The sequence below is a fragment of the Hyaena hyaena genome, unplaced genomic scaffold (assembly GCF_003009895.1).
Source record: "Hyaena hyaena isolate Hyena2069 unplaced genomic scaffold, ASM300989v1 scaffold_568, whole genome shotgun sequence".
NCBI lineage: Eukaryota > Metazoa > Chordata > Mammalia > Carnivora > Hyaenidae > Hyaena > Hyaena hyaena.
In genome coordinates, this window is record NW_024081199.1 from 9,049 (window position 1) to 149,016 (window position 139,968).

General features: G+C 46.2%; 7 protein-coding genes across 17 annotated transcripts; 5 read left to right on the forward strand and 2 right to left on the reverse strand.

Annotated features, from left to right (window-relative positions):
- The first annotated feature begins 5,371 nt into the window (after positions 1-5,371).
- On the forward strand, positions 5,372-10,456 carry ZNHIT3 (zinc finger HIT-type containing 3). The gene is made up of 5 exons (XM_039256332.1): positions 5,372-5,520; positions 5,639-5,670; positions 7,323-7,406; positions 8,404-8,484; positions 9,889-10,456. Exons 1-5 carry the CDS (start codon positions 5,435-5,437, stop codon positions 10,068-10,070), a joined length of 465 nt encoding a protein of 154 aa, XP_039112263.1. The 5' UTR covers positions 5,372-5,434; the 3' UTR covers positions 10,071-10,456.
- Positions 10,312-43,861, reverse strand: MYO19 (myosin XIX). 3 transcript variants are annotated; one of them, XM_039256329.1, is made up of 26 exons: positions 43,304-43,861; positions 42,508-42,658; positions 41,126-41,278; positions 36,728-36,866; positions 36,114-36,262; positions 34,291-34,404; positions 29,579-29,711; positions 28,839-28,908; positions 28,203-28,305; positions 27,487-27,583; positions 27,269-27,345; positions 24,857-24,947; positions 24,263-24,434; positions 22,510-22,583; positions 21,713-21,834; positions 21,432-21,545; positions 21,002-21,178; positions 20,534-20,686; positions 19,802-19,909; positions 18,900-18,970; positions 17,032-17,135; positions 15,323-15,489; positions 15,065-15,194; positions 12,787-12,872; positions 12,021-12,323; positions 10,312-11,101 (listed from the first exon to the last, which is right to left on the reverse strand). In XM_039256329.1, exons 3-26 carry the CDS (start codon positions 41,135-41,137, stop codon positions 10,973-10,975), a joined length of 2,895 nt encoding a protein of 964 aa, XP_039112260.1. In that variant the 5' UTR covers positions 41,138-41,278; positions 42,508-42,658; positions 43,304-43,861; the 3' UTR covers positions 10,312-10,972. The 3 variants fall into 3 exon arrangements, with proteins under 3 accessions (XP_039112260.1, XP_039112262.1, XP_039112261.1); XM_039256331.1 differs by lacking the exons at positions 36,114-36,262; positions 36,728-36,866; XM_039256330.1 differs by lacking the exons at positions 41,126-41,278; positions 42,508-42,658; positions 43,304-43,861 and having other exon boundaries at positions 36,728-36,878.
- Positions 43,862-43,962: 101 nt separating this feature from the next.
- Positions 43,963-48,023, forward strand: PIGW (phosphatidylinositol glycan anchor biosynthesis class W). Of its 3 annotated transcripts, none has more exons than XM_039256372.1 (2): positions 43,963-44,284; positions 46,108-48,023. In XM_039256372.1, exon 2 carries the CDS (start codon positions 46,121-46,123, stop codon positions 47,624-47,626), a length of 1,506 nt encoding a protein of 501 aa, XP_039112303.1. In that variant the 5' UTR covers positions 43,963-44,284; positions 46,108-46,120; the 3' UTR covers positions 47,627-48,023. The 3 variants fall into 3 exon arrangements, with proteins under 3 accessions (XP_039112303.1, XP_039112304.1, XP_039112305.1); XM_039256373.1 differs by having other exon boundaries at positions 43,963-44,146; XM_039256374.1 differs by having other exon boundaries at positions 43,967-44,071.
- On the reverse strand, positions 44,600-45,124 carry LOC120248129 (60S ribosomal protein L21-like). The gene has a single exon (XM_039256375.1). The coding sequence runs from the start codon at positions 45,095-45,097 to the stop codon at positions 44,618-44,620; it is 480 nt and encodes a 159-aa protein (XP_039112306.1). The 5' UTR covers positions 45,098-45,124; the 3' UTR covers positions 44,600-44,617.
- A 7,142-nt stretch (positions 48,024-55,165) lies between the features above and the next one.
- GGNBP2 (gametogenetin binding protein 2) lies at positions 55,166-87,840 on the forward strand. Of its 6 annotated transcripts, none has more exons than XM_039256345.1 (15): positions 55,166-55,329; positions 55,838-56,027; positions 64,174-64,254; positions 65,512-65,765; positions 69,224-69,322; positions 73,317-73,442; positions 73,534-73,647; positions 79,823-80,032; positions 81,095-81,269; positions 82,662-82,856; positions 84,642-84,789; positions 85,088-85,213; positions 85,296-85,444; positions 85,963-86,211; positions 87,534-87,840. In XM_039256345.1, the coding sequence occupies exons 2-15, from the start codon at positions 55,935-55,937 to the stop codon at positions 87,735-87,737; spliced, it is 2,223 nt and encodes a 740-aa protein (XP_039112276.1). In that variant the 5' UTR covers positions 55,166-55,329; positions 55,838-55,934; the 3' UTR covers positions 87,738-87,840. The 6 variants fall into 6 exon arrangements, with proteins under 6 accessions (XP_039112276.1, XP_039112279.1, XP_039112278.1 ...); XM_039256348.1 differs by having other exon boundaries at positions 82,662-82,841; XM_039256347.1 differs by having other exon boundaries at positions 79,823-80,026.
- A 2,677-nt stretch (positions 87,841-90,517) lies between these two features.
- On the forward strand, positions 90,518-99,030 carry DHRS11 (dehydrogenase/reductase 11). Of its 2 annotated transcripts, none has more exons than XM_039256351.1 (7): positions 90,518-90,761; positions 93,415-93,624; positions 96,654-96,748; positions 97,157-97,286; positions 97,907-97,999; positions 98,201-98,266; positions 98,390-99,030. In XM_039256351.1, exons 1-7 carry the CDS (start codon positions 90,573-90,575, stop codon positions 98,429-98,431), a joined length of 825 nt encoding a protein of 274 aa, XP_039112282.1. In that variant the 5' UTR covers positions 90,518-90,572; the 3' UTR covers positions 98,432-99,030. The 2 variants fall into 2 exon arrangements, with proteins under 2 accessions (XP_039112282.1, XP_039112283.1); XM_039256352.1 differs by having other exon boundaries at positions 97,205-97,286.
- An 852-nt stretch (positions 99,031-99,882) lies between these two features.
- MRM1 (mitochondrial rRNA methyltransferase 1) lies at positions 99,883-104,069 on the forward strand. Its single transcript, XM_039256371.1, has 5 exons — positions 99,883-100,620; positions 100,841-100,934; positions 102,619-102,751; positions 102,852-102,971; positions 103,406-104,069. Exons 1-5 carry the CDS (start codon positions 100,034-100,036, stop codon positions 103,474-103,476), a joined length of 1,005 nt encoding a protein of 334 aa, XP_039112302.1. The 5' UTR covers positions 99,883-100,033; the 3' UTR covers positions 103,477-104,069.
- The last annotated feature ends 35,899 nt before the right edge of the window (positions 104,070-139,968 follow it).

A 139,968-nucleotide genomic window follows, 5' to 3' on the forward strand; every position in this document is an offset into this window, starting at 1 on the left:
TGGACATGTGTTTGTGTGGGAGTGGGGAGATGGATATGGAAGAATATCAAAGATTAAAATCAAGGACACTCTAAGGGAAACCATAAGATCAAACAGACTGGCAGAGACCAAAGAAGGCAGAGCTAATATACTCCCAAAAGGGAGAAACAGGAAAGAAGGAGTAACGGGTCCCAAGGAAGTCTAAAATCTAATAGGGAAAACAACATTAAACTTTAAGGATTGAATATAAACCCTTTTGGCTGACGTTCTGCCTGAAACTCTCTGTGGCGGGTAGGGGTCTCTCTGAGGAGACTGAGAACATCCTGGCCACCCTAAACTAGCAAGGCAGTCCCACCCTTTGAAAACTCTTCTGTCTATGAGCTGTGTACTCTGGGCCCATGGTGGGCATAGCAGCCTGCTGATTTCTGAATAGCGTTCGGGGACATACTTCCATCATCCCAGTGTTTTTTGAAGAATAGTGCCTGGCTTCTATTGAGATGACTGATCCACACTAATCTCCTGGTCAAATGGTGACTTGGCCTCATCACTAGATCTAATTTTCTGCAATATGTGTAGGCTGAGAATCTATAAGTTCTGCTCTTGTCTGCTCAGCGATTCTACCTGTAAGTCATTTCTTTTCACATTTCGCCATAAACTGTTGGGTGGAGCCTAGCCACACCTTCCACACATTGTTTAGAAAACTCTTCAGCTAGGGACTCCTAGGTGGCTCAGTTGGTTGAGCCTCTGACTTTGGCTCAGGTCATGATCTCACAGTTTGTGGGTTCAAGCTGTGCTGACAGCTCAGAGCTTGGAACCTGTTTCCAATTCTGTGTCTCCCTCTCTTTCTGCCCCTCCCCTGCTCATGCTGTGTCTCTCTCTCTTTCAAAGAATGAATAAACATCTAAAAAATAAAAATAAATCTCTTCAGCTAAACATCCAGTTCACCTGCAAGGTGGACACCTTTCACAAAATATCAGCACACAAATACAAATCAGCCAAGTTCTTTGGCTGATTTACAGAATTTACAGAAGGGATCACTTTTCCTTCAGTGTCCAATAACATGCTCCTCATTTCTGTGTGCCATCACCAGAATGGCCTTCACTGTCCACATGTCTACAAATGTTCCATTCATGGCCACTTAGGGGTTCTCTAAGGAGATGGAGGCTTTCTCCACAGCTCTCCTGTTTTCTTTCTGAACCCTCACCAGAATTACCTTTTAAAGGTTCATTCATGGCAATGTAGGCATCTCATTTCTAGCATGCATCTGAAAACTCTTCTGGCCTCAACCCATTGCCCACTTCCAAAGCCACTTCCACATTTTTGGGTATTTGTTACAGCTGTGCCCCATTTCTTGGTACCAATTCTGACTTAGTACGTTTGGGCTGCTATGACAAAAATACCATAGATTGGGTGGCTTAGACAACAAACATTTATTTCTCACAGTTCTGGAGGCTGGGAAGTCCAAGAGCAAAGCAGATTTGGTGTCTGGTGAGAACCTGCTTCCTATTTCACAGACCACCATCATCTCACATGGTGGAAAGAGGGCAAAAGAGCTCTCTGGGGTCACTTTTACAAAGGCACACTCTCATTCATGAGGGCTACATCCTATGACCTTATCACCTCCCAAATCTCTCCCACCCCATACCATCACATTGGGGGTCAGGAATTCAACATATGAATTTGAGGGGACACAAACATTCAGACCATATCAGCCTCCATGCCAGCACTTGCTATTGCCAGTCCTTTAAATTTTAGTCATTCTACACAGTGTGTGGTGGTATTATATTATGATTTTAATTTCTATTTACATTATTTTCCTTTGGCCTGAATAACTTTATTGTGCAGATCTGCTCATAAAGAATTCTAATAGCTTTTGTCCAAAGTCTTTATTTTGTCTTTAGTTTTAAGAGGGCAGAGGAAATTTGGGACCTCAGCTTCTCTTCCCTACTTCTCACTGAACAGAGTTCCTATGAATCTCTGCCACATGGTTAAGAAGTTTCTGCAAAGTGCCAGATCCACTTCCTGTCCTGAGAGGCTTCTTGGAGATTCTGGCTGGAAGTCCTGATTCCTTTGATCTCTGTTTGGGTTAGGGAATATAAGGTGGGATCTTTGTGGGTCTGCAAGTGGCAGAGGGTGTGAAAAAAAGAAAAGTGTGGGGTTTGGGTGGTAGGATGAGTGTGTTCATAAAACAACGGTGACTTCTTTTGTCTGTGCTCTCCCAATGGTTCTGGGACTGGGAATAATGCGATTATTCTTTATCCCTTTTGTTGTTTTGAAGTTTAATTGTAGGTCAGACTGTTATTGTCTAGAATTGGGGAAAGAATTTCATTTCATGCTATAAAACAACATGAAGAGAGTTGGAAACTGATTACTCCACTCCACCTGAACCTCTGGCCTCCTTTATTTGATTCCCACCAACAACCTTATGCACTTTAACATCTTAGCTACTTACTACAATACCAGAGCAGAAACAGAGGGAACAGATGAGAACAAGGCAGTAGGTCCCCTAAAGCCTACTTTAGGCCTAAAGGCCTAAAGGCGCCAATCGCAGACACTTCTCTTGGTGCTGGCCCTGGGACCCCTGTGCCCTGAGGAGGGCTGCAGCAAGAACTAAGATTTGGCAAGGCATCAGAGAACCCAACCTTATGAATCCCCCGCCTCTGACAACTGCAACAGGTTGGACGATTTGATCTCTCTGCCTGCCCCATCATGGCCCTGGGGAAGGTGCAGGGCAGTGGCTCAGGCCCTACTTAGTAACCCCAAGCTCCCAAAGTACGGTTAAACTTTCATCAGCTAATGCGGGTGGCTAGCTTGCAGCTGCAGTTCCGCCCACTGGGAATGCTAGGAAGCGTCGGGCAATAAGCATTTGGGAGTTGTCCAGGGATAAAAGCCAGTTGCCTTTGGAGCCCTCTGCTGATAATGCACCTTACTTTTGTGGAGGAGACACTGCGGCCCATCCGGTCGCTGGCTTCAGCATCTCGCTCTCCATGCTCTTTCCTGCCACTTGGAGGTGTTCCAGGTGCGCGCCAGTGCCTGGGTTTACCCTTCCTGGAGCTGCGAGACAGCCTTGGCTCCAAGCAGGAACGGGGTAGAGTTTACTCCTATTCCGCTGTAGCGCCGCTACTCAGGGCCAGTTTGGGCCTGAAGCGCCCTCTGGCGGTGCTAGGTGCCGGGCCTCGACTTCTACGCACAGCGCCAGGCTTTGGGTTTGGTTCCTGGAATGCGCTGGACAGCGCCTGCCAGGCGGTCAAGCTCTGAAAACCAATCAGCCTTGATTATTACCTTACCTCTCTCTAGGTCGGGCACGGGGAGGAGCGACGCAGCCTTATACAGCTGCTAGGATGGGCGTGGCGGGGTTCCAGGGAGAACCAGGGTGCTGCTAAGCTTAGCTTCATCAGTGTGGACGTGTAGTTGTTGAACTGCCGTTTTTCTCTGAACTGGCCATTGCCAAGAGGAGCTAGACTGGGCTTGCTTGATCTCTTGGTGTTCCTAACCTCATCACCATCATAATTGAGCCACTTCCTTTCCTGGACATTGGAGCAGGAGGGATGTGGCTGTCTGGGGGAGCTGGAGGTCTCCCAGAGTAGAAGGCTGTCTTTACTGGGTGGAATGTGCATGGGAGGAATTTCAGAAACTTTCTCTTTTTGTTGATGTCATCACCTCTGAAGCTGAAGGTAGAGGAATCAGCGTGGTTTGGATATGGGTGAGGTGGGGTGGATCCCTGAAAATTGTGGACAGCCTCCAAACATAACTCACAGGAAAAATCTGGATTGGGCAGTGATGATGTCCATACATGACAAATTTCTACTGGGTGCCAGACAGGGCACAGGATTCAAGTGTGGCTGGGACAAATCACTGATCTCTGGCCTTTGAGGTATGCATGGGCCTTCTGAAATGGTTTTGGGACAGTCACAACTGTGGAAGAATACAGGGAATGCTTCTGATTATTGGGTCAGTAGAGACATGTCTTGGATTTCAGGCTGGTCCTGGTCTACACAGGGGCTACAGCATGCCAAGGCAAGTAGGGGTCCATGCCACTTCAGCAATAAGGACTGGACTGCATCCTAGGGACAGTTTGGCAAAGCCAAAGCAGGGATGGATAGTTGTTCTGCCCACCCAAGTGTGGCCCATACAGGCAGAACCCTTTTGGAGGGGACTGAGCTTCATTCAGGACCCTAACTTTGAGGGACTTGGGGCCTGACACCTGCAATTGTAGGGTCCAGACCCAAGATCAGATCTGGGTATCACATAATAACTCTTTGTAGCACTTCAAATTACAAACATTTTTAACACAATGTCTTCTCTCTTCTTCTCAACAGCTCTGGAAAGTAGGCCTGAAAATCCATACTAATAGGTGAGGATCTTTAGAGAGGGTAAAAGTCACATAGCCAGGGAGGGGCTTGAATCAAGACTCAAATAGCTGCCTTAGTCTTAGCAGATTTATCCACAAAGGCAATGACAGTCATGCGGGGGCCCTTATAGTAGTGGGAACCTGTGGACTGATGGGCCAACACAAAGGAGGAAACACTTAGGAGTGAGAATGACATATGGCCCTAGGTGGGCACTGCACATGTTGGGTGGGAGCCCTGGTTAGCCTGGGCAGTACTGAGGGCTTCAAGGAGACACAGGCTGTCAATGAAACATGACTGTCTATTCCTAAAGCCTGAGGTGCCACTCAAGGCCCATCATAGTTCACCTATCCAGACAGAGTCTCTTCTCTCTCACCTCTCCCTCCTGCCTTCTGTCCAAGCTTTGAGGTCCCAGAGAGCTCTGTGTCCCAGGGAGTCCCAGAGAGGCTGTGCCTGCTACTGCCTGGGTGTCCCCAGCCCAGCCTCTGGGCAGTGCAGTGCTGTCTCTTAGAGTTCAATAAACATTTGTCAGTGGTCAAGCCTCATCTTTCTTTCCTGAGACAAAAAGGGCCTATGCTGGGAAAAGCACATGTACCTCACTCTATCTAACCGATCGATCTAATCGGCCAGGGTCTGGACTTCTCATTTGCTAGACATAAGCAAATGAGATGTGGGGGGACGGAGTGGGCATGAGAACCCAGTGCCCTTGCAAGATTCGGAAATTCCAAGCCAGAAGGTAAAGGACATTTAGTCCCGTATATTCTTTTTACATGTGGGGCAACCGAACTGGAGAGTGGCAGTGGCTTGCTCCAAGTCAGAGTCCCTTAGGGACAGGGACAGGAATACATAACAAGTTCTCCCACTACAACTGTGATTTAATCCTGGAAACCAAAGGTGCCACTGGATGCGTATCGAGTGTATCGACTTTCTACTTATCAACTTATCAGGACTGGAGCAATGAGCAGGATCGATCCACTGCTTTTGACTGCCAGTAAGTGCTGCTCGAGGATTGGTCCGGGTTAAGGAAACAGGGGAAAAAGGCGTGCACGTGGCGCCCTCGGCTGGAGACTCGCGCGTTCGGGTGGGAGTGAGGCCGGGGAGCCACCATGGCGTCGCTGAGTTGTAGCGCCGTCGTCTGCGTGATTTGCTTGGAGGAGCCCAAATACCGCTGCCCCGCCTGCCGCATGCCCTAGTGAGAGTGGGGGTCGTGGGGGAGGAGGCCGGCGGGGCGGCTTGGGGACCGGGCGGGGGCCGCGGGAGGGTCCGCGCTGCTTTCCGGGCTGACGCGTTCATGGCCTCTGTTGTTGCAGCTGCTCCGTGGGCTGCTTCCGGAAGCACAAAGGTAAGGTCCTGGTGCCCCGCCTGAGCCTCCGGCGCTCCCCAAGTGCGGGCAGCCCCTCGACGAGCCCTGCTTCTCCCCAGGGCGAACCTCTACCTGTGAATGCTTCCTCGAGTTTCGAACAGCCAAAACTTATGCTCTGCCTTTCCTTTTATAGACCCCCCCCCCGCCCCGCTCCCCTATAGTGGACAGCTTTGGCTGTTAGAGTGGACCCTAGTAGTTTCTTCATTTTAGTATTCTGACACAGAAGCTGTGCTTGAGGTTAAAAACGTTTTCTTTCTTTTAAAATGCTTCGTTAGAAACGAGGTAGATTTGTTTATCATAAGGAGCGATTAGTCTACATTTTAACTTCAATCCAGGGTCTCTTCTCAGTCCTCAGGGACCCTTTGCCACGACCTCATGCTGGGTTGACTCTCTTATTAAAGTTCCTCATTGGTTTCTTGCCTCTAGTGTCCTCCCTTCCAGACTGACTCAGAGGTCCGTTTCAAGCTACTTCCTCTTTTTTTTTTTTTAAGACCCCAACATCCCTAGAGCATTTTCAAAGGAAACTTTTTGGTTTGAGATAGACAGGAAGGAAAACTGCTTTGCTGGAAATAGGGTCGTGGAGCCGGGTTGGGTAGGCTTTGCTCTGGCTGTGCAGCCCAGGGTGTCCCCCAAAAACCCCTAAGGCAACCTGGGGCAATCTGGAGATTTTAACTGTGTGTCCCTGCTGCTGCCAAGGTTTTTCCTGAAATGCACATTTGACTAATTCATTTCCTTGTTGAAAACTGCAGCCTGTCTAGCAAAGGAAGTCAGTGGTTCTTAACTTTGAGTATTGCTCTTCCTGGGGAGACGCATTGTCACGTTCTTTCTGTTGTCACGGTAGCTGAGGAGGGTTGAGGGCACTTCTGGCAATTGTATTGGCTCAGATAAACACCCTGTGGTGTGTGAGACTCACACCATTAAACACCTTTCAGCCCTGAACACCACAGCACCCTTGATATGAGAGACACTGGTCTTGGGAAGAAGGCCCAACCTCCCTCCTGTGTGGCATTCTTTTGCTCTTCCTTCACTTTTGTGTGCCCCAGCCACCTGCCAGGCCTGCCCTGTCAATCAGCTGGTAGTTGCTCATTACTGTGTCCTTGCACCTGACCCTATTCTTTCAGAGATCTGGTCCGGCCATCGACCTTTCCCTCTGCCAGGAATGCTCATTCCACCTGGCGTTTCCCTCTCAGGTGTTGTAGATCAGATTCTTCTCCATGTCTCTAATCGCCATCCCTAAGATGGGCCAGATGACTTCCATCTGTGTAATCCCAGTGGCACATGATACAAGCAAATTCGGTATCTGAAAGTGCTGAAAAAATAGTTTGCTAATTGAAGTCAGTGTGCCGCTTGATTTTGGGTGAAAGCCCTGTTGGGTTTGGCAGGGTAAGGAGGATGGGGACGGCCCCTCGGGGTGCATGAGGCCTATTTCCTCCACTCTCTGCCAAGCTCAGGGTTGCTTGTTTTCTGGATACTGCCCTTTGATCCCTCACTTCCTTTGGATCCATCCGTCTTCATCCCCATCCACATCTCTTATCTGGAACATGTTTCCCACCTAGATGCTGGCCTGGTGGAGAGGTGCGGCCTTGTCACTAAAGTATAAGTGATGTGCATCTGATTTGTGTCTCTTTCAGAGCAGTGCAACCCTAAAACTCGTCCTATGGAGAAAAAAAGATCAGCTGTTACTGCAACAAGTATAAAGCCTGCAGAAGACAGAGGTGGGATGGTTGATTTCAAACCAAGCAACCTAGGAAAAGGTTTCAAATAAAAGCTGAAAGGACAGAGAAGATGTGGGTTGGGGCAGGGAGTCAGGAACGATGGCTTCATCAAGGAGCAGCATCTTCCTTAGCCCGGAGCCAGGAGTGGGGGCACCTGTTATGTATTATAGAGCAGCCTGAAGGTATTATTAAGGACAAGAAACCCGGGGGGGGGAGGGGGGCAGAGGCAGAGGGCATAAAGGCTGTAGCTGTGGTTTGGGGATGAGGGGTGGACCCTACCGGCAGGATCCTTTTCCAGTCATGGCTTCAGGTCTCCCTCCATGGGCCTGGCCAGAGCTGTCAGTTACCCTGAGCTAGGCTTGGGTGGGCAGCTGCCTTTGGCCTAGGTCACCTTCTTGCTGTTGGGGGCTCCTCTGGAGCCGCTCATCCATCTCTCCAGACTTCAGTATCTCCTGGGTGTCATGTAGCATGCCAGTCTCTGAAAGCAGCCCCCCCTGGTGCCTGAACATTCACAGCATGGGGATAGCCTATTTCTGCCCTTTGAGAAACTTCCTTGTTGGGTTCAGGCAGTGCCAGAAATTTCTGGCCATGCTAAAAGCACGGGGCATTCACGTTAGTGAGTTTTTACAGAACACCTAGTTTTTTGGCTCCTGACAGGGCTGGAGCCATAGTCAGGGGAGCTGGGGTAATAGGAATTGGAAAATCATGCTCCTGGCCTAAAGAACACAGAGAAACATAGGAACAAGTATGTGAATGCTAGAATGTGCTTGTTAAAGTCACCAATTTTTTGCTTTCACTTTCTTTCCCTTTCCAAAAAGGAACTTTGGTACAGTTATAAGTTCCAGAAAAGTCATTTTTGTTTGTTTTGTCTACACCTACTTACTCCTGCTACTGTCACTTGTGTGCACATTTTTTACCTATTGCAGTAATTTTTAAAATCTGGCATCTAAGTGTTGTTTCTAGTCCTAATTAGTTGATTGTGTTCTGTATTCCTTAGATGATGATGACTCTGTAGCCGATTTTCTCAACAGTGATGAGGAAGAGGACAGAGTTCCTTTGCAGAATTTAAAGAATTTAGGTAAGTCTCTGCTGTGTTTACTTCTTGTCAGCCACTGATACATTTAATCCAATGTATAGAATGTGATTTTTTTTGTTATTAATACAGTTGATCTCCAATGCAGGGGTTGTGCTTCCCCCCCACCACTACCATGCAGTTGGAAATCTGTATATAACTTTTGACTCCCTCAGAATTTTACTAATAGCCTAGTGTTGACCGGAAGTCTTACCAATAACATAGTTAAAACATTTTGTATGTTATATTTATTATATACTGTCTTCTTATGGTAAATGAGAGAAAAGGAAATGTTGAGAAAGTCATAAGGAAGAGAATACACTTACAGCACTGTATTAATGGGAAAAGAATCCCTGTATAAATGGGCCTATGCAGTTCAAGCCTGTTGTTCAGGGTCAGCTGCACTTGAGAATGGCATGCAGAGCCCTTCATTGCATGATTCTGTGAGCACTCAGGGGTTCAACACCTCCCAGCCTGCCTACAGTTCTTTCCCTGGAATCCTGCTGGTTTTGCGGGTTGACAAAATTCTCCCTCAAGGCTTGGTTCAGGTTACCCTTCCTCAGCTACACTTCTCTTGACGTTTTGTCTTTCTCAGAAGTAAGCAGTTTTTTGCCTTTCAATGGGGCCTTGTAATATACCACTTGTATTTCATAGTAATTTCTCCCCCACCAATTTGTAGGACAGGGGCCTGCATTTATTCCCATGTGTACCCAGTGCTCAGTATATGGAGTAGCCATTAATGCAGACTGGGCAATCCCAGGATCTGATTTTTCAGAGGGATGCAGGTGTTAACAATGCCCAGCATTTGTGTAGGACTGTGCGGTCAGTCCTTATAGCAGTTCTGTGTGTGATCAGTGGGCCAGTGTAGTTCCTAAAGATGGGAGTTTTCATTATTTCCGTCTCATCATAGGCTGACTCTGCTTGGCACCTATTCCCATGGTAGTGGTTAGTAATACTGAGGGTAAAGCTGAGATATGAGGGTAGGGATGAAAAGTTTTGTAAACTGTAGAAAATGCAGATGTGAGTGTCTGTTCATTGCTACTGATCCTGCTTTGTGAGGGTCAAGCACTTGCTTAAACAGTGTTCAGAGTATGTGGTGTAACTGTCCTCACCCACTGAGCACCTTCAGGCCTATGAAGAACAAAAACAGCTTAATGCTATTGTTTTTTTGTGTTTCCTAATTGAAATGGCCTAAGGTTAAATTATTTACAGAGATCCCAAGAACAAGAATCTGTGATGGCATTTAACTTGGAAATCCTCTGATCTCGTCTTATTTATGTGAAGCATTGGTTTTAAAGGTTAAGCGAATGCAACACTCTTGATATTTTGTTACATTAGAAACATTTACCTTTTAACTATCTCCGTCTGTTCCCACTTGAACTCACATTGGCTTTCTTGTTCATTTTTAAGGGGAGTCTGCAGCATTAAGAAGCCTACTGCTCAATCCACACCTTAGACAGTTGATGGTCAGCCTCGATCAGGGAGACAACAAGGCAGAGCTCATGAGGGCCTGCATGCAGGAGCCCTTGTTTGTGGAGTTTGCCGACTGCTGTTTACGGATTGTGGAACCGTCCCAGGATGAGGATTCTTAAGATGGTTTATTGTGCTGCTTACTCAGTCATGTGCGTGGCTCAGAACCTGCCTGCTCCTTCTCCCAGGACAGCTAGTGAGGGGCCCTGAGCAGGGGGTGGTGACTTCCAGACTATAGGCTGGCTGATGTAGGGTGGGTAGGCCGCATACGTGTTTATCTCAAGCATTGTAGGCATGGATTTCAGGCAAGATGGGATGTTTGAGGTGGCAAACCCTTTATGGAAAGAGAATTTGACATTTAGGTGGTTGTCTTTAAATGTTTTATTTTTGGTACAGGTTAGACATCGCAAATGATACTATGAAGTTTTATATGCATTTAAGTTAAAACTTGTTCATTGTTGCTAAAGTCAAGATAAATAAAGTCAAGATATGGTTATTCTCTGGTTAACTACATTGTTCATCCTTAGTTCATAATTGCTTGAAATTACACTAAGTCAACATATTAAATAATAAGGTTTTGTTATTTTTAAAGGAACTAAATGGAAATACCCCAGTAGAAATTTTAGGGTTAATTTCAGGCTGACTTGGCCTGTTTTGTCTGCAGGGAATCAGAAGTGCCCCAATGTAGTGATGAACTACACCAGTGAGTCGGATCTATGAAGGTAGTAAAATGTGGGAAGTTCTCTGTGGCCCTGAGGTTTTAGTCCTGGTTTGGTAAACCAACCCATGACACTTGTCAGGGCTTGAGATGGAGGTGGGAGCCCCATGCCACTGGTGGCTGCGGCATCCCTGGATTGCAGGCGGGAGCTGTCGCTTGCTCACGTGTACTTAGAGTTGCTGTGGGAGTAGTTTGGCAGCTTTGTGTCGATCGAATGTCTTTGGCGAGGCAGCTGGCAGGAAAAGGCCTTTTGGACACAAAGGCACTGGAGGACTGCTCAGCTGGGTGAGGCTAGAATGTGAGAACTCACACGTGGCCCAGGCTGTGTCTTTCCAGCAGAATCTGATTAAGGCCAGTAACACTATAGGGTGAAGGTTCAGGGCAGATGTCAGCATAAGGCAGTGGAGACTTTCTGCAATGGAACTTGACCGAGCCCTAGGGAGAGAGATACAGCTTAACCTCTGGCTCCTAGGAGTGCCAGCCGTACAGGTACCTAGAGCAAATGCTAGAAATGCAGAAGTGTGGACAAGTACTGGTATGATTCAGTTAACATTCTCTTCTCATTCTAAACCAGTGGCAAAGTCCAGAGTGGTATTAAAATACAAAATTTTACATCCATTCGTGTGATGCGCAAGGGAGCTCTCCCCTATAAGGAGTATTACCTGTCATACTTTAAAACTGCTTACAACTGGAAGAGCAAACAGTTACACTTCTGTTTACACTATGGCTAGCCTGCATGCTGTCATGGGAGATTTATCCAGATTACCCCCTAGGGTAATTCCTCTGGTATGGAAATTCACTCTTTCCTTCCTTTTGCCTTGTCAGTGTCACTTAATCCTTGCTGTGATCCCATGTAATAGGTTGAGTATTAGCCAATGTTCTATGCTGGCTGACTTTTACTCTGGCTGCCCATACTATAAAAACAGAGCTCTTGGACAACTGACTTACCTGCTTGTTATTTGCTCCTCTGGAACAGGAGATAAACCAAGTGATAATTTGAGGAAAATATGCTAAACCCAGTGCAATTTCAGGGAATAAGCTGTCATCACAACCTAGATTTTTTTAAAGTGCGACTAATTAAATGGAGATTCAAAGGAGATGCAAGACACTCAGTTTTCAAAAAGTCAAAGGGCTCTGGAGAATTCCTAGTTGTAATGATGGTAACAACCCAGACCTGCAGCCAGCTAGGAAGCTCAAGCTTCTGATTTCCTGAGCAGTGTCAGGATGGCTCTAGTCCCAACATTAGTCCTGCTCCCACTGGGAACTCCTGGGCTTTGCCTCCTGCCTTCTACAAGGAGGTGTGAGGGACCGAGAGCCATGGTGGGCAGGACCACCATCCTGTCACACAGCTTACCTGAGGCAGCGCTCGGATGGATGTGACACCAGCTTGTTCTTGTGCCGTCTGGACTGTGTAGTTACTGGGGCTGCCCATGGGGAGCTGGAGGCAGGCCCAGACCACCAGCTTCCTCTGAAAGCCACGTACACCCACAGCTGCATTGGCCAAGACCAGGCCCAGAGGCCAGAGGCGGATTATTGCTGCCAGGAGGCTGGTCTGTGCCTGGGGCAGCAGGAAGGAAGCCGAGGCAACAGGAACTTGAAACACGTGTTTTTCTTGCACACCATCCAGTTCTTTAGAAGCAAGGAAAGCCATTCTGATCTTAAAAAAAGAATGCCACTTTATAGCTTTCAATTTATTAGCTCTTCTAAGGGAAACCAAAATTGTCTTTAATAAAATAGCTTAACAAGGTAAACTGAAGGGCACCTGGCTGGTGAACAGCTGGATACCTTCAGCTACATTGGAGCCATGTGGTAGAACTTTATACCCAAAAGTAACTGGACTTAGGTCTTACATGTGCTACTTTAAAAATAATAACCTTGAGATCTAATTGATAGACCATAAAATTCACACTTTAAAGTGTATAGTCCCATGATTTTTAATATATTCCCAGAGTTGCTTATGCCACTCTTTCTGTGTCCGAACCATCCTGCTGTGTCGGAGGTACTTCAAATGCGAGGAGCTTGAGGCCATCCAGTGTGTGGTGGCAGGGTCATTGTTCCACCCTGGGGCCACCTGACACAGACTACCCACTGCCCATCCTGACTGCTAGTCAGATACTCACTCTCCATTTCTGCCATGTGCGCTTGATGGCCGTGGCAGCCACGTGCATCCTCTGGATGTGTTTCCGAGCTAACCAGGAACGAATAGCTAAGGAGTTTGCCCAGAAACGAGAAAGAAGTAAAGGAAATGTTGGTTAGAACTGTTAGCAGCCTGGCTCTGCAGCAACATCCAAGCTGCGACGAAGTTTGGAATAGGTGCTTTTTCAATGAATGGCCACCTCGTGCCACTACGTAGGGTAAGGATCTAATGTGAATACCTGAAGCAAACCTGGCTCTGACCCCTCACTGTTTAGACGGGAGAGACCCCACTTGGAATGGCAGCTGGGAGGCTCACCTGCCTCAGGCTCTGGCTGGGACAATGCCCAGGGTACAGGAAGTATCTCTTATTTGGGAAGTCCTGGATTGAATTTGTTTGCTGGCTTTATGAAATCACAAATAGTGACCCCACCGTACATCCACATGTTGGTAAAGGGAATGACTACTGGATGGCAGACTGGTTGGCAATTTTTCGTTTCCTTCTCTTGAAATTTCAGCATTTACTGGTTCTTTTTGGTACCATTATATTCAGAAAAAGAGCTATTCCATTAAATATTAATACATTTAGGTTCTAGAAAACTAAAGTTTAAAGACAAATCCAGATGTTATTTCACCAACCACCAGATGGTTCTGTGTTTCCTTTTGCAATTGCTTTATGCCTATACACACAGAAATGTGCCTGAGGGAGGTGCATTGCCCTTGACGTATGTTTTGGCATCCTGGTTTGAATGGAATATTGGAAGTAGTCTTCCATTAAATTTAAAATATTCCGCATAAAGACTTCTCAGCCGGGGCTCCTTGGTAGCTCAGTCTGTTAAGCATCTGACTGTAGCTCAGGTCATGATCTCGTGGTTCATGAATTCAAGCTCCACATTGGGCTCTTTGTTGACAGCTTGGGAGCCTAGAGCCTACTTCAGATTCTGTTTCCCTCTCTCTCTCCCTCCCCCGCTCATGCTCTCTTTCTCAAAAATAGATACATTAAAAAAAAAAGATTTCTTGGGTGCCTGGGTGGCTCAGTTGGTTAAGCGTCCGACTTCAGCTCAGGCCATGATCTCACTGTTTGTGGGTCCGAGCCCCGCGTTGGGCTCTGTGCTAACCGCTAGCTCAGAGCCTGTAGCCTGTCTTCGGATTCTGGGTCTCCTCCTCTCTCTGACCCTCCCCTGCTCATGCTGTCTCTCTTTCTCTCTCAAAAATAAATAAATAAATCCCCTGTTCATGCTGTCTCTCTTTCTCTCTCATAAATAATAAAATAATTTCTTAGCTGCCATAAGAATGGTCTATAATAACAGCCATGACTTCACCACTGTCAGATATTTGGGTTGTTTCTAGTATTTTTCTTTTCTTTTTTTAAAAAAAATTTTTTTTAATGTTTTATTTATTTCTAGGAGAGAGAGAGAGAGAGGGAGACACAGAATCTGAAACAGGCTCCAGGCTCTGAGCTGGCTGTCAGCACAGAGCCTGACGTGGGGCTCGAACCCACGAACCGCGAGATCATGACCTAAGCAAAAGTCGGACGCTTAACCGACTAAGCCACCCAGGTGCCCCTAGTATTTTTATTTTCAAAATAAGACTGCTGTGAACATGGTTTCTATATCTCTTCCTTTGATGAATCAAATCTTGTCAAATCTTTACCTCCTTAAACTCAGCAGGTAGTGATTTGTCATAATAGGCAAAGGAACATTGCATAAATCACTTTCTAGGTCTGGGAAAGGGGAATTATGGCAAATTTTTAGCCTCTACTGCCTACAGAACACCCCACTCTTTTATGTGGTGACCTGGTTTCCATTAAACTGGAGAGACACCCTGGGTGAGGTGGATCAGAATTCCAATCCCAGGGCACCATAGGCTTGTGCTGTCAATGTCTTGAAGCTGGGACACAGCTTTGGTATATGGGTGTTCAAGCAGCAGCATTTCTTTTTTTTTTTTTTTAATGTTTTATTTCCTAGAGAGACAGTGTGAACAGGGGAGGGTCAGAGAGAGAGGGAAACACAGAAACTGAAACAGGCTCCAGGCTCTGAGCTGGCTGTCAGCACAGAGCCCAACACGGGGCTCGAACCCACAAACTGTGAGATCATGACCTGAGCCTAAGTGGGACACTTAACTGAGCCACCCAGGCGCCCCAAGCAGCAGCATTTCAAAGGAAACCTGTATTGTACAAGGCATGCAGTAGCTAACAGGGTCTGCATCCAGGTCTGTCTGCTGGCCTGGAACGTGGCTGTGTGCCCAGAGCCCCAACTCTCCTACCTGCCTGGATGAGCGTGGCAGCCCGCCTCTGCCTCTCCTGCTTGCGGTGCCGGTGTCGCCGCCAGCTTCCCTGGATGCAGCAGGCACACTGCTCCAGCACCTGGGCACGCCCACATTCCAGAAGCTCCAGCTGGGAGAAGAGGTATCCATTGAAGTCTGCAGCCTCTCCTTCCACTGCCCTGAGGTGGACCCAGACCTTGTCCTGCTGAGCAGAGCACGCAGCTAGTGAACTCTGCTCCTTGTCACAAACCAGCTTACCATGGAGTCGGTCATGAACACTTTGGTCCTGCCACAATGTACTGGGGCTGGTGTGGCCTCGGCTGGGTCACGCGGTGTGGCTGCTGCCTGAGTTAGAGCTGGAAGAGTATGGAGGATGTCCTGGAGGAGAGGTTGCAGTGTGGCCGCCTTGGTGTGTGGAGACCATTCTATAGGATGGGAGACAGAGGTCTCATCAGCTCTTGGTCATCTACATACTTCTGTGGACTTAAGAAACTGGTTCTGGTCTCCCCCATACTCCATAGGCTTCCTTGCTGCTGTTCTTGCCTCTAACCACTTCCACATTTTTGGAAGGGAGGCCAGAGGTGACCCGCCTATTGTTCCTCCTAGGAATACCGGAACCCCCACTTGTGGCTGGCCCACAGCCTCCATTTCTGTGGGTCTCCCAGGCAAGATGGCAAAGGGCAGTTGGTGCCTGGACTCCAACCTCCAACAGCCAGTATCTGTTCCAAGGTCCCAAATATGCCGAGGGCCAAGCAGGGCAGCTGGACCACTCCCTGAGCCCTTAACTCCCTGCCAAATATGGGAAAAGGGAGAACGCCTCCCAGTCCCAGGGAGGCCCAGCAGGTCCCCATGTCACATTGTGCATAGCTGGCTCCTGCAGAAGGATTTACCTGAGGGCTGTGACCACCTTTTGCTGCCCAGTGCCTCTCTGGAGACAGAGGCTGTCAAAGACGATGCCGCAGACGAGAAATCCCAAAATCAACCAGGGGCGAAGGGGGCTTTGGGTATAAGACACAGAGCAGTAGAGCAAATCATGAAGAGAGAAGGAAAGAGGTGGAGGAAAAAAATGAAAGGAAAGTGACAAAACTCTGCCCGAGAGAGGAGGGAAATTAGGACTGTCCCAGGCCTGACAGGCTCCAGGGTAAGGCTGTGTGGGTGTAAGCAGCTGCAGCTGGGCTGGGGTCCTGCCGGGCAGGGGCCTCACACTCTGTCCTTGGTGTCTTCTTCCTCCAACTGTGCCAGGACCTTTCCCTTCACATTAGGGTTTGCTGAGTGCCTGGCAGACATCTCCACTGGATGACTCCAGGGACCTGGAGCTCAAGTCAGTCCCAGAGTTCAGCGGTTGCCCCCAAAACCTCTCTTCCCCACCGGCCAGGCATAGTCTAAACCAGTTTCTTCCCAACACTGCCCACAGTGCTCACATCTCTAGCTTCTCTCAACTCTGGCCAACTTAGCCTCACTCCCAAGGCCTGCCATGGGCCCCCTAACAGTGGTCTCCAGAAAGCACAAGGCTGACATTACCCTTTTCTCCTCTGAGATGCTCTCGTCTGCACAGAGGATAGAGCTCAGCGTTTGTGACATGGCCTGCCTGTTACCCCAGCCTCATCTCAACTTTTCTCTGCCTTTATGAATTCCTCACACATACAGTGTTGTCTCCTGCCTGTAGGCCTCTGTTCAGTTACCTGTCCTGTGGCATGCCCTTCACCTGGTTAACACCATCGGTCTTCAAACACCACTTCATCCAGGAAGCCTTCCCTGATTCACAGCTACCACGGCATTCTGTTCTTTCCTTCTTTCTCCACTGTCTGCTTCTTTTAGTCTGTTTCCCTCAGTGAACCAAAAACCTTGAGGACAGGGCTGTGTTTTACTCCTCTCTGAATGTCCAACCCCCTAGCCCTGAGATGGCCCAGGGCAGGTGCTCAGTAAACTGTGCTTGAACAGATGACTAGCAAATGGGCCCCACTCACCTGAATGCCCTTCATCAGGAGATGGGCTATGGGGGCCAGGAGATGTGCGAACACAGAGCCTTCTCAGTAATGCATATCGTTCCACGAAGTTCTGGTGAGGGATTCTGGAAGTCAAAGCAGGTGGAAGAAGAAAACGAAGTGATATTTGTGAGCCTGGGACACCTCTTGGGGCTAACAGGAGTTACTCTATGTATTCTACTCAACAACTGAGCAAGGTGCTACCCAGACTGTGCCCACTGAGTGGATGAGGTTGTGGCTGTGGAGAGATTAGTACACAGTGGAGACCTTTTTAAACTGGTTCTGTTCTTCCTGCAGCCTTGGTCTACCCAAACAAAGCTTCTCACTCTTTTAGTAGGGGATTTTTGGCCTGCCTCCTTCCAAAGGGGCTTGCAGGCTCCTCCCCAACTGGATCACTCATACAGTCAACCACATATGTTGCTTCTCTGACTCCCTGCTTCCTCCTGATTTTTCTGCTCCCCTTCACCTCAACACTTAAACAGCCTATGACACCTTGTATCTATTTATACCTCCTCCTCCTGAGTCTGGCTTCAGTGCCCAACACTGTTCCGTGTGGCTCTTGTTGCAGCCATCAGCAAACACCATGCCACCAAATCCAGTAATTGGCCTCTGGAAGGTGCCCGGCTGACTCCCATCCCCATACAGGTCTCTCAGCCCCCAGGACCCCTGTGAGTCTGGCTTCCTCCTTCACCCACGACTCCTGCCAAGTTGCTGGTGCTGGTTTCTTATCATCTACCTACCCCCTCTCTAAATGTGAATGTTGCTCAGCAAATGGCTTCAGAACCCTTTTCTCTCCCCATTGTGATTTCCTCCTTGCTCCTGGTGTTACAACCCACTGAGGACAGATCCTCATGTACTCTCTAGTTTCCAAAGCTCTGGGCCCTGAGCCTGTCTTACAGCCACTGCAAACCTGGCAAGGCCACATTCCTGACTCCCCTCCTGTCCCACCTCCAGCCTGTGCCTTCCCCATCCTATCTCAAGGATAGGATTTCCTGATTCATCCACTTGCATCAGACAGAAGCCTGGAAGTTATGTGTGCAACCTGGAAACTGACTGCTCCCCTGGCCACATCCCTTGGTCAGTCATCCCACAGTACTGTTTTTTATCACAAACCATACTCCGATTCCACCCATGTCTCTTCATTTGTCATGGCTGCCACCCTCTTCTGGCCACCGTCTTGCCTACACACCCGCTTAACAACCTCCTCATGCATCCTCTCCCTTCTCTTCTGACCCTGTCCAACGTCCACACAGTAACCACAGAACATGAATGAGAGCACAGCGGTCTCTCCTCACAATGTCTAGTGGCTTCCCGGCCCTCTGGACAAACTGCCAAGTCCTCATTGGGCCTCTGAGGCCCTTCTCCCCCCATTTCTCTATGTGCAGCACTTCAGCATCTCAGTTCCCGAGCTGGAGCTTTGTGCTTGCTGTTTCCTCCCTCCTGGCCCCTTCCCTTCCCAGAGGCCTGAGCTGATTAGAGGGGCCCATCCCTGACCACCCCAAAGATCCTCTTCCCCATTAGTCTACCTAGCAGCACTTTCTGTCTCTTTCCTAGCACTGGTTAACTTAATACTTTGTGTTCTTGATTCCACAGGAATGTAAGCCCCAAGAAGCAGAGGCTCACCTTCCTTATTAACTGATGCTAGCAACAGTGCCCAGTGTAAAATAGTACACAGAAAAGGAATGGATAAGTGAACAAGTGAAGTCTCGAGTTCCAGGTTGACTTCTGTAGACCTGCCTCTTTCTCTTCACCTCCACATCCTGCTCTGGGTTGGGCAGCTCTTGTCATGCTGGAGTCCCAAATTCCACCCCAACACTGGCCCTGCCCCCTGTGGGGCTTGGCCCACTCACCGGATGGGGAAGCCAGCAGCACTGATGTGAATGGTCTCCACAAGGCCACAGGCTTCCAGCTGGCTGAGGACCTGCATGGGTGAGGAGACAGGGTGGGCACCTGTGGTGTGGGGACAGCAGGCCAGAAATACCACTCCTTCTGCCCTCTGAGGCTCTGGTCCCTGTGAACCTGAACGCTGTCCTGACACTTGACTGATGAGGGTATACTCTCCCTGCTTCTGATACTGTGGAGGTAAGTGCTGCTCCTACTTCTGTCTCACCACTCCCAGCTGTGAAGAAAGTCTGCCTCATGATGCAGCCCAACCCAATCTATTTATTTATTTTTATATTTTGTGGGCAATGGAGTAAATTATAGCTGAGAAGCAGGAGAGGTTATATTGTAAAGATTCACCAGGACCTGAGTGGAGAGCTCTGGCCATAAACCCTAAGGCCAGTGGACTGTGGGACACTCTCCAGCATCCAGCACTCATGCCTCATCCACATCAGAGCCCAGTACCTTGAACAAAGGGCAGCTGCTGGCCATCAATTGCTTTTGTGAAAATTAGAAAAAATTCTACCTCTGTCAGAAGTGGCCACACCGTGCACTGACTGCAAGGTGATGCAGACCCTTCAGCTAATCACCAATCCTCGGGGCAGCTTCACTCTCATCAGGGCACATGAACTGGTGAGCAGAGCATAAGATGCAGTGGAGGCTTCCTGGCCAGCTCACTGTGCTGTGCATAGACCGCAAGACCATACATGACTGTCCTGCCAAAGCAGGGGCACAAGATGCCCTAATGTCAAACTCAACCTGAAAGCCTCACTCTGGTCACTCTATTTGGAGCCTAAGTTCTGCCTTTCGTCCCTTCAGGGCCTTGGCCAGATGGGGCTCCCAGCAAATCAGCTCTGGCCCAGTGAATTACCTCCTCCTGGAGAAAGGTGTGGGCGTGTCCCTGGCTGTTGGGCTTGATGCAGCGAATGTAGTGGGGTGTGGTGCTATGCAGAACCTGCAAAAGCTGTTCCAGGGAGGCCTGCAGGGGGGAAGACCACGGGGTCAGGCAGATTGGGGCTGCCTGTGGGCATCAGCTGGGCCCTGGTTAGTGACTGCATCAAACACCCTTGGCAATCCTCACAGCTCTGAGACAGGCCTGGGATGATTATGGAAGGTGCTCACTGAGTCCATGCACCCTCCACACCAGAGTTCCCAGTGCCCCTCACCTCCACTTCTAGGGACCTTCCTGACCTGTGATCTGTACCTAGTTGGTCTACACTCCTCTCTCCTCCCCCTCACCAGAACAATCTTCCTAGAAGAGAACAATCTCAGAAGCCACTGCCATTCATTCAGGCAACAGGTGTTCTCATTAAGTCCAGACATGGTCAGTCTGCTGCTCAGAGCCCAGGGTATGATGGGGCCACATGGATATGGGTTGGGCACCCCCTCAGTAGTGTGTCTGAGGCTAGGCAGGAAAGAGCTAACCAAACCTGGGCTCCACAAGGTGCTTAGTCTACTAGGAGGTGATCCTGTGTGGACTGGGATCAAGTCTACTCACTTGTCAGTGTTCCCCAGCAAACAGCACCAATCCTGGGAGGTCCTTGGTAAATACTTGAGATTGATGAGTGAACCAAGCACATCATATCAGCACCCCTAGACCCACCTTGAACTTGGACACCACAGTCAACACAGGGGCTCTGCTTTGGCCAGAGGGCTCCTCTTGGGACTTCTCTTTGGGGTCCGTAGGAAATAGCACCTTGAGTAGGGGGTCCTGAGATTGCTGTAGGAGCCTGGTCAGCTCAGGGGGAACAGGGTCCTATTGGGAAAGGACAAAGGCAGCAGGTAAGGGCAGGTGGAGTGCTACCAGGGTTGTCCACAGGTCTGCCAGTCCTGCTCACCCACACCCCAGAAGAAAGACTTCTACAGGAGACCCACTGTGACATGGGTCATTTCTGGGCAGCTTATGCCTGATTAGCAGAGATGGCAGGCAGGCAGGGCCAAGAGGTGACTTGGATTCCTGGGAGGATGTTCAGGAGAGAAAGAACGCAGGATAGGAACCTTCCTGTATATGCATCAATGACTCAACACCTCCTTTCACGCAGGCCCCCACAGGCCGTGGCCCAGCCCTCACCTTGTTCTTCTCCACCAGGCCTGCAGTGTGGTACTGCACAGGCCCAGCGTAATGCACCACGATGAAGCTGGGCTCCTGGCTGAGCTTATTGTGGCGCAGGTGGGGACTGCCTGCCAGGGCACTCTCAATGCGTGTCTGGAGCTGGGCTGCGCTGCTTGGACGGTTAAGGCGGCATTCCTGCATGGGATGCAATGCGCAGTCAGCCACAAATATGAGACGGGTTCATCACAACCCTCACAGTTCCCCCTGGCCCCACCAGCAGCATAGCTCTCACACAGGCATAGGACCCCGAAAGGGAAGGAACATAGGAATTAGCAAAACCATTTGGCAGATGGAAAGACAAAGACACAAAGAGAGCCTAAGATAGTCTCTGAGGCCCCAGAAAGGCCCAGAGACCAACTCTGGTGCTCAGCATACCAGCCGACCCTACCTCATTTATGAGAGAGCAGATGCTGATGGGGCTTCCTTCAATGAGATCCAAACAGGCCTGGTTGTCCTGGTAGTTGACAAAGGACCAGTCCAGGCCCTCAACTGCATATTCCTCCTAGGGGACAAAGGTAGGGGTTGGGTGGCAGGAGAAGGCATCTGTGATCTGAGGCCCAGATGGCTCATCCATTGCTGGCCTCAGTACCATAGCATATTCCAGAATGGCATCAAAGAAGGAACTAAAGGCTCCTGGTCAGACCCTGGAAGGAGCACTCCACTTCTCACCTGCTGAGCCCTCAGGTAGTGAGCCACAAAGTGCTGCTGTAGCTTCTCATTGGCATAGTTGATGCACAACTGTTCCAGACTATTGTTGGGAAATGATTCAAATCCATATACATCCAGTAGGCCTGAGAGGATGAGGGAGAACTGATGGGGCCACTGCAGGAAGCAGGGGTGGGGGGACTATAGGAGCCTAGGGTGAAGCCTCATACCCTGGAGAGGAGGTTGAATGAGTAGGACACCCAGCAGTGGGCACAGTGAACACACAGCCCTGGGGTGGGTCCCTTCTCCACTTCATGGCCCCTCAGAATTCAAAACAGGAAGAAAGGCTGAATGAGGTGTGAGGGGCAGCCTAGGGAACATTTTGTGTCCAATCCAGTTTAGAGGCTTTGATCTCACCAACCCCATTTATATCTAGGATTCCAGTCTCTTGAGCAAACCCCACATCTTTAAGCTTTGCTTCCTCCTCCATCAGACAACCCCACCCCAGTTCCAACCATGTTATCATGTCCCCCAAATTCCTTCTAATCTAGCCATTGTGACTATCCCCTCACTACTCTCCAGAGGCTGGAGCTGGGTCTCAGTGGAGACGAGGGGCCCTCAAAGACAAAACACCATCTGAGTCTGCCTGGAGAGCTATGGATGGCTCAGATGTGGGCACCAAGAGCACAGAGACACCCTGGCCCAGACAGTGGTGGACAATGAGGAGATAAGGGTACAGAGAAGGAAAAAGAGCTGCTTAGAGTTGCACGGTGGACTCTTTTTTTTGAAGGAGTTCTCCTGGAAGGGTGAGCCCCTGCTACCTATGAAAGTGGTCCAGGAGTCAGGGTCTGCACAGATGCTGTTATTGATCACGGATACCAGCCAGTCAAACAGCCTGTTGGGATGGGGGTGGAGGGAGAGAGGACTCTGGTGAGAGGTCAGATGAGCCTGAGGGCTGGCAAAATTGCTCCTCCAGCCAGGGTGCTACACTCTTCAAGGGCCTGTATTCCAAGCCGGACAGGCCACAGGGTCAAACTCTCTCCTCCCATTCCCTGCCCATCCCATCTTGTCCCACTATGAATGCAGCCTTGTGGTCATGCACGTTCTTAGGACGCATGAACCAGCCTGTCCTCCCAACAAGACTGAACACAGGACCGATAGACTCTGGGGCTAGACAGGGAATGGGACTCCATCAGTCACTTGGCCAGACACCCAGCTAGAGTCTTAACTAGAAAGGAAGGGGTGGATAGGCAAGCCTAGGTGGAGTTTCCAAAGAACTGAGTTCACTGGGTGCCCCTGAAAACTGGACGTGTAGCACCTAGAGCTCAAGACCCTGCCACATCCTCGCCTCAGTCCTACACAAGCAACCCCAAGTGACCTGAGGCCAAGGGGCACTCTGCATTCTGGAGCACCCCACCCTGAGAAGGTGAGGTGGTTACTGTGCTGGTGACATGTACATTACTTTCTTATGATTTTTCTCAAAGTGACTGCTCTGCAGCTTACTGCAATTCAGTCAGTGGTTTCTGTTTTTGCATCAGGGGCTCCACGTACCTGTCTGAGGCACTGAAAACAAGTGGCCTAGTGTTACAATGATCTGATGTTTATTATGTATGAAGTGCTCTATGGTTAGAGGTTCACATGATTTACGGTTGTCATATTTTATTTTACCTGCTTATTTTACAGTGACTTGACACAAAGTCTTTAAAAGTCTTTGGCCTGAAATTAGCTTCGAGGCAGTGGGAAGAGTCTCTTGCTGAATTGGGATCAGTCTGAGCCCAGCTGCCCCAGGCCATGTTCAACTCAGCAGATCTTAATCCCTCAGTAGTGCTTCTCAGGCTCTTGACTCTTTAAGAAGTTCAGAAACACAGGGGAGATTCTCGCCCCAGGTGCCCAGGTTCTCATAAGCATGTGCGTGCACACACTTTCACAAATGTGTTCTGACCCATGGTTTTGGAAGATTCTGGGCCCCCTGACTTCCTTACTTGGCACCCAAGGCTCCTTTACTCAGAACCCAGGGTGAGAAATCACCCTTAACCACATGGCCAGAATGTGTAGCTACTCAAATAAGGCCAGGACCCTCACCTTAACCCTATTCTGGGTTCCCACTTGCTTCACACTTTTGATGAGACTGTGGGCCATGCTTGTGGCTCTACCATCTATCAATTTCATCAGGTAACATGAAGAAATGAAGTACAAGGCACGTGGTGATTGAGGAGCCTACTCACCCATAGGTCTAAACCTGGAACTCTGAGGACCCTGGACTCAGCTTGGAGGCCTGCTCTGATGACCTAAGTAGGCTTTCCTCACCCGTGGCCAAGGGCAGGGCAGGCTCTTATACTCTGATAATGAGCTGAATCTAGCCCAGAATACAGCAACTTGCCCATGCAGAGTAGTCTGGAATTAAGGTCAAAGGCCTTGCCAGGGAAAACTCAGAAGCCATTCATTCCCTGCTGTCCATTCATATGCTTTATCTGGAAGCCCTCACCATGGGCCTGGGCCTGTTGCCTGATGGTGTCTGATCCAACTCCAGATAAGGGGAGAACTTGGAGGGAGGGCAGGGCCCACAGTGCTCACCGTGCGTAGACTAGTTTGGCCAGACAGTCTCTGCGAGTGTCACACTCGGCTCGGGAGCAGGGCTTCCGGAATACCTGCTGCTGCCTGCCTGCCCTGATGGTTCTAATCTGCAGTGTCTCCAGCAGTGGGTCTTCTGGAAGCTGCAGCAGTGAGGCTGATGTCCTGATAGAGCCTGAGAGGGACAAATAACCCTCCATCCAAAAAGCCCTCTTTACAAGACACTGTGAAGTCACCCAACTGGACAGAATAAACCTAGGTTCAGGTGCATGAGGAGACTTGCCCAAAGCAGAGTCTGGACTTGAACCCAGGACTTCTATTTCCCAGTCCACACTGCTACATGTGGGACAAATCACTTTGTAAATACTATGACTCATTTTTTCTCACCTGTAAAACAGAGATGCTGCTGTTTGCCTCACCAGAGATGTGGTGAGTAGTAATATCCATAGTTTGATCAAGGGAATCCTTACATTCCAAATTTCACCCTCTGGCCTCCCACTTGGTCCCACTAATGTTGGCCCTTTTCCAGACAGGGCATGCCCCGCTCCCTGGGTGTGTGACCAAAGCTGATACACAGGCCCCCATCCTTGTTCTCACACTTGGCATCGTCCATCAGCTGGCAGGGCTGGGCTTCATCCTCAGAGTCAGCAAACCAGATGTTTCCGAGGTGCAGCAGTCCAGCTAGGACCTGAGCAGACAGGAGAGGACATAACAGAAGCACCTTCTCAAGGGCTGAAGCCTAGCCTGGGAGAGGCCCCTCTCCTGACAAATATAATCATGAGAACAAAATAGTAACAGAAACTCCCAATCGATGCCCATGACAGAGATGACACAGGGAAATGTTGTATCACAAGCCTATATGGATTTATGACTGGCTCAGTGGAGCATGTGCCTCTTAATCTTGGGGTTATAAGTCCGAGCCCCATGGTGGGTGTAGAGATTACTTAAAAAAATAATATAGAATCTTTAAATCACGAGCCTATAGGCAGCAGACTTTGTAAAAAGAGAAAGGCAGAATGCGAACCCATGCAGTCTGACTTCAGATGTCTCCCAGGGCGGCCCACTGTCTGTCCTTGGGCCTCCCCTTCTCCAGGAGCAAACTGTGAGAACACCACTCCTGTTACTTGTGGACCAGGCTCATTTCTGTGTGGCTGGTGGGGGGTTGGCCCTGGTTCCCTTTGGTCCTTTCTCAGCACTACTAGGTTTCTGACAGTGCAGCCCAGGGTAGGATCTGTGATCTTGGTCTCTGTACAGTGGGTGCTCTCTTGCCTGTGCACTCACTGATCCACAAGGATGAGTCTCCAGGGGCCACAGAGAGGACTCATAGGTTCAGCAGTTAGGGAACCCTCAAGTCCCTTATGGGGAGAGCAGGGCCTCTCCTGTCATCTCTGTCTGGTCCCAGGCAGGGTATCTCCACATGATACCAACTTTCAGGCCACAACCTACCTTTGGAGAAGACTGCTGTGCCCAATGGTCAGAGGGTCATGATACTACCAAGCCGGGGTGCCTGGGTAGCTCAGTCAGTTAAGCGTCCGACTTCAGCTCAGGTCATGATCTCATGGTTCGTGGGTTCAAACCCCGCGTCGGACTCTGTGCTGACAGCTAGCTCAGAGCCTAGAGCCTGTCTTTGGATTCTGTGTCTCCCTCTCTCTCTGACCCTCCCCTGCTCATGTGGTCTCTTATCTCTCTCTCTCTCAAAAATAAATAAAACATTCAGGGGTGCCTGGGTGACTCAGTCAGTTAAGTGTCCGACTTTGGCTCAGGTCATGATCTCAGTCTGTGAGTTCGAGCCCCGTGTCAGACTCTGTGCTGACAGCTCAGAGCCTGGTGCCTGCTTCAGATTCTTTGTCTCCCTCACTCTCTGCTCCTCCTCCGCTCCCTCTCTGTCTCTCAAAATAAAATAAAACACATAAACAAAAAAATAAATAAATAAATCATTTAAAACAAATTAAAAAAATTTTTTAAATGATTTATTTCTGAGAGAGAGAGAGAGACAGTGTGAGCAGGGGAGGGTCAGAGAGAGGGTCAGAATCTGAAACAGGCTCCAGGCTCTGAGTTGGCTGTCAGCACAGAACCCGACATGGGGCTCAAACCCACGAACCGTGAGATCATGACCTGAGCCAAAGTCGGACACTTAACCGACTGAGCCACCCAGGCACCTCTAAAACAAAATTTTTTAAATGACACTACCAAGCCAATACTCCTGTCCAGACCCCTGGTGTTGTCCACTTGTCCTGGGCTTGTCCCCATGTGCTGTCCCGCTGGCCAAGCCTGATGGTGCCCATACTGGCCATGATCCCCTCCCTGCCTCAGCAGCCCCAATCTAGAGGTAGAGGTCACTTTCCACTGCATTGCCATCTCCCGTAGGGGTTTCGCCAGCCTATCCTACATATCTTCTCCTGTTGTTCTGGTGGGTGAGAAGGTGATGGCGGAGGGAGGTAGTAAGCCCGGTCAGCAAAGGCAGAAGGGAGATGGGAGGCCACTAGTGAGTGCCCAGCTCACATGAGTCAGTACTCCATCCGAGAGGAGGGAAAAGAAAGTAGGAAGTCGGAATTACTACATTTGGTACAATTTGCCATATAGTGATGTCTGACCTTGGGGAGGTTACTTTACCTTTCTAGTTTTCTCAAGCACAAAATGGGAAAATCCCTATACACATAGGACTGATGAAAAACCCAAATGAACTAAGAGGTAGGAGCATGATTTTAAAATCTGAATACACTAGATGAACATGTGGTGGCGTCACTTCTCTATTCTGATCACTGCAGTGATAACTGACCCAGGCACCTTGCCCTGTCCTCCGGGGCACTGTGCTAGATTTTATAATACAGCACTGCTCACTTGATCACTGTTCTCTATGCTCTGTCTGCCCTGACTCCCTGTCCAGACTCAGCTGCACAGAGAACAGTGACTCCTTAGAGATTGCACAGTGGGGCCTAAAGTCCTAGATCCTCAGAGATCAGAGAAGGGGCCTATGAAAGGGGTTGTCCATCTGTCTTTTCTTCTCACCTGAAAGATATTGTTCTGAGTGGGGATGTCAATGCCCAAATGAAGCATGGCCTCTCTGGTCACCTGGAAACAATCCTCTGAAAAGGAATCCAGATCATAGCTCAGTGTCAACACCCACGGTCAACAGGGACTTCAATGGGTAAAGAAGGCAGGCCCTATGCAGAATGTGAGTGGGTACTGACGGGCCAGCCCAGGATGCTAGGCAAGGCTCCCCCTACCTTCCAAGGTCCTCTCTGGGTTAGGCAGCCAAGAGAAGGATGCTCCCTCAGGGAGGTGCCACTGGAGCCTCTCGTCCACGCTGGCTCCTTTACAGATCTGTGGGGAGGGGTGGGTGGGTGGCTGAGGTTGGGTATGAGGAACGTCAGGCCTGTATAAGCCTGGGGTTGCAATGAGGAGAAATGCTTCGACATCATGAGGCTGAGAGGTCCTGCACAGAGCCCAGGGCAGGCCTGGGGCAAAATCTGCAACAAATGTTCTGAATATCTCCAACCTGATGCAAAAAAGCCTGCTGAAGCCTGTGGTCTGATGAGGAAAGCACTGCTGTCTGGGGAGCCCCAGTCCCCATCTGAGAGCAGGTAGATATACTATCCATGCTCTGAGGGACCCAAAGTCTGGTGGGAGACACATCAGACACAGTTCTAGGGAAGCCCTCATTCTGTTACAAATAGTTGCCATTCTAGGAGTCTTCAGTTTGATGAGGGTGACACAGTCCCAGTCTCAAGGACCTTTTGGTCTGATGGAGAAAGCAAATGCATCTCCATGTCAAAACCATCCTTGGAGTGGGAGTCCAGCGTGAGCTTTCAGGAATAAGGGGCAGGATCACCGAAAGCCAGGTGATGAGGCAGGCCTGGAGCACAGTGGGGGTGGAGGGGAGGGTGTGGAGACTCAGATCCACTCTACATCTGGGCAACTGTAGGCCCAGCCTGACACAAACCTGGTAGAAGATGTGGAAGTTCCTCTCACTGGCGGCCTGGCAGGCCACTCGAGTTTTCTCTAGGAGGTACGTCTGGACTGCAGCTCCAGTCATCTGCTGGGCACTGGGCACAAACAGGCCAGAGCCCATTAGTGGTCTGTTCATTCCATAGCCATTTATTAGGTATTACCTTGTCCCAGAATGCAACCTAGCCACTCCCCCCAAAGCTCTTCCACTTAAAGTGGGTCCTGACTACAACCACTCAACAAATCCTTAGCTGGTCTGGAATTTCCCCTGAGAGACAGGACCAAGCCTGTCATTTTGTCCCATCCCAAGCCAAGAACAGAAGCCCCAGTTTCATGTGTGGGGGTGTAGTCCCAGAAAAGTGGTAGTTTAACTCAAAGCCCCCAAGCAAGGATAAAGCCAGGAGGAACTCACAGGCCATGACAATCACACTGCATCTGGGTCCCTAAAGCTGGAGTAGCTAGAATTCTCCAGGTTCAAAGATCACCTTCAGGCTCATTTATCCCACAAACATTACATGCCAGGAGGAGCCGGGTTCTGCCCACAGGAATAGCCCAGGCTGGAGACTACCCCAGCCACTTTCAAATTCCCCACCCCAGTCTTCCCATCAGCCAGAGTGGCAGCAGCCATTACCTGTTCAGCTGTAGCTGGATGAACTTCCCAAAGCGACTGCTGTTGTTATTCCTCAGTGTGCACGCATTCCCTACAGATCATACCTATGTTTATATCACTCTCCATGTTTACAGAGTCCTCATGGGCCAAGGTGAGGTCTGTCTCTATCTGCAAGTCACCTAAAGGTCCCTTTGTGGGTTTCCAGATCACAGGGGACTGGACTAGGGAATGGGCACTTCGGCTTCAGCAAGTACGTTTCAGGAGAGTTAGAACTTCCTGGCAATGAACTGGAATGAGCAAGTCTAGGTGGTCGGGGACTGTCTTCTTTGAAGGGAAAGGACCAAAATCAACAAGCTGTCAGTATGAGTTAGACAACATCTAGGTACAACAAACCTATCTCCATCCTGCATCTGGGCAGCTGTGGGCCCAGCCTGACACATCTAGGCTTGAGTCCCAACATGGACAATAACTGACGAACATTCTTAGACAAGTCCCCTTCTTCTCTGAAACATCAGGAAACTGTATATAAGAACAGGATTTGAACCAGGAGAGCCACAAAGTCCTCTCCAGCATACTGTTACATCTACCTAGGCTAGAGGAGGAGATGACTCTAGTGGAAGGAGGCCAAGTGTACCTAGGGGGAGGTTGAGGGTCCAAGGCAGTGAGTGATATCCTCTCAAAGAACTACCCCTCCTCCCTGGGAGGTGGTGAATCCCACAAGAAGTGGAACTGAGGTACTATGCAGAGGACACCAAGCTCACCAAAAGCTTCCATGACAGGGTTGGAATTCAAGATGCGCTGTTCAATCCTCTCTGCAAGTTTGTGGCTCTCCAAAGATGTGGGTGAGGCAGCCACCACAGCGTAGAACTTCATCAGGCAGCGGGATGTCCATGTCTGTAGCAGAAACAACCCTGTGGGAGATGAGTCCATATTCCCTCCCACCAGACCTCAGGGTATGGTGCCAGCTAGAGCCCTCTTCTCCACCAGGCATGTTGCTGACCAAATGGAGGAATACTGAATTTAACCATGTCCCTGGGCAAGCCACTTCACCCATCTGTGAAATGGGAGGGGGGGTGGTTTGCTCACGTCTGTTGCTTCTAGTTCCAGAGGACACCTTTAAGAAATAAAGGAAGGGGCACCTGGGTGGCTCAGTCAGTTAAATGTCTGACTTTGGCTCAGGTCATGATCTCACAGCTCATGAGTTTGAGTCCTGCATTAGGCCCTGTGCTCACAGCTCAGAGCTTGTAGCCTGCTTTGGATTCTTTGTCTCCCTCTCTCTCTCTGCCCCTCTCCCACTTGCGCTCTTATGCGTGCTCCCTCTCTCTCAAAAATAAACAAACATTAAAAAAATGGTATTAAAAAGAGAAAAAGAACTGTTAGAATTAACCTTTTTTTTTTTTTAACACAATTGCAAAATTCAAAAGAATTGTAAGGCAGAGAATAGCTCCCAGAAGGTGGAACAAAATATTAAGAGATGGAAAAATAAGTGAAAAAAATGAGACTATTAAACAATTAACCAAACTTCCTACTAATAGAGAAGTTCCAGAAAGAGAAAACAGAAGGGAGGAAATTATTATTAGCATAATACAAATTTCCCCAAACAAAAGAACATGAGTTTTCAGGTTAAAAAGACCTGCACAAAATAGCCAGTATGGCAAATGGAAAACAAAAATCAGGGGCACCTGGGTGGCTCAGTTGGTTAAGTGTCTGACTTTGGCTCAGCTCATGTCATGATCTCATGGTTTGTTGGGCTCTGTGCTGACAGCTAGCTCAGAGCCTGGAGCCTGCTTCGAATTCTGTGTCTCTCTCTTTCTCTGACCCTCCCCTGCTCATGCTGTCTGTCTGTCTGTCTCTCTCAGAAATAAATAAAACATTAAAAAAAAATTAAAAAAAACAAAAAACCATACCAAGACACAGCACTGTGAGTTTTTAATACCTATGGACAAAAATGAAGACTCTAAAAGCTTTTGGAAAAGAAACCAAATCACCATTATGGACTGGGACTGTCTATCACAACACTCAACAAATATAGAAGAAAAACCTTATAAATTTGGAAAGAAAATGATTTCCCACCTGGAATTACATAATCCAGCCAACACATCAAAATTGAGGCAAAATAAACATTTTCAGATGTGCAACAACTCAAAAATTTGCCCTTCATGTCCTGTTTTCAGAAAGCTACTATAGAATGTGCTCCATAAAAACAAGGCTCTTAAGAAGTTGAAGCTATGGGGCTTCAGGAAGGGAGGGGATTGTCACAGGACAGAGGGCAACTGGGGGATCCCCAGAGCAAGGCAGAGAAACTCCCAGGTAATAATTGTGTGGCAACAGCCCTTGGCAGTCCAGCCCTCCCCCCAGTCCAGGTGGGAGCAGGAGATTTGGGAGCTCCAGGAAGAATACCACCAAGACAAAAAAAACCCAACAAAACCGAATATACTTGCTATTAGGTCAGCCCAGCTTTGGTGACAAGTTTAGTAATAATAATAGGTATTCAGAACTAAACAAGTGGAAAAAAATGGTAACTATTAAGCAGAGGGAAAGTAAAAATTATACAAGAAAGGACAGTGTATTATACGGATCTGCCTTGAACAATACATACATGGCTGTAAATCTGCATGTTAATTAAAAATCATGAGAGGCACCTGGGTGGCTCAGTCGGTTGAGTGTCCGACTTTGGCTCAGGTCATGATCTCACCATTACTGGGTTTGAGCCCCAAGTCAGGGGCTGTGCTGACAGCTCAGAGCCTGAAGCCTGCTTCAGATTCTATCTCCACCTCTCTCTGCCCTTCCCCTGCTCATGCTCTCTCTCTCTCAAATATAAACATTAAAAAAAAATCATGACATAATTACATATGTATGTGGGGGTGGAGAAACAGGGCTAAGTCTTTATCATAGTAGGAAATGAACAGATAAGGTCTAAAACTGAAAATTAACAATGTAAGCATATTGTTTAAAAATACAGGTGCAGGGGCGCCTGGGTGGCTTAGTCGGTTAAGCGTCCGACTTTCGCTTAGGTCATGATCTCGCGGTTCGTGGGTTCGAGCCCCGCGTCGGGCTCTGTGCTGACTGCCAGCTCAGAGCCTGGAGCCTGTTTCAGTCTGTGACTCCCTCTCTCTCTGACCCTCCCCTGCTCACGCTATCTCTCTCTCTCCTAGAAATAAATAAAATATTTAAAAAAAATAAAAATAAAAAAAAAATAAAAATACAGGTGCAAACACCCAAATAAACTGCTAGAAAATGTGAAAGTAGTTGGTTCTGGAGAGAGGGAATATAGTCTTGAGAGATATGGGGTGGGATTGCTATTTTTCTTTGTAAGCCTTGCAGTACTGCTTGATTTTTGAACTATGTAATTATGCTACTACTTATTAAAATTAAGTGAGGGACACCTGGGTGGCTCAGTCGGTTAAGTGCCCGACTTCAGCTCAGGCCATGATCTCATGGTTCCTGGGCTCGAGACCCATGTCGGGCTCTGTGCTGACAGCTAGCTCAGAGCCTGGAGCCTATTTCAGATTCTGTGTCTCCCTCTCTCTCTGACCCTCCCTTGCTCACTCTCTCTCAGAAATAAATAAAACATTAAAAAAAATGAAAAAAAACATATAGACCCAGCACATGACCATAGTGGCTGCTCAGTAAAGGGTTACAGAACTTTGGTTGCATGGGTTTCAGGCCAGGTCCAGCCTCAGCGCCCCAGAGTTGCTCTGGAGGACAATGAGCTTCCTCTAGGAGCTGGGTATGAGCTATTGTACTGGCTACCTTAATAGAGCTCTTAAAGATCCTCTCCACACCCAAGTGCAAGCTGCCACCCCTGCAGCTTACTGTCTTCACCTGTTTCCCTGCCTTTCTTTCCCAGTGGCCTAAACCACCCCCACAGCTATATTTTGCATTTTTTCATCGCTTTTCCTCCCCCTGCCACTCTTCAATGGCTAGCCCATGGCCTAGAAGCTGGCAGGTACTCAGTACTCAGCAATTCCCTGAGTATTGAGTGAGTATAGGCAGGGGCATTTTATGTTCTAAAGAATTCCTTGTGGGGATGCCCGGGTGACTCAGTTGGTTAAGCATCCAACCTGATTTCAGCTCAGGTCACGACCTCACCGTTCATGGGATAGAGCCGTGTGTCGGGCTCTGTACTGACAGCATGGAATCTGCTTGGGATTCTCTTTCCCTCTCTCTCTCTGCCCCACCCCTGTTCACGACTTCTCTCTCTCTCAAAAATAAATAAATAAACTTAAAAAAAAAAAAAAAGAATCTCTTATGAGGATAAAAGCATTGTGGGAAGGGTGGAGTGGCTAGGTGAGGCTTGGCAAGAAAGTGGCAAGGCCTGGCCCAGTGGCCTACTCTGACCAGCTGTGCAACTCCTTTACCATCCCTGTGCAACATTCTATCTCATTTGTGGTTGTGCCACCTAGGGGGCCACACAATCATATCAAATGCTTGTGTCCTTCCCCACAGCTGGCCTGATGCACTGCCCTTGCCATCATGGGGGACCCAGAGGTGCAGGTGGGCTCCTCCAATAAACCCTTTCCCACAAGTCACCGCAGCTACATAGAGGAGTGCTGCCATGTGCCAAGCATGCCACCAAGTGCCTATGTGCACTGGTCCATTTAACTGTCACTGGAGTCCCATGAGTTAGGTGTTGGTCCTCCTGTCCTTGTCATTTTACAAGTGAAAGAACTGAGGTCTGCAGAAGCTAAATACCTTTCTGATGTGCTCTTAACAACTATTCTGGAATCCCAATAGCTGACCTCTGTTTCCAATGGTGTCAGAGCTGAGACTCTATTTTGTTTTTAACCTTTTTTAAGTTTTACTTATTTATTTTTGAGAGAGAGAGAAGCAAAGAGAGAGGGTACAGAGGATCCAAAGCAGGCTCTGTGCAGACAGCAGGAAGCCTGATGCGGGCTCCAACTCACAAACCATGAGATTATGACCTAAGCCAAAGGCAGACACTTAACTGACTGAGCCAGCCAGGTGCTCCAGAGCTGAGACCTTTTTTTTTTTTTTTTTAAATTTTTAAATGTTTATTTATTTTTGAGAGAGACAGACAGAGTGTGAGCAGGTGAGGGGCAGAGAGAGAAGGGAGGAGACACAGAATCTGAAGCAGGCTCCAGGTTCTAAGCTCTCAGCACAAAGCCTGACACAGGGCCTGCATCCACGAATCATGAGATCATAACCTGAGCCAAAATCAGATGCTTCACCAACTGAGCCAGCCAGGAACCTCAAGAGCTGAGACCTTTGATAAGAAAATGAAGACTGAGAAAAAAAGTATCTTACCCAGGGTTATATGGAGGAGCCTGGACTAGAACCCTGTCTCTTGACTTCCTGCCCAGTGCTTGCCTACCACTGCACAGTGACTTTCTGTTTGAGCCAGACTATAGAAAGGACTAGGCAGCAAATGACTCCACAAGGAATGACCTCCTTCTTTTCCACCCACCCCACCAGGCACGAAGTTGAGAGGGCGGGAAAGAGGCCCTCCTACCTTTCCAGCACCACTCTCTCCACTGACAATGATGGACTGGTTAACTGGCTTGATCAGGCTCTGGACATTCCTGTAGGTCTGTTCACCCACAGCGAAGATGTGAGGACTCAGTTTCTAGAACATCAAGGGGTGAAAGGTCACATGAGGGAACAAGTGTCTCCAAGGAGTGGCTGATCCAATGACAGCTGAAATGGGGAGGCTGCCAACAGCAGTACCAGGAGGCTTCCTCTAGAAAAATTTCCTGGATGGAACATTGTTAGACCCAACTATGAGACCCCTATGCTGGCTATAATCACCCATCTTCTCTCAGACTGGAAGCAGTGCTGGCCTTGACCAGTCTGACCTTAACACTCTGTCCTCCCATCTTATCTTACCTTAATAGTCTTATTTTGCTGTTTCTTATTTTATGCTACTGTACTTTGCAGCATGCAAAGAATCTTCCTACAAGTTACTGCCTAAAAAAATCTGTGCATTAGGGGCACCTGGGTGGCTCAGGTAGGTAAGCATCTGACCTCAACTCAGGTCATGATAAGTTTGTGGGCTTGAGCCCCGCATCATGCTCTGTGCTGATAGCTTAGAGTCTGGAGCCTGCTTCAGATTCTGTGTCTCCCTCTTTCTCTGCCTCTCCCCTGCTCGCACTCTTGTCTCTCTCAAAAATAAATAAACATTTACAAATTTTTAAAAAATCTGTGCATTAGTTGGATAGCTAATCCTATTGTATAAATGAGAAATCTGAGGTTTGGAAGGGTTAAATAACCTTTCCAAGGCCTCTCAGCAAGTAAATACAACCATGTGATTTAAATTCCAAAGCCACTGTTCTTAACCTCAATGTACTGGATATTAAGCCAGGCACTGGGGAAATAGGAAACCATGATATGGCTTTTGCCTTTGAAGAAGGAGTCAATCAGTGAGATATGGGCTCTCAGGGCAGACTTCCCAAGGATTCCACTTGGATACTTAACCATGCATGAGCTTCTGGAGGGCGAGGCCATCTGTATGCCTAGCCAGCCCAAAACTGCCCGCCAAGCAATTACCACCTACCCACAGCTTCCTGAAGGAAAAGGCACCATTCTGGAGGGTGTCAGAGCCATCCCTCTCTGCACCTGCCCCTGCTCCAGCCACCTCTTGCTTGAACTGTTAAAAGCTTCCAACTGGTCTCCCTATATCTTGTTTTACCTTCCTGAACCTGACTCCTCCAGCTCCAGTCAGTCCCTGGGGACGAAGCACTGTGGATTCATTCCGCCTGCCATGGTGCTTCAGACCCTTCTTATCTCATCTCCCATCTCATTTACTGCCTCTCTCCTTGGCAGCAGCCCTCCTGCCAGCAAGTTTGCTCTTGCCTTTCTCTGAACACATCATGCACTTAAACACCAACTAGCCTATTCCCTGTCTGCACCACCTCCATCCCATCGGCATTTTATTACTCCCATTTTTCTCAGCGAAGAGGAACACATGCCAAGTTTTCTAAGGCAGTCCTAATCACATGTAATTTTATACTTTTCCAAAAAAGCGGCTTATTAAATACACAAATATACCTTTGTAAATTCTTTCCTATTAATAAAGTCATACACAAGACAAAAAATTCTATTATCCTATACCCTTATTTTAGGTTCCAAACTCAGTTAAACAAACATTTATCTCCCACTTTGCACCTATTGTCATGTGTCCAAAATTCTTCAATTGCCTGGTGGCAGGGCCATGGCACCAGCAGACTCTGTGAACTACTGCATGGCCGGTGAATAGGTGGATAACACTGGGAAGCTGTAAGGAGGCCCAGGGGGATATGGCAGAGCCCTGAGGCCCAGGAAGTGGCTGAGGCTTACCTGGGGCTGAGGAGCAGCGTGGTACTCCCTCATCAGTGCTGGTGAGTAGAGCTGAGGGACGGGCTTGAAGGGGTTCAGAGCCACCAGGGTGCAGCCAGCACTGGTGTAGAACATGTCCACTGCATACCGAGCCTGCAAACACCTCAGGACTGAGGCAGAGGCACCTTTAGCAAACTCTGGCTCAAAAATAGACATAACTACCCACACAGACAAACACTGACCTAACAGCACTACCTTTGCAATTAGCCAAGTGCCTTTAGATCCCAGCAGCTCCCTGATGAATAGGTACAAGATCTAATTAAGATGAGACCCAAATCTGGAGCAAAGTCTGCCCTGGGGAGCCTGGGTGCAGCTGCCAGGCAGAGGTCTGGAGCAGCCCATTTGGCTCCAGGTCAGGAGTCCTGTCTGCCTTGTTATGGCCCGGGGAAGCTGTGCTGAATCCCCACGTCACACCTCCACCCTCTTGGAGACGGCACTTTTTTTTGGTAAGATTTTATTTTTAAGTAATCTCTATGCTCAACATGGGAGTTGACATCAAGAGTCACATGCTCCACTGACTTAGCCAGCCAGGCACCACTTAGAGATGGCACTCTTGAGGACAGGGAGGCCCATACCTGTCTTCAGTGTCACAGGATTCACTTTGGTGAGGTCATCCAGCTCATGCAACGGGGCCTCCCCACCCAGGAACTCCTGCAGGTCTTCTCTGAGGGATTCCCCTCCTTGGGCATCAGAGCCTGAACTGTGGCCATTAATCTGAGAGGGCATGAGAAGAAGGCCATCAAAGTTGGGACTGAGACCAGCTGGCAGCAAAGTACGGGTGCGGGTCTGTGTAGCAGCAAGAAAACAGGCTTCTAGTTCTACTACCTCAGACACTAATATCATAGGCTGGTTGGGTTCAAATTTCAGTTCTGCCACTTACTAAGCCTATGAGTCTGGGTAAGTTACTTAACTTCACTGAGCCACAGCTTCTTCATTTGTAAATAAAAGAAAATAAGACCACTTTACTCACAGGGCTACTGGTCAGAAAAATAAGAAGAGATAGGGGCACCACTGGGTGGCTCAGTCGGTTGAGCATCCAACTCTTAATTTTGGCTCAGGTCATGATCGTGTCGTGTGTTGGGCTCTGCTCTGACAGCATGGAGCCTGCTTGGGATTCTCTCTCCCTCTGCCCCTTTCCCCAGCTTGCATGCTCTCTCTAAAAATAATAATAATTTAAAAACAGAAAAGATACACAAAGCACTTGGTGCCTGGCACATTGTGTGTACTCAGTAAATGAATAAATGCAATCCCCTCTCCTTTGGATGAGCTCCAGCTTTCAGGCTGGCCAGCTACCAGCCTTACTGGCCTGGCAGGGGTAGGGCCCAAGGTTGTAGGCTGCTATAGGAACACACACAAAAAGAATCATGTTTTGGGCCTTTTTTGAAAGAGACCAGTTAGCTTGTGATGAAAAATCAGCTGTGAGATAGCCCCATACCTTCATCATCTGGCTCTCAGGGCTTAAATTTAGCCTGGCTATTTAATTAGTTTCATCTGCCCTGGGTCTTTTTGAGAGGGAGCCTGGCTTGGAAGTTGGATGAGGTTAAGAATAGGCACCAAGAGGGGCGCCTGGGTGGCTCCGTCGGTTAAGCGTCCGGCTTCAGCTCAGGTCATGATCTCACAGTTTGTGGGTTCGAGCCCCACATCGGGCTCTGTGCTGACAACTAGCTCACAGCATGGAGCCTGCTTCAGATTCTGTGTCTCCCTCTCTCTCTCTGACCCTCCCCTGCTCACGCTGTCTCTCTCTCAGAAATAAACATTAAAAAAAAAAAAAAAAAGAATAGGCACCAAGAGGAAAAGGCCCTTTCTCCTTTTCCCTTGCCCATCCTTTACGCCAACACTTTCCACATGTTTTCTCTTTCCATTTTCATCTCATGGTCCCACTTCTCCTCTCATCTCTCTGAAAACTGCAGAAAAGATGGGGTGAAGAGTATAAGAGAGTAGTACCTGGCTGAAATTTGCTTTAGGAGAAAGGAGTACATGATATGACATGTGTAGGTTTCCAAGGAGATTAGTGAACAATAAAAGCTCAAACGCCTCTAGCCAAGGTGTCAAGTGCCATTTGAGAGGCCCAACAACAAGTTTCTTTCCAAAAATGTTGCCTGTTCTCTGAATTTCAGCCCACTATAATCCACAAGATAGGCTCTTGGCCTCCAGGATAAATGCTGAAGTCAGAGCATGGCTGGATCCATGCAAATCCCTCTGTTCTAGAGGGGTAAAAATCACAAACTGAGCCCTCATTTGTGATCAGCTCTGATCCAACCAGAGATGTAGCTAAGTATTAACGGTCAAGAACCTGAACCTGAAAGCTAGAGTGCCTAGATTTGAATTCTGATTCTACCACTTCCTAGTTATACAATGCTATGTAGGTTTCTTAATCTCTCTGTCCCTCAATTTTCCTCATCTGTAAAACGGGAATGGTGGCAGCACCTAGTGAGCTAGCTACATTAAGTATTTAGAGAAGGCACCTGGCATATGCCCCAAAAGTTAGCTATTATTCTTTTAAAAGCACCTCTTCTTTAATTAGGTAATAATATATCAAAGCCTAAAAACTACACATGCCTCTTAAGCCTGCAATTCTACTTTTAGAAAATGATCCTATGTAAAGGCCATGAGAATATTCAGATATATGCAGCTATTTATAACTATAAAGAAAATGAAAACAACCCAAATGATAGACATTTTATAGTATATCCTTACAATGAAATAAAATAGGTTACAAAAAAGTATGATAGCTTCAAATGTTTTAAAAATATATATTTAGAGGGGCGCCTGGGTGGCTCAGTGGGTTGAGCGTCCGACTTTGGCTCAGGTCATGATTTCATGGTTTGTGGGTTCGAGCCCCGCGTCAGGCTCTGTGCTGCTGGCTAGCTCAGAGCCTGGAGCCTGTTTCAGATTCTGTGTCTCCCTCTCTCTCTGACCCTCCCCTGCTCATGCTGTCTCTCCCTCTCTCTCTCAGAAATAAATAAAACATAAAAAAATTTTTTTAAAAATATATATTTAGATGGGGTGCCTGGGTGGCTCAGTTGGTTAAGCATCTGACTTCGGCTCAGGTCATGATCTCGCGGTTCTTGTGTTCGAGCCCCGCATGGGGCTCTGTGTTGACAGCTCAGAGCCTGGAGCCTGCTTCAGATTCTGGGTCTCCCTCTCTCTCTGCCCCTTCCCCACTCATGCTCTGTTTCTCTCTCTCTCTCAAAAATAAATAAGCAAAAAAATAAAAAATAACTAAATAAAAATATACATTTAGGGAAAAAATATAGGATATTTTCTAAGACGTTATCTCTGGGTAGTAAAACTATGGGTAATTTTAAGGTTTATTTATTTTGAGACCGAGAGAGCAAGAGCATGTGCATGCATGAGTTGTGGAGGGGCACAGAGAGAATCTCAAGCAGGCTCTGCACTGTCAGCATAAAGCCCAATGCAGGGTTTGAACTCATAAACTCTAAGATCATGACATGAGCTGAAATCAAAAGTCGGTCACTTAACCAACTGAGCCACCCAGGCACCCATATTAAATTTTAACGTCCTGTTTGCTTATATTTTCTATACTGCTTACAGTGAATATGACCTTGAATAAGCCACTTAACCTCTCTGAGCCTTAAATCTAAACTGGGTATACAATAGTACTGTACATATAACATCGTAACTTGTTCGAGGACTAAAGAAAATTATACATGTAAGATGTTTAGCATAGTACCTACTATATAGCAAAGGCTCAACACATAGAAGCTGCTAGTATGGTTATGATGAACATTACTGCTTTAAAAAAATGTTTATTTATTTATTTTGAGAGAGAGAGTATGCTCGAGAACTGGGGAGGGGCAGAGAGGGAAAGAGAATCCCATGCAGGCTCCGTGCTGTCAGTGCAAAGCCCAGCCTGGGGCTGGATCCTATAAACCGTGAGATCATGAGCTGAGCCAAAATCAAGAGTCGGATGCTTAATCAACTGAGCTACCCAGGTGCCCCATTGCTGCTTTTTTAATAAGAACAAAAAAGGTTAAAAACAAACAGAAAAAACCCAGAGCAGACAATTGTCCTGCCTGTTTCTCTGCAGTCTCAAGCCCATTTCATGATACAAAAGTCTGGAAGATGATCAAGCAGTAGTGTCTACTAGGGCTCCCTTGAGGCTGCCTGGCTTCACACTTGGTCATCCTGCTTAAGTGTCAGGCACTTACCTCCCTAGGACTCCACTAGACTGTGAGCTCCTGGAGAGCAGGTATCACCTTAAACATCTGCTACAACCCAGTGCCTGGCAACATTCTGTAAAAATGCAGCAAATATCTACTGGCATTCTCTTTGAATAGGGAGGTGCATAGGAAGGATGATATGGATAGGAAATGGGTTATTTGGAATCCTGCAAGGCTGAGGCCATAGTAGCTGTTTTTAAGGAGGCAGAGGCCTGGAGTAAGGGCATGGTTTCATGTCACAGTAGCAACCCCTCACTCATGATTCATTTGACAGAATCCTTCTATATTTCTACATAGGCATCTGCACCTATATATTTTTGCACAAGCTGACTTCTTTGCCTGGACTACTTATTTCCCTTCTCCTCCTGTCTAATTCCTAATTATTCTTTAAGGTTCACCTTCAAAAAATACCTCCTCTTGGAAACCTCAGGCTTCCATTGTACCTCGACAGTTCAGGCTGGCAGGAACATTTCTCAGGATTCCCTTGCTGTGTTCAAGCTTATGAAATCATCAAAGTGCCCTCAGGATTCCCCTACTGATCCCATCTTACCATTCCCAGGAAAAAGAGCTAAAGACTATAATAGGAGAGATTCAAATTAGGTATCAGGAAAAGCTTCTCAATGACAAATGAAAAGCCCTGGAGTGACTATGTGAAAAGAGAAAAGAAAGACCTTTAAGGGATCTTTCCCTTACAGGTCAAGGCAAGTGGAAACTTCACTCAGCCAAAAGACAGATGGAAAGGTGCTTTAGGTGCTCCAGGGTCTCTGTTACCTAAAGGTGGAGTTTTACCTGCTGGAGCATCCTGCTTCAAGGTGGTCAGCCAGGGTTCTGGGTCGCAGGCACAAGGAGTGCTATCAACCTGGTCATGGGGCCACAGGCTGGAGCATGGGTCCAGCTAAGGGCTCAGTTCTGGAGGAATCTGAGAAGAGTCACGCCCAGAGCCTATAACATGGGAGAGAAGACAAGGGCCACGCACAGGTTAAGGGCTTCTCCAGAATGACTCACTCTTGCTCCTCCCACCAAGCATGAGGAACCACAATGAGAAAAAGGGCAAGCCTGGGCAAAGAGGAAAAGTCTGCCCTATCCCCTGCCAATTAGGGAACAGAGAAAACTTTTATGAGAACCTTCAGAGGCTCCCAGGGCTCCTTCAGGGCCAGTTTTACTATAGGGGTTTGAGGTAGGGCTACATATGTTCTGAGTCAGTGTGCCATGGAAGATGAAGATGCTGGGAGACAGAGAAGTCTCGTGTCCTATCATCTCCATATCCTATATTAGTGCAGTCAGTAATTGATAGAGCAGGGAGGCTGGAGTCAATTCCTGATGCTCTAGGGAAGCAAAATCATAGCTCAGTGATTCACAGGAAAGCCACATCAGCTTCCTGACCCACCTTGATCCCTCATCTTGAAAATCTACCTTACAAGGTAACCTTCAGGTGGGTTGTGAAGGTCCGTGTTATGGAGTACAAATCTGAAAATTCACTCAGAGGGGGAATATTGGTAGTACTACTACTAAAGACAGATAATCCATTTGGGGGCACTAATCAGGTGGAACAGCCCAGCGTCAACATTAAGACAGCAAGGATTTCAAAGGAACATCTGTCTCAGAGACAGGGGTGTTGTGAAGCTGTACCCAGGCCAATCTCTGAAAAATTGTAAGTGACCCTCAGACTCAAAATTTCCCAGATCTCACACCTCCCTAGCAAGGAGGGATGAGGATGAGGGGTGTCTATAATGAATTAACCCAGGCAGAGAGTTTTTTGAGGCTCTGAATACATGTAGCATTTAAAAGGACTCAGGCATAGGGACTTCATGGAAACTGGTAAAAGGATAGAGAAGGGCATCGGAAATGTGTTGGGCACATTCACCTTGGACATGAACCATATGCTGTCCACAGGACAGCTATGAAGAGGACAACCTAAGGGGTCAAGGAGAATAAAGCTCCCTCAACTCCAAGCTCATTTTAAGAGGATCAAAGGGGGAGCATAATAGATTGTGGAGTTAGAAACCAAAGACCACAACTCCTGAAAGGCAGATCACACGAGGTCTCTAAACCTTATTCCGTTTACTCGTTTGCAAAAAAGAATACGAGTATCTACACCTCAAAATGCTGAGTTAAGGATCAAACGGGCTAGTACCTCAAAATGCTGAGTTAAGGATCAAACAGGCTAGTACCTCAGAAAAAGCTTTGCAAAAGTTGGTTATTACAATGCAGCTTCCTTTCCTAGCCAGCGTCAGATGAGAGCGGTTTTCTCCAGTTCTCCCAGCTCTTGCTCTCCCCACTTTCGCGGTTACCAGCCAAGAATTTCTGGAACGGGTGTGACCACTGTGGGCAGAAGGGTGATGGTAATGAACAGATGAAACAGCAAGGCAAGAAGCAACCTGATCACTAGCTCCTCCTCCCCAGCCTCAGGTTCGTCCTGGGCTTAGAGGACAGTGGAAGGGCAGACGAGAAGACCTGGGTAAGGGTCCTGGGAACCTAAGGGGGACCGCCACCAGTTTCCCGGCGGGAACCAGGGCTTCCTCTCTGGACCAGGTTCCCGCCGGGACTAGGGCTCGGATGCCGCTCCGGAAGCACCTGGCACGGGGAGAGTACGTCCTTCCCAGGAAGGTGGATGTGACCCCAACCAAGGGCGCGGCTGCCCTGACGCTTCCCGGGACCAGCCGCCCCTTCTCCGTCCCTAGGAAGGCGAGAGGGGCAGGAGCCGGGACTCAGCCTACCAGCTGAGACCTTTCCCCGACTTCGGGCCGCCTCCTGCCAACAATGTGGAGAGGTGGAGGGTGACCATGAAAGGTTCTTGTTCTTGGCAGGGGCCAGGGGCTGGGCTGTCCCGTCTTGAGATACGAGACGGTCAAAAAGGAAATGGGAAAAGGAAGAGGAAGACGCCCCCTGTTCCTCAGCGCTCCAGGGACAAAACTGCACCTTCAGGGTAGTAACGCGCTTCGGATCTGGGCTAGGGGTGACACTCACCGGTCCCACGGCTTGAGCCGCCACGCCGACGCGAAAGCTGGCGGGCCGGGAGAGCCTGGGGAGAGGAGGGAAGAGGAGAGGGCGGGAGCGAGCGGGGGTGGAGAGGAGCCTGGACCGCCAGAGCTCACCGGCCGGCTGCCGCTCTGGCACAGTGGCCCGAGCGGGCTGGCTCCTCCCCCGACGCGGGGCGCGCACCGGCAGCGCGGGGCGCACGTGGTCCGCTGGGGATGCTGGGGTCTGAGATAGGGCTTCAGAGGGGACAAACTGTTTTGAGAATCTGGGAAAAGACGGGGATGAGCCGCAGGCCTCCCGTGTTCTGGCGGGGGAAGCGCGGGAGGCAGGGCCTCCGGGGCCTCACAGGGCCGTGGAGTCCTTCAGTAGAGGACGCCGTGGTTTAACACTGAGCCGGGCCCTCGGACCCCACCACTCCGCCAGAGCCCCGTCAAAGGGCTCGAGAGGCTGCGGTGAGGCGCGTGACGCGCCAGCTCCGCTCGGAGCTCCTCTGATCGACCGGGGCGCGACAAGCCCACCACAAAAAAGAACAGGCACGGAGAGACCTCCGGGCTGGGGACTGCTCCTGTCCTGGGCGGAGCGCGCGCGCAGAATCCGCCCGCTGGGAAGCGCAGGCGCCCCACGTCGGCCGGAAGCCGGGCTCGGGAGGCGGAAGCAGGTTGCTCCAGGTGGCGGTGCGGCTGCGGTGGTAGCGGGGCAGCGGGGCTCATAGAGGGCTCGCTGCCAAGGCGCCGGGACACGGAAGGCACGAGAAGTGTAAGGGCCGCCACAGCCGTGGCGCGTGTCAGTCGGGAAAAGGACTCCTTTATTTTTAAAGGCCAGTCGATTTGGGTCAGTTTGTTTTTTTTTTTTAATTTGAGAGAACAAGAGAAAGTGGGGTGTGGGGCCATTCACAAGGTTTGATCCTACCACCCTGAGATTTGACCTGCCTGGAAATCAAGTCATAGCTCAACTGACTGAGCCACCCAGGTGCGCGCCCCCACCCTTACAACGGTTTGTTATCGTGAGGTGTTGTTGTTGACTCAGACCATCAGGCATGTATGCATTTATGTGTTCAACATGGTTCTGATTTACTTAACAAACTTCTTCCTGTGTGCCACATTTCAGACACTGATACATGACAGGTGTTTTACATCCCTTTGAAACCACTAACACTAGTGTGTGCTATACACCCATGCCTCCCTGCTCCCGCCCCTTTTCCCATTATTAGCATCCATTCTACTTATCTACACCTTTTTTCAAGGTTCTTTTTTTTTTTTTTTTAGTCTTGAGGTCTGTTACTTATTTTTTTTTTTACATTTATCATGCCATGAATTCATAAGGAATGGGCTCCAGCAGCTCAGGCTCCTTTCCATTGGTTCTCACGAAGTGTGCTTCTCTGGGTGGGGCAGGCTGGCGCTTCAGCTGAACCCAACTACCCTTCTCCTTGGCTTCCTTCTTTTTCTGGTCATTTTCTTTCACACGCTTCAGAAAGCTGTCTCGGCTCTTTGAGTGCTTAATATGCTCAATACGTACATTAATTCTCTTAGCAAGAATCTTTCCCTTAACTTGCTTGTTTACGACGATGCCAACAGCATGCTGGGTAACATTGTAGACTTCCATTTTGCCTTGGTAACATTTGTGGGGCATCCCTTTTTGAACAGTGCCCATTCCCTTGATGTCCACAATATCACCTTTCTTGTAGATTCGCATGTATGTTGCCAAAGGAACAACTCCATGTTTCCTAAAAGGCCTAGAGAACATGTAGCGAGTGCCCCTCCTCTTTCCCTTTGTGTTGGTCATTTTGGCGAATTACTGGAATATGGCGGTTCCGCGGTTCTTTTTTTTTTTAAGTTTATTTATTTTTGAGAGAGACAGAATATGAGTGGGGGAGGGGCAGAGAGATAGGGAGACTCAGAATCTGAAACAGGCTCCAGGCTCTGAGCTATCAGCACAGAACCCCATGCGGGGCTCGAACACAAGAACCGTGAGATCATGACCTAAGCCGAAGTCGGACGCTTAACCAACTGAGCCACCCAGGCGCCCCTCTACCTATCTACACCTTAACCTGAAAAATGGTTAAAACTGGCTGTAGGGGCGCCTGGGTGGGTCTTTCGGTTGGACAGTCAATTTCCTTTCACGTCATGAGCTCACAGCTTGAGAGTTCCAGCCCTACATTGGGTTTTAAGCAGTCAGCGTGGAGCCTGCTTCGGATCCTGTCTCCCTCTCTCTCTCTGCCCCTTCCCCTGCTGGAGCTCACTCTCCCTCAAAAAAAAAAAAAAGTATGTAAATGAGGTAGGGAGCCTCTTGGGGCTCTAGAGGTCTCTGGAGAACTAGTATTTTGACCTGGGGACAATGGGTTCAGAGAGTCTCTTCACACAAACCCAAGTACTCCAATGTGTACTTCTCTCCCTGTCCCTTTTGGCTTTGACTTGAAGTCATTAGTTAGGTGTATTCAGTTTGCATTACAAAATCTTAATGGCTTATCCCATGCTTTGTAATAGGAATTCCTATCTGCCTGATATCATTTTTAGGGTTTATATCCGAAATTACCTTCTGAGTCTGTCTTATACTGAGAATAGCTAAAAGTTTTGAACTAATTTCATACTAGTAGTATGACATTCTTATCCTGATGTTAGTGTTAGGTTTCATCCCACAATCCTTGGAAGGGGAATCACAAATTCTAGTTTTGTTCTGACTTGAAATCGTTAGGGCCTAAAGTTCTGCTCTGAAACCTAAAAATAAGAGAAAACTCAAGTAAGGTTCCACAAGAACTTTGCTTTTCCAATGCATCCCTTTGCTCGTTTTCACAGGAAGAAAGAAAAAATGTCTCAGAAGCAGATGAAGGAAGCTTTTGTCAGTAACCACAATGGAACCAGCGTGCTGGAAGTCACCCAGGGCTTGTGCTTGCCTGCACTCTGTATTGTGTGCAGAGGTTTCCTGATCATTCTCTCACAGCACTTGTGTTCTTCACATACCTGGAGAACCAGATTCTGCATTGACTTTGTTTTCCTGATAGTTCCCCTTGTGGCCACTTTGACCATTTTGTCTTCATTTGTCCTCCTTGAGCACCTTGCTGTAATTATCTGTGGGGCAGGGCTGTTCTATCAAATATACTGCAGGAGAACTTGTGCCAGAATGCCTGTCCGGAAAATGCTTGAAAAATTCTTGAAAATCAGTCTAGAATCTGAATACATTCCAGCCATCTCTTGTTTCCGTGTAATTAACAGTGCATTTACTGCTATTGCCATTTTGGCTGTGGACTTTCCACTTTTCCCCAGAAGATTTGCCAAAACTGAGCTCTATGGGACAGGAGCAATGGATTTTGGAGTAGGAGGTTTTATTTTTGGGACTGCAATGGTTTGTCCAGAAGTTAGGAAAAAATACACAGAAGAGTCCAGATTTTATTATCTTACAAAGTCATTGTACTCTGTTTGGCCATTAGTCTTACTAGGAATAGGACGATTAGTCATTATAAAAGCCATAGGCTATCAGGAACATGTGACTGAGTATGGAGTTCATTGGAACTTTTTCTTTACCTTAATAGTTGTGAAACTGATAACGTCATTGCTTTTGATTATTTTTCCTCTAAATAAATCCTGGATCGTGGCAATGAGCATTATTGTATTATACCAGCTAGCCCTTGACTTTACCCCATTGAAAAGTGTAATTTTGTATGGCACTGATGGTAGTGGCACAAGGGTTGGTTTATTAAATGCCAACAGAGAAGGAATAATTTCTACCTTGGGGTATGTGGCAATTCATATGGCTGGTGTGCAAACAGGGTCATATATGCTTAAAAAAAGATCACATGTCAAAGACTGGATAAAAGGGGCATACTGTATTCTGCTGGCAGCTATTAGCCTCTTCATATCTCTCTACATAGTTCAGGTAAATGTAGAAGTAGTATCTCGGAGAATGGCCAATTTAGCCTTTTGTATTTGGATAGTTGCTTCTAGCCTGATCCTTCTTAGTAGTTTATTACTGGGTGATATAATTTTGAGTTTTGCCAAATTTCTAATTAAAGAAGCTGTAGTGCCATGTTCTTGGAAACTGATCCATTCGTCTGTCACAAATAAAAAGCATTTAGAATCTCTAGCCTCTGAAGCTAAAAGAAAGGAACCCAGTCTTTGTTTAATCACAGCTATGAATAGAAACCAGTTAATTTTTTTCTTGCTGTCAAATATAACAACTGGTCTGGTCAACCTGTTGATAGATACATTACACAGCAGTACTTTGTGGGCCTTATTTGTGCTCAATGTCTATATGTTTACCAACTGTTTAATTATATTTGTGCTACACTTGCAAGATAAGACGATAAAATTTTGGTGACCAGTATGGGAAGTACCTGTGTTACAGCAATATTTTAAAGAGGAAGAATATTAAATGTAAAGAAAATGGGCTTTTGGCAACCCAGTATTAACCATATTTGTTTCAATCCTCTAAAATAGTAATGATGCTTAATGTTTTAATGTGTCTCAACACTATATAAAACCAATAGAGGAAAAGTCTTGTGACTTGTTAGAGTATTTATTAAATTTCAGTATTTTAAAGAAACTGCCGTCGTGACACTGAAAGATTGGAGGGTGGAGAGGGGGAATTTAACTTTATCATACCATTCTGTATTTTTTTATTATATGACTTTTATAATAACAGTTACATGAAAATATCTGTGAATTTATTGTATGACTTTTGTAATAAAATTTACATGAAAACATCTCAGTGTGAATTGTGGAACTGTCAACGCTTCTTTACTTGGTCAATTTTAATCTTTTAAAAAAGCCTAAGTATATGAAATCAAGCATTTATAATCAAATACTTAAATACTATAAGATAACAGTTGAATGCTCCAAAGAATGAATTGTATGATGTAGTTTACATGCCTAGTAACTATGAGACAATAGTTTTACTTTGGGACTGATTATTATTTTTTTTAGCCAACTCTATGCTACGGATGATAAGCAGGTTTCCTGATATCTTGGAGCTTGCAATCTAGTGGGGAAACAGACACTGAACAACTATTATAAACTGTGTTAAGTCATTAAGTATGGGTTGCCAAGAGTGTCAAATCAAGAACTGACCTAATAGAGTCAAAGTTTTCCCCACAGATGGTATTTCTTTTAAAAGATTTCATTTTTATGTAGTCTCTACACCCAATATGGGGCTCTAACTTACAAACCCGAGATCAAGAGTTACAGGCTTTACAAACTGAGCCAGTTAGGTGCTCCCAGATGGTATTTTTTTGAACTAGAGCTAATGGGTGGTCTGAGGAATTCAAGTGTTTGTGGTTAAGGGAAGGGGTAAACAGCAGAGAACATTCTAGGTAGAATGTATCTTTCAGCAAAGGTCCTGAGTTGGGAGGATACCTAGTATATCTTGGAACTCAAGGCTGGAGCTCAGAAAATAGGAGGGGGTGGGTAATAAGCTAGAGAGGCAGGCAGGGGTCTTATCTACCATGTTAAAGGGAAGGAGAACCAATGAGAAAGTCATGTACTAGGCTGATTTAATACAACTAGGCTATATTAAAGTTTAATTTCCTCCTGAGAATTTGAGTCATTTAAAAATTCTAAGCAGATATTTGAACCGACTGTTCAAAATCTAAGATTTAAAAAATATAAAATTCTTAGTTTCTGATTATAATGTTCCCTGTATATTGTTTAAAGTGGGGGAAAAAGGGTGCCTGGGTGGCTCAGTCGGTTGAGTGTCCAACTTTGGATCAGGTCATGATCTCACAGTTCATGGGTGAGCCCCATGTCGGGCTATGTGCTGACAGCTCAGAGCCTTGAGCCTGCTTCAGGTTCTGTGTCTTCCTCTCACTCTGCCCCTCCCCTGCTTGCACTCTAAATGTTAAAAAAATTTTTTTTCTTTCAAGTGGGGTAAAAAAGATAAACTAAAATCTGCCTTTCTATTGTGTTCTATTTTCAAGTAGAAATCTAATCACTGTATAAATAGGCAAGGGTCAGAATGCTAATGTTCAAGTTAATTTTATATTGGTAAGCAACCTAGATTATTTTTGTAGTGTAGGTGGAGCCTCCTCTAACATTAAATTTTCGGTTTTCTGTTTTGATCAGTTGCCTCTAAATTAGTTAAAAATTTATTTATTTTTTTTAATGTTTTATTTCTTTTTTTTTTTTTAATGTTTATTTATTTCTAGGAGAGAGAGAGAGACAGCATGAGTAGGGGGAGGGTCAGAGAGAGAGGGAGTCACAGACTCTGAAACAGGCTCCAGGCTCTGAGCTGGCAGTCAGCACAGCGCCCGACGCGGGGCTCGAACCCACGAACCGCGAGATCATGACCCAAGCGAAAGTCGGACGCTCAACCGACAAAGCCACCCAGGCGCCCCGAATGTTTTATTTATTTCTGAGAAAGAGACAGACAGACAGCATGAGCAGGGGAGGGTCAGAGAGAGAGGGAGAAACAGAATCTGAAACAGGCTCCAGGCTCTGAGCTGGCTGTCCGCACAGAGCCCTATGCGGGGCTCGAACCCATGAACCGTGAGATCATGACCTGAGCTGAAGTTGGACGCTTAACCAACTGAGCCACCCAGGTGCCCCAAAAATTTATTTCTTAAATATTATACTAATTGGTTTACTTCAATTTGTTATGTTGATGATGGCTAACTTAGTACTTATGTGGCATTTTTTCTAACTATAATCAATGATATTTAAAGTTTTAAAGTTAATCTATTTTTTTAACGTTTATTTATTTTTGAGAGAGAGAGACAGAGACAGCAAGAGTCAGGGTGCTCAACTGAGTCACTCAGGTGCCCTGGACTTAATCTATTATTGAAAGGAATTTTCTCCCTAAAGAAATCAATGTTGTGTAGTTATACAGCTATAAAAACAAAAATCAGATTTTGTTTTCAATTAAAAAGAAAGGCTTTTGAAACTTAATCAGTAAGATTATTGCATGTAAATTAAGCATGACTAGAAAAGGTGATCGGTTTTCTTGCTATGTCACAGTGCTAATAACCTACAATTTATCCGTTCAAAGCATTCAGAAAGCTGAGAAGACTCGAACCATATGGTTCTCTCATTAAAAAAAAGTAATTTAAATTATTTGATGACTAAATGATCACATTGTCTAACGGGTCTGCTGCTTCTTGTCAGTAACTGCTCCTTCATTCTTTTCTGGGTCTTAAATATCTCTCAGCAAGTTTATGTCTCACAATTACAGATAATGAATCATAACTTAAAAGAACAAAGTGTTCTCTATGTTTTTTCCACCTCTAATTATGAAAGTCATGTAAGAGAAAGCTAATGAAATAGCTTAATAAAAACAAAACAATTAGTAAGAAAAGACTATGCTGACTTGGTTCTACTTTATAAAAGAGAAAGAGATCATTCATTTATTGAGCTCCAATGTATTGGGTATAGATGCTGAGGAAACAACGGAAAGTAAGACAAAGTCCCTGACTTCAAGGAGCTTATACTTTAACTTGTGGACATTATTTTCCCTTTAAAAAAATTTAACTGGGGAAAATGTGTCTTTTTTAAAATTTTATTTATTTTTGAGAGAGAGGGAGGGAGGGGGGAGGGAGGGAGAGAGGGAGAGAATGTGTGCAAGCAGGGGAGGGGCAGAGGGAGAGGAAAACAAAGGATCCAAAGTAGTTTCCACACTGACAGCAGACAGCCTGGTGGGGAGCTCCAACTCATGAACTGCAAGATCATGAACTGAACAGAAGTCAGACGATTAACTGACTGTGCCATCTAGGCTCCCTGTGGGTCTCTATTTTCAACAGACACAACAAAACTTCCCACTGTCAGCTCATGAAAAAGAAGACCAAATTCACAGATCCTCAGATTTGGACAACCATGGCAATTTCAATAACATTCTGCTATTGATTTTACTACCACATAAAATGTGGATATTATCGTGAAGACAACAAAAGTTATTCTAATTGGCTAATTTTCAACTGTCAATTTTTTTTGAAGCTTTTATTTTTAAGTAATCTCTATACCCAACGAGTGGCTTGAACTCACAAACCTGAGATCAAGAGTCCCATGCTCCACCACTTAAGCCAGCTAGGTGACCCATAACTATCCATTTTGGGGGACAGAGAAGGAAGGGGGAAAAGAAGAGAAGAATATAATCTGGTCTAGAACCTATTCTATCGATGAGCTTGAGGAAGTGACTCATTCCCATGACTTTAATATTATACAACTTAAACTGGGGATAGGATATCTACCAATAAGTTCAATAGCTTGTGTTTAGAAGAACCAGTTTTATTTTTATTGAGCATTGATGTCCAATATAATATATAAATCATAGAAAGCTTTATTTTGCTCCCTAGGAATTTACGTGTAGTCTTTGAAATAATATAAGGAATAAATCAGTTCTCTTCTTTCTCTTAAACCTAAGTAGCTTGGCAAATAGTTATATCTCATTTATGCCTGAGTTCTGTGGCTGGCTCTCATACACTGGGGACCAAATAAGAAAAAGAATGGTATTTTGTTGATAATTTATCACCTCTCCATCACTCCAACTGTTACTAGGTACCAACAAAATGTCCTCTGCTGTTGACTGCTTTCTCTTTCCTGGGCCTTTCAAATCCTTCACCCTTGTATTTCACAATGTCTATATCGAAAGTTTAAAAATAGGCAACAAATAGCTTTTTTTTTATATAATAATATTTTGTCAACTAGAGAGAGTGAAGCTCTCTAAAGGCAGATACTTAAGTCATGAAATATTTGCTGCAGCAGTATTGGTTTTAGCTGAAGCTAGATCTATAGTGAAAATGAGTGCTCGCTCTAAAATTAAGAAGATACAGGGGTGCCTGGGTGGCTCAGTTGGTTAAGCGTCCGACTTCAGCTCAGGTCATGATCCTATGGTTTGTGAGTCAAGCCCCGTGTCAGGCTCTGAGAACTTCAAGCCTGCTTCAGATTCTGTGTCTCCTTCTCTTTCTCTGCCATTCTCCTGCTTGGCTGTCTCTCTCTCAAAAATAAACATTAAAAAAAATTAAAAACATGGGGGTGGGGAGGAGGGAAAGGGGGGTGATGGGCACGGAGAAGGGCACTTGTTGGGATCAGCACTGGGTGTTATATGGAAACCAACTTGACAATAAATTATGAAAAAAATTAAAAACAAGAGAGTTAAAACTTTTACCAAAATTTTTAAAGTTTATTCATTTTAGAGAGACAGAGAATAAGTGGGGGAGGGGCAGAGAGAGGAGACATAGAATCCAAAGCAGGCTCCAGGCTCTGAGCTGTCAGCATGGACCTGGAAGCAGGGCTTGAACTCACAGACTGTGAAATTATGACCTGAGCTGAAGTTGGATGCTTAACCGACTGAGTCATCCAGGCACCCCCACATAGTTAAAACTTCTAAAAATTGTTTTCCAGTGAAATAATTTTTAAAAAATTGTTTTAAATGTTTTTATTTTATTATTTTGAGAGAGAGACACACACAGGACAAGTGGGGGAGGGGCAGACGGAGAGAGGGAGACAGAGAATCTGAAGCAGGCTCCAGGTTCTGTGTTGTCACAGAGCACAACGTGGCGCCAAATCCATGAACCATGAGATCATGACCTGAGCCGAAGTCAGATGCCCTACCGACTGAGCCACCCAGGTGCCCCCAGTGAAATAATTTTCTAAGCATTTTCCCTCAAACCATGAGATCATGACCTGAGCCGAAGTCAGATGCCCTACTGACTGAGGCACCCAGGTGCCCCCAGGGAAATAATTTTCTAAGCATTTTCCCTCAAATATTTATTTCATCATATTTGGGGCACCCAGGCTAGATCACCTTACTTGCTTGAAAAAGAACAACTTTTCTAGCAAATTATCCACCTTTTTAACCTTACAGTTAAATATACACTGAACAAAGTATGTGAAACACTGTCCAAAGATACTAAGCAGTGTACTTAGTGGATTTTAAGAGACAAATCCAGGAGCACCTGGCTGGCTCAGTCAGTAGAGCATGGGACTTTTGATCTCAGGGTTGTAAGTTTGATCCCCATGTTGGATGTACAGATAACTTAATAAAAGACAAATCTAAATCAGGGAAAGTAATCTCACATGGAAAGAGACTGTTGTGATCTCATCATGTCTTATATCTGGGTTTTAATGCCTTTTTAAGATTTAAATCCCCAGAGTGAATACTCAGTTCTTTGTTAGTACCCAGTGTGTACTCAATAATGAAAGTTATTAAGATCAGCACCTATATATTGAGCTTGTTTTCAATGTCCTTTACTAACCACAATTCAAAGGAAGTTTAAAAGGTATAAACCACAGGGAACACCTGGGTGGCTCAGTCGGTTAAGTGTCTGACTCTTGTTTCCGGCTCTAGTCATGATCTCACGATTTGTGAGATGCAGCCCCAAGTCAGGCTCTGCGCTGTCAGCACAGAGCTTGCTTGATTCTCTCTCTCCCTCTATCTCTACCCCTCCTCCACTTGTGCTTTCTCTCTCAAAATAAACAAACAAAAAAAAGGAGGTATAAAGCAGGTACATTAATAAATATAGTCTTTATAAGAGCACCTTTAGATCTTAAAACCCACAGTATTGTTTTTTCCTTAGAGGTATGTTTTTACATAAAACATTCAAAAGTCCAGATTTTGGCTATGTAATCTAATCTGTCAAAAGCTGCATGCACATCCTATTTGCCTATTGGATCTAAGCTATCCTATTGTTCTGCTCTCCTAACATGGCCAAAAAGACATAAATAATAAATATTTACTGGATAATCACACCTTTGGGACTGAACAATGGTTCTTTCAGTTTATTATGTCACCTACCCTAACAGTGACAACACAATGTCATAAGTCAACAAGGTTAAAGATGCACTGTGGGTTTTTTTTTGTTGTGAGTCTCTAAGATTTCAGGTGATGACCAAAATACTTTTTAAAGACCAGTATCACTGCTCTAGCCTCTTCTACCAGGAAATATAGATCTGTCATCAGGATTAGTTTTAAGAGCAGCAAATGGATTTATCCTTAAAATCGTCAAAACTTTAATAGGCAAAATACTTTCCAGAAACTATTTTGGTTTTACAACAGGCCTCCAAAGACTTCAAGGTAGGAAATGAGTACATGGTGGCACGCAGAGTGTAGATGAATTGTCTTTACAGCGGATCTGCTTCTCAGGAGAGGGTCGGGGGAAGGGCCTTTGGCCGGTACCAGTACTTTGCCCAAGGGAATCCGTGTCCTGAGTCCCTAAGTTAATATTAACCAGGCCCAAGAAGTTTCTCTGGCCAGGGCGCATACAGGCCACTCCCCACATAGTCTCCTAGTTGCCTCTAGGGTAGCAACTACAACACTAAACTGTCAGCACTTAAGTAGTTCCCCTCGGCGGAATCTTGACGCAGCCTCAATAATGGCAGCAGTGATGCGACAGGCCCCTGGTCAATCAGGGTGTCGGGGAAAGCGGCGGCAAGTATCTGGAAACCAAGCTCAGACTTGCCTCTTACTCTCCGGACGCTCGTCTACCCTTCCCCTCACTCTCGCTTTTCGCTACCACTGACTGCGAGAGCCTCAGCTCCTCCCCACTTACCGAAGTCCTCCCAGAATCTCGACCCTTGGGTCGGCCCTGAGTCAGCTCGGCTCGGCTCCTTTCGGCCCTCGGGAGAACGGTTCCCAGGCCCGCGCGGCCAGGGAAAGAGGTTTGGGCCTACTCACTCCTGGTAGCCTTACTTCGGATTTATTCGGGTAGCTAGACTCGGGGGAAGGGATCGGTCACGCGTTCAAAGTACCTTGGGGACCACCCCACCCGGGACCACCCCACCCCCTCCACCAGAGTTTCGAAAGAGAAGACCCGGGAGCGTCGGTCTACAGTCTCGCGAGAGGAAGCGGGGCCCCGCCCAGCGCTCTCGGCCCCTCCCTGCCCCACCCTCCCCACGTCCCCCGCCCTCCCTCCCCCACTCCCCGTGGCGCGAGCGGCTGACTGATCCTGGAGAGGAAACGGCATTCGGAGCCGCGCTCCCGCCCAGGCCGGCCCTGACGCGGGCCTCGTCAGCCGGTAACGGGGAGCCGAGGTGGGGGTCAGGGAGGCGACCACGAAAACGGTGAAGGTCAGAACCGAGAGGTCTCCTCCGAGAAGGGTGAGGAAGGGGTCTGCGCCTCCCTCTACAGACTCCGCAGAGCCGAGGCGGGGTCGACCCCTCCCAGGGGCGGGGTCGTGCCGGGCAACTGCAGCCCTGGGGACTGATTGGGCGGGGCGCTCCAAGAAAGGGGAGGAAGGGGTCAACGGGATGGAGGGCTTCCCGGCGGTGGGAAGCAGGCGGTGGGCTGTGGTGCTGAGGCCGTGGGTGGGGTCCTAGAGCTGGGACTCCAGTGACGGGCTGGGGAAGCCCTGGGACCGACGGGTCTCTTCCGTCTCTCCTTTGGACCCTGACTGGAGGCCGGCGGGGGTGGGGGCTGGGGAGGGCGAGAGGCGCGAGGGGGCGGGTCCCGGCGCTGCTCGGCGCTGATTGGCCAAGTGCGTGTGGAATCGGGTGATGGGAAACGCAGTCCCGCTCTCCGGTGCCCTCCTGCTCCTCTCCTTCCCCCCCGTGGCGAATGTGCTGCGCGGCGGCGGGTGCTTACGCTCGCGGGGTTTGGCTGTTGCAGGCAGGAGCTGGGAGGAGGCGGCAGCAGCAGGAGCAGCAGCAGCGGCGGCAGCAGCTGGGAGGAGGTGGTGACGGTGGCAACGGCAGCGTCGGGGACGATGGCGCGACTGGTGGCAGTGTGCAGGGACGGGGAGGAGGAGTTCCCCTTCGAGAGGAGACAGATTCCTCTCTACATAGACGACACTCTCACGGTGAGCGGGCCGGGCCGGGCTCGCCGCTCCCCTGGCAGCTGTTTCCCCTCCTCCCCCTCCCCCAGGCCGAGCGCTGCGCACTGGAGAAAGAGTGTGTTGCAACTCCTAGGCGAGGCCTTCTCTCCGGCAGGCCCCACAAACTCGCCTTTGCAGTGTGTCGCACGGTAACCTCTGCAGGCCCCTCGCCCCGCTCTCCGCAAGCATTTCAGGGCCCTCGCCAGATTTTCCTACCTTTTTGAACCCTCTCCCTTTCCCCTGTCTCTTTACGAGACGCAGCTTTCGCCAAAGCATGCGTCTCGGAGAGGGGTTGAAGGATCTTGGGCGTTTAGGGCCTATCCTTTACAGAATCCACCTACCCTCGGGGAGGCTTAATTATCTGGAAATGTCGCAGCTGCACTGCTACCTGTATATTTTGTCTCTGTACTGTAGCTCACTACAGAAGCATAATTATTGAGGGGAGAGTGACATGCTCTTGCACTGTTAAGATTCCACTAAAATGATTCGGTTTCATTAAATGGTCTCATATCGCACAGTACCTTAAAACTCTCTGAAATGGTTGTATTGCTAAGCCATGACTCTTCAAAATGGGTTTTCTTGGCAATACTTATTTTTTCGTTTACAGGTAATCTTTTCTTCTTTTGTTACTGAAGCAAAATTATTAAATGTGTAAGAGCATTATAAAAAGCTGATTGCTCATCTTGAGTGTCAAAACCCACTCAGGGTAGTGTTCTTTTTTAGAGTTTATAGTAGTAGAGCATTACTGACCCTCTGCCCTGTGTTGCTGTACTATTTCCTCTGAAAGGAAATGGCAGAAATTTGAATTGAATCTGAACAGGAAATAAGTGCAGTTGCCACTATTTCTTAAATGAAATGAACCTTTTCTAAATATTTTTTGAAATCTTCATTTTGATGATCCTGAAGCTTTGGATTATACATTTGCCTGTTTTGATAGGTGTAACTCAGTCTCTTCATATTAACTACATTTGCCTTACTAACTTTACCTTTTTGTTTTTTAGAGGCAGTTCTGTTTTGTTCTTGAATTTGGGGGGCAAATATCAAAGTTTTCTCAAATTTTATATAAAATGCAAGTCATTGTAGAGCTGCCACTCTATGCCTTTCTGTTTGCCAGTGTCAATTAAGATTTGATTGAGCTGCACTACTTTTAAAAGGATTAGAAGAACCATTCTGTTACTTAATTTGTTAGAACTTTTTAAGAGAAAGCATCTATAATTACCCAAGTATATTTTTTTTCCATAGAAAAAGATAGAATGATTTGGCCTGACAGAAGGTAATAGAATTTGTGTTGGTACATTCGAAAGTGCTTGTCTGCCTTGGATATGATTTCTACATTTTTTTGGATTAAAAGTGTAATGGAACTGTATTTTAAGCTAAAAAAAACAAGCACTTTGATCAAATGAAATGATGGCATTTCTCAATTTGAAAACTAATAGATGTTCATTTGTTACTTTCTTCTCTTCCAACTCTAACACAAACACTTTACTAGAGCACCATAGTTTGGTATATACCTTCTATGACTGTCCCTGAATGCCTTTGAAGTTTAAAAGGATCCTGTGGGTTTAGACATAAGTTTACTTTTGAGTGTTTGATATCAAAACATAGGGGAAATCAACATAAATTTGAATATTTACATTTATAGACACTGATTTTCTTTTTATGTCACATAACGTCCTTTTATGTGAATGCAGCTTTGATATGTCTGTCATATAGAACTTTAAAACAATGGGTACTTTTATACTCTGTTCTCTGTACAATGGTATTAATTTCTAAATTTTTCTATAGAAAAAGATGTAACTTTGCACTGCGATGTATTATACTTATTTCTACAGAGAAGTTGGGACTGGATTGAACCTGGTAGTTGAGTTTTGCTTTTATTGTCTTGTGGACTTGTGGCCAAGGCAGATATAATTTAGGGTTATTTAATTTAAATAGCTTACAAGGCATTTAATTTAGGAAAAGGTACCATTTTTCTTGGCTTTAGATTGGTTTTTGTCACTGGGAATGAGTGGGACTATTTATTGCTTTGTTTCGGAACTTGTGCATAGTCCCTTAATGCTGGTTAGTGAAAATTGTTGTCAACAATGCATTATACTTAAGGAAATAAGTTTGTTTCAGAACTGTTCTACCAAATACTACTTAAAAGAAGATTGCAGACCAAACACCTGTTGGGGAAGAAGGAGGGAAGATGCCTGTAGCATAAGTTTATGTTCTCACTGGTCCACTGATAGTTTGAAGGCAGTGTATCCCTGAAGTTAACATTTGGTCTGGTTTTTGTTCTTAAGGTCCATAGTTATTGAAAAAAAATTGTGTGTAGTTTTAGAATCTTGTTAGCACCTAGATGTTAAGTCTGATTACCACTTTCACAATTAAGTTACAAATGTTGTATCATTTTAGTAACAGAAGCTGAAACCTCTGTCCTTAGTTCAACCTGGGATTTTACCATAGGATTTGTAAAGTAAATTGAGAAGCTTCTATATGAGGAAGTAGCCTTCTCTTATGAATCCACATTTAAGACTTATTTTGTAATTTTGTGGGTTTGAATACTAGAGTACAGTGCTGATATGGGTGTATTTAAGAAAATGCCAAATAAGTAAGCTGGTCGAATATTTAGGAAAATGGTATGCTATATGGCCAAAATTCTTTTTGGTGTTACTAGAATTGTAAACTAGTAGATGGACAGATTACAGAATTTATTTTACAGACATTTATGAAGAATTAATAATTTTTAAGTAATTAGTTTTTTTAAGAATTAATAGTCAAAATTTATACTGCTTATAAAATAGTCTTTAAAAATTACCATATAACAAAAAATTCTCCTTAATTCTACTTTCCAGAGATAGCTAAGGATATAGCAGCATTTGCTGTAATTCTAGTCAAAGACACACATATAGATGCTGAGTTGAGATGTATTGTTTACTATAACATTTTATATCTTGCTTTTTTCCCCTAAGTGTAATACCGAGGACATTTGTTCTTGTCATTCTTAAACACCTTTTTAAAAAATACTTGTTTATTTATTTTGAGAGAGAGAGTAGGCACGAGCAGGAGAGGTGCAGAGAGAAAGGGAGAGAGAGAAAATCCCAAGCAGGCCTCACACTATTAGCAAGGAGCCCAATGCAGGGTTCCATCTCACGGCCTGAGATGATGACCTGAGCCGAAATCAAGAGTAAGATGCTCTACCAACTGAACCACCCAGGCACCCCAATAGCCTTTAATGACCATGTAATAGTTTGTTGTGTGACATCCCATAATTTAATGATTCTTCCTTAGTGGATATAGGGATGATTCTATTTTTTACTATGAATAATATAGGGATTTAAATAAGGCGTAAATTTCTGCATTAAAGTTTTTTATTTTTCCTCACGCTTTGGAAATACAGTTACTGGATCAAAGGCTGAGAACCTTTTATAAGGTTCTTGATACATACTTTCAAATTGCTACAATATTGCTGGGTTGCAGTTTACTCTCCTAATAATTAAAATAATCTAAGTGGACTAAAGACTTTGATAATACTGGTTTTTTTTTAAGTTTATTTATTTTTAGAGAGCACAAGGAGAGAGGGATAGAGAGAGAGAATTCCAAGAAGGCTCCATACTGTCAGTGCAGAGCCCTACACGGAGTTCGAACCATGAGATCATGACCTGAGCTGAAATCATTGGATGCTTAATGAACTGAGCCACCCAGACACACCTGATAATTTTTTTTAAGTATATTTATTTTGAGAGAGAGAGAAAACAAGCGGGGAAGGTGCAGAAAGAGGGAGAATTCCCAGCAGGATCTGTGCTGTCGGCACAGAGTCCTTCATGGGGCTTGGTCTCATGAACTGTGAGATAGTGACTTGAGCCAAGATGAAGAGTCAGATGCTTAACTGACTGAGCCACCAGGTGCGCCCTTGATAATGTTTTTTCTAATTTTATTTTTAAAAATTTTAACATTTATTTATTTTTGAGAGAGCATCAGCAGGGGAGGGGCAGAGGGAGAGGGAGACACAGAATCAGAAGCAGGCTCTAGGCTCTGAGCTGTCTGCACAGAGCCCGACAGCAGGCTCAGACTCATGAATTGCAAGATCACGACCTGAGCCGAAGTTGGCCATCCAACCGACTGAGCCATCCAGGCGCCCCATAATGGTTTTTAACAAAGACATTAAAAGGTAATAAATGGTAGCGTATCCACTTTGGGATTAGGTGTTTAGCCTTTGTTGACTTTAGTACTTAATGTTTTCTTTCACTTCTTAAGTATTTAATTGATTTTACCAAGGGTGACAGATGTTATAAATACCTGTGAGGATGAAATAAAAAAGTAAAGCTAAATAATAAATACAAATTTAATAATGTTGGTTAGAGCTTGTGAGGATGTGCTAAAATCAGATTATTTGTGGTCAGGAGAAACCAGGACAGCATTTTAAGAGTGAAAGTGGGTAATGGATTCAATAAACTTTATAAGACAGTAATTGCAGGACAGTGACTGGTTCTATTTTTGGCTAGCTAGGGATAGGTAACCTCATCATGAAGCAGAACACTAATGATTCCTCTGTGAAACCACACCTGAAATACTTTACATGACTGTCTTCCTTTAGATAACCTAGAAACTGAGTATTAAGTCAAGGAAGTGGTTTTAAAGAATGGGGAAAAATAGTGCTACTATCCTCTTTCCCTTCTCTTTTTCCTTTTTTACTGTCATTTCTCAACAGTAAAGAGCAGATAGTGATTGGCCAGAAAACAGCAAGGTAAAAAGCCAATGCCGTAAGTGTTTGAAAGGCAAGGACACAGTAATTATTTAGTGTAAGTGCAGAGTTTGTAACCAGGTTGGTATAGTTTAAGTACAAGAGAAAATTTAATATTATCCAAGCCAGTGAAACACAGGAAAAACACAGTAATAGATAGACCCAATCTTGACATTTATCTTTGCTAGTTAGGTTCAAAATGAAATGATGTGAAATGAGCATTAAAAAACGTTTTTTCACCCTGTTCGTTGTTGTACCTTTTAGAAAGAATTCCTAATGCAGGTATTTTCCATTAAATAATAACATGTTTTTATTTTAAAGTTTATTTTGAGAGAGAGCGAGTGTGCATATGAATGGGGGAGGGGCGGGGGGAGAGAGGGAGAGAGAGAGAGAATGAATACTAAGCAGGCTCTGTGCCATCACCACAGAGCCTGATGTAGGGCTCGAGATCATGAACTGTGAGATCATGACTGAGCTGGAGTTAAGATTTAGATGCTTAACTGACTAAGCCACCCAGGCACCCCTGAATTATATATATTTTAAAGGTCACCTGGTAGGTCTCAATATGTTAGATTTGTTCTTTGACCTCTGCTTTAATTAAAACAATGAAACATAGTTGATAAGAATAAAAATAATTCGTTTATACAGAGTCAGAATTTAGTATTTCATCTATGAACCAAACTGGAGAGACCTTGATTTGGTTAAATAAGAGGCATTCTTTGAATGTTCCTTAAATTGACAGCTTTGATCTTAATTTTCTTTTTTATGGTTGCAATTGATATGTGATTGGTGAGAATGCAAATCAAGGTGTCAGTTGCTTACATGGTAGATTTTGAGTGTCCTGCAGTGTTCTGTTGAAGTATATGGCTTTGAAAGTTTATTCTACCCCTTTGTTCTGATTGACAGTTCAGTTTCTTTGTGTTTTAAACCATATAGTGATTCCAGAAAACATGTGAGTTAACTGTTCAGTACTCTTAACTATTTTTTTTCATTAAAAAAATTTTTTTTAAATTATTTATTTCTGAGAGAGACAGCGTGAGCAGGGGAGGGTCAAAGAGAGGGAGACACAGAATCTGAAACAGGCTCCAGGCTCTGAGCTAGCTGTCAGCACAGAGCCCGACGCAGGGCTCGAACCCATGAACCACGAGATCATGACCTGAACCGAAGCCAGACACTTAACCGACTGAGCCACTCAGGTGCCCCTGTTTTTTATCTTTTATTAGTTTCATGGATCTAATATTGGGATTATCAATTTTTTTTCAATATGAGTAAAGACTGCTAAATGTAATAGTATGGATCATTAGATTTTTTTTTTTTGCCCATTTATTTCTGTCATCCTCACCAGTTCATTTAGGGCCACCTTGTTAAAGCAGACCGGTGACCAGTTTTACTTAGTATGATTGAAGCTGCTTAAAACAACACCCAGTATAAATGAAGCTACACCAAATGGCTTCCCCTCTTACTACTACCACTTTTCGGAGATGTTAGTAAGACTATGAGAGGGAAGACTAGAGAGAAGTAAGTAAACCTGAAAATTGGATAATTGACCCTTGACCCTATGAGATTTGGATATATAGTCTATTTGTATGAAAGAAGAAACTTCCAGAACAGTAAAAGCTATTGAGATGGAAGCATGTCTCTTGAGTATGGTATAATTAATACAGAATTGAAAACAAGAAACACTAATTCTCCCCTTGGTAATGAACAGTATATGTGCATTGTAATAAATTTGGGAAAGGTAGGAACACATAAAGGAAAAAGTCCTTTATCTTTTCATTGCCTAGATATAGGCCACATCTAATACATCATGTATTTTCTTTTCCTGTAAGAAAATGCCATATATTCAATCATTTGAATCATAGTGTACGTGCAGTTTTTCATTTTGTGAAATACAGTGGATTCCTGGGTTGTTGAGTTGTTTCTTGCATCATTGTCCATCCTTCGTATCCACTCGTCTTTACTTCACATATCCTGTATGCCCCTCTTACCAAGTCAAGAAAAGATCAATCTATTGCTTACACTTGTCTTTGCTGTTCAGTCTTTAGTTTATTGTTAGAACAAGCATGTTTTAGGGCTCTCATTTCTAACATGGAGGAAAAAGAATGGTCACCACTATTAAAAAAGCAGGTCTTTGTGGTGCTGGTTGGTGCAGGAGGAATTGTTTTAAGATCATGTTCAACTTGGTTGGGGTATTTGTAGTGTTTTGTTTTTGCCTCATATGGGTCTTTTATCATGACTTCACTCTTTGAGTATGTAGGAGTTTGTGGTCCTTGTCATCTGGAAATAGAAGTTTGTCCTAGCACAGTATGTTTGATACCTTTAACAATGTTTTAGTTAAGATATAAATGTATTACTTTATTTCATTGTTTTGAAAGGCATACTCTATTTCCCCCACATTTTAATATCTCTGAAATTATGATGCTTTTACTTGGTGACAACTAACAGTTACAATGGCTCTTTCCCAGTGGTATGTAACTATGGTATTTCTCAAAATCAGTGGTGTCACAGATAAAGGGACATGTGCTAAAGTAATTCCCCATTATCTTCCTCTGGTAGGGAATTTTGATAATTGAATAAATTTCTCTGTATCCTTTTTGTTCATTTTCAGAGCAAACATTTAGTATGTGCCAGGTACTGTTCTGAGTATTTCATATATTATCTATATGGTAATTTACATTATAAAATTTACCTTATTTCGTAGTTAAGAGAAATAAATATATGCCTGTTTAATCTGGTTATTTTACTTATTAAATGTTCTTACTCGCTACTGCAACAAGCACTTTCATTTATTTTTTTAATTTTTATTTACTGATTTATTTTTTGAGAGAGAGTGAGAGCAAGCACATGCGCATGTGAGGGAGGAGCAGAGAGAGAGAAGAGGGAGACAGAAGATCTGAAATGGGTCTTGTGCTAACAGCAGAGAGCCTGATGTGGGGCTTGAACTAATGAACCATGAGATCCATGACCTGAGCTGAAGTCACATGCTTAACTGACTGAGCCACCCAGGTGCCCCTAACAAACACTTTTAAATGTAATGTAATCTGCACAGCCTACTCTCTGAGATCTTAAACAATATTACTTAAACTCGTTTTATAAATGAGGAAGCTTAGAATCAATCAGGTTAAGTAACTCGCCAGAGTTATGACCTAGATTGTAAGTGGTTGAGCTGGGAATTGAACTCCTGTTTGCTTGACTTCACTGTCCTTGCTTCTAATTGCTATACCATACCTGGTTTTAGAAACGTGGATAACTTGAGTTTTTGTTTCTAACTTTTTTTGACGGGGGGCGTGACTGGGACATGCAAATCCTGCTTTAGGGGTCTATTTCTGTCCGAGTTTATAAAGTAGTTTGTAGCATGTTTTCAAAGAAGATAAACTACTGATTTTCATTCTTTTGCATATTAAGATGGTGATGGAATTTCCCGACAACGTGCTAAATCTTGATGGGCATCAAAATAATGGTGCACAACTAAAGCAGTTTATTCAGGTAATATTTTTAAAAATCAGCGTTCTAAATGGTGTATGTGTGTGTTTTGAAGAGTCATTTAAAATTTTAGCAAGTATTAATGTCATTTTACCTAGGGCTTTCTAGGTCTTAAGATTGCACTGAAATTGCTTTCTTTCACTATTGCTACAGTGAATCTGTTTATGTTGCTGTTATGTGAAAGATTTGTTGGTGTTATCATTTTATATGTCCCTAAGGATTTAGTTTCACCAAACCATCTTTGCTTGTTTTTGAAAGGTAGAGTGTATAACTTTTCGTTGAGAATTTGTTGTTTTTCTTCTGTAGTGATTGTTTGATAGTTTTGTTCAAGTAAAAAAAAGAAAAACATCCTGTACTGTGAATTTTATGGTTTTTATTTAATGCTTTTGATTTTTACTTAATTTTTAAGCAGTATGATGCTTTATAAAACCCTGTATATAATCAAGATAATGGAAGGTAAATTGTTACCTTACTTCAAAATTCTGTTTTTACTTTGGAGAATGAAAGGTTAATGGTAAATGTGAGAAAATTCTTGGGAATATCTTACTTTCCCATCTGTTTTTGGTAAAGCTGGAAGCATTATTTGTAGTATAACTCCCTTCAGGTAAAAGTTATTTACTAGAGTTTTGCCCATTTCTCTACAGCTGTGGTTCTTAGTCATTTTTCTACCTTGTCATAACCAACAGATACCATTCATATGCACCAGCATTTTAGTTATTCACTGTAGGCTCCTACATGGGTAAGATAGGTCCTGTTCTTTCCTGCTAATCCATAACACACCTGCCCATACTTCTAGGTTGAGAATTGTTGCTGTAGAGGATTACCATCCTAACCTGATCCTGTAGCTAAACATGGTGTGTTGTTAAAAGTTGAGAGGAAGACATGGCAAAGCTGCATTGTGTCTTCATTTTCTTTCTTTTTAAAATGTTTAAGTGAGTGTATTAAGCTTAATACTGACTGAACAAACACTAAATTTCCAGATCCAGGGCTTCTTTTTGGTATGCTGGGGTACATACTGCTTAGTCCTGACATGCTAAGCAGAGTTTTTTATACCTTAGATACTAGAACAGGGGCTTTGTGAAGCAAACTCAGTACAGCATGGGGAAGGCCAACTTGTTTCTCTGACTCAGTTGCAGTTAGAGATGACAAGCTCTTTCCAGGCTGTACTTACAACACAAAAATAGGAACCAGAAGTAGTAGTAAAGAGAAAATTTATGTCTTAAGGACTGTTCTTCATTTTTCTTTCTTTGTCTCTTTCAGCGACATAGTATGCTTAAGCAGCAAGATCTAAGTATTGCCATGGTGGTGACATCACGAGAAGTATTGAGTGCACTTTCTCAGCTTGTCCCATGTGTTGGTTGTCGTCGCAGTGTGGAGCGCCTCTTTTCCCAGCTTGTAGAGTCTGGAAATCCTGCCCTTGAACCCCTGACAGTAGGCCCCAAGGGAGTCCTATCTGTAACTCGAAGCTGCATGACTGATGCAAAGAAGCTTTATACCTTATTTTATGTACATGGGTAAGTATAATCAATGGTGGGGGGGGGGATGACTTTGTTGATAACACTGGTAGTTCTTTTACTAAATTGGTAGGGGCAAAGCTTGCGTTCAAATTCAACAATTTATTGAGAATCTTTTGTGTGTCAATGACTATACAGTTTTTGTTCTCATATGGAGAGAGGCAGGCAGTAAACAAATACATGATTTGTGAGGTAAGTTACAAGTGAAGGAGATGAGAATGGTGGAGTGGATTTAATATGGAGGATAGACAGGGAAGGCCTCTCTAATAAAATGACATTGAATGTAAACTTGAATGAAATGAGTAAGTAAACCATGTAGATATCCAGGGGAAGGAAGCGAAGGAGCCAGCAAGTGTAAAGGTTCAGAGGTTGAAGTTTTCCTGGCTTATTTGAAGAACAGTAAGGAAGCCCTTGCAGCTGGAGCCAGATGAATGAAGGGAAAAGTAATAAAAGATGAGACCGAGGTCACCTGGGTGGCTCAGTTGGTTAAGTGTCCAACTTTGTCTCAGACCATGATCTCACAGTTTGAGAGTTCAAGCTCTGCATTGGGATGCCTGCTGTCAGCCCAGAGCCGCTTCAGATTCTTTGTCTCCCTCTCTCTCTGCCCCTCACCTGCTTGCGCATGTGCACACGCATTAGCGCTCTCTCTCTCTCTAAACATTAAAAAAAGGTGAGATCAGAGGAGTAATAAACCTACTTATGTATTGCCATCCTGAGTTTTATCATTGCTTTTTTGATGTTTATTTTGAGAGAGAGAGAGTGAGCGAGCGAGCGCGCTGAGGTGAGGGAGGGGCAGAGAGAGAGAGAGGAGAGAGAATCCCAATCAGATTCTATGTTGCCAGCATAGACCCCGTCTTGGGGCTTGATCCCATGGACTGTGAGTAAAGGATCTGAGCTGAAACCAAGAGTCGGACACTTAACCAACTGAGCCACCCAGGTGCTCCTGTTGTTTTTTACTCTAAGTAAGACAGGAAGATTCGGGAGTGTTTTGAGTAGAGGAGTGACCTGGTCTGACTTGAATTTTGGTTTACTTTGATCTCTGTGTCAAGAATAAATGAAAAGGTGGTGGAAGGGTAAGGAAATAAAAGCTGTTTAATAAAGTCCGTGCAAGAGATAATGGTACCAGGGGCGCCTGGGTGGCTTAGTCGGCTAAGCGTCCAACTTTCGCTTAGGTTGTGATCTCGCGGTTCGTGGGTTCGAGCCCCGTGTCGGGCTCTGTGCTGACGGTCAGCTCAGAGCCTGGAGCCTGTTTCGGAGTCTGTGACTCCTTCTCTCCCTGACCCTCTCCTGCTCACGCTGTCTCTCTCTCTCTCTCTCTCTCTCTCTCCCCCCTAGAAGTAAATAAAAAAACATTAAAAAAAAAAAAAAAAAAAGAGATAATGGTACCAGTATGGTGGTCACAGAGGTAATAAGAAATGGTTGGATCCTGGATATATTTTGAAGAATGAACCAGTAGGATTTTTGGATAGAATGGATATGGAGGAGGGCATCAAGGATGATTCTCAGATTTGGGATCTAAAGAACAGGACAGGGGTGCCACCTCGGGTGCACCCCGAGATCAGATTTGGGATCTAAAGAACACCACAGGGGTGCCACTTAACCCTTAAGTGGGTTAAGCATCCAACTCAGGATCTCAGCTCAGGTCTTGATTTCGGGATCAAGAATAAAGAACAGGACAAATGGTTCCCATTTACTGAGAAGAGTAAGACTAGGAGGAGCAATTTTGGAGAGTTCCCTTTTGGACAAGTTAAGTTTGAGATACCAGTTGGACATCCAGGTAGAGCTTAGAGAGGTCTGCTCTAGAGATAAAAATAGTGTCATCAGCGTGTGTGTGTGTATACGTACATATATGTACATAGTGTTTATACATATAGTACGTAAGCTGTATGTATGCATACATACATAATTTAAATCCATAAGATGAGATGGTCACCAAAGAGTGAGTGTAAAAAGGAAAAGAGAAGAGGTCTGAAGACCAAACTCTGTTTAGAGGTGGTGGTAAAGACTTTGGAATTTTACTCTGCCTCAGAAAAGCCTTGGAACAATTTTGAACAGAGAAATAAAATAATGTGATTTTTGTTTTGAAAAGATCACTCCATCTGCTAAAGCCTAGATGTAAATGCAAAAGGTGGAATCAAGGAGACCATTTGGGAGGCCAGCTGTTGCATTGGCTAGGCTAGAGAGTCAAGTGGGACCAGGGTGGTGATGATGGAGGTGAAAAGTGATTTGATTCTAGATATATTCAAAAGTTAGAGTTGACAGCCTTTGCTGATTGGTTGGATGTGGGGTGTGGATATTAGTTGTATACATTTCTATATTTGTACAAAATTTTTTTTGATGGCTTTTCTTTCTTTTAATATTTTTAAAATTTTTTATTCATTTTTGAGAGAGAGAGAAAGACAGAGTATAAGCAGGGGAGGGGCAGAGAGAGAGAGGGAGACACAGAATCTGAGGCAGGCTCCAGACTCTGAGCTGTCAGCACAGAGCCTGTTGTGGGTCTCGAAATCATGAACTGTGAAATCATGACCTGAGCTGAAGTCGGATGCCCAACTGACTGAGCCACCCAGGCACCCCCATTGAGGGCTTTTCTTATCAAAGATAGTGACTATTTAGATAATGTTTGGACAGGGGAAGATGGTTGAGAGGTAGCAATCAATCATAAAATATTTGAGTGTCAGGCACACTGTTGGATATACAGTGCAGATGCAGGGATGAATGAGACAGATACAGTCTAGGGGAATGAGTATATTGAATAGAACAGGTCTCTTTTAGCATATTGACAGACTAGGAATGGAATGGAGAAGACAAGTATACAAGCTCTTCTGGGTTAGAATTTGTTTGATGGAGAAATTTTCAAGGTAAGGGATGTGTCTACAATTCTTTAAATATACTTCTCACTAAAAGGTAGTAGGTAGAGGGGTGCCTGGGTGGCTCAGTCGATTAAGCATCCGACTTCGGCTCAGGTCATGATCTTGTGGTATGTGAGTTAAAGCCTCACATCCGGCTCTGTGCTTACAGCTGGGCCTGGAGCCTGCTTCAGATTCTATGTCTCCCTTTCTCTCTGCTTCTCCCCCACTTATGCTCTATCTCTCTCTGTCTCTCAAAAATAAACGTTAAAAAGTTTTTTTTTAAAAAAATGTCGTAGAGATTTTGAAAATTCTAAAGACAAATGAGGGGCACCTGGGTAGCTCAGTCAGTTAAGCATCCAACTTCGGCTCAGGGTTCAGGTCATGATCTCACGGTTTGTGGGTTCGAGCCCCGTGTTGGGCTCCGTGCTGACAGCTAGCTTAGAGCCTGGAGCCTGCTTCAGATTCTGTGTCTCCCTCTCTCTCTGACCCTCCCCTGCTCACACTGTCTCTCTCTCTCTCTCAGAAATAAATAAAACATTAAAAAAACATTTTTTTTAAATTTAAAGACATAAATATTAATCAGACTTTTAATGATTTATTTTTGATTAGGTCCAAACTAAATGACATGATAGATGCTATTCCAAAAAGTAAAAAGAACAAGAGATGTCAGTTGCACTCCTTAGATACACACAAACCAAAACCTTTGGGGTAAGTAGAATCGCCTATCAAGATGTTTTGTAATTGTTAAGATTATAAATGTTGATCTTATGTAGTAGAAAGAAAAATGCGCTACTGCTTTTATATATTAATTGGTTACACTGTAACATAGGTTAAAATAAATCTGTCTCCCAACTCTGTAATGCCTTTTTGCATTGAGACTGTGTAGGGTCTCAAAATTTGATTGAGATTTGTTTGATTTTTTTCTTTGGAAGTTGTTTTTTCTTATATTAAATACATTACAGAGGAAGGAGATTGAGATCTTTATGGAAATTTATTTCGTCAACACTAAGTTTTTCAAAGTAGTGGTATATCATTCTTTGATCTATATGATAGTCATAATGTATAAATTATTTTTCTTGTCTTATATCTAGGTCTCCCTAATAATTTATCAAGGATTAAAAAAAAGTCTTGGATCAGTTGTAGCAATGTGTATTTATGTAATTAATTCACAGTTTTCTTCTTTCTCCAATGCCCAGGGCTGCTTTTGCCACCATCTCCCAGCACATTGTTACTTTTACTCCTTACAAAATTGCTTGAGATTGAGGGGTGGTGGTAAGAAGCCATGGAATTTGAAGGAGGTTTCTAACAACTAACTTTTGTTTTGAAGAGAATGGGATGATATAAAAACTGTATTTCTGAATTACATAAAAAAATAGTTTTTTAGTATCTTGTTGATATTGTTGACACCACTGTTGCATAGATATTTTTCTTCCTAATAAAAAGACCTGGATGACCAGGTAGTGGTATGTTAATAATCTATTAAGAATTTCTTCCCCCTATACTCAGAAACAGATTTTTTAAAAATCTTATGAAAACTGCCACACACATAGGAAAGTAGAGAGACTATTTAAGAACAGCTCTCCCTTCCCAATTATCTTTACCCAGATTCAGTAGTATTATCAAAATTTGTCACATTTGTTTTATTTATCCATCTTTTTCTTTGCAGAAGTATTTTAAAATAAGTCCCAGACATCATGCTATTTTACTTCTACATATTTCCACATACATCTCTAAACACATGGACATTTTCTTTGATAATAACAGTGCCATTATAACACAACAAAATAAACTATAATAATCTTTTTTTTAATGTTTTTGTTTTTTTCTGAGGGAGAGAAAGAGCGTGAGCAGGGGAGGGTCAGCGAGAGAGGGAGACACAGAATCCAAAATAGGCTCCAGGCTCTGAGCTAGTTGTTAGTGCAGAGCCCAGTGCAGGGCTCGAACCCACAAATGGTGAGATCATGACCTGAGCTGAAGTCGGACGCTTAACCAACTAAGCCACCCAGGCGCCTCAAACTATAGTAATCTAATACCCAGTTTAGATTTTCCCAGCTGTCTCTAAAAATGTCTTTGTATGTGGATTTGTTAGAATCAGGATCCTGACAAGAATCACCAACTATATGATATCTCTATGAGAGTTCTCTGAACTCAGGAAAGCTCTATACAACCTAAAGTCGTTATCTAAAGAAAATTGTTATTTTATGTACCTTGTTTACCAATATCTTTATAGAGATTTCCTGACTTTTTGAAAGTAAAATTCAGTCTAGTTTTCTCATGAGACAGTGACCTTTATCTGAATGACTTGTTGGCTAAAGCCACAGAGTAGTATAGTATTATAAAAAGCCTGTCTCCTGGTTTTTTGTTTTGTTTTGTTTTTTTTGTTTTGTTTTGTTATGAATACTTTTCATTTAGGAACCAAAGATCAACAGACATCTCAATATCTTAGATATCTGCTCATTGCCACCTTCCTTCAGAGATCAGTTCTACTTTTGCTCTGGATTCCATCTCCTCTGATTCTCAATGATTTTGCTTTATCAATTACCTACTTTTGTTAAATTGGCATATGACTATGTTTTCCTATCTTTCAGTTTAAAACAAAAAACAAACCTCCACAAACTTCACATTCCCTACCACATCAGGAGCCAAATGTTTTAGAAGGTTGTTTGCTCAGTTCTGGAATCAGTATGAGTTGATCTTGAGCTCGGTCTCCTAAAGTATTCCCTTCAGTTATTCCCAGATGCCATATGGATGGCAAGCCAGGGAGTACAGCACACTTGGCCAAGACTTCCTATCCTCCACTTTGGATGGTCCCTGCCATTGTATGCTACTGTGACTCCCCCCCCCCCCCCCCCCCCCGCCGTTTTCTGTTTAGACTTTCTCCAAGTGTTAAAATTGATTAGGTTCTAACCTCATCAGTGGCAACAATCCAGCTCAGCCTTCCTGAGAGTGTTCTTATATCCATGCAAGTAACCCCAAGTTATTGTCTGACTGGGAGTAAGTTTGAGATTCAAAAGAAAAGTTTAGGCTACATTTGTAGTCCTGTAGCTGATGACTGAAGATTACCTTAGAGAGTAGTATTCATTATCTTTCTATCTATAGAGAGAGTAGAATAAGAGAATGCTGAGGAATTTAGTTTATTGGCAGAATAGAAGCCAGTAAAGAAACTTGAGAAAGAGTGGCCAGAGAGGTAGAGGAAGCCAAGGGAAAAGAGTGTTTCAGGGGGAGTCTGGTCAGCTGAATTGAATGCTGCTGAGTCATCAAGGACCCAGAAGTGTCCGTTGGATATAGCAACACTGTCATAATTGGTGATATTGATGAACAGATCGGTGGTTGAGTAAAAACAACCAAGATCAGAATGGGCAGAAAAGTGCAGTCTAAGATGTAATGGCTCAAGCTGTGAGTGGAAAGTATAGGAGTGGAAAGACTTCTTTTTCAGGAAGTTTGGTCTTGAAGGAGTGATATAAAGACATTCAGCTGAGAGATTGTGGATAAAATCTTGATTTGAGCTGTGGCATTTTTTAAAAGTATTTTTTAGATTAATGCTTTCATGTTCTGATGATTTAGGAATCATTTCCCAGCTCTGATTTCATGAGCCTTTCCCTCAATTATGAGAATTTGAGTTTGAGGGTTAATCAGTTTTAGGAGACCATGGGTCACTTAAGCATAATTAGAAAAGAAGGAAAAATGGAAGTCGAGAGTGGAAGGATGGAACATGGAAAGCAGAGCAGTGGTTGAGGTTTTGGTTTCAAATTAGATTGCTGAACTTTGCCTGAGCCCTTGTGACAGAAAATAGAGAGCTACATTGTACATACGACCTTAGATGGTGGGCAGGGAGTTGAGAAATACGTATTAGCTATATAGAGTAGGTTAAAGATTCAGAAGTTTTTCCATATCAGGCATCCAAGGTAATGAATTCCTAGGACTGTAGTGAGACTTGCAGAAGAACAGGCAGGAGCCAATTGTTCAGAATCATGAAGTATCAAGAGCCTATCATTGAATGGAACATAGACACACATTTCTCTTGAAATCCACATCTGCAACAAAGCAAAATGCATGACCAGAGCTACATTGAAACCTGTGGGGTAGGGAATATCTGGGAAGTTTTTAGTAAGTTTTTAAAAAATTATTTGTATATATTTACTCATACAAATTGTATAAAGTGCTCATCTTTGTGTGCTATCTTTATTTTAGCATAAGTAAAAAATTTGTTTACTGTAATTAGATTAATATGTGATTTTTTTTCCCCCAGCTGATAAATGTAAAGGTAGATAAGAGTTTTGTTGCCATGGGTTAGCTATAAAATCACATTAAGTAGATCACAACTTGTTAGAATTTATGATTTTTGGAAGATTGATCCATTTTACAGGTGAAAATGTAATATTTTTTTAGCCCTGTTGATTTTAACGCATTCCAAGTAGATTTGCTCATAAAATGTTTAGTATCTTAATGAGATGGTATCTTGATAAATGTAAATGTTGTTAAGTTGTGTCAGGTAAACTTAATAGTTGAGCAGAAATTTTTATATAAAGATATGAGCATATGTTTAACATTTTAATATGGTTAAAGTGAATATGTAATTATGTACAAATTTGCAGACTTAATCTAATATAAATGTATTAAAGAGTTCTTGATTTTAGACTATAGAAATTATTTCTTCAGATTATCTCAGTGTCACTAAGCTTTGTACTATACTGTACTACAGTGAAGGGAGCAGTAGCAGTGTCAGTTCAGAGAAGTTAAGTACAGATAAGAGAAGTAGTGAAGACCACAGGAAGGACAGCAAGTGTAGGATCATTTTCCATTATGGACCTTTCCAGGGAACAGCCAGGTAAAATCAAGCAATCCTTTACTCTGCCTTTTTTTTAATGTTTTACCCTTATATATTCCTCCTTTTCACTAATACTTATTTCTTTCTGCAGAGGTTGTTGGATGGATGTCTGGGAACTAATGTCCCAAGAATGCAGGGATGAAGTAGTTTTAATTGACTCTAGTTGTCTCTTAGAAACACTAGAAACGTATCTGCGAAAACACAGGTAAGTCTAAAGGTCATCACAGTATAGTTGGAAAGTGCCTTAGTGCCCTCTCAGTCATCCAAATTGACCTGTCACCTCTTCATATAATGTCATGTCAGTCAGTCTTCCCATTAATACCTGGTACTAGGCAGAGCTTAATGTTAGGGTAAGCTGTTCCTTTATGGGATGCCTCTTAATGTCAGCCTTCTTATGTTGAGCCAGCATCTCTTCTTTCTGTAATTTTTACTTTTAAATTTTATTGGCTGTTGGTTCCAGTAAAGTGTACTTAATCACTTTGGAAACTCTAGTATTTCTTGTTTTTATGATAGAACATTTCATGTTGTCATTTTAAAAATTAAAGTTTAAATTAGCAGCTTTCATTTAGTAATATTTTAAATTATTTCTTCTATAATTTTTTGTCAAAGACCCTAAAAATAGAGCTGGAATTTGTGTGCTTCGTGTACTAAAAAAGTAACTTCAGATTTTTCTTTTTAGAATACTACTTTACAAAGGAATTTTCTAAGTGTCATTAACATTTGGAAATTCGTAGGGAGGGAGAGTGCAGTAGGAAAGGAAACTGGTAAGGGAACCATCTAGAGATGGTGTTCTTGGGGGGAGTTGTACTCTTTTAATATAAGTTTGTCACATGTTTGGTGTGTGGTTGTATGTTTTTTGACCTGGGACATACATACATAATTATATGTAAATGATACCTGGCATTTATCAAGACTGGTGTTTGTATGGCAATGAGGTAATGAGTTAACCTGAATACTAAGGTGTTTTTTTTTTTTTTCCATTTACAGTCTTTTTTGTGAATTTGCCTTTTTGCTTGATTATACACAAGAGAGTAAAGAAGATGTCAAATATTTGGAGTTTTGTAGGAGAGGGACTCTGAAGGGTGGGGAGAAATACAGTTAAGAGAGATTGCTTTGAATCCTGGGTTCTACTGATTATAACTTTGTATGAGTTACTTGGCTTTTCCGTGCCGCAGTTTTTTTTTTAAGACAAAAATGATAGTGCTAATTAAATTTGGATTAAATTTGTCTTGGGGACAGGACAGATGATACTTAGTCAGGCTTACTTAGAACAGTATCTGGCACATAGTAAGCACATCAATGAATGTTTGCATGCCAGATTTGCAAGTTCTTGTTATTCCTGTGTATCAAGTTACAGTTTTAGGTACAGTTTGAATTTTTGAGGTGTGTATAGTCAGTTGAGAATTATTTCTAAATGTCTAAATAATGTACTTTTTTGGCAGTTCTACTTCATTTAGTGGACTTTTCTGAGCACTTCATAATGAAGATTTGATAACAGCCATTTAGGCATTAGGGTAGTACATTATTAGAAATGAGATGTTAAGAAATTGTGAAACCTCTGCCTTAAAATGTCTTTTACATTTATGTGCAAGGTTACTTTTGAAAATGGGAAAAGTCACTTTCATTCTTACAACTTCCATATAGTATTTTTAAGTTGCTCTTTGTTTATATTACCCATGATTATAGACAAACCTACTTTAATCTATGAGGATTTAGAGCAGTAAAATATGGGAAAAATATTTCAAGTTTAATTATTGCTGCTGAATGACATTTAACCATTTATTTACCTGAAAAACCATTTAGTTACCTGAAAATCTTTTATAACCTGAAAACATGGAAGTGTTTGTTATTTCTGCATTTAAGTCTATTCTTTCCTTCAAGAAGACTTTTTTAATTGCGGTCAATACAAAACAAAACATAAATTTACTTCTTAAACAGTTTTTAAGTGAGCATTACAGTATTGTTAACTATATGTATATTGTACAGTGGAGCTCTAAAATTTTTTCATCTTGCATGACACCCATTGAACAACAATTCCCCATTTACTCTTTCTCCTGGCCCCTGGCAACCAGGGTTCTGTTCTGTTTTTATGAGTTTATTTTATTTTTAAGTTTATTTATTTTGAGAGAGTGCACATGCAGGGGAGGGACACAGAGAAAGGGAGAGAGAGATAATCTCAAAATCCCAGGCTCTGCACTGTCAGCAAGGAACCTGGTACAGGGCCCAAACCCACGAACCAGGAGATCATGACCTGAGCTGAGATCAAGAGTCGGGCACTTAATCAACTGAGCCACTCAGGTGCCTGAGTTTGATTATTTTAGATAACTCACACATAAGTGGAATCATTCAGGGTTGTCTTTTTGTGACTGGCTTATTTCACTTAGCATAAAGTCCTCAAGATTCATTGATGTGGTAGCATATGACAGAACTTCCTTCTTTTTTAGGGTTGGTTCATAGTCCATTGTATGTAGATACCACATTCACCTGTCAGTGGGCATTTAGGTTGTTGCCCCTACATCTTAGTTATTTCTAATAATGTTACAATTACCATGAGTGTAGAAATATCTCTTTGAGATCCTGTTTTCAGTTCTTTTCGATGTATACTCAAAAATGGGATTACTAGTCATATGATCTGTTTTTAATTGTTTTAGGAAATGGCATACTTTGCTATTATTGACACACCGTTTTTACAATTTCAGCAATAGTAGTGTGCAAGGGTTACAGTTTCTCCACATCTTTGCTAACACGTTTTCCTATTTTTTTGCAGTGGCCATACTAATGGGTATAAGGTGGTATTGTGTGGTTGTGATTTGCATTTCCCAAATGATTAGTGATGTCAAACAACTTTTTATATGCTTGTTAGTTAGCCATTTGTATATCTGGTGATATACATGCCTATTCATGTCTTTTGCCCAATATTTAATTTTTTTGTTGTCATTATTGAGTTGTAGGAGTTCCTTATACATTCCAGGTATTGACCCTTTATCCAGTATGTGGTTTGCAAATATTTTCTCTGTGGTTGTCTTTCACTCCCTTGTTTTCTTTGCTACACAGACGCTTTTAAGTTGGATATAGTCTCGTTTGTTTGTTTGCTGTGCTTTTGATGTCATATCCAAAATATCATCACCTATTCAATATAATGAAATTTTTCTTAGGGCATCTGTGTGGTTCGTTTGGTTAAGTGTCCGACTCTTGATTTTGGCTCAGTTCATGATCTCACAATTTGTGAAACAAGCTCCATGCCCAGCTCTGTGCTGACAGTGTGGATGGATCCTGCTTGGATTCTCTCCCTCTCTCTCTCTCTGCCCCTCCCCTGCTCACTCATGCGCGCGCGCTCTCTCTCTCTCTCTCTCTCTCACACACACACACACACACACTAAATAAATGAACATTTAAAAAAATTTTTTTTCTATGTTTTCTTCTAGGAGTTTTGTAATTTCAGATCTTAATGTTTAGGTTATAGTCTATTTTGTGTTAGTTTTTGTATATTTCAAGGTTTTTGAGGCATTAATGAAACTGATTTAACTTGTCAACAGTATTGCTCCTGTTTATTAAGTGGACTTAGAGCCTCTATTTTAACATCTATTCATTTCAGGAAGCAAACTTAGATGTGTGTATCAAACAAACACATGGCAGTGTAAAGGTAAATATAGTAAGAAGAATAAATCACAAATACAGGAACACAGGAAGGATAATTAATTCTAGTTATGGGAATTGCAGAGGGGTTCTTTAAGGATGGACATGATTTAGGCAAATGGAGAAGGATGTGGAGAGGAGTTGGGGAGGAAGCAGAAGAAAAAAAAACTGAAGTAGGGACACTTCAGTTTTGATGTTCAAAAGTAGTCCATTGTATGGTATGTAGGGAGAGGCAGGGTGGAGTGGGGAGAAGCATGAGGGAGAGATGAGTCTTGGGAAATAAGGCTGGAAATAGGTGGGGTAAGAGAGGAAGTCATTGAAGGGCTTGATAAGGAGTTGGAACTTTATTTACAGACAGGGGAGGGGTCTTTAAGCTGAGAGTGAGATAATCAGATCTCACTGTTTTAAAAAAATACTACGAGAGATGCATTGGAGCTAGAAAAAAATGCAAGCAGGGAAGTCAGTGAGGAAGCTTTTAAAAAAATTAAGCAGTTTAAAACAGGGCAGGGGGGATCAGAAAGAAGGGGCTGATGAGAGATGTAAGAAGTAATTGATACTGGGGTGCCTGGGTGGCTCAGTTAGTGTCTGACTCTTGACTTTGGCTTGGGTTATGATCTCACAGTTCGTGAGTTTGAACCCCAGGTCAGGCTCTGCTCTTGGGATTGTCTTCCCCTCTCTCTGCCCTTCCCCTACTTGCAGGCTCTCTCAAAATAAACAAACATGTTTTAAAATACTAAAAATAATAATAATACTTGATACCATTTGGCTCCACCCCTTTAAAAGAGGATCTAAGGGGAAGTTGAGAGTTAACTAAAGTTTTCTTCCTGGGTGACTGTATGAATGGTGTTAACAACAGGTTTGGAAGGGAATCGTGTCACCCTTGGTATTGGACAGGGAGTTTAACTTCTTGCCTAGTAAATATCTGTGATGTTCCCCATTTTTCAGTATGAGTTTGGCCCTATGGCAAGGCAAGCTGTAGAGGTGAGAGGCACATGTTGGCTGAAGCCATGGGAATAGAAGAGGTCACCTAGGGAGATGAATTTCAATTAAAGAGAATAAAATTTCTTCATTCCACTACAGCTGATCTTTGCAGAGAGGCAGTTATTAATATTATGAGCCTGTTTTTTTTGTTTGTTTTGTTTTTAACCAGACCAAGTTTTTTCTTATTCAGGAAATCAAAGGTAAAGAAACAAGGTTCTGTTCTTTCTTTCTGACTGAATAATGTTTGGTTTCTAAAAGAAAATGTCTTCATTCTCTACATTCATACTCCTGTACACTTTTTTTTTCTCTTTTACACTTTTGCCACATTATAAATACTTAAGTTTAGATCACATTTTAAAATAAATGTTTATTGAGAGAGAGAGAGAGAAAATCCCAAGCAGACTCCACATTCAGCATAGAGCTCAATCTCACACGCATAAGATCATGACCTGTGCTGATATCAAGAGTCAGACGCTCAACCAGCTGAGCCACTGAGGTGCCCCTGGACCACATTTCTATGCATATGTTGTCAATATTATGATTGTATATTAAGAAACATACTTTTTTTTTTTTTAGAAGAAGAAATTTGAGGGATGCCTGGGTGGCTCAGTCTGTTGAGTGTCTGACTCTTGATTTTGGCTCAGGTCATGATCTCACAGTTTTGTGGGTTCCAGCCCCAAATCTGGCTCTGTGCTGACAGCACGCATCCTGTTTGGTATTCTGCCCCTCTCCTGCTTGTGTTCTCTCAGAATAAATAAATAAAGTTTAAAAAAAGAAGAAATTTGACCTTTTGTAAGTAACTAGTAACTAAAACTCCATGTGCCACTTTCCTATTCTTTATGCTCCCACCATCTTCCCAATGCTTATTAGCTAGTGAGGTGTTAAAATGTAGCAGAATTTCAAATCCAAGTTTTACTGACTGAAGATAGCAGCTATTTTCAGAGGTTGAAAGGAGAATGATTCTTTGAGTCATTGGTTTGTAGCTTTTTGTTTTATTTCTGACCTGTACAAATTGCTCTTGAGGAGGTGATATTTTAGTACTTGGCAACCATTTTCTGGAAGTGCATTTTATGAACAAACAGTATATATCTGTCTCATTCTTTTAGGTCCGCGTGTCTCTCTTATTTAAAAATCATTTGCAGATAGGCACCTGGGTGGCTCAGTCGGTTAAGCATCAGACTCTTGATTTCAGCTCAGGTCATGATCTCAGGGTTTGTGAGTTCAAGCTCCATGTCAGACTCTGCACTGACAGTGCGGAGTATGCTCAAGATTCTCTATCCCTCTCTGTCCCTTCCTCCCTTCTTCCCTCTCTCTCTCTCTCAAAAATAAATAAATAAGCATTTAAAAAAATCATTTGCAAGGGTCCCTAGGTGGCTCAGTCAGTTAAGCCTCCAATTCTTGATTTTGGCCCAGGTCATGATCTTGAGGTTTGTGAAACTGAGCTCCACAACAGGCTCAGTGCTACAGTTCGAAGCCTACTTGGGATTCTTTTTCCTTCTCTTTGGCCCTTCCCTACTCATGTCTGTCTCTCCCTCCCTCCCGTCCCCCCAAATAAACATTTAAAAAAAAAAACCATTGGCAAATGGAAATCTAGCTATACTCCACAATCCCTAAAATTGTATATATCTTACATGTGTCTGTTTTAAATATCTGGAGGATTTATTTTAATGCACCATATGGGAGGGTAGTGTCATTGTCTAGTACATGCTTTATGAAATACTTATGCAGCCAGTTCTTAATTTTGAAGTATTTCTTTTCAACAGGTTTTGCACTGATTGCAAAAATAAAGTTCTCCGAGCATACAATATCCTTATTGGTGAACTTGATTGCAGCAAAGAGAAGGGCTACTGTGCTGCACTTTATGAAGGTTTGCGGTGCTGTCCACATGAACGGCACATACATGTTTGCTGTGAAACAGACTTCATTGCACATCTCTTGGGTCGTGCTGAGCCAGAGTTCGCAGGAGGGTATGAGTATGTAATTTGCTAGAATGGGCTATCTAGCGCTTTGCTTCATTTTATTACTGAAAGTTTTATTTCCATCACCTTTTGCATCAGTACATATAATATATGTATAAATTAAAGTGTGCTTGTAAAGAGTTTGCTTTCTTTAAAATATGCATTTCTTAATTGACTGAATACAGATAGGGAGAATGTGTTCTGTGGTGTTCATTTCAGTCCTCTGCTCCTTGTTGCTTGAAGTAGACAGGCATTTTTTTTTTGGCTTTCATTATTATAGATTATCATTTTCACTTGAAAATGATTCGAAGGGATTTTTCCCCCTCCATCCGTGCATTTCCATATTTAAATTTTGTTCATAATGATGGTTTTTGCATAGGAAGAAAGGTCTTTGCAGCAGAGGGTTAAATATTGAATGTAATAAATGGATGGTGCATATTATCACTGAATTATATAGGAACCTAAAATTTTATCTCTGGCTTTTTTGTGAAAATAAAATCAGAAAAAGTTGTTCATAGAATAAAATGAACCTATTTTCCTTTGTATTTTCTGTATTGGCTTTCATTAGAGTGCCTACTTTGTGCTAGGCATATAGTACACAAAGACTTACCACTGAAGTTCTGTGAACCCTACTATGGAAGACCAGCCTAGAGGGCTTTTGTCCATGATTGAATCACTTTGGCATTGCCTTTATCCATTCCCCTTCAAAAAAAAGAAACCCACGAAACCCAAATAGGCATTTGTTATAATTGGAAGATGAAGGACTGTCATGCCTACTGTGAGCTGGACACATATGACTTCTTGTGCCCAAAAACCATCTCTATAGGGCCCTAGTTCCTGAATTGTCTTATTTTTAGCAATTAAGACTGAGTTCTGCCTGCATGTGTCTTTCTCACTGGTTATGTACATGTATGCTTGTGTGTTTATATATACATTGAATTTGAATGTATAACTGGCTTCTTACTAGGTATGTAAATTGTGTTTAAAACCTGAACTTGCTGATAGATGTCATCTGTCTTTTTACTTTTTCAGCAAAGGGTACTAGGAATTATGTGTGATTTTTTTTCTCCATTACAGACGAAGAGAAAGACATGCTAAGACAATAGATATAGCTCAAGAAGAAGTTCTGACCTGTTTGGGAATTCATCTTTATGAAAGACTGCATCGAATCTGGCAAAAACTACGAGCAGAAGAGCAAACATGGCAGATGCTTTTCTATCTTGGTGTTGATGCTTTGCGCAAGAGTTTTGAGGTAAGAATAGTGACCTGCTTCATTGTCTAAGATTTCTTCGTTAGGTTATTCGACTGAATGCTAGCAGTCTGATTTTGCGTCAGAGGGCTGTGATCCACTGATACTGTCATGGATTTGGGGGCAGATTTAGGGGCAGGGAATTAGAATTTAGAAGTTTATGGATTTTCTTTGATTTTTAATCCTGTTATTCTGCCAGCTTTGGTATTTAGACTTTCTCAGAGTGGAAAACTGAAGTTGATTATTTAGCAAGGTGTTGCTATGAAGTATAACTAATGAAAAGATAAAAGCAGCCCCAGAGTAAGTTAGAAACTTAATTCATGAGTTTCAGTTTGTCTGCTGATATCCAGTAGCCTCTTTATATTGCTGGTATTGGGTTTAGTGCTTGTGATTTGGTAACTTTTTTTCCCCCAGTTCTCTGTACCACATAAATTTTTGGCTAGTGAACATTTTGTTATATTCTGGGGCATGGTTGTTACCCTTTAACTGGGTCACTGATCCCTTTTGTGAATAGTATGAAAGCTATAAACCCTTTTTTTTTTTTCAGAAGCCCATCCGTGAACTTTAAACATTGTTTTGGGGAGTCTGAGGAGATTTGTACTAGTTCTTGCTGAACACTTTTTCTTTTCTTTTCTTTTATATGTTTGTGACTTCAGAAATTAGATCATGTAATCAGGTTAAATAGTCTTCTATTGTGTGAAGAAATGAATGTATGTTTACTTTGCTGTGTTGGAATTTTGAAATTTGAAACTAGAATATTGCTGGTTTGGAATAGGAGTGTATATAGTGAGTCTGTCTTTCCTTTTGGGATTGGTGGTGTATTCACTTCAAGTAGGTTTTAAGACATCATCATTTAAAGTATTAAAATTTAGGGGTGTCTAGGTGGCTCAGTTGGTTAAGCGACAGATTTCCTCTACAGTTATCTCACGGTTTGTGGGTTCAGTCCCTGCATCGGGCTCTGTGGTGCAGAACCTGCTTGGGATTCTCTCTCTCTCCCTTTCTATGTCCTTCCCCTATTCATGCTCTCTCTCTCTCTCTCTCTCAAAATAAATAAATAAATAATAAAATAAAATAAATAAATGAACTCTTGTTTTCTGCTCAGGTCATGATTTCTTGTGGTCGTGGGATGATTATGCCCTGTGTCAGGCTCTGTGCTGACAGCACGGAGCCTGCTTGGGATTTTCTCTCTCTGCTCCTCCCCTGCTTGTGCTTACTCGTGCTCTCTCTTTCAAATAAACATTAAATAAAATTTAAGATTCTTTGTAGGAATGATCTGGTAAATTGCAACATGAATTATCAGTGTTTGTGGTATCGTTTAAAATCAGCAATTGAGAATTTCCAAGGAAAGTAAAGATAGTTTTGACCAATATTCATTCTCTACTGTTTTTATAATAGATGACTGTGGAAAAAGTACAGGGTATTAGCCGATTGGAACAACTTTGTGAAGAGTTTTCAGAGGAGGAACGAGTAAGAGAACTCAAGCAGGAAAAGAAACGCCAAAAACGGAAGAACAGACGAAAAAATAAGTGTGTGTGTGATATTCCTACTCCTTTACAAGCAGCAGATGAAAAGGAAGTAAGCCAAGAGAAGGTAGTAGTCCTTAATTTTGACTCATAAATATTTAGTATTGCATTTTGCTAGATTTTGGCATTTTTACTATGCTTTTCCAGAATATGAGGAGCTGCAACTTGTATATTGACTTTTTTCCTACTATAATTAGTAAAGCAAAGAATTTTAATGTGTTTATTTTATAATATTTAGTGGTTATCTTTTTACCTGATCTTAGTATATTGTTAGATCAAAGTCCAAATATGGAGAGTTAACTCCATGCGTGACTAGAGCGGTTCTTTTTGGTCTCAGGACCCCAGTGCATTCTTAACAATTACAGTGCTTGGTGTGCTTTTTGTTTATGGGGACTATACTTACAACATTTATTGTATTAGAAATTAAAATGGAGAAATTTTAAATTGTTAATTCTTTTTAAAAAATAATAAGCCCATTATGTGTTAATATGAATAACATTTTTTGAAAAATGTTCCAAAACAAAAAGGAGTGAGAAGGGTGGCATTATCTTACATTTTTGCATATCTTTTAAATATATTTGGTTTAAAAGGAATCAGATGGATTCTTGTATCTGCTTCAGGATTCAGTCTATTTCCATATGTTGCTTGGTTGAAACATTTGAAGAAAGTCTGGCCTCACGCAGAAAAGGAAGGAGTATTTTAATATATACTTTTTCAGATAGTTGGATATTCTTCTTTGGCATTATAGTTCAACAAGCAGTAGTTTCTTAAAGATGGAACCTGGCACCTTTGAATGACGTTTTCATAACTCAGTTAAATTAAAATCCATTAGTCAGTCTTGCACTTTGAATAGATCTTTACTTATGCATGACTTTGTAACATCATGAATTGGTCATTTGAAAGATACTGGTTTACTGAGTTATGCAGATCTTGCCAGATACTGACATTTCATTATATAACATCACATAATCATGTTAAAGCCACTACCGATCTCATCAGAAAGGCCTATAAGTATTGGGAAGCCTCAAGCACATTCTGCTTGTTTATACAAGTTTTCAAAATTCTGATTGTAGTTTGAAAGTTTGAGTTTTGTCACTAACAATAAATATTGTCCGTTGTTTTCCTTGAGGTGATGGGCTGCCTTCATTTCTGAGAGAATGGCTTTAAAATATCCAAGTCTGAATAATCACAGTTTGTCTCTCCTTCTTTCAAGCAAAATTGATGTTCCATGATTAAAAACAGCTAATTCAGCTTGTAACTCAAACAGTTGGCTCAAGTGCACTTCCTTGAGACAGCCATTGTATTTTGGTGTGCAGCAAAAGTGCTTTAAGTGTCCTCCTTATTTGTCAGACATCTACTCATGAGTTGATACTTAAAAAATATTTTTACTGCTTCATCGAAGACATTCATAAGTGAAGTATCTATTTATTGATTTCCTGAAAATGCTTGACAAGTAAAAAATATACTGACTGTTAGTACACTTTGATTGCCATTGCTTTGATTTGTGCTGAAGTACCAGCAACTTTTCCCACCATTGCTTTTGTATCATGAGTGTAAGTGTCAATACAGTGAAAAATGCAAGTATTCTGATGAAAGTAGTTTCGACCTAGGGAATCCCTGGGGTCAGCAAACTACAGTTTGCGAACTACTCTCCTAGACTTTCCTGATATGATTAATTCTTAACTTGCTTTTAGTTGTTTCATAGTTTTAATGTGGTTAGTGATTTTTCATGAGAATAATTTTTTCAGTTGTTAACCTCCTAACTCCTATTTAATTGGTTGATGTTAAGGAAATTAACTGTAGCCGTATGAAGGTAAGACTTTTTACTGTCTCTTAATGTTGATCCTTAAAGGAAACAGACTTCATAGAAAACAGCTGCAAAGCCTGTGGCAGCGCTGAAGATGGTAATAGCTGTGTAGAAGTAATTGTTACCAACGAAAACACATCATGTACCTGTCCGAGCAGCGGCAATCTTTTGGGGTCCCCTAAAATAAAGAAAGGTAACTATATACAGTTTCTTCTTAAAATTAAGTCTTAAATTTATTCTTTCTTTCTCTTAAATGTAAGAGGTTTTAGAGATCTGTAACTTTGATACATAATACTTCCTTTTTCTTTATGGTGTTTGATTTGTTATTATTTGACAAAACAAAAAATTATGAACCCTCATCATAGTTTCATTATAAAGTTTAGTTTCTACTTTGAGTAAAGCTATCAATTTTGAAATTTTTCTGTTGTCTCCAGTTGGTTCATTCTTTGTTGGTATGTTAATTTTGTAACTCTCAACCGGTTTATTTTCAGGCTTATCACCACACTGTAATGGTAGTGATTGTGGATATTCATCTAGTATGGAAGGGAGTGAAACAGGTTCTCGGGAGGGTTCAGATGTTGCCTGCACTGAAGGCATTTGTAATCATGATGAACATGGTAGGTCCAGATTAAGCTTCCCAATTATTTCTACTACATGGCTGATTTAAGCACATAAATAAGAGATTATTGATTTCTGCAGGTGACGACTCCTGTGTTCATCACTGTGAAGACAAAGAGGATGATGGAGATAGTTGTGTTGAATGTTGGGCAAATTCTGAAGAGAATAACACCAAAGGAAAGAATAAAAAGAAGAAAAAGAAAAGCAAGATGTTGAAATGTGATGAACATGTAAGTGTCAGAGTTCTTAAACCTTTGCTGTTGAGGGGAGAACAACCTGTTTTTGGAGTGGAAACTAAGCGAGTCTGCAGCTTAGTTGCTGGTATTTATTATTTTAGAATGAGTACCTTTAGAATGCAGTTCTGTTGGCTGCTCATCCTTTGATTTGTGTGTGTGTGTCTGTCTGATGTCCAGTAATCCAGGTGAGTCATAAATCCAGTTCATTCTTTTCATAATACTTGTAAATGAATTAGCCGTGTAATCTTGAGTAGTTTGCTTGATCTTAGTTTTCTCATCTGTAAGGAGATTCATAATCCCTATCAGATTAAGTTCTGTGAAGATGAAAGAGATTATGTTGATGGGTTAACAGCATCTGGGATGTAGTAAGTGCCTACTAAATGCCAGCTGCTGCTATTATTTAGTTCCTTCTAAAAGCTTAACGCACTATCAAGGCCTTTTTTTCTTTCTTTAAAGAATAATTCCTCTTATTCCCTCCTTTTTTACCTGGGTAATCCTTTGCTTGCTTTCAGATCCAAAAGCTTGGAAGCTGTATTACAGATCCAGGTAATCGAGAGACCTCAGGAAATACCGTGCACACAGTGTTTCACCGCGACAAGACCAAAGATGCACATCCTGAAAGCTGTTGCAGTCCCGAAAAGGGTGGGCAGCCACTGCCTTGGTTTGAGCATAGGAAAAATGTGCCACAGTTTGCAGAACCTGTAGAACCATCATTTGGTCCTGATTGCGGAAAAGGTGCCAAGAGCTTAGTTGAACTCCTTGTAAGTAAGGATATCTTATTGATTGCTCATGAGGTAGAAGTGGGAGGGGACAGTATTTGAGAATTTAAAGTTGGGAGTTGAGGAGCCTTTTAAGAAATTAAGGTCAGTCTTTCATTATCTTGGGTCATCAATTCTGCTCTTCCATGTGTGGTTTATGCAACTCCTCTAGAGCACATTTCTTTGTCCTCCTTTATGGAAGAGAAAAGAATAGTTGGGAGAAAGGGATAGAGTTAGCATTATGCCCAGGAGTATGCCTCCTTGAAGAGGGTTATTGTAAGCAAACTGCCTTTCTGAGTGGCAGCCTATGGTGTCCAGCCTTCTAGACCAGGAGAAAACGTAGAATCTGAACTAGAGCCCTCTTTTTACTTCTGTTAGGTTCATGTAGGGTAAAAGCATAACTGAACTTGCAAAATCTTTTAAAATTGACTGTAAGTCTTGGTACTTTACGTTAATTATGCCTGATTCCAAGCAACCCAGTACATAGTTTGTGTGGGTCTTGGAGGAGGGAGAAGAAAAGAGAAGGGTAGTATATTCTGTATAATAGTTAGGCTCCCAATGGAAACAAATCCTTTAGCATAGTGTTTTTTTTTCTTTTTTATGTGGTGGTTAAGTTTCTTAAGTTTTAAAAAGGTTATATTTTACTTAATTTGTAGAGATAAAAATTTCAGTATAGTACCAGACAGTTAATAATCATATTAGTTTGGTTATTTAGTTTGGTAACTAGTTTTAACCATCTCTAATTAGTCTGGTTTGCTGTTATCAGAAACATTTTTTTTCTTCTTTTAATTTCAGGTTTTCATTTATTAAATTTTTTTAATGTTTTGTTTTGTTTTTGAGAGAACACGAGTGGAGCGAAGGGCAGGGAGAGAGGGAGACACAGAATCTGAAGTAGGCTCCAGAATCTGAGCGGTCAGCATAGAGCCCAATGTGGGGCTCGAACTCATGAAACACAAGATCATGACCTGAGCCAAAATCAGATGCTTAACCTTAAGACTGAGCCACCCAGGCACCCCTCAAGTTTTTATTTAAAGTCTAATTATCTAATTAGTCATTTTCTAAGGCAAAAGTTGGGAGCCTGTTAGGCTCATAGGTCTAAGATTACAGATCCAGAATTTCAAACTGAGTTAAGTTGAATTTTATTCTTACTTTGTACTTTCTAAGACAGAATGGCATCATACTTGTTCTGTAAACAGTCCCATGAAAGACTTCATGTGACTGAATTGAAATTAAAAGGCTAGACTGCCTGAATTTTTAGCTGTCTTCCATCAGCATAGCATTTTGCATTCTTAAGTCATAATCTTAACTACTGCTTTAATTTGCAGGATGAGTCTGAATGTACTTCAGATGAGGAAATCTTTATCTCACAAGATGAAATACAGTCATTTATGGCTAATAACCAGTCTTTCTACAGCAATAGAGAACAATACCGACAGCATCTGAAGGAGAAATTTAATAAATACTGCCGCTTAAATGATCACAAGAGGCCCATCTGTAGTGGCTGGTTGACAACGGCTGGAGCAAACTAAATAAATAAAATAGCTCTGTCTTTCAATGAAACACTCAAGATGACTACTGCGCCTTCTCTTTCAAAAAAAAAAAAAAAAAAACCTCTTAATTTAGTGACTTATGGCAAAATTTTATCTTAAATCAATGTGATTCTTTCTTGTTTTGGGAGATGGTGGAGGTAACCTCATTAGTTCTTTCTTCAGGCTTGTGTCTTTAGTTGCGTGGCTGCGCAGGCCTGCCATATGATTTAAGCCATCTCTTTTCATTAAATGTTTCTCTTCCTGTGAGACTTACTAAAGCAACTTAGTGGCAAAAAGTAATGTTGTACTTATACTTCTGTACAGAAATGACAATGAGCTGAATATATGGTTTTACAAAGTAGACATCCACTTGCAAAATGTTTGGATGTAATGTTAAAGCGCAATGTGCAAAATTTAAAATAAAGAATATTTATTAATATGCATAGTAAAAAATTGGTGTACATGTTTCTACTTAATGTGTGGCATTATTTTAATATTTGCCACTTCTGAACTTAGCATTTGACCAGTGTTGATGTTAGGATGAAGAGCAAATGAGGATAGAGATACAAATTGTTGAGGACAAAATTCTTCCTTTGACCAGAGTTGAGAAAAGCAGTTTTCAGTCTTTTGTTTTGAAAGAATAAATTTGCTGCAATACCCTTAAATGCTGGCTAGCATCTTTCTCATGAGATTATTAATTGCTATTATTTAAAATTCCTTGGTATCACTTAACATAAAGCAGCTTAAATTCAGAGATTCATACTGAACTGGAAGAATGAAAACAAAACTTGGCAGAATTTCAACCAAAGGTTGCCGGAAAAGTAATTATTTTAGCGTGTAGATCTGGGACCAGAAGACTGCACCGAGAGCTAACCACATTGCAGTCCATAAGTGCATGCTCCTTATCTGGTTTCCAACAATAAAGTCACTATGGCATTACAGTTTACTGCTTTCACAAGCTGTCTGTGAGTACTGAAGGAGAGAGATTCCCCCAGGAATAGCACTTGGCTGCCATTTAAAAGGTTGAGTCAGTAGTTCAATAAACACATGTGCTTAGAGCTTTGTGTCTTCATGTTGATAATATTGGTGGGCAGCAGGCACGTAGTGGGACAGTCAATACCCCTGTGCAGTGGGGATGCAGTGAATTTTATAGGCTCTGTACCACTTAATCAGATTTCAGGTAGGCGACAGCAGAAGCTTAGATTTGATTTTAGAGTTGGTGGCATTTCTTTGATACACCCCCTCAGTTGTCTTTTCAAATCTAAGTGTTGTATAGCGATGGGGCAGAGGTAAAATGAGTCATGATTCCTCTCTGGCCTTTGTTTACTTTCATCCTGGAATCCATAAAAAATGACCAAGGGCCCCGCACAGTCCTTGGCTCTGTGCCCCAATCTCTCTTCACCGCTTACTGCAGTCACGTTATCTCCTGAGATCCCTAAAAGCAAGGACTGGTTTTATTTTTTATTTTTAATAATATTTTTATGTCTTTATTTTGAGAGCGAGCGGGGGAGGGGCAGAGAGAGAGAGGGAGACACAGAATCCGAAGCAGGCTCCAGGCTCTGAGCTCTTGAGCTAGCTGTCAGCACAGAGCCTGATGCGGGGCTCGAACCTACAGACTGTGAGATGACCTGAGCCGAAGTTGGACGCTTAACCGACTTGAGTTACCCAGGCGCCCCTGGTTTTATTTTGTTTTAATCTTTATTCTGGGCCGAACTCATGAGTACTTGGTGAATGAATAAACCAGCCTCTTACTGCATATGTGATTGCTTGCAGTGGAGGGATTTCAGTAGTTCTGCAGAGATGGATTTTTTCTTTAGAAGGATGGCTGTATTGAGAATGTAAGGCAGTTTTCAGAGCTTTGATGGGACACCTGAGTGGTGAGAGAGCAAAACCAACAACCCAAGAAGAGACAAAAGGGAGAACGGAGGCTGTTTAGGAGCACAAGCCTACGACTGCAGGCTTGAAGTCTAAAAACCATGCTTCACCCCTTTCTGTCTCAGTCACTTACAAAATGAAGCTTCATAGGTAGTATCTTTAAAGGACTGTTGTGCATATGTTAATATGTTTAAAGTGCTTCAAAATGCCAATTACACAGTAAGCGCTCAGTAAATATTAGCTATTGCTTTACTCTTTGGTACACAGTGATATGTTTTTTCAGTGGGAGTGGGAGGGTCTAGGACAATTGGAGACCGCAGGCCAGTAAGGATACAATCCCCAATATACGTGTACCGGAGGGGGTTTCCATTTTTAACCTTGAGTTTTCATTCTAGTAAAGCCGAGGGATCAGGTGGGGTTGGGAGTCAGGTTAACTCAGGTATGATAGCTGAGACACTCAGCCTTTTCTGGGCTGAATCCTTCTCATCAGCCAGGGAGGGGGGCGTCGGAGTCACCTTAGGTGCCCTTAATTTCTTTTCCTGGCCACAGGAGTCAGAAACAGGGAGGGGAGACTGTACAAGGGGCAAGAATACGTATGGCCTCGGGCCTGGAGCAAGCCCCCGCTAAACCTCGGTTTACCCTGCTCCTAAGTGAAGAGCTCACCGGAGCAGGACCACAGGCCGCAGGGATCCTCCCCATCAGCCGACACGGAGAAAAGCAGTTTCTCACCTCCCGCCAGGCATGGGGCGGGGCCGGAAGAGGCGGGGAGGCCGCGATTGATTCCCGCTGGATGTGGCAGGTTGTGGAGGAGCGGAGGGTGGAGCCCTAGCCCGGCGCCCGGCAGAATGGAGGCGGGTTCAGGCGCGGCTCCGAGGGGGCAGATTGGCGACGGCGGCCGCGGCAGCGGTGACCAAAGAGCGGCCGAGCCCTTGCGGCCCGGGGTGGAGCTCCGCGATCTAAATGTCCGACTCGAGGAGCGAGGTGGGCGGGCGGCTTGGGACCACGGCCAGGGCCGGCATGGAGCGGTGGCGTGACCGGCTGGCACTGGTGACCGGAGCTTCGGGGGGCATCGGCGCGGCTGTGGCCCGGGCCCTCGTCCAGCAGGGACTGAAGGTAGTGGGTTGTGCCCGCACCGTGAGCAACATCGAGGTAAGTCCCCGCCGGAGAGACGGACCTTCTCAGAGGCGTTGTTTCCGCCGGGGTCCGGTCCGGTGGGGGAGGCTGCTCCCCCAAGGCTATCTGCAACCGGATCAGAGTATGAGGGATGAGATGTCTAGTCGGGCAGGCCTCTACCTTCCCTTTCATGAAGTCCCGTCTTTAAAGGAGACCCTACTCCTAACAGCCTTTACTCCAGTGTACCGAATCTCTAACTCCTTGGCATATTTGTCCGTGTCTATCTGCCTGCCCAGGTAGGCTGAGGAAAAGGGAAGCCAGAGATCAGGGCTAGCTAGGTAACCAGGGCCAAGGAAAGAAAGCTTTCTGGCTTCAGTGGCTAAATTGGCTACTAGATTGTTTCCTCTAGTCCCCAGACTAAGCCCACGAAGCCAACCAAATTGGCTGGCCAGCCAAACGAACAGGAGCTAGAGGTTTTGATGATGATAATTTTTTACCCAGGACTGAGGGTGGGTTGGGGTGGGAATGGAGCTTTTCAGAAGAGACTCACCCTCTCCTTCCCCAGCCCCCAATTTGAGGGTTAACCCCTGCCCAATGGGCCTAACGGACCAACGGGGTATCTACAGATTGACCTTTCTCCAGTTTCACTGTCTCAGGTGGGACTGAGTGGGTGAAATAGGGTATTGACTATGTAAGCCCTGAGGGGACAAAACAATATGGAACTGGAACTCCTGGTTTTTTTCTCTTAACCTGGGGTTGGGAGCCCCAAATTGTGAACAAGGGCTCAGAGAAAAATGAAATGAAGTTGGCCACGTTGTAACATGAAGGAAGAAGAGAGAAATTTTCATTATAGGTCATCTTTGGATTTGTGCCTGACAAGATCACTCTCAGGGTTGGGGCTAGTGCTTAGCTGCCTGGCTTTATCTCCACCATTGCTCAAAGTCCCCGCACAAGGAAGCCTTGGGTGGGGACAGAGGGAGAAGGTGTACCTGGAGGAGGGCTTTCCCCTCCCCTGCTGCTGACCAAAGGTACACTTTATAGCCGCCTGATAGTCCCAAGGTCACCCAGTTGTACCACTGCCCTACTCTCCTCCTCCCTTTCTCTTATTCTGAGGAGCTCAGGGCCCAAGCCTAGGCTTGGAGCCTAGAGGATCAGAGCCCTAGAGGATCAGGGCTTAGACCACTGGATTCCTTAAGTCTAAAGTCACTCTTGCCTTCTCTTCCTACTACCCCAAACCAGCCAGGAAAGGGGGTCCCTGAGCTCCAAGGGGGATCCTCAGGCTGTTCACTCAGCCCCAGGATGACTCTCTTAATGAGGAAATGCCTGTTCTGTGAGGGGACTGACATGGTTTCAGGTCATTTCTGAAGATAGATGAGGACAGGTGGGACAAAGAGAAGACAGTGACAGGGAGAAAGATGTCCCCAGGCCTTCCATTCTGGCTTTCTGGCGGGGATTTGGGTCTGGAGGTAGAAGGGGGAAGTCGCATGCCAGGGGAGGGGAGAATCCCAGGCTTCCTTGCGCATAGTTTGCTTTTATTAATTGATACTAAAACCAAGTTTGAGTTTTGGCCTCTGACAGAGAGAAGCCCTATCTCTTGAGGTGGTTGTGAGTAGATGAAATTGGGTAAAGGGGTCCTTCTAAGTCCCAGAGGACCATACCTTTTGAACTCTTGGAAACTTAAAGCAGAAAAAAAATTTCCTAGGTCACCTGAGCCAGCCCTTTATTCCCATCTTGGCTTGGCAGGAAGAGAAGGGTTCCAGGCCAAGGCAGCTGGCCCAAGCTGGCCTTCCTCTAAGGCACGCCCTACCACCCAACTCTCTCCCTGCTGTACATGTACAGTCACCTTCACAAGTCTCAGATGCCCAGTCGCTGGCCTCCGGGGCCACGTAGCTTGGTTTCTTCCTGCTTCTGAATGTCTGCATCCCTCACAGCCACCTCCCAGTGTCTCTGTTTTCTCAGGTCTGTCCATCTCAGGGCTCCTCTGTGTGCTGAGGTCCCTGTCGATACACTGGGGCTTCCCAATATCACCTGCCACCTACCTTGCCTCATCATATCCCTGGAAAGTTTGGGGTAGAGTATGGTACACTGTGGGAGTGAGAGAAAGAATCTGTCCTGACTTCCTGACCTTTCTTATAGGTAGGGCAAAAGGAGACTAGCAGTTGAGCCCAGTCTGAAAGCCAGTTGGCTGCATTCTGTGGAGGGAGGGTGACTGTTCAGACATAAGCCCTCTGGGAGAGACTGGATGAGGCAAAGGGAGCGGAGAGAAGCCTGGCGTAATCGGCTCAGTGACTCCTGGTGCTGGTGGAAGAAGCAGGGTGGGGTGAGAGGTGCTACTTACCTATGAGCAGAGAAGGGGTTCCTCTTGGAGCAGAGGCGGAAGAGATGGAGACCATGCTATGCTTTGGATTCCTGGCTCCCTACTCCCTTCTCAGAACTGAAGACTCAAGTTTATTTTGAGAATCTCCCACTGATGACTTCAACTCTAGTCCTAAACTCCCCTCACTCAGGCAGTGCTCTTATCCCCCGGACTTTGACCAAAGAGGACAAGTAGTCCCAACAACTATGTGGCTGGAAGGTGGCTGCCAAAGGAGAGAGTTCTCTGAGTGGTGACAGCAGAGGAAGACTCTCTGGGTGGGAAGGTGTGGGAGTGAGCAGCTCACCCCAGTTAGCCCCCTGTTGGGTTTCATAGGAGCTGGCTGCCAAATGTAAGAGTGCAGGCTACCCCGGGACTTTGATCCCCCACAGATGTGATCTGTCCAGCGAGGAGGACATCCTCTCCATGTTCTCGGCTGTCCGCTCTCAGCACAGTGGTGTGGACATCTGCATCAACAATGCTGGCTTGGCCCGGCCTGACACCCTGCTCTCAGGCAGCACCAGCGGCTGGAAGGACATGTTCAATGTAAGGACTGCAGACCTGGAGTGGGGGGTTGGGATGAGAGTGGGGAGCCAGGGCTTTGTGAACCAGACGGCTGCTCAGGATAGGACATGTAGCAGGAGGGAACTTTGGCTTCCTAACTGGGGCACCTTGACTCTCCCCTTGCTTCTTTCCCTACCAGAGGCATAGTAAGCGGATGAATGGCCATATCTTTTCCATTCTTCTTTCCTCTGAGCCCATTAAAGGGGGAGTTCTTAAAGTCCAGGCTGATTTTCTTCTACCGGAAGAAAGACTGGTAGGGAAGAGAACTGCTATTTATTGAATGTCCCCATGTGCTGACACCGTGCTGAGTGTTTGGGAACATGGTCTTAAGAGGAAGAAGAGGAACCAAGGGACAGGAGATGAGGCTCTCACCCAGCCCTGCCAGTCATGGTGTGGCTTCAGGCAGGTGGTTACCCTCTATCAGCCTTGTCACATTTAATTGGGGTGAACACACCTGTACCATCAATATCTGGGGTCACAAACACCAGTGTCCCCTGGGACCAGGTAAATACCTAAATGAGTGGGGTGGACCAGGGGAGTCTGCAATAAGTGGGAGAGCACACAGCCAAATACAAGGGTGGCTGCTGAAATCCAGCATCCCTCCTGTGGGTCCAGTGTGGCCAGATCTTCTGGTTTCTTTGAGAGGAGGGGATAGCCTGGGTTTTTATGTGACATCCTACCCCTCCCACTTACCAAAACCTCAGCTCCATTAAGGGCAAGGATTTTTGTCTGGTTTATTCTCTGTTATAGCCTCAGCCCATAAACACTCAATAGACATTTTTTTGCGGGAATGAAAGGTTTCAATACATGTTGGGAATGAATGAAAAATGTTTTAAAAACTTTATACAAACCAAACACAATCTTCGGGACATGGGTTTTCAACTTCTAGACTATACTATGGGGCAATATTAGGGTATAAAAGTATCCTGAGAAATTTGAAAACAGTGTGTATATGGGATGCATCTTTTTCCCACAGTCAATTTAGCACCTAAAAGTTGCTTGGGCCTAGAAATGAACACTGAACACTGAAACAGTGACCAGTGAAAATGAAGCACTACCCCTGCCCTCAGACAGCCTTCTGGGAGATCTGAGTTCTGGACCTCAACTTGTACACCTGTAAATTGAGGGATGTATATTGAATCCCTAAGGCCCTTTCCCGGTTCAACATTATGTAATTCTATTAGGATCATCTTCTGAGATATCTCCAGCCCACCCCACCAGCCTTAGGAGAATCACTCCCCCGGCCCCAGGGACCTGTTTCTCATACTCCATCTGTCCTCAGAGTTGAGTTCTCTGCCCCCAAATATACATTACTAACAGGACCAGAAACAGGTCCTCTCGTCCTTCTGCTATGAATGCTGAGGCAGGTTCATGCTGAGGGTGTTGTGTCCTGATGCCTGGCTCTGACACTTGATAAAGAGAAACATCTAATGTCCTGGCTGGTTTTGTCTCTTCTCAGGAGCAGAGACTTGAGGACCTGCTGAAGCTTTATCTGTACTTGTCCTCATGGGGCAGGGGTAGGGCTTGGCAGGAGCTTTGGAGCTGAGATACTTCTTCAGGCCTTTGTTCCACGAAGAGTGGGGATTTGGGGTCACCTCTGGCAAAGGCCAAGGAAGGCAGAAGGCCCCCATGTGCTTGGGGAGTCCCCTGCCATCCTCTGACCAGCTACCCCACCCCCATAAAGAGTCTCTGTGCCTAATCTTATAGACGGAACAGAGTTTAAAGGAAGGTATGGAAGGAAGGAAGGTCAGGCCTTCTCTACTTGTAGTCTTAAGGGAGGAGACAGGAAAGGAACAGAGAGTAGCTTGGCAAGGCACAGGGAGGCTAGAGTCTATGCTTGAGGAGAGAGATTTTTAAAAATTAATTAATTTAAAGGTTTCTTTCTTTTTTTAAGCTTATTTATTAGGAGAGAGAGAGAGACCTAGTGCACTCTCGCATGAGCAGGGGGGAGAGAGAGAGAGAGAGAGAGGGAGAATCCCAAGCAGGCCCTGAACTGTTAGCCCCCACGCTGATGTGAGGCTCGAACTCATGAACCATGAAACCATGACTTGAGTCAAAACTAAGAATCAGATCCTTAACTGACAGAGCCACTATTTACTTATTTTTTAAAAAATGTTTATTTTGAGAGAGAACACAGCCAAGAGGGGAAGGAAGGAAGGGCAGAGAAAGAGGGAGATCCCAAGAAGGCTTTGCACTGTCAGCGCAGAGCCCCACATGGGGCTCAAACCCACAAACTGTGAGATCATGACCTGAGCTGAAATCAAGAGTCGCATGCTTAACCTACTGAGCCACCCAGGCACACCAAGGAGAGAGATTTTTAAAGCCATTTTGGAAGGATTTTAGCCTTTTTAGAGAAAGCAAGGCCAGGGAAGCTGACCCAGATAAGAGAGGAGTAGGGTATTTGGGGAAGAAAAGGAGACGGTATTCCAAGGCAGAGGTTCCTTTTTATTTTTATTTTTTTTAACTTTTTAAGGGTTTTATTTATTTTTGAGAGAGAGATAGAGACAGCATGAGCAGGGAAGGGTCAGAGAGAGAAGGAGATACAGATCCAAAGGCAGGCTCCAGGCTCTGAGCTGGCTGTCAGCACAGAGCCTGACGCGGGGCTCGAACCCACAAACCGTGAGATCATGACCTGAGCCGAAGTTGGACATTTAACCGACTAAGCCACCCAGGTGCCCCTCTAAGGCAGAGGTTCTGTTGTTTGTAGAGGAGACATCCAAGACAGGAAGGGTTCCTGGGTCATGGACAGGTTTGGGGGTTTCCCACTGCTGTTTGCAGAAACTTGGCAGGGGGAGGTTACCCAGGGAGAGGAATTACCACTGTTATCAGGTGGGGCTGGTGGCTTTAGGGGGCGGGACACCTAAGGCAAGGTACCCTGGAACCACTGTTGGTCTCTGGTTGGACCTGGACACTGATTCAGAATGCCACTCCCCTGGGCAGGCTCTGTGGCTCTATTACCTGCTCAGATGGGCCCAAGCTAGAGATACCCCACTGCCCTCCCTGGCCTGCAGGTGAACGTGTTGGCCCTCAGCATCTGCACTCGGGAAGCTTACCAGTCCATGAAGGAACGGAAGGTGGATGACGGGCACATCATTAATATCAACAGGTGAGGCAGGTGGCCAAGGGCTAAAGCTCAGATCATCACTCACCCTCCAAGCTGAGTGATCTGTTGCAGCTCTTTTGACCTCTTTGGACATCAGTTTCGTTGATGGTGAAATACGGATTTAATACCCAGTTAACAGCCAAATGGCACAATTATGGCGAGGGAAAGAATAGTGTATATCAAGGGCCAGCCCCTAGTTATACTTCTAGGAAGAGTGGGACTTACAGGAGCTGCTTGGATAACTGGAGCTACATCAGTGGGCCACTGATGCCACCAGGATGGCCTGTAGAGGTCCCCTTGAGAAGGCTTCCCTGCAGTATCTAGGTGGTGGGGCTGACTGGGCCAGCAGGGGGCACTGCTGGTCTATCAGCAGCTTCACTGTCTTCTTTCCCCTTCCCTTCCTCCACCCAGCATGTCTGGTCACCAAGTGTCACCCCACTCCGTGATCCATTTCTATAGTGCTACCAAGTATGCCGTCACCGCGCTGACAGAGGGACTGAGGCAAGAACTTCGGGAGGCCCAGACCCACATCCGAGCCACGGTGAGGGTGCGGCCTGGCCCTGGTGGGGGCAGAGTAGGCACAGGCCTTCTGCACCCCACACACATACTGCTCAGGATGCCCTGCTGGGAGTGTGAGGGGCACAGAGCTCCTGGGCTCTGCTGCTGCTTGTGTGACCCTGGACAGTCCTTTGAGCTTCCTCATGTCACTGACTTTGAAGTGGGAGGGGGCTGACCTGAAGGGAACACAGTGGGTGAGACTGAGGGAGAGCAGGGGCTGTGGGAAACCATGGCTGCACACCCAGACTCTGGGCTCTTCCCTCGAAGGCCGCATGACCTTGGGCAACTCACTCAACCCCTCCAAGCCTCAGCCTTACTCATTTTTAAAATGGAGATGATACCTACCCAGTGATGAAGTCTTAAGGGACACCATTTTGTAAAACACTTACCTGAAAAGGGCTCCATAGGCGGTAGGTGTCATTGTGATCACTGCCAGTGACAGCTTTGGGAGGAGGAGGTGGCTGCTGGACATTGGGCAGCCATCACTGTGAAGCAGGGGGGGCCCTGTGGTCTCCACCCTCCCCCTCCCCTAAGCCTAGCTTCTGACTGGGATGGAGGCAGGGCTTAGCTCAGCCCCTGAGCAGGCCCTCTCTGTTGGTCCAGTGCATCTCTCCGGAAGTGGTGGAGACACAGTTTGCCTTCAAACTCCATGACAAGGACCCTGAGAAGGCGGCTGCCACCTATGAACTCATAAGGGTGAGGCCTCCCTCTGGGACCGGTGAGCCACTCACTCCCTAAGTAAACGCAGAGGGAACCTTGGCCTTTAGACTACACTCTTCTAGCCAGCCTGTCGCCCCTCCTGGAGGGTTGGGGTGGGGATGAAGATGTTGGAGAGGATGTCAGAGGTGGGAGGTCCATTCTGCCCTCACCATACCTCTTCCCTCCCATGCTCTCCAGTGTCTCAAGCCCGAGGATGTGGCCGAGGCTGTCATCTATGTCCTCAGCACCCCTCCACATGTCCAGGTGAGTCTGGCCTTGACTGTCCACCCCCTGGAAGAGCCCAACCATCCTCAGAGGAGGACAGTGGGGAGGCCCAACGGGTGGGGAGAGTGTCCTGGCTGCCTCAAGCCTTGTGCCTTCCAACAGATTGGAGACATCCAGATGAGGCCCACGGAGCAGGTGATCTAGTTTCCTGTGGGGAGCTCTGCCTTCCATCCCACGGCTTGGTTCTTGCCTCTGGATTTAGGTGTTGATTTCTGGATTCCTGGATTCTGCTTCCTCTCCCCAGCCACCAGGGCTACACATTTTTGGAAGTTTTTATGTCTTGTCAAATTATTTCCAAACAAATATGAACAGTGGGCTGGGGAGAGGAGGTGGTGTCCTGATTGTTTTACCTGTTAACTCATTACTGGTCCCCTTCTTAGGCTCCTTGGCCTTTGTTTGCTCTCTTTGTCTCTTCCTTTTGACCTGGGGAAGGGACTGTGGGCTAAAGGGAGGCTTTCCCCTATCTGCCTGTACCCTACCCCGTGTCCCTCAGGGACGAGGTGGCAGAGAGAAGCCCTCCCCTCCTGTCTGAATGCTTATCCAAGACCCCAGACTTCCTCCTCTCCCTGCCCTACTGCCCCCATTGCCCCTTCTCTTCCCCCACCCCAGCTCTCCAGCCCAGGCTTGGCTTCTCTGCTCTCTGTTGTCATCACTCCAAACTGACTATGGCAGCTGAATACCAGGCCCTGCCTCCCAAGTGGGTTTCACTGTGATAATTAAAAAAGAAAAATTGCAGCAACCTACCTTGGCTTCAGGAGTATCTTTCAGTTCTTCCTCTTCTGTGATTGGGGTGGTTGTGTCTCAGAATTTCTTCCAGGTGAATGAATGGGAAGGTGGCGGATTTGGGTCATCACTCCTGGAGTGTGGATTACCTTAGGTAGCAGACATGGGTTTGGGTTGAGTCTTGGAAATGGGTAGGAGTTTGACAGCCAGGAAAGAGAACAAGAGTGGATACAAGGCTGGGAGGCCTAAAAAGCAGGCAATGAATGTCATGGGAACAGCACAGAACATAGTGCAGGAGTGAGATGCGGCTGAAAAAGAAGCTCCTGCCTGGATCACCCGAGGTCTGAGTACTGAGCAGAGTCTGGTCATGACCTGTGGGCCAAGGGCATCAGTTGCCTGTCAGCAGGTACAGGACAGGCACAGAGCTGTCACTTAGAGAAACGACTGCCATGGGATAGGAAGTTACTGCTGGCGTCCTGCTGACTGATGCTGAGTTTGACAAGGCAGTGGAGGTGCAGAGGAGGGCCTGGATGCAGAAGCTTCTGAGGAAAATCCCCAGCAACTGGTGGTGGACTGGATGTGGGGAGGGAATCACCACGACGACCTTGTTGAACACATCCCCTTAAAGTGGCTTTTGCGGGTACCTGGGTGAATGTGGCCCTCCAGCCTTCTGAGACCTCGAAGGGCGCAGAATGATGCCCATAGCAGGGGGCAGCCCGGCGGGCACAGAGAAGGCTGCGGCTCAGCCAGTCCTGCAGGAGGCGCTGTGGGCACGGCCTGGCGGGTCGGGCATGCGCAGTGCGTCAGCGAGCAGGGGGCGGGTCGCCCGAACCCGGAAGCGGAGTAGCCCACGTGGGAGCCGGGGAGGGGCGGCAGTGGTTAGGACACCTAGTTTGTGGGTAGCCTAAGTCGGCAATCCAGGCTGTTCGTACTTTGTCTAGGGGCGGGGGAGGGACGGCCAATGGGTCTCCTTCACCAGTTTTGGGGACCCGGAGTCTGCCGCGGCAGGAGTGACCGCTCCTGATGACGCAGCAGGGGGCATCGACCAGGGCACTGCTCTGGGCCGTAAGGGGCGCGACATGGCGGTGTTCGGGTCGTCTCCTCGCGCGTCATTCCTCCCAAGCTGCGCGGCGTGGGGAGCGACCCGGCGGGGAGGAGCTGAGCCGTCTGCTACTGGATGACCTGGCGTCGACCCCACGATCTGCGGGGGGACTGGAGCTTCTGTTTGGCCTGTCCCCTTGTCTCCTGGCTCTGCGGGCCGCTCGTCGACGCGTGGCCAGGCTTCTGCTCCAGGCCGGCAGGTCCGGGTTGCAGGGGGAGCGGGCCGAGCTGCTCCGGGCGGCAGAGGCGCGTGACATCCCAGTTCTGCGGCCCAGACGGCAGAAGCTGGACGCCCTGTGCCGCTACCAGGTCCACCAGGGCGTCTGCATGGAGGTTAGCCCGCTGCGGCCTCGGCCTTGGACTGAGGTCGAGGAGGCGAGGCCAGGCGACGACCCCCGGCAGCTGTGGCTTGTCCTCGAAGGGCTCCAGGATCCCCGGAACCTTGGGGCCGTGCTGCGTTCGGCTCACTTTCTCGGAGTGGATAAAGTCATCACCAGCGGGAGAAACAGGCATGGACGTCTCTTAATCTTAATGTGCTCCACTTTGGGGCGCAGCCGAGTTTCTAAGCACCTTGACCCTTGATCCCTCGACCAGGCCTCCCCATCGCCAGAATTATCACCCTTAACCCTTGGGAGCTGGGGCCTGGAGGGGGGTGTGTGGGGCGGGACTAGGGCAAAGCACCGGGTTTGAGATTACCCAGTTTAATGCAGGGCATGGGGAAATTTGCAGCTGCCCGCTCACTCCGGTAGTCAGCAAGGCCAGCGCAGGGGCTATGGAGGTGATGGACGTGTTCTCCACTGATGACCTGGCCGGTTTTTTACAGGTAATGGCGGGGAGGGGGACAGTGGGTAGAGAAGAGATGAGCCAAGCTCAGTCTCTCCAAGGGCATTCATTCAGCAGCTGGTGGAAGAAAGGGTGAGAAAGGGGCAGGTTGGCATCGTTTCCTACGTCCTTCTAAATCCCTTTGGGAAGGGAAGGATCCTGGAATTTTCCAAACCATAAGTAGAGCAGAATCTGAAGTTAGAGACTTCCTAGCTTCGTTCCCTTTACCACACTCCTTCTCCGGGCATACCTCTTTGCCTCAGAGGCTAGTATACCTCAGAGCCTCGCTACCTACTAAGTAGGTTTTCAGTAAATGTTATTATGGACTGTGAGAAGCTGGTTGGCAGGAGTCATGCATTCTCTGAGTAGGGACACAGCTTGAAAGGCTCTTTGAATGAAGACTCACTTATGCCTTTCTCCTCACCACCACTCCACAGAAAACTAAAACCTAAACAAACCACCACCACCACCACCACCACCACCACCACCACCACCACCACCACCAACTTTGATAACCAGGAAGGGGTAAACCTAAGTAAAGAAACCCCTTTCCTGGTCTGTTTCTGTCTTCAGTTGTGCTTCTCTTGCTGGACACAAGGGGGCAGTCTTGTCTTGCATTTGACTGCTCCCCTGACCATCTGGCCCACCTCAGGTCTTCCAGGCCCAGTCCTTGGATTTCTGTTCTGTATGTGTTCATTTCTTGGTTTCATCCAGTCTCGAGACTTTAAATACCACCTATGCTTGGATGCCTCCCAAATGTATATGCCAGCCTGGATCTGACTCCTGAACCCCAGATTTATATTATCCAGTTGCTTACTCAGCAGCTTCTTTTGTGGCCTGAGGGGCATTTCAAACTTCACATTTTCAAAGCCAAGCACTTCCTTCCATAGACTTTGCCCAGCTCAATCAGTGGCAACCGCATTCCTTTATTTAGGCCCAGTGCTGTGGTGGCCTTGATTGTTCCTGCTCTCCATTGCCTACCCTATCACAAATTCTTTCGGTTTTACCATGCAGGTATTTTTGTTTTCCCACCAGTCCTCCCCATCTCTGCAGCTGCCAGTCTGGTGCAGGCCTCCATCATCTCTTGCCTGCATTATTGTGGAAATGTCCCGTCTCTTGCTATCGGCTCTCAACCCAGCAGGCAGAGTGATTCTGTTGAAACATGTTACTTCTCTGCTCAAAACCTTTCAAAGTCTTCACATCTCTCCTAGAGAGCAAAAGCCAAAGTCTTTCTAGTAGCCTTTGAGGTCCTACCTTATGTGGCCCTTTATTCCCTCTCTTGTCTCAGCGGCTCCCTCCCCACCCACCACCACCTTGCCAGTCCACTGTTCCTCCCACATGTCACATAAGTGTCAGCCTCACCCTTTGCACTTACTCATCTCTGCCTAGATTATTCTGCCCCCAAATGTCTACATGGTACTCCTTCATCTTGTTCAGGTCCCCACTCCAGTATCGCCTCAGTGAGGCCTTCCCCAGTCACCCTTCCTCTGGGTAGCTGGGACTTGGGCCTGTTTTCTTCTCTGCCCTGTCCCCATTGCCTAGAACAGAGCCTGCCCATTCTAGAGGCTTAATAACTGTTGATGAATTTAATGGATCAGCCAGGGAATGATTATATGGGCAAGACCAACTGGGGCTTGAATGAAGGTTTGGTGACCTAGAACTTGATTTCTCCTTCCTCCTTTTAGGCCAGAACCCAGGAGGGCTGGCTCGTGGCTGGCACAGTGGGCTGCGCGGGGCCTGACATTTCCCCGTTCTCAGAGATCCCCGTCACTAGTTGCTTGGAGTTCCTATGGGACCAGCCCACTGTCCTAGTGCTGGGTAGGTAGATGTCCCCACTTTCCTTGTTCAGATGTGCATGTCCTGAGTACCCATGTGTCCAGCTGGGGCATCCTTAACCCTCTGACTCTGTGCCCGGCAGGTAATGAGGGCTCTGGTCTGTCCAAGGAGATACAAGCCTCCTGCCAGCTTTTCCTTACCATCCTGCCCGGCCGGCAGCTGCCCTCTGGACTTGAGTCCTTGAATGTCTCCGTGGCTGCAGGTGAGACTACTGTTGCCTGACTTCTTGCCCTCTGATCACACGTCGGTGTAGCTATTTCCCCCTTAACAAGCTTCCCTGTCTTTCTGTGCTTCAGTCCTTTTATGTGCCAAATGGGGAAAATGCATCCTTTTTTAAAAAATTTTTTTAATGTTTATTTTTGAGACAGAGAGAGACAGAGTGAGGGGGGAGGGGCAGAGAGAGGGAGACACAGAATCCAAAGCAGGCTCCAGGCTGTCAGCGTAGATCCTGATGTGGGGCTTGAACTCACAAGACATGAGATCATGGCCTGAGTTGAAGTCAGATGCTCAACCGAATGAGCCACCCAGGTGCCCCAGATGTATCCTTTTGAGGATGAGATGAGGGAGTCCTGGCACATGGCCCTTCCTCTTCTCCACTGTCCTCTCTTCACCTTGTTCTTTTGTCTGTTGGTGCAGGAATTCTTCTTCACTCCATTTGCAGCCAGAGGAAGGGTTTGCCTGCCAAGAAGAGAGAGCAACTTCTCTAAGACCCCCAAGGACCCTCAGCCACGTCAGCAGGACTCAGAGTGGCTCAGCACCCAGGACTGTCCTCAGGACCAGAACAAGAGAGGAAAAATGGGGGCTGACTTGGATTGTCTGAAGTGTGTGTGCTGGAGGGCACACACATCCACATGATCGAATGTGCTGGAGTCTTTTGCCTGAGAGTGCATCCAGGCCCCTGTTTATTAACCATTGTCTTGTAGGGCAGGAAGCTCTGCGGTGGAGACCAAAAGAAAGTTCAGTTTCCTGTTTTGATTTTGGACTTGCAGTTGGAAGTGGAGCTTGTTAATCTCCAAGATGTGCTGGGATAGAAGGTCTCTCTTCTGGGTCCTGCCTGGAAGTCAAGACATACATTGGGAATTGGGCAGCCCAGTCCAGGTGTCCTGTTCCTCTTGAACCAGTGGGAGAATGTAGAGAAAGGCCCAGTTCCTCTTGTGCACTAGACAGGTACAAATCCAGGCTCTAATGTTGCCCTAGTGGGGGCCTTGAGCACGAGACTTCTTCCTTCTGTCCCTCACAGGGCTCTTTGTGAGGATCCAATAAAATGTCACCTGGGCCATTCTGCCCCATTCGTCCATTAGATGGCAGCGTTGCTCTTTGATCCGTAGTCTCTTCTGGAAGCTTTTGCAACCACCTGGGGAGATTCCTGGCTGTGGCCTCCAGAGGGGCAAGGGAAAGATTAGCAAACACCTCTCACCTCACCGGCCCTCCAGACCCCCTCACCAGTGACTCATCAGTCAGTGTACCTCTGAGAAAAGAACTGATGAACCAGAGCCCTGGCCTTTGGTTCTGTGGAGTGGTGAGGGCGGGGTTGCTGTTTATTGTACAACCCACATGGATTTGGTGCTCCTCCCACAGGGCCCCACAAATGGAGAAGCCCCCAGTATAAGTAGTTTAGAGCAGTCTTGGCTACACATTGGAACCACCTGGCAAGCTTCCAAAAACAACTCACATTGGGGACCCACCCCCAGAGAATCTGATGTAATTGGTCAAGGGGCAACCTGGGTATCAGGATTTTTAAAGGCCCCCAAATGAGTCTAATGTGTAGCCCAGGCTGAGAACCACTGGAGTAGGGGCTTCGGGACCTCAGCAGTACTGACATTCTGGGCCAGATAACTCTTTGTTGTGATGGCTTGTCCTGGGCATCATAGGATGTTCAGCAACATCCCTGGCTTCCTAATCCACTAGATGTCAGGAGCACTCCCTGTCCCCCAGTAGTGACAACCAAAAATGTCTCCAGATATTGCCACATGTCCCCTGGAGGACACAGTCGCCCTAGTTGAGAACCACTGCTCTGGAGTTTGGATTCTGGAGGAGAGCAACCTAAGTTAAAGTCCTAAGTGCTGTGTCACCTTGGGCAAGTCCTTTCCCACCTGAGCCTCTGTCTCATCATTGGTGAAGGGGGATCACCCTACCTTCCCAGGTTGTGGAAGGATAGAGAGGGCAACATGAGCTCAGTGCCTTCCACATGGTGGTGCTCGGTAAGTGGTACCACTCTTTTCTCTTTGGGATGAATTTAACCTGGGATTCTAATTGGATGTCAATTTAAAAAGACATTTGAATTTGTGTTAGAAGGGCCCAAGATTGCACAGGGCGCCTGGGTGGCTCAGTTGGTTGAGCATCTGACTCTTGATTTCTGCTCATGTCATGATTTCATGGTTTGTGAGATTTAGCCTCATGTCAGGCTCTGTGCTATCAGCCTGCACAGATAGGGATTTTCTCTCCCTATCTTTCTGCCTGGCCCCCATGAGCTCGCTTTCTAAATAAATAAATAAATAGGCCTAAGATTACTTTAAAGTCGAAGTTTTTCCTCTCAAGAAGGAGGAAGTACCTTTTCATAAAACTCCATGGATCTCTACCACATTAGTACCCTTGAGCTGTCTGTCCCCAAGTGCCACACAGATTCTGACTTCCACTGGCATGTGTCAGTCTTGGGCATATTACACTGCCTTCCCCCAACTCTGCTGTACTCTTGGCCTAGATCCTAATGTGGTTTTGAACCTTGGCTACACCTTAGGTGGGGTTGGTTGTGTGTGTGGTGGTGGGGAGGGGCCAGCTTTCATATTCCAACTGCTCAGAGGCATCAGGCTGGTTAGATCAGAATCTCTGAGGAATGAGCTGGGTCCCATGTTTTACAGCCCACTTTCTCATGTCCAAGAAACTGTCCAAATCATTCACATCCGTACTTTTGAGTGCATGCCTGAAAGTTTGGGCCAGTTCACCTTTCATCTCCCACTAAGGTTCAGAAGGTGGCGAGTCAAGCCCTGGCTCTATGGCGTCTTACCTGGATGGCTTCTGAGCCTCCTCATCTATAAAATAGATACCTGCTCCAGCCAACTGGTCCCCAACAAAGATTTGTAAAAACAAAATGAGAGAGTATCAGTAAAAGGCATTCTGTAAACCTAGGCACTGCACCCCAGGACTAGCACATGATAATACAGACCTGGATATAATGGCTCAGTTTATGTATCAAGTTGCCTGGGCCACAGAATGCCGAGATAGATGGTCAAATCTTATTCTCCGTGTTTCTGTGAGGGTGTTTTTGCATGTGATTGACATCTAAATTTGTAGACTGAGTAAGCCAAAGTGCCCTTTCCAGTGTGGGTGGGCCTCATCCAATCAGTTGAAGATCTGAATAGAAAGGGGTGGGCAGGAAGGCTTCTCCCCTGACTAAGAATTCTTCCTGCCGTTTGGAACTGAAACATGGGCTTTTTCTGGTCTCAAGCCTGCTGGCCTTTAGATGGGAACTGCACCATTGGCTCTCCCACGTCTCCAGCTTGCTGCTCTCTGCAGAACTGGGACTTGCCAGCCTCATAACCATATGATCCAAGTCCTCATAATAAATAAGTAAGCATTATATGTGTGTATATAGATGTGTGTGTGTGTGTGTCCTGGTGCTCCTTCCATGTGGCAGTAGAAAATCGAGCTCTGCTCTCTGGGAACAAACCCAGCCTGGAACCTAGAAGTTAGGGTTGGGGGTACTCGGGGTTCAGAGCCTGCTTTCCTGCCCATGGACTCCTATGTCATGTCTGGAACCTTATCTAACTTGCTTTGGGCATGTTCATCAGTTTTCTGGGTCCCAGTAGTCTGAGCCATCTAGAGGGCCACTCTCGGGGCTTAGAGCCAGGCATAGGGGCCTCCTCCCTGCTTCAGCCCCTGGGCCACAGGCCAGCGGGCCTCTGGGAAGGCAGGCTCACTTGAACTAAAGGGCATTGAGGCTGTAATTGCCTGCTATGCACACATAGGTATGTAGTTAGGTCATGCAAACCAGGCGCTCCCAAAACAAAGCACCTGAGACCCTAAGGCAAAGGATGAGGTCTGAATTTCTTTGTGGTGGCCTCTAAGTGAGTAACACATACAGGCTGCTCAGCAAGCATGGTTAAATACACAGGTGCTGGGGCAGCTGTGGCTGTAGGTATGAAGGGGGGCAAGATGATGGTCCGTCCCCTGCAGGGCAGGGCAGGGTCAGGGTATGACCCTGAAGAGCCCGACTGTTAAGCAGTGCTTGCTTTGAGTTCCAATTCTGACTTGTTGGTAGTGGAAATATGGACATATACCTTAACTTTTCCAACAGCCTCCACTTCAGAGGATTGGAGTGCAGATTAAATGAGCTCCCTTGTAAGCCCTCAGCCCAATCCTGGAGGAGCGTGGCAGCTGTTTTTGCAGCACCGGAGCTGCATGGGCTCTGCTGTCCTGCTACGCTGGCCTCAATTTCCCCATAGACTCTAAGACCTATTTCAGCTGCAACACACAAGGAGATTTACTCTTGAGAGCAGCTGGAGGGGGTTGGATGACATTGGCAAGATCCTCCTTTGTCAGGCCTCCCCAGCCAAGACGGAAAGGGTCTCAGAAGGCTGGTATTCCAGAACAGCTGAATCGTGGCCAGCACCCCAGCCCCTTCCAGGGCTGGAAATTTGTTTGTTTGGTTGGTTGGTTTTTGGCAGGAGGTGAAATTGCCAGCTCCCTCCCCCAGGCTGAGGTCCTAAACTAGACCCTCCCCCCTCACTCTTGCAGGGCCAGGTGCCAGGGATCCCCAGTTTGTAAATGTAATCAACCTTGAGGTCTCTGACTTCCACAGGTGCAATTAGCATGCCCATCTGCTAATCCCTGATTAATGATGTTTACAAACATGGGACTCCACTCACAGAGCTGCTCAGCTCCTCCCTCCAGGATCTGGAGGGAAGGCTCTTCCTAACACTCACCTCTCCACATACTCTTTCAGGCCAGTGCTCCTCACTGTCCTCTTTCCCAGGCAGGGGGCAGAGATGAAGGTCCCTTCTTGGAGTCCCCTGGCCCAACTCTCATTGCACACATGGAAAGAACACCCAGAGAGAACACAGAGGGAGACCATGTGGCTTGGTGGTAGGGCTAGGCTCCTGTTCTTCCCTCCCTATTCTGGAACCTCTCGATACATGGTGGGCTTGCTGCAAAGGCTCACCTCACTGGCTTCACCACACCGGCTCCAGCTCTGGGGCTACACGTACATGTCTGTCTGCATGGAGGGTCCCAAGGGTTGGAACCCTCTACCTGTTCCCAGACAGGAACATTTCCACTCCACCCACCTTCCCACTGAGGACTTTTGTGGGTCCATGCCGAAAAGCACAGTAGCAAAAATACTAAGAATGCAGACTTCTGAGGCAAGAAGGTCTCACGTCCAGATGTTGACTCTGCCTCAGGCCAGTCACTTAATCCAACTGAGCCTCAGTGTCTTCACCCATAAAATGGAGATAAGGATTGTAGGTACTACTACTACAAACATAGTTTGTTGTGATGATTCACTATTGGATTTAGGAAATTGACTTGGCATAGTACATGGGACATAGTAGGTGCTTAATAATGTAAGCTTTTTATTGCAGAGAAGAAGATGCTGATGATAATGAACAGAAGCATCTGAAGCTACAAAGATACCCAGGGACTTCCTCTTCTCCCCTCACCCTCCTCTCTGGGGAGAAGGGCAGGTCCTAACTCATTACTGGTGGGGGCTAGGGTGGAGGTGTCAGATTAGAATCACTCCTGGGTCTGTTCACAGCTTCCCTGTTTCATTAACACCTCCCTGGTGGTCTTCAGCTCATCCTCCTGGGGGAGGTGCTCCAGAAAGTTCTCACTGCCCCCTACTCAGCCAGAGCTCAATGTGCCCCATTCCTAGGGAATGGGATGCACATAGAGAGGGTTTTATGTGGCAGAGAGGTCGCCACTGGCCAGAAGGCTGTCACTATCCCCTTGCCTCAGGGTCCCGGAAGCCTGGTCAGGGGACACAATACCTGGGGCTGCCTCTTTCTTTCTCCTCCCCATCAACCTCTCATCGGTAGATTCTAGTCTCCCAGCCCCACTGCATCCCAATCGGGACACTTCTTCCTTTCAAATCTGTGACTTGATGTGAGCAGCACAGGCTTGGGTTCTAATCCTATTTCACCTTTTCCCCAGATGGATGACCTAAGGAAAGTCGCTTATTCTCTAGGACATTGAGTTGCTTCCGTGAAACAGGGATACCATACCTGTGACAGGGTGGCACAGGGCCCAGAAAATTGTAAATTCTCAATAATGCAGCCATTGTCATTTTGCAGGCACAACACTAACCTCTGAATTATATTTTTAAATCGCAGAGCCCTGTTTAGCCAACCGGGGCGGGTGGGGGAGCAGAGCCACGTTTAGAGAAGCTCCAGTTAATTGTCCCAGTTTCTTCCCCAGACTGGGAAAAGGAGTGGGGCTGGGTGATGAATTAGGATCAGGAGATTTCTATCTTGGGCTCTAGGAGGGCTGCTTCTAAACAATGTTCCCCTCCAGACACTCCAAGAAGGATTCTGATGGAAATGCTGTGCCCTCTCTGTCACAATATTCCATTTCAGAGGACACCCTTCACCAGCTGTGGGCCTGGAAGGAGGGGCTGGGCCCAGCCTCTCCCTGTCCCAACCCTGCAGCTGGCTGAACTTGGCTGGCCTTGTTTCCTCCTGCCACCTTTGCACCTCCTCTTCCCCTCAGGCTCCCAGCTCTTTTGCTGAGGTTTGTGGGTGTCAGAAGAGAGACTCTATGAAAAGTGTCACTTTTTGTGGTTGATCTGTAGTCTCAAAAAAAAAAAATGTCAGTTGGCTGAGCAATTTCCTCTAAAAAGAAGAAACCAAGGCACAAGTCTGCAAATAAGGGAGGCGGCAAGACGGTGGGCTTGGTCCCTTTTTTTTTTTTTTTAAATTTTTTCAATGTTTTATTTATTTCTGAGAGAGAGAGAGACAGCATGAGCAGGGGAGAGTCAGCGAGAGAGGGAGAGACACAGAATCTGAAACAGGGTCCAGGCTCTGAGCTGGCTGTCAGCACAGAGCCCGACGCGGGACTCGAACCCACGAATTTGGTCCCTTTGTGAAAGTAACCCCTTGGCCCCCACAGGCCTCTGTGGAGCAGACACAAAAGCCCCTCCCACCTCTAGGAACTCCCACTCCCTCTTTTACATGATCAGCACCGGAATTGGCTTTACTTGTTTTACATTCCCAGGTCCCAGACCGGGGCCAGGCACATACTGGATATTTAAAAATCACAGATAAACACACGAATGTGTTGGAGACTAACTGCCTCTCCTTCCTTTTCTCTATTGTGGGTTGAAGGCAAATCTCAGTTCAATTCCAGCTGGCCCTCCCCTTACACTTTTGAAGAAGGCAAGACGAAATGATTCCCTAGCCACAGCTGCTCTTGATTCTCTGCAACAAAGGAGCTAATCGAGAGCGAGGGGCTGCTCTGTAGAACCCCTCAGCCCCTCAGCCGTACTGAGACCCATCTGTATACAGGCCCTGCACAGATGCCCTCCCATTAGATGCGGGGACTAGCTGGGGGTCAGGCACAGCAAGGGGCAGGACCTCCTTTGAATCAGAGCCCTGAGATCAAACACACATACTTAGAACAGTCTCACTGAGGTGGATATGGGACCTTAAAGCCATGTGCGTAGAGCAGGGTGATGATGATGATGATGATGATGATGGTGATGGTACTAACGTTTATTATGTACTTACCATGTGCTAACGGTTTTATGTGCCTCGTCTCATTTAATCCTCATGCTTTGGGGTAGGCGCTGTTACTACCTTTGGTTTATAAATAGGAAACTGGGGCCCAGAAAGATTAAGTAGCTTATCTAAGGTGATGCTGTAGCAATCAGAAGGGTTTGTAGGGGGTGGGGGATGGAGGGTGGGGAGCTGAGCTTAGAAGGAGAGAGCTTCCAGCTCAGGCATCAATCAGCTAGGAGGCCTGCGGCTGAGGAGGCCAAGCCAAATATGCACACAGCCACCCTCCCTCCACCCCCACAGCACCAAACGCTCCCCCATGTAATACTCCTAGCTCCTCTCTCCACTTCACTTCTCCTGAACCATCCTGACAATCTCTAAGTTGGGCATCCTGCAGAGGGGGGTGGAGGCCACCTCCTTCAGCTCCCACTCGGCTGTGGGTGGTCTGCCCAGGCTGGAGGCCAGAATACATGGCTTAAGCTACTGAGTGGGGCAGTAAAGAGCCTGGACTCCCAGAGACACCCAGATTTAGGTTTAAATTCTGACCCTGCTCCCAAACAAAGGATTAGGCCTTAGTCAAGTTTCTTAACCTCTGAGCTTCGTTTCCTGTTTATAAAATGGCACAGTAACCTTTCTCCCAGGGTTGTGCTGGGGCCCGAGAAAAGATGCTCACGGCACATGGTAGGCCTTCAAGAACTCTTCCGGGCCCGTCTCTTCCTTCTTTCTCGGGGGCCTCCCTCTGTGTCTGTCTCATTGCTCTTCTTAGCTTGGGGTCTGATGCCTCCCCTCTCTCAACTCTGCCTGTGTTTTGATGATCTCTGTCGTGTCTGCCTGTCACTGGGGGCTCCTTGTTGCTGCTCCCTTTCTGGGGCTCTGTCTCCACACCCTGTCCATCCCTCTCCTCCCCTCTCCCCTGGCTTCTGATACCCTGGGGGCTGATCGATGGCAGCCGCTGGTTATCGATTGGAGTGGGCGTCCAAGTGTGGCTGCTGGAGGCCGGTATTGATGGACAGGATTGGTGCCCAGGCTGAACGGAGTGGCAGTTGGGGAGCCTGGGGCTGCCCGGGAAGTGGGGCTCCTCCTCCCCTGCCAGGATCTGGGAGTGGCAGTCCTTAAAGCTGCAGACCCTGAAGCTAGGATGGGATGGGGGTAGACGATGGGGCAGAGGGTCTCTGAGGACAGAAGGCCAAGGCTTGGCTCATGCTGTCACTTAACAAGATTTATTGAGCACCTACTATGTGCCAGCTGGGGCTATAGCAGTAAGCAAGTCAAAAATCAATAACTAAAATTATGTAATGTGCTATGAAAGAAACAGAACAGAAGGAAAAGGGTACGGAAGTGCAGTGGCCGGGGAAAGGCGCCGTTTTAAATGGTGTAGTGAGAGAGGGGCCTCCTTGAAAAGGTGACCTTTAAGTAAAGACCCGAGAAGAGTGAAGGAGCGAGCCATGTGAGAGCGTTCCGAGTAAGTGCAAAGAACCCCTGGCGGGGGCCATGCTTCATGTGCTCTAGGCTGGGGGTGTGGTGTGGCTGGAGTAGGGTGAGGGATAAGGCGAGCAGGAGGAAATGGGTGGGGGAGGGAATGCGGGCAGGTGTAGGGCTTGGAGCGGACAGTCCGGGGCTGACAGTTGTCCCAACTCCAGTCTGAGAGACTGGAGCAGCTCCCATCAAGGGTAGCTTCCAGAACATGGTTCTACTGCTTCTGAAACTCCATGTCTGGAGTTTCATACCAACATCCCAGGCCCTTGGTCAATGAGATAGATAATGCTTACAGGCTGGATTCTGTGGTTGAGTTGAGAACTGTGAGGCTCAGAGATATTTGGCAACTGGGCCCAGGTCATGCAGGAAATAGCGAGCTGGGACTCAAATCCTGTTCTGTCTGACTCCAAAACCATTGCTTTTTCCTTCTTTCCTCGTTACCATCTTAATCGTTTTTAGTGGATAGTTCCGTAGTTAAGTTTATTCACCCTGTTATACAATAGACCTGCAGATCTTTTGCATCTGAAACTGAACTGAAACTCTATACCCATTAAATAAAAACTCCCCACTCCTCTCCCCCAGCCCCTGACAACCACCATTGTATTTTCTATGTATCTATGTATGTGACAACTTTTTAAAAGAAAATGTTTATTTTTGAGAAACAGAGAGAGACTGCAGGAGGTTGGAGGGGCAGAGAGAGAGGGGCACACAGAGTCTGAAGCAGGTTCCAGAACCCAATGTGGAGCTCGAATTCATGAACCACGAGGTCATGACCTGAGCTGAAGTCAAAGGCTTAACCGACTAAGCCACCCAGGCACTCCACAACTTTATTTTTTTAATTAAATTTAAAAAAATGTTTATTTATTTTTGGGAGAGAGAGCACAAGCTGGGGAGAGGCAGAGAGAGAGAGGGAGACACAGAATCCGAAGCAGATCCAGGCTCTGAGCTGTCAGCACAGAGCCCGACATGGGGCTCAAACCCACAAACTGTGAGATCATTACCTGAGCCGAAGTCAGACGCTTAACCAACTGAGACACCCAGGTGCCCCTATGGTATGTATATACCACATTTTGTTTATCCGTTTATTGGTTGACTGACACTTGGGTTGCTTCCATCTCTTGCCTGTGGCGAATAATCCTGCAATGAACTTGGACATGCACATATCTCTTTGGGATCCTGCTTTCAATTCTTAAAGTGGGATTGCTGGATCATATGGTAGTTCTATCTAATTTTTTGAGGAACCTCCATACTGTTTTCCATAGCAACTGTAACTATTTTACCCTCCCAGCAACAGTGTCCAAGGGTTCCAATTTCTTCACATCCTCTCCAACACTTGTTATTTTGTTTTGTTTTGTTTTTTGATAGTACTCATCCTAATGGGTGTGAGGTGGTATCGCATTACTGGTTTAATTTCCTTAATGACTAATGATACTGAGCATATTTTCCTATGCTTATTGGCCAAGTGTATATCATCCTTGATGAAATGTTTATTCATGTCCTTTGCCCAATTTTTAATTAGGTTATTTGTTGTTGCTGTTGTTTGTTGTTGAGTTGTAGGAATTCTTAATATTTTTTGGATATTAACCCCTCATCATATGATGACTTGCACATATTTTCTCCTATTTTGTAGATTATCTTTTCACTCTGTTGATTGTGTCCTCTGATGTACAGAAGTTTTAAATTTTGATTTAGTCCTATCTATTTTTTCTTTTGTGGCTTGTGCTTTTGCTATCATATCCAAGAAATCATCGCTGAGTCCATCCAAAATGATTGCTTTTAACTACTTCTCTCCACTCTCAGGAATTCTGCCAACACCTTTAAGTCAAATTGGGCAGGGCCAATGATCCAGAGGGCAGGACGGGAACCCGTGGGAAGCTCAAGGAGACAACAGCTCAATGCAACAGGATTTCAGAGGCTGAATGGGGTACTTTGTAGATAGTGAGCTCCCTGCCATGGGAGGAGTATAAGAACTCAGATGACCATTCGGGTAGGATATTGCACAGAAGCTTCAGGTAGAGGACATTAAGGTTGGATCGATGGCCTCTGATCTCTTGTATGATTCAGTAAGGAAGGAGGGGGAGCTCAAAGCTTTAGCCAGTGAAGTGGGGTGGGGTGGGTAGGATGGCAGCTGACAAGTGTGCCGTCCTCTGTGCCTGGGGAAGTCTTGTATTGGGATCTATCTGTGGAGGACATTCCCTGAGTTTTTGTCATGCTGGAGCCTAAACCCAAGCTCTGACCAAGATGGCCTGAGGATCTCGGACCCCTGGGCTGGAAGATAAGAGAGACGAAGCTGTGGCTCCGTCATCACCTATGTGGGGCTGCTTGTGAGCAGAATAGGTGAAACAAGGACTTCAGAGCCTGGTAGACCTTGATTCAGGCACTGCCTGAGGCACTCACTGGCTAGATGAGTTTAGGTAGTCTCTTTAACTTCTCTGATCTTCACCCTCATCTGAGCAAGGGGCTGCCACCTCTCTTAAAGGTTTTTGTTGTTGTTGTTGTTGTTGTTTGCAGAATTACAATAACAGGTGCCTGGAGCCTGGCACATCCTCAGTAAACTCCAGTGATTGCATTTAAGCACTCATAATTGCCTCTCAGCACCCTCCAAAGCCAAGCACCCTGAACGGACCATATACTCCTTACCCTCTAGTGACCACTTCCCACTGTTCTTGGCCCTTGCCAGCCCCTCATTCCTTCTGAGGGCAGGGAAATCCGGACTCCCGGATCCAGAACCCAGCTCAGCCATGGCAGATACCTGAGCTGGACCAGGGGCCCTCTCTGGGCCTGGTGAGAAGTGCTGGATGGCAGTCTGATATCCCGTCTGCTGGTCCTCTGTCTCTGCCTGTCCCGGTGGCTACTAGGCCTGGAGCTTCCTCACTCCGGTTGTGCAGTCTTTCCCAGTCCTGCATCCAGTGCCCTGGCTTATCTCCCACGTTGAACCCAGAAGTTTGCCCCAGATTACCCCCAGCCCAGCCCAGCCCATCATGGAGAAAAATCAAATCTCATTAAAAGCCATTGATCTTCCTCCAAATTTGCTGTGAGTACACTTTAAGCCTTCTCAATATTACTGCCAGCTCCCACCTTTGGCGCCTCAACCACCACCATGGCTTCCTCAGGGAAACTGACGAGCGTTGGGCTGGCAGGAAGTAGGGAGGGTGAGAGGGCTGTAGGCACTGTCTGCTGGAGCCCCCAGCCCACTCTGGCCCTTCAGCGTGGCAAGACCCTGAATATGGCACTGATTTATTTCCCTGCCTGGTTTCCCCATCTTAGGCAGAGGGGTATGTGTTTCTGTGTGTGTATGTCTGTCCTTGTGTGTTGGTGTGTGATTTTGTGTCCGCATGTGTGTCTGTGGGTGTGAGCACTGTGTCTCTGTGCACTTGTGTCTATCTCAATATCTGTGTGTGTCTATAAGTGTGTGTGTGTGTGTGTGTGTGCGTGTGTATCTGCATGAATGCAATGTGGAGTGGAGGACTTGGCTTGCAGTTGAACTCTGAATGCTGTGCTGCCCATGAAACAGCCAGGCTGCCAGAGCCTAGAAGGGGCTTGACTTGGGATAAATCCAAGATATGGTTCTCTTTCCAGGGGCCGAGGACTATGTAGGAATCTGCCCTTTCCCATTCACCCCTGCTGTCCCTTTGTCATCTTGGAAATGGGGCACCTTGCTGACTTTGTTGCAGTGTTAGGTTTGGGGCTTGGGGCTGGTGGGAAAGATTCCCAACTTAATGTTGGAGGCAGGCATGAATTCTTCTGTGCCTCCCATCTGAACTAAGAGTCCCAGATGGGCATGTTTAAAGTTGAATGGCCATATATTTTCCTGGTGAGTCTGAAGAGAGTAGGTTAGGAGAGAAGATTGTCAGTGAGAATACCAGTGTGACATGGAAGGTATTCCTGTCTGCCTGGGTCATGTTCCTAGTATAATGTCAAACATCAAGGCCAGCCTTAATGGGGAAGAAAGTCATAAACAGGGGCCCTTTGGCTTTTGGGGGGGTGAAGTTACTTTCAGCTTGGCTATAGGCTGGGCCACTTGCCTCTAGCCCTTCTGCCAGAGCCTAGAGGTGAGCCATGGTGCCAGACTGGCCTTCTAAACCCTGGGACACGGCTGAGCTACCCCAGAGAGCAGCCTCAATGGGGCCTCCCATAAATTTGGGGGTGGGATGGTCCCTGGGTATGTGCCCTCAATGAAGTCTTGCCCATTACCCATACCCCAACCCTGCAAGACATGTCATGTTTAATGGCTGTGAATGCATGTTCTCCTGGACGCTTCTGCCGGGGAGCTGGGAGCAGCTCTCTGGGTTCTGGGGACAGGCCAGATTTATGGCACTGGGAGAAATATTTAGGCCTGAGACAGTTTGGTTGTGTTAATTATGGAAATCTAAAGATAATCTATATTTAATGCTGAATTTTGTCAAATTTGCTAAAGAATTAGAGGAGCGTGTGCAAACAGTGACACTTCAGTGAAGAACAAGGTGCAATTAAACTCTGAAATTTACAGTGGAATAATTGGAGAGCATGACAAATATAGTTATCAGCAGCAACTAATTAGGGGTCTGCTCGAGGTTTCTGGGCTTGATTAATCTTGCCTGGATGCTAATAAGTTATGCTGGGCAGCTGATACCAGCCTCCTACTTTCCACCCTCTCTCCAGAGCTTTTGGTGGTAGGGGATGTGACCCATTCAGTCCATCCCTCTGTACAGCCTGCCTAGAGGGGAGAATAGGGCCACCAGACCTCCTATGCTGAGACCCCTCTCTCCAACTAAGGATGATGGTGTGGACACCTTGAGCGGCATGCCCTTGATCAGGCATCCTGGGGTCTTACTTGAGACTGTTGAGATTGGGGGAAAGAGGGTTGGTGCTGAGTTTTGGGGTCTAGCTGAGCTTAAGGGGGTCAGATTTGTTCCCTCCCTGTTGACAGAGCTCAGCCTGACTCCTACATCTGCCTTTTACTCTGCACCTCGTGGGATGGGTCACTGAAAGCCCCTGACTGACTCAAGAGAGAGCCATACGACCGTTCCTTGGCCAAACATCTCTTTCCCTGCCAGGTCTCTGCTAACCTTCCTTACTGCTGATTGTGACCAAGCCTTAGATCCAGTGACTAAAGTTTAGGCCTGTGCTGGTGGTATTATCCAGCTGGAGTGGGGCTAGGACCCTGGGCATTGGTGCCCAGAAGCTAGAGCCATCCCCTTCCTCTCTCTGTCTCTCACTTTGTCTCTGATTCTCTCTGCCTCATGACCTGGAAATTTCCCTCAAGCCTGCTGCCCTTGTCCCTGTCAGGAGCCCATCCCGAGAGAGGTCTCTGTGTGACTAGCTGGGAGGAGGGAGTCACCCCTCAAGAACTCTCTTCTCCATTGCCCACCTTTTCCTCAGAAGTTCTCCTAACTGTCAGGCCCCCAGCCTGAGGTACCCCAGGGCCATGTGCATGGATCCCATGCTGAACAGTCACCCTTTCATCTCCTGCCTTTGCTCAATGTCATCTGGCGCAGGATGGGGACTCCAACCGGCAGCCTCAGAGGAGGGGAGTGAATCTAAAGTAAGTTGGATGAACGGCTTCTTTGTGCATGTCTTCAGTAGACCAGAACTCTCCAGGCGTGGGCCTGAGTGTGTGTGTCATAGGAGACCCGGATCCTGATGTGGCTGGTGGGGAAAGCAGCTAGGAGAGGGCGCAGGAGGAGGACAGGGGCTCCCAGAATGCCTCCCCGTGGTATCTGGGCCAGGGTGGTCCTACTCCTGGGAGAAGGGGCCATTGCTTCCTTGAGGCCTTTCTGTTTCTCTTCCTGCTTGTGACCTGAGGAGTTTTGAGGTCAGACCCCCTGGGCTCGTTCCCCACCTTAGGGGTCCTGAGCTGTTCTTAACCGTATCAAGTCTTGATTTCCTTCTTGTGGAACAGGGATAATTACTTCAGGGCACTTGTCCCCAGGGTTACCAGGATCTCCGGAAAAGGACTAAGAGCTGAGCAGGCCCTAAGTAAATGGGGCTTCCTCCCTGCTCCCCCTCTTCTTCCTTCTATCCCTTTGCCCCCCACATCTGAATTCCCTGAGGCTTACACGTTTGTCCCTGTGGCTGTGTCAGACTCCTCCACCAGAGGGCGATAGACGCTGAGGGCACAAGCAAAACGGAGCCCAGTATTGACTACATCCACCATGGGCCTGCCTCTCCTGTGTTGTCTCCTGGACTTCAGGGCTGGAGAATTTGAGGTCAGAGAGTATTTCGTGCCCTTCTCTGCACAGCTAACACATTCTAGGATTTGGGCGAAAATTAGAGAACAAGCTTCTTACATCAGTACACTGTAGCAAGTTTACCAGTCACCACTGACGTCCCGGGTCCCTGGGGCGAGGCTTAGTTGGCCCATTTTACAGATGAGGAAACATGTATTGGTCATTACTCTTTCAGAGACTGGCAGTCACAGATGCAGAATGCATTGGATAAACCAAGGCTCAGAGCAAATTTACGGAGGGTAAAGTGGCTGTGAAGGGGGAGCAGGGACGCAAACCTGGGCTTCCCTGACTTCTAGGTTTGCAACTTTTCCTCTGGCCCAGTTTTTCTGATCAATCAAGACTCTGGTCTAATCCCTCCTTGTCATTGTCACAGGTCCTGCTTCTGAGGCAACTGGAAATGGTGCCTCAAGCTTCAGACTCCAGACTCTAAATCCTAGAGGCTGTGTGTCTGTGGATAGATCACTAGCTCCTTTGAGCCACAGCTTTCTGTAAAATGGTCAGGTGATGCTTAGTCCCTTCCTTGCAGGGTTATTATAGGATGAAATGAGATGATGGACACAGAGCCCCTCTCCCCTAGGATGGGCTTCCTGTGAACCTGGGCTGGACGTTCCCCCAGAGACTCTTGGTCTGTCACTTGGAGCTGAGAGAAGGAATGCAAATACCCGCAGGTGGCCTTCAGCCTTTCTCTAGGGGAAGAAGAGAGATGGTGGGGGGGTTCCTTTTTCAGAAACCTCCAGCCCTTGCAGCTGCTAGAAGTGATCGGGCTTCGTCACCATGGCAACGAGGGCCAGCCGCCTGCAGAACCTTCCCGTGCCAGCCGCCTTGACCTCACTTAGGATGATTACCTTTCGGCAAATAAAATAATTGTGTTAATAAAGAGGCTGTTCGCCCCCTCATCCCCCACCCTGCTTGGCCTGTTCCCCACCCCCACCCCGGGGAGAAAGAGAGGCTTCCCCCACCCAATTACTCCTGGCCTGTGGGATGCCTTACTCTTAAATAAGTTGTTGATGGAGGTCCTGGCTGGGTTTTAATTTTTGGTGATTTTAACCACCTCCCATCGTCCCCATCTTGCTTTCTGCCTTCTTGCCCCGATGTCTTTGTTGAAGTTGTACAGTTGGGATAATAGGACTATTCCGTCTTCCTTCCACGGGGCTTTGAGCACCCACTGGGCCTCCCAAGCTATTACAATAATAAATTCTACTTACTGTGGGCCTGCTGTGTGTTATAGCCTTTACAAGTGCCTTCACATGTGTCCTCTCCTCAATCCCTACAACGGCTTTGCAAGTCAGGAACTTCAATACCACCTTACAGAGAAGACCGAGGCTCTGGGAGAGAATATGTTTTGTTTTGTTTTTTAATATTAACTTACTTATTTTTATTTTTTTAAAGTTTATTTATTTATTTTAAGAGGGAGAGAGAGTGAGTGGGGGAGGGGCCGAGAGAGGGAGAGAGAGAATCCCAAGCAGGTTCCGTGCTGTCAGAGTGGAGCCCAACTCGGGGCTCAAACTCACAAACTGTGAGATCATGACCTGAGCTGAAACCAAGAGTTGGCTGCTTAACTGACTGAGCCACTCAGATGCCCCTATTTATTTATTTTTAAATTGAAGTATCACCAACACACAATATGACATTAGTTTCAGGTGTACAGCATGGTGATTCGACATCTCTGTATGTTATGCTGTGCTCACCACAAGTGTGTCTACACTTGTAGACAGATGGTAATCTGTCATCGCACAACACAATTACAATACCACTGACTATATTCCCTGTGCTGTACCTTTCATCCCTGTGACTTATTCATTCCATAACTGGAAGCCTATAGAAAATATGTGTTTTGACAGGGCCAGGAAGTTGGTCAGAACTCTGGATTGGAGGGGCGCCTGGGTGGCTTAGTTGGTTGAGCGTCCGACTTTCGCTTAGGTCATGATCTCGCATTCGTGGGTTCGAGCCCTGCGTCGGGCTCTGTGCTGACTGCCGGCTCAGAGCCTGGAGCCTGGTCGGGAGTCTCTGACTCCCTCTCTCTCTGACTCTCCCCTGCTCACGCTGTCTCTCTCTCTCTCTCCTAGAAATAAATAAAACAATTAAAAAAAAAAAAAAAGAACTCTGGATTGGAGATCAAGCTCTCCTAACAGGGTATGGCCATTTAGCCTGGGAACATTCAGTTCAGTCACTGGCAGATACATACTTGTCACCGTGCTAGGCTTCCAGAGGGTCAGGGAGAGGAGATGGAGATGGACCTATCCACAGAACATGCAAGATGCAGTGTGACCAGCGCTCAGAGAGCAAGAAAATGTTGGAGTCCCGGCTCAAGGTGCTGTGGAAGCAGATGTCATGACAGAGGCCTTGAGGGGGATGAGGAGGACAAGACTGGCAGTGGTGGAGTCTCCGGGAAGTGGCTGAAACTTTACTCAGTGCCTCACGTTTCTTATCTCACATGATGCTCATTACAACCCCATTTTACAGATGAGAAAATAAGGCTCAGAAGGCTTAGGTGAATTTTTCAAGGTCACACAGCCGGTAAAAAATAAGAATTCAAACCCAGATTTGCTTGACCTCCCTGCCCATGCTCAGTGCTTGTTTATCATGCTACCTGCCAAGTCTGGGAGGGAGAGGGAGGAGGAGAGATGGGGCAGGAGCAGGGGCCACAAAACAGGCTGAACAAGGCATGGAGCACCGTCTCCACATACGGATGAGGCCTCCTGGACACCTAATGATGCTTTGGCTACTGTGCACTATTTTAGGCTCTTGTTAAAGATACTTGCCAAAGGGCGCCTGGGTGGCTCAGTCGGTTAAGTGTCTGCCTTCCGCTCAGTTCATCACCTGAAGATTTGTGGGCTCGAGCCCTGCGAGGGGCTCTGTGCTGATGGCTTGGGGCCTGGAGCCTGCTTTGGACTCTGTGTCTCCCTTTCTCTCTCTCTCTCTCTGTCCCTCCTCTGCCTATGCTCTGTCTCTGTCAAAAATAAATAAACATTAAACATTTTAAATTTTTCTTAAAGAAAAAGAATACTTGCCAAAGAAGGGTTAACAACATTGTAGCTAGGATTAGTGTTAGCCGTCTGGACTTGAGACCCTTTGTAAGTGTGAGTCCCCGGCCAGAAACCCTTCCTCTTCTTCAGTCCCCTAGCTCCCAGAAGCCGTGCCCCAAACAAAGTGACTGGACATGGCAGAGGCAGGCAGGGGAGAGGGCGTGCCCTGGGCACACTAGGTGGCGCTCTGATATTGGTCAATCCTCTGAGTGCCTGGCAGTGCAGTGACTGGAGGGCTGGGCAGAAGTCCATCTTACTGGACCTGACACCTGGGGCTAGGGCTGGGTTAAGAGGCCCTGGAAATGTCAGAAACCAGGCACGGGGGGTGGGGGTGGGGGAGTGGGGGGGTGGGTCAGGAGCACTGTTCCTCCCAGTCATAGCCCCTGGTCATTCATGGGGCCACAAATAGTAGGGCTGAAACAGTAGCAGTGGGAGGGGGGCTGTGGTAGGAGGTTTGGGGGGGTACAGGTAATGGGGTGAGGGAGGAGGAGCCCAGTGGTGTGTGGGTGACCCTGAAGCTGTGGAGGGCATGGGGAACCCTGTCCTCTCATTGACCACTAGAGCCCAGGCTTCTAAACCCAGCTGCCCCTGGAGGTGGGACTTGCCCACCTCACCTGCCCTTGAAAACCTAGGGCAGGTAAGAGGCTGGGAAGGTGAGGTATGTGTAAGCCTCCAGCTACTATTGAAGGAAGCCTTGGGAGACGTTGGCAAGACACAGGCCCAGGCCCCAAAGACCTGGATTCCTGTCCCTGTTTAGCTGTGTCCTGGCTGTGTGACCATGGGCAAGTCTAAGATACCTGCCTCATTCTTTGTAACAGGAGATAATTCTCCGAGTTGGGGGCACTTGAATGAGGTCACCAACAGACGTGCTCAGGGCACCCAGCATGGGGCTTCTCTCTTGTCCCACCAGTTTGCAGAAGCAACGTCTTGGTCTCTTCCAACTGCTCAACCAGCTGACTAAGTGGTGGTGCTGACCAGCGTTCAGCTTGGACCCAAACTGGAGAGAAGACTCCCATTTAGAAGCATTCAGATTGGGGGCAACCCCCTGCCCCTGGGAAAAGAGCTGTAGGAGGCAGTGTGGTAGAGTAGGAAGTGCATGGGTTTTGGGGTCAGCTAGCCTGGGTTCCAATCTCTAGCACTGAGGGTGTCTCGGACAAGATGGGTTGGTAACAGGACTCACTCTGGAGGGTAGATACACAACTTGCATGATGTGCCTTAAGCTGAATTCAAGCCTCGCTGTCCATAGGATCACTTAACTGGAATTGGGGCAGTTTTGTGGTTCTCCAGCCCCCAACCCTGCTGCTTTTCTCAGCTCATTGATTGATCCACAAGGAGAAAGGCATCACAGGGAATGAGTAAGGTGCCATCCAGTTGGGGGATAGGACGTGAGCAGAAAATCCCAGAGTATACTTCCTTTCCAGGACAGAAGAGAAGAAAAAGAGCTTTTCTGGCTGGGAGATGTCAAGAAGGTCTCATAAAATAGAGAGTTTCTATTTTATGTTTCTCAGATGGCTCCAACTGCCTCACAGGTGCAGAAGGAAAGGGGTGCCTGGTAGAAGGCATGGCATGGGCAAAGGCTGGAAGTGGAAAACCTGAGGAAATAGCCACAAAACTGCAAATAGGCTGCTTTCCTAGAGCAAAGGGTAAGTGACATGAAACCGAAAGGGAGTTGTCCCAAATTCCTGGATTACTATCACAAAAGTGAACTACGTCAGGGAAGAGCATAGGAGACTAAATTATTTGGATAATTACTAAAATGTTCTTTCAATTCCTTGGACCTGCTCTGGTCCCTCAAGGTGGCTCACCTTCTTTTTCCTTCCCTTCCAGAATGACAGGCTTAAAGAAATGACAGTAAAGGGAATCCCCCAAAGGACATCCCTTTCCCTTCTTCCTCCTCTCCCTCAGCTTCCTATTGTGTCCCTGACAACATCCCCACCCCTCCAAGAAAGAAGGCGGTGTAGGAGGAAGATGCAGGGATGAGGGGAGCAGAGATAGGTGGTCTTCAAACTGTCTTGGGTAGGAGGGATGGCTTTGTGTTGGAGATGTCGGGGCTATGTTTCATGCTTGGGACCCTGAAGGCAGATACACATGGGGGTAAGAATCCTGTTCTCTGCCAGAAATACTCATTTTGAATGATTTACATTTAACTGGGCTCACAACTCTTCATTCTTCCCATGATACCAAAGGAAGGGGATGGAGTTTGGGTAGCAGAGGCAGAAGAAGGAGAAAGAGAGGGGAGGGAGAGGAGGCAGAGCCGGTGGCCCTCTGGCAAAGCTGCCTGCTTTATTTTTCTTGTTCCTGGAGCAGGCTGACAGAGCCAGTCCCTAACTGACAACAGGCAGCAGGCGAGAACACGGGCTAAAGGAAAAGACAACTTGGGCTCTTTCCCTCCCTGCTTCCGGCTCTCTCTCTCTGTCTCTGTCTCTCTCTCTGATTCAGGAGACAAATCCTGGGGGACTCCTAGGGCCCCTCTGTGCTTCCTGTGAGTTTCATGGGGTGGGCATGATTTTGTTTCTTCTCATTTTAGACTGGGCTTGGGACTTCTCATGCCCAGTTACTGAGTGTGGCTTTTGTCCTCTTTGGGGAACCTGGGGTGAATAGAGAGCTCACATTTCTCTCTCATTCTTCTAGAGTCCAGCTAGTGTTCAAAGGGCTACCAGTCCTCTGTGGTGAATCTTCAAAGGGCCAGGGCCCCGCCTCCCAACCATGTCCAAAAGGATCCAAATAACTTTAATTTCTACATGTTCACCCTCCTATCAGTTCTTTGTGGAGTATCATTGCCTTCAGGGGCATTTTTGTTAATGAGTAGCTGAAAGCTCCTGAGCCCTGTGACCTGATAGAGCCTTTTTGCCACAGTGGGTTGAGGGCTGTTAATCTCCTTTTACAAATGGAATGACTGAAGCTCACGAACAGCATTAACAGTCAATTCTGGATTGGAACACAGTTCTTCCCTTCTCTGGGGTGGGGCTCTTTCCCTGGGGCTGCAGGCCCTGCCTGCCCTTCCTCTGGGTTTCTCGCTTTCCCCTAACATCTGCCCACATGGACATTTTCAGGGTTCAAGCCCACTGTCTTGTGATTTTCATGGCCACATGGCCATTATGTTGCTGAACCGCCACTTTGGTTCCTCTCTCATTGGGTAAGTGAAAGGCGTCTAATTTCTTGCATAATAAATGCAACTACTGTTCCTTTTCAAATGATATCCATTGTCTTCTTCATCCCCAGTATGTTCCAGGAGTAGGTTCAGGATTGGCACGTGGGCTCTGCCTCTCAACCAGGGTTCGGGTGATGGTCAGTGCTTGGTATCTTGACCCAGCGTATGATCAGTGCAGAGATGGCTGGGAACCAGGCAACCACCTCTTATGGCGGCGGCGCCTCCACCCAGAAGAGGTTACAACCGCTACTTTTAGGAGCTGGCATGCTGGGGCAGTGTATATTCTGTGTGTGCTCTACCAGGTAGAGCCTAGACCCACGTCACTGAGAACAGTACAGCTCAGCTCGGCATTTCTCCGAGCCACCACCACATTAAAAACCAAGGGCTGAAGTGACCCAGAGAATAAATCTCCCTCAAACGTTGGCCAGGAAATTTAACATTAGCTGAATGGCCAATGTATCAATAGCTGGCTTAATACGGAACTACTAATGCATTTCCCAAAACAGGTAACAAGATTTAGAGACTGAACATGGTTAAGAGGGATAACCATAAAGTTCAGTCTTTAGCCATAATGCACCCATTTGGTGTAAAGCATACATTTTATGAACAGGGTGGGTAATTTGAGAAAAGGGATCAACTAGAGGAAGAGACCCTTATTTCAGTTCCAGTTGAAGAGAGGCTTGTGGTTCAGGTGGCAGATGGGGATGGGAACACGTGTGGGGTGTGAGCTGGCAAAGGAAGGAAGCAGAGGACACTGGTCACTGTGGAGGGATGAGCCAGGGGCAGATCTTCCCAGTCCAGGGAAAGTGAAGGCACAGAGCAGGAAGGGACATGCCTGGGGTCAAGATTGGATTCCTGTGGAGTTCCAAGCATCTGAGCCAAGCTGCCTCCTGGTTTTGCAAAGCATGGATATTAATAAGGGTGATTAGTAATCATGACGTGTGAATAATAAGGGGATGGTTAATTGTCCTGGTTATGATGAACAGCAGTCACTGGGAGAGGGTGGGGGAGTTGGGACCCCCTGACACACACCCACATAGTCACATGTGAACTGTTCTTGGCTGCTGCTAATAAGTCCACAAAGCCAACAAGGTAAAGGGGTATCAGTATTTAAAAAAATGGAACCTAATAAGGCAGAATTTTAAAATTCATTTATAATTTCCTTCTATATAATATGAAAAGACATATGTTCCCAGCAGAAAAGTTGGCAAATCCAGAAATACTAAGGAAGGAAACGAAACCAGTATAAATACCTTGATGTACACTCTTCTAGTCTTCTGTGTGTATGTAAACATAGCCATAAACTATTTTTCAAAATAGAACAAAACTTGGGGCGCCTGGGTGGCTCAGTTGGTTAAGTGTCTGACTTCGGCTCAGGTCATGATCTCACAGTCCATGGGTCTGAGCCCCGTGTCTGGCTCTGTGCTGATGGCTCAGAGCCTGGAGCCTGCTTCAGACTCTGTATCTCCCTCTTTCTCTGTCCCTCCCCCACTCACTCTCTTTCTCTCAAAATAAAATAGACATAAAATTTAAAAAAAAAATAGAACAAAACAGAGGATTATATTCTGCATGGTATTTCGTAACTTGATTTTTTAAAAACTTACATTCATGTGTACTTCTCCATGGGATTATCTTTGAGAGTACGATTTTTTTTATGAGGGGAACAATATTTTGGGCAAGGAGGAGCCCATTCAAAAAGACGTGCATCCTTTCCTATCTCCTCCTGGAGAGGCTGGGGATCTTTAGGACTAAGGGAGGGAAGTATTATGGGGCAGGCTAGCTCAGTAGACTCCTGTGGATCAGGAAGTGGGCAAGGAAGGGGGCAGTGCTGAGCTTGGAGGGGAGAAGTATCTCCTGAAAACATACACTTTTTTTTCATATTCAGTTGAAAATAGACAACAGCCGGATCCTTCATTGGGCAGAACTAGGACCCAGTGCCAATGTTAGTACATGGTCCTGCAGAAATTCTGAGCCTCAGTTTCTCCATTTATACATAGAAGAAACAGCTCCTACCTCTGGCCCACCTCCTAGAGGTATTTTATCAAGGACTGAGACATGAGCCCACTTAGGAGTTTGAAGAACATTGTGCCTGGGGCTCCTGTGAAAGAGAAAGAAAACCAATCTCTGGGTTCTAGGGAGGAAGGGACCATCTGTGGGGCCTGAGAGAAGTGCTTTCCTCTTTAGGGGGCTGCCTTTCCTCATGTAGGTTGTGGAGCTGCACTTGGCAGGGTCTGGTATCCTTAGACCAGTTCTGAACTCCAGTTTCCTCTAATAGACCACATCGGGCCCTGCTATAGGGAGCTTCCAGACACCTGGCAGGGGTCCTGTTCTTGAGAAGAAACTTACAAGTGGAGCCACAGACTCTGTCCCACGGTTGGATCACTGTGGAAAGAACATTTTCAGGTTTGATGGAGATGAGGGATTGCTACTTCACCCTTCCTAAACATGGGAAAGCACATGACAGCGATTGTTGGCCTGACCTCAAGGGCTTTCCCACTAACGCCAAAGAAGCTCAGCTCCACAGAGCTCTGAGCCATCTACCTCTGCCTCTGCAATGCTTGGGACCTGCGACACCAGCACCTGCGGACTGAATGAGAGGGACGCCATAGGACCACTCTGACATATCCTTGGCACTTTTTTATTCTTATGCAATTTTCATTGATTATTCATCCACCTTATAAATGAGAGTTATCCACTATTTAATGAATAGCATTCCCACTACCTGCTGGCTCCGTGGCCACCCACAAGGTGCTTCACCGCTTAGTCCTCAATGTCCTAATCTGTAAAAGGGGGCTACTATAAGGGTACCTATCTTGTAATATTGATGGGAGGAATGAAATGAAATAGTAAATTGTAAATTATGCCTTGAACAATGCTTGGGACATAGTGCTCAATAATGATTAGCTATCATCATCACTGCTACTTCTGTTCTGTGTCAGGCACTGTGGATAAAGAGATGACTAAGATGGAGGCACCTGGCTGGTGCAGTTGGTACAGCATGCGTCTCTTGATCCCTGGTTTGTGAGTTCAAGCCCCACACTGTGTGTAAAAGATTACTTTAAAAACGAATCTGAAAAAAAGAGAAAGAGAGAGAGCCTAAAACACCAATCCTGCTCTCAGGGAGCACAAAATCAGCCGCAGGAGAGCCCTCAGGTCTGGGAGCACAAAGAAGAGTGCCTCCTTCCAGGTGAGTAGGATTTTGACAGGCAGCCCCCATCCCCACAGCGAGCTTGCTCCCAACTATGGCTTCCCAGGACCCCACCCAGTGTGCAGCTTTCTCCAGTCTTTAACAAGCTAGGCCAGCCCTTCCCCCAGTTCCTCTCTGCTGCAGCAGCATGGAGGCTGTTTGGAGAGGTGACAAAAAATTAAAATTAAAGCTAAATTAAAAAGAAGATTCCCATTTCCTCTCCCCATCGCACTTTCCACCTTAATTTTATCGCATCTTCCTTCTCGTTTTATTGACTTTTAGAAGCATTGCCACAAGATTTAGTGTGGAGCAGGAGGGTAGGTAATAAATGTGTACTCCCCTAGCCTCCAATTAATACTGCCAGGGGGTGGGGGCTGGGGGAGAAGAAGGGGGCGGCCTCTGGGTGTGAAGCCCCTAGGGACAAGGAAAATCCAAGACCACAAAGGTAGGGGAGAGACACCCCGCTAAGGTGAGGGCAATGGTTGCTTTGGGCTTTTGTCCCCTCCCTGGGCCCGTTTCCTGGTGACCTAGAGAATCAGTACGAACTGTTCTAATCCGTCCAGGAAACAGAAATCAGAATTTACAGTCTTCCTGGGCTGGCTTTACAAACAACTCCAGAAGTCTCCCCTCCCTCAAACTCCTCCCATATTTCCTAGGACGAAGATTCCCCACCCACCAAACAGATCTTTATTTAATTTAATTTTATTTCATGCTTTGTTGCTGCAAGGCAGTTTTTCCTCTCCTTTCTGTACCCTCCCTCCTTTCTTCCTCTATTTTTTTGCTGCCCCCCCCCCCACATCACTGATATCATTTTCACCCACCCACAGCGACGCTGCGTAATTTCTTCTGACCTTAATGGCCCTGGTTTCCCCTCAGTATTTAAGCGGAACAAGACAGAGGTAAGTGGCGAATAAACAGCGGTTCCTATTTACGCTGGCAATTTCTGTTGATCGTGGAGAGGCTGCCTTGAAATTAACTCTGCGGCCGTCTGCAGCGGAGGAATGTCTGCCACGCACTGAGGGCTTTCGGCTCCCTGCTGCCCCTTACAGCCCCTCCCGGTTATCTGCATCTGCCTGTGTTACACTGGAGGAGCGGGTGGGTGGGTGTGGTCAGCTGGTGCCCAAAGGTTGTTTTGTTTTGTTTTTTTTAAACAGGTCCCTCCCACTTTTGGCCTTGGCCTTTCACCTCTATAGACCAGTGGTTGTCCAGTGTGGTCTTGGCCAGCAGTATCAGCATCACCAGGGAATGTGGTAGAAATTCAAATTCTCCAACCATGGCGTTCCAGAAAACTCTGGGGGTAGGATCTGGCAATCTGTGCTATTATTTTTTTTAATTTTATTGAGGTATAATTCACATACCATAAAGTTTACCTGTTTTAAGCATACCATTCAATGACTTTTTAGTAAATGTATTGAGTTAGGCAACGATCCTCCGAACCCAGTTGTAGAACATTTCTATAACCCCACTAAAATCCCTAGTGTCTGTTTACAGTTAATCCCTTACCCACCCCAGGCCTAGGCAACCACTAATCTACTTTGTGTCTCCATAGATTTGGGCTCTTCTGGAGGATCTTTTGAATCCGGCTTCTTTTTTTTTTTTTTTAATGTTTTTTAAAAATTTGTTTCTGAGAGAGAGAGAGAGAGACAGCGTGAGCAGGGGAGGGTCAGAGAGAGAGGGAGATACAGAATCTGAAACAGGCTCCAGGCTCTGAGCTAGCTGTCAGCACAGAGTCCGACGCGGGGCTCGAATCCACAAACCGTGAAATCATGACCTGAGCCAAAGTCGGATGCTTAACCGACTGAGCCACGCAGGTGCCCCTTGAATCTGGCTTCTTTTACTTAGCATAATATTTTGTTAATTGTTAACAGCTTTATTGAGATGTAATCCACATTACCATACAACTCATCCATCTAAAGTGTACAATTCAATGGCTTTTAGTACATTCACAGTTGTGCGACCATCACCGCTATCAATTTTAGAACATTTTCATTACCTCAAAAAGAAGTCCCAAACTCCTTAGCTGTTGCCTTATCCCTTACTCCTAATTCCTAATCCCTAATTCCCTTATCCCTTCATCCAACGCAATCAGTAATCTACTTTCTGTCTCTAATACGTTTGCATATTTTGGATATTTTATATAGATAGAATCACATAAAACGTGCTCCTTTGTGACTAGCATAATGTTTTCAAGGTTCATCCGCTTTGTAGCAGGTGTCAGTACCTTTGTCCTTTTTATTGCGAATAGCATTCCAGTGCATGAATAGGCCACGTTTTGTTTATCCATTCACAACTTCATGGATTTTTGGGTTGTTTCCAGTTTTTGGCTCTCCTAACAATGCTGTGAAATTTCACTATATAATTCACTATATAAAATCCGGTATGCATGAACATAAGAAATCTGTATTTTAATCTGATCTTGCTGAACTTGAGAACTACTGCTCTAGGCCTCATCCCCCACATCTCTTCTAGATACTTCCTTTACTCTCCCATCTTCCAACATCAAGTGCCCTCCTTCCGGTGGTTTCCTTCTTTTATCCCCTGAACAAACATTCATACAGCACTTACTGTATGAATTTAGGTTTCGGGCTAGTGGCTAACAGGAGCACAGAGTATTGGTCATTCCCAACTTCCTGAAGACCAGGCTTGGGACTCCTGGGCAGTCACTTAGTGAGAAGCCCCTCCTGCAACCCAGCTCTGTCCATCTACCCCTATCCCTTTCACAGCTCCTCAGAGAAGTCAAGCAGGCCTACAGGCCCAGTGACTGTGGAGTGTCACACACTCAGGCTAAGGTACTGGCCGAAGTGTGACTGTGTGTATTTCCTTAACCTCTGCTGCCTCAGTGTTCTCAGCTGGTTAAGTGGGTGTGCTAGGGCTGACCTGCAGGAATGCCTGGATTATCACGGATTAATGTTTAGATTCTGACTACTGCTCTGGACACTCAACCCCACTTTTCCACTGAAAAGTAGGTCACTGGGTCAGCTTCAAAACCCATCTGTTTCTACATCCTGCCTTGTCACCTGCTCCTAGTCCTTGCCCTCACCACCCCCTCTTCCTTCCTTCCCCGGAACACACTGCCGCCTCCTCCCCTCTCCCTGCCGCAGCCCCCTCCAATACTGCCCTGTTCCCGGCCACTGTGCCAGAGGGCTCCTGGCTTTTCTCCCCCTCTCCCCCCTGCCCTTCCCGGGAGTGGAGCCCCGGCTGGGCGCCTGAGGCCTTGGGCTACCCTCAGACACCTTTGAAAATGCAAGGTCTTTTGGAGCCACTGGGTCCAGTCCAGACCTTGCCCGCGCAGAGTGCGTCTCAGCCTCGGGGGTGGGGGTGGTTTCTGTACCTCCGCTCCCCGGTGTTTCGGGAGCCACCGCTCCATGCCCGGAATCCCGCCCCGAATGTGAGGGTGTTCCGTTCTCTCTGCCAGGTGTGAAACCAGCCCGCGTGCCGCCCGCCGCCCGCCCGGGACTGTGTCTCCAGCTCCGCCGCCTGGGGCCCTTGGTTCTCGCCCCGAGCCCCTCGGTGTCGGTTTCTCCGCTTCGGCGTCCCCTCCCCACCCCTCTCCGGGAACGCTCCTTTCCCTTCCAGGGACTCCCGGACGGCGAGCGCAGCGCGCGCGGCCGCGCCTCCCGCCCGGCGGTGAAGCTCCTCATTAGCGTGTTTGTTTTTATTGGACGCACAATCACCGTAATGGGCGCCGGGCGCGCTCTCTAATTACAGCTATGAATATTCATAGCACGGGGAGGTCTGGGCGGGGGAAGCCGGGGCGGGGGTGGGACGCGCACCCGGCCTGGGCGCCGGGAGAGGCGTCGGTCTCGGCGGCCGCGGGCGCAGCGCCGGCTTCCGCGCCGGGTGGGTGGGATCACCGCCCCGGCCTGCGCCAGGCGTTTTCCCCGAGCGCTCAAACCGAAGCGCCAGCGTTCCTCCCGCGCAAAAATTTCATTTCCTTTCACCGTGGCTGCTTGGCCTGGGTGCTTTGGGATCTGGAGATGGCCCCACCGCCCGGAGCGAACTCTAGCGCTTCCTATTCCCTGGCCTCCGCCTTGGTCTTCTTGGCGGGCTCTCTCATTTTGCTCGGGCTTGGTAAAGGGGAGCGGGTGCCTTGTGAGTTAAGAGATTTAGTCACTTGTGGAATGACTTTATTTTATAGCGACTTCCTCCCCGACTGAGTGATGTTGCATGCATTGGTTGTATTTATAACTTAATAGCTTTTCTCAATTTTATTATACTTTTTATGATACTTGTGGCTTTATGGGACTTCATAATTTTTCTCAGATTCATTAAATTCAGCTGAGGGTGGAGCTAATGACAGGAGCAGGTACCGGATTACAAGATGGCGGGCTAGCGGGTAGCGTGCCGCGCTCCCCACCTCCTTCCCTCCCCAGGCATTCGGCTTTTGACTGACTGGTGGTGGCAGGTGGTAATGGTGATGGGTCTGTGAGGTGATCTTGGCTTCGTTTTCTCTTGTGGGGCCTGGGGTTTCAAAGAGAACCTGCGTGACGGAGCCCTGTCCAGAGTTACTCCACCTTTGCTCATGGACTGCATCTGACTTGGGTCCTCTCATTCTCTCCAACAGGAATTCCCAGAACCAGAGACACTTCCAGCCCAGGTGCCCAAACTTCCCATTTTACAAATGGTGAAACTGAGGCTTGGAGAGAGGCTGTTACAGAAGTAGGAAGACCCATGTCTCTTTAACTCCGAGCCTGGGGCTCTTTCTCCTGGTCTCTGCTGATTCTGCAATGGCTTCATACACTTTAGCTTAGTCCCCAATTTCCCCCCCCCCCCCCCCCATTGCATGTCCTGTTAAGAGCTTCAGAGGAAGAATGTAATCATAATAGTTAACAATATTGAGGGCAGTCCTGCTTGAGAAGCTACTAGAATTTATTTCCATTTTACAGATGAGGCAGCAGAGGCGCAGTGAGATTAGAGCATTTGCTCAAGGCAATGCTGAGATAGAGAGGGTCAAGGCTTCTGTACTTGGCAGTGACCACATCTATGCAGTCAAAGCTCAGATTATTTGCAAATTTTCCAGGAAATCTCTTTTTGTTAGGAGGAGGTGGGTAGGAAGAGCAAATAGTCTGGAGGACAATCAGAGTGAGGACTCCTAATTCCTGAGCTGTGATCTTGGCTGAGGGAGGAAGTGGGAAGGCAGAGGAAGAGGTGGGTCAGCTGTTGGTGGAAATGATGATGGTGGGTGGCAGTGCCACAGACTCTTTGTGTCTCTGTCACCCCGGCAACCTCTGGCATCTGGGAGGGTAGCAGCTTCTCTTAGATGGACAACTTTAATTGAGTTCTAGTCCCCTGTCCTACTCAGAGTCTTCCAGGGGCCTGTAAGATTCTTCTATTTCTGAGGCTCCAATGCATTTAAAAATGAAGAAATACCAAACATGGTTGCCAAAGTGTCATCTGATTTACATTCCACAAGTTAACACTTTTAACTCACAAAAGATGATGCATGTAATTGTGCCTCTCACAAAGTCATTTCATGACTGAGAAAATTATGAAGATAAGCTCCGTGACAGCAGGCTGTCTGTGCCCTGGTTTGTCCCCCGCGCCCCCTTCACCCCCCAGCTCCAGCATGTAGAGCGGTACTTGAATGGCCCACTCCTGGCAGTGCAGGCCAGGTGACACTCCAGGTTAACCCCGGAAGAGAAACACCTTCTTTCAACTCTTTTGGGGGGTCCCTGTGGCTGTCAACATAACCTCATTTGGAGATCATGACAAAGATGTAAGTGGAGACCTTTGGTGGCTGTGGGATCAGAACGTGGTGCCCATCCTGCTCTGTTCCCTCCCCACCTCTTGCTCCTTATAGCTTTAGTGCTGTTACACTGCTTTCCTTCCCTGCTTTTCTCAGGATCTGCCTCCTTCAGGGAGTCTTCCTGGGCTGATCCTGCCAACCCATAACCTCATGGCCCTGTTGCTCAGAGGCCCCATCTTGGTCAGAGGCTGTGGACCCTTGGACTGTGGACCTTGGTGGGGGAAGGAGTCCTGGAGTTCTTGCAAAGGGGTCTTCTGATTCCCACTTGTGCCTACTACTGCTGCCAGCAGAGATTCTGGCTTGTTTATTGTCTGTGTTTTTATTTTTTCCCCAAGAACGTGGTGATGAGTGTAATCAAAATCCCTTTAAAATTGTGCCTGGGTTGGGGTGCCTGGGTGGCTCAATTGGTTAAGCATCTGACTCTTGATTTTGGCTCAGGTCATGATCTCAAGGTTCATAAGTTCAAGCTCCATGTGAGGCTCTGCACTGACAGCAGAGAGTCTGCTTGAGATTCTCTTTCTCCCCCTCTTTCTGCCCCTCCCCCGCCCACACTCTATTTCTCTCTCAAATAAATAAACATTTTTTAAAAAGTGTGCCTGGATTTATTACAGCTTCAGTCCATTATTTCTCAGCTTACAGATGTTTAGACGTAGAGCCACTAGTGTGCTTGTGAGTGCATGGCTGGTGGGGTGCTGAGTAAGTTTTGGGTGCTAAAAAGATCTTTGGAATATGGAGAAGGGGACAATCCTGCTTCAGAGGATGCTATCTTGTTTTTTCCACAACCTCTCTGCTTCACTCCTCACGGGGCATGGCCATGTTGTGATGTGCAATGTACTTAGAAAGTGTGTTTACTTTCTTGGATGAAACTGGCAGGAATAAGCCCCTGGGGGGCAGTGGTGGAAAGGTTGTGGAGTCAGGGGGCCTGGGTTTGTATCTTTGCTTTAACTGTTAACTAGTGAGTCATCCTGAGCCAAATCACAGCCTCTCCAAGCTTCGGTTTCCTCACCTGTAAAATGAGTGGAAGAAAACTGAGCTCACTCAAGGGGTGGTGATGACAAGGAAAAATCTTATAAATTAAAAAGTGCCAAATCAGTTGTCATGTGGTAACCATCACCCTTTGAATTCTTCACATATGTGCCGGGGGTACTCTGCAAGTCTCCTGGATGAAATAGCATACACAGAATGACCAGCCAAATGGAAAATGAACTGGTGTCTGTCCCCGCCCCCCCCCTCACTCCCACCTTGAAGCTCCCGTGGCTTGAGCGAGAGCTGTGCCCCAAGCCCAACCCTGTTCAGTGCCTCCATTACAGACCTGGGTACATGGCCCTCAAGATGCATTTGTAATTTTTATTGTTATATCTTTTAATTTTATTTTGCTCTCCCTGCTGTCTTGAACAGGGGAGATAGGAAGCTGGTATTTATGGCTGCTCCCACGACCTACCTCTTAGAATGTATGTATCAGTTAATTTAATCTCCCCTGGTCTTATTTAAACTGTTTTCCTGATTCACTCTCTTCATTCTCCATCCATAACCCCTCCTCCCCTCTCATCCCTGCCTCTTTGCTGTGGCTGTTTCTGGGCTCTGTCCCTACCCTCCTCCTCCGCCTCCTCCCCCTCCCCCTCCTCCCCTCCCTGCCTTTCTCACACTGCATCCTTCTCCTCTCCCTCATGGCTTGCCACTGGCCTGGGCCTTTCCAGCCCTAGGTTCTGGAGGATGAAGAGGCCGCCTACACTGAGGTTGCTACAGTATTTTTCTGTTTTTTTCTGTCTCCGTCTCTCTGTCTCTCCCCCTCTCTCTCTCTGCCCTGGTGCCTGATTGACATTTACAAATTACCCAGCTGAAAGTGTTCAATCCCTGACCCGCCTGTTTCTGTTCAGCAATGAGTGAGATTTGCAAGCATTTTGTCATATAATTACTGCAAATCCCTTGAAAATTTCCACAACAAGGCCAGATGAATGGTAATTTGGGGGCCTCCAGCCCCCAGTCGCCTTGCCAGATCACAACGGTCGGAGCCCAGAAATGCAAACCAGCCTGTGTGTGTGTATGTGTATGCATGTATGTAAGTATGTACGTACTGGGGGGGGGGGTTGGGGGGAGGGCTCACTGGTCATTTTGCTTATTTCCCCTAGAGATTACTGGGGGAAAATTTGAACAGTGCAGACATACATACTTCTCCACTTTCTTCCTTGTGGTGTACATGCTGTAAAATATTTGGATTGGGAGATTTATTTGCTTTACACGGGTGTATTTGTGCTGATTTTATTGTATTGACTGGGTGCATTTTTTCTGCGTTCCACTACAGTTTTATTGTGTGCCAGTCTCGGGCATACATCACCTGCATTGTTTTCTGCAAAAATTACGCCCCGTTTCACTGTGTCTTGATAGGACTTACTACATTAGTACCTAAGTGGGGAGATTTGCTGTTGCCATAGTTGTCTCACCGCCTCCTCTCCCCCTTGTCTGGGGAGTGCCAGGCACTTTGGGCCAGAGACTTAGGCACCTGGGTTTCTGTGGCCACGGTTGTGGCCCTTGGACCTGAGGAGAGGGCTGGACAATGGAGGAGGTGGTTGAGTTGGCCAGGGGGTATGTGGTCATGGGATTAAGGGTGGCAGAGGCCAACCAAGGGCAGTAGGATGAAGAGAGGGTGAGGTCCTCAAAGAGGAGGACCCTCTTAATTTGTCTGCTTTTTGCTAGCATTTGCTGGATTCGTCCCTGAAGAGCATTCATGGGCCTTTCATGGTATCTCCTGGGGATTAATGAGCATAATGGAGACCAGGAGTTCCACACTTAACATAGGCAGGGAGTTTGGCTGATATCTTTTGGAATAGTTGTTTTCCCTATTTTACAGATGGGAAAACAGTAGCATGGAGAGACATGGTCACTTGCCCTAGATCACACACTTAGCAAGGGGTGCATGGAGATTAGAGCCCATGACTGCTTGACACCAGGGTCTATTTCTTACCCCTTGGGGACGCCCAGGAGGAAGGAGGCATGCCCCTGGGATGGTGATTTAAGGCAGGGATGATTAAAGATGGAAGGGGTCTTATAAACCATATAATCTACTTCCTTGAAAGAAACTGAGAAACTGAGGCCTGGGGAGGTCACCAACTTTCCCAAAGCCAAGCAGTCTGTTGGTGATTAAGTGCAGGAGCCTTATTTTCCTTCTTCTTCTAGGACTGTTTATGGATCTTGGATGTGACTTCTGGCTGTCTGTCTGGGCTGCCTGGCCCCTCCATGGTGTGAGTGCATGTGTGTGTGTGTGTGTGTGTGCATGTGCGTGTCGGGCAGAGGGCAGGAGGAGCATGCTATAGCCTGATTCAGGCGGTGAGGTGGGTCACCTGAGTTGGACCTAGGCCCCCTGCTGTCCCCCAGCATGGCAGTGGACATGATCCAGAGCCTCCCCTTTTGGTTCCCCTGCCCTGTGGTTCCTGAAGGCACCTCCTCTGTGACAGTGTTTTAGGGGTGCTTATGGACAGATTTGGGTCTGATCTGTACCCAGAATTTTCACAGATGTCTTCTCACACCCTCTCATCTTGCTGGTCAGTGAGTACAAAGGAAACAGAAAGGATTGATTTCAAAATCTCAGCCCCTCCCCCCAACCCCATACCACTTTATTTTTTTAAAAAACAAAGATTATATAATTAAATTAAAAGAAAATATGTCTTCTAATAAACTGTATTTCCTCATGGTAGAGTCCTATTTTTGAGGCAGGTTTGTAATATCATATTTAGGAGTGTTTTCCCTTGGGTATGAGCCATCTCTTCCAATTAATTGTTTCCACCACCATGTCAGGAGCTTGTAAGAACATCTTCATCTCCAGGAGGCTCCTTTGGAAGGAAGCTGCTGAACGGCAGCGGTTGGGGCTTGTCTGAAGGTGGGAGTCTGTCCAGCAGGCTCATCTGGCTCCTGGGGACAGCGCTTGGAGATGCTCTTGACACAGGGACCCCTGCAGGTGAGGCTATGGAGGCCTCTGCTCCTCAAGCCATAGGCGGTGGCTTGTGCCCTGCCCTCCTGCACACAAATGCCTACACGTGTGACCTAGCCCCATGTGCATAGACATGCTCATGCCCACAAACATCACAAACCTGTAGGCAGACGAACGCCAATTTTAGATACTGACTCAGTTATGTGAACAAATGCATGTAGGCTCTTGCACATAGTGGGCACTCATGCACATGTGGGTGTATGTGTGTATATACACATAGAAGATATAACACACACACACACACATGCACACACACACACACACGCACACAGATATCTTTCCATCAAGTCGAAGTCAGCCCTTGGCTTCAGAGTCAAGAGACCAGGCTCTAGCTTTCTCTCAGCTGTGACTCTGTGTGACCTAATGCAATTCCTTTCCCTCTCTGGGCCCAGTTCTCTCTCAGTAGAGAATTTACCAGCCCCAACTCCCTGTGAACCTTCCTTCTCTCTTCCAGGTTGTTTGCTTATCTCTTGCTCAGGGTTTCTCAGAAGGAGGCAGGAAGTGTCTCTCCCCCTTCCTGACCTCCAGCCCCTGCTCTCTTTTGTGGCCCTCAGGGTCTCTACACTTCCTCTGACCACTCTGTGTCCCAAAGGCCAAAGAACCCCATAGTGTCCAGAGGAGAGGCCAGTGCAGGCCACGAGCATGGGGATAGGCAGCAGGTGAACTGACTGTGACTCTTCCTTCTTCTCAATAGCTGCCAAAGGTATGATCAGACAAACCTGAAATGTGAGTTTGGCTGGGTAGCTGTAAGGGGTCTCCTGGGTGCCCCCACTCGACTCCTGAGCCTCCTTTCTCTGTGGATCTCCATACAGAGGAATGGTAAACATGGCTCATCCCATCAACCTGGAGCAGAATCAGCAAAAGCCTCAGAGGCGGCAGAACAGACAGGAAGGAGGAGTGAAGCTCCGGAGGAAGCAGGGCCAGTGGGGAATGTTGGGATTCTCAGCCCAAGGACTACTTGTGCTTCCCCATTTCCCTTGACAATACCAGGAATGGAAGTGTGAAAGTTTTGGGGCAGGTATTAGTATTTATGTACTAGATGGATTTATATAGCATCTCCTTCTTTACTCCCCCTAAATCACACCCTCAGTGGTGTGGGGGAGGACGAGGGAGAGCAGGGTGGTAACCAAGGGCAACCCTCCTCTCCCTCTCTCACCCTGAGCTAGTGCCCCTGAAGAGCTCTCCAGGGGCAGCGAATCACCCACATAATTATCCCTGGAGGTAATGGGCTTGGAGAGGTGGTGGTGGGGGGCCAGCTAGGGTGGGAGGGAGCTCAGGATGAGGGGTTTGTTGAGGCTGAGGGAGCAGAGCGATCCCTCCCTCCATGGGAGGTGGACAGGGACAGGATTGGGTGCTGGGCAGGTGTGGATCCCAGCTGCTAACCTCTCCACCCCCTACTCCATGTCTGCTTTTCCCACAAGACTCAGATTTGAGGGCCAAGTTTGTCTTCTGTTGTCTAGTTTGAAATCTGGTGTGGTGTGGTGTGGTGTGGTGTGTGTGTGTGTGTGTGTGTGTGTCTGTATGTAAGAAAGAGAGAGAAAGAAAGAAAGAGAAAGAGAAAGAACAAAATAGAGGGTTGGGCCAAAATCAGGTACAAACATTTCACGTTCTGCTTCTCTTCTTCAAACAGAAGTTCTTTCCTTGGAGGAAGTGTGGAGAGAGGGTAGTGTAGGGTCAGACTCATTCCCTTCCTGGATTTAGGAGGAAAACTATAATCAAGGCTTACAGCTTGTCACCCTCACCCCCATGACACATTTCTGTTTAGAGCTTAGAGGGAGTGTGTGTGTGTGTGTGCGCGCGCGCACACTCATGAGACAGACATACACATAAAGAGAGACAGACAGGTGGTGAGGGGTTAAACTGAACAGGTCTTTCCAGGGTGGTGGGGATGGGGTGATCTTTGAGGATGGAGCTAACTTCTGAGCACAGGCCCCAGATTACAAGGCGAGACAGACTGGGGAACTGGGTCCAATGGCTGGTCTGTGTCAGCGTCTGGATGCTTCTCTGCCTCCCGCCAACCCATCCCAGCTCCAGCACAAATTTGCATTTAAATAGAGATTTTTTTTTTTTAATGAGAAGGACCCAAGGGAGCCCCCAGACTATTAAGTTTTCTTCTGGGGGCTGTGTGGAGCCTTCTTCATTTGCCCCTCCACCCCAGCCTCCCACCCCTCCTTCCTGAACTGTCATATTATTGTGCAGCCATATATTCTGAGGGCCAGATGAGGCCCTTGCTCTGACAATCTGAGGGCACTTGTGGGGACAATGGGACTGGTGCTCTTGGGAAGATAGAAGATGCATAGTGCTCGACCCCAATTCCCCTTCCTCTTTGTCTGCTGAGGCTTGGGCACCCCACCTTTTTAATCTCTCTCTGCTGGCCCTGGGGAGTGGGAGGTCTGGACTGGGGATCTTGCCACTGGTTCTGGGCTGTAGCTGGTGGTGGCAGCATCTGTGGGCAAGGTGCAACATGGGCAAGGTGTGTTACTTAGGAGGCCAGAGACCTGGTTTGATTCCTGGCTCTGCCATTCCCATGCTGTGTAACCTTGTGGAAGTCACTCAACCTCTCTGAGCCTCAGTTTCCTCATCTTTAGAATGGGGATAATAACAGAAGCATCCTTAGGGGTGAGTATGTGGTTGGATGAGATGATGTGGTAACTGGTTCAGCCTGGTGCCTAGCACAGAGTGTGCCTCTGATGATCAGATTGAAGGCATTGGCTTG

Bases quoted from the DNA above. Each gene is read 5' to 3' on its own strand.
- GGNBP2 (XM_039256345.1), top strand. From the start codon at position 55,935: ATGGCGCGACTGGTGGCAGTGTGCAGGGACGGGGAGGAGGAGTTCCCC. The intron at 81,270-82,661 runs GTAAGAATAGTG...TTTTTATAATAG, and splicing joins CTTTGCGCAAGAGTTTTGAG to ATGACTGTGGAAAAAGTACA. The intron at 82,857-84,641 runs GTAGTAGTCCTT...TGATCCTTAAAG, and splicing joins AGGAAGTAAGCCAAGAGAAG to GAAACAGACTTCATAGAAAA.
- PIGW (XM_039256372.1), top strand. From the start codon at position 46,121: ATGTCTCAGAAGCAGATGAAGGAAGCTTTTGTCAGTAACCACAATGGA.
- MYO19 (XM_039256329.1), bottom strand. The intron at 24,435-24,856 runs GTGAGAACAAGG...TGTCCCTCTCAG, and splicing joins GCTGATGGACGATGCCAAGT to GCTCTATCAGGACATCAGCC. The intron at 18,971-19,801 runs GTAATTCACTGG...TCACCCATGCAG, and splicing joins ACACCTTTCTCCAGGAGGAG to GTCCTCAGCCAGCTGGAAGC.
- ZNHIT3 (XM_039256332.1), top strand. From the start codon at position 5,435: ATGGCGTCGCTGAGTTGTAGCGCCGTCGTCTGCGTGATTTGCTTGGAG. The intron at 5,671-7,322 runs GTAAGGTCCTGG...TGTCTCTTTCAG, and splicing joins CTGCTTCCGGAAGCACAAAG to AGCAGTGCAACCCTAAAACT. The intron at 7,407-8,403 runs GTGGGATGGTTG...TGTATTCCTTAG, and splicing joins AAAGCCTGCAGAAGACAGAG to ATGATGATGACTCTGTAGCC.
- MRM1 (XM_039256371.1), top strand. From the start codon at position 100,034: ATGACGCAGCAGGGGGCATCGACCAGGGCACTGCTCTGGGCCGTAAGG. The intron at 100,621-100,840 runs GCATGGACGTCT...GGAAATTTGCAG, and splicing joins ATCACCAGCGGGAGAAACAG to CTGCCCGCTCACTCCGGTAG. The intron at 102,972-103,405 runs GTGAGACTACTG...CTGTTGGTGCAG, and splicing joins GAATGTCTCCGTGGCTGCAG to GAATTCTTCTTCACTCCATT.
- LOC120248129 (XM_039256375.1), bottom strand. From the start codon at position 45,097: ATGACCAACACAAAGGGAAAGAGGAGGGGCACTCGCTACATGTTCTCT.
- DHRS11 (XM_039256351.1), top strand. From the start codon at position 90,573: ATGTCCGACTCGAGGAGCGAGGTGGGCGGGCGGCTTGGGACCACGGCC. The intron at 93,625-96,653 runs GTAAGGACTGCA...CCTGGCCTGCAG, and splicing joins GCTGGAAGGACATGTTCAAT to GTGAACGTGTTGGCCCTCAG. The intron at 98,000-98,200 runs GTGAGGCCTCCC...CATGCTCTCCAG, and splicing joins CCACCTATGAACTCATAAGG to TGTCTCAAGCCCGAGGATGT.